A 144,179-nucleotide genomic window follows, 5' to 3' on the forward strand; every position below is an offset into this window, starting at 1 on the left:
TAAGGTTCTATCCAACCTACACCGGATAGGTTTCTTATCCCGCCAACCTCTCCAAGACAAGCAATCCCCCAGAAAGGGGAAATCCAGGAGTACACAATCCCTAATCATTCCATTAAAAGCAAGAAAAGAGGAAGCAGGATGTAACCGCCCTCCGCGTTTTTCATGATTACCCATTAATTCATTAAAATCCCCAATAAAAAACCAAGGTGTGGACCGAGTGGTACCAATTCTGATTAACCGTTCCCAAACCAAATCGCGGTTTTTAGGAACAGGATCACCATAAACAAAAGTTAAATTAATAACACGACCTTTGAAACATGCTTCAATATCAACTAATCGATTTGATTCCATTAAAATTGAAACATTAAAAACATCTTTATTATAAAATAAAGCCAATCCTCCACTACAACCATTAGGTTCCACTGTTTTTAAATCGGTATAGCCAAAGTGGCCTACAAATTTTTCCAGAAAAGAAAAAGACTGTTTTGTTTCCATAAGAAATAAAAAAATTGACCTATGTTTATTCCAGAGATCCCTAAGATTCCCTATAGAGGCCTTATTACCAAGCCCTTGGCAGTTCCAACTTAGTACATTCATTTAACAATCTTGGGTTTGGGTGGTTTACCACCCCCTAGCCCGCCTTTGGCTCCGTCCTGAGCCTTGGGGGCTTGTCCACTCTTGCCAGTACTCGGACCATGCGGAGGACGTCTCCTTGGTGATAACAACATCTGCACATTGCGCTTCTTTGTACTCACACCCCTTAAAGCCAAACCACGCCCCTTCCTGCCTTTTGCCTCATCCGCCTGTAAGCTGGCACCCTCCATTGCTACCTCCTCTATCGCACCATCATCACCCCCTAAATCCTCCTTTAAATCATCAAAGGTATCAGGATCTTCCTCCATCACCTCATCATCGAGCCCCCCGCTCCCACCCCCACTACCACCCTCCATGAGACCACCCTGAATGCCGCCCGTGCCCAAGACATTTCCTTAAGCTGCTGCCGCATCCTCAACACTCGTGGGTTGCACTACACGATCCGGAATGAAAACACCACCAACCTCCCCAACATCGCCAGTAACCTCCCCAACAACTTTGGAGGCCACGGTGGGAACCGCAGCAACGTCCACCCGTATCTCCTCTAGAGCCTTAACCTCCATCCGTATATCCCCCTGAGGAAGCCCTGGAGCAACACCATAATCAGGGGCTATCCCACCAGAGCCATGCAAACCACCCTCTTCTTCCACCATCACACTCGAGACATCCATGATTTGACCCTCCTCAGCAACCTCCTCCTCCACTACCAGAGACACACCCACACCCACCGTCTCATCCTGAAACAACGGTCGCCTGACAACCCTACTCGGTTGAGAGCTCACACGCTGCGATCCGACCTCCTCAACAACCGGCTCTCTAGCCCTCTCCTCACAAGTTCGACCCTGATCCCTCGCCATCCCTTGCCGGCTCCGAGAGTCCTGTGAAGTTCCCACATGTGAAGACTTCTTAGCACGATAGGAGGGCCCAGCCACCGGCTCCATTCTAGGTTTAGATGAAACTTGAATGTTACTCTGATAGTGCCCTTTATTATAACCATTGCCACCTCTAGCTTCAGCCAGAACTGCCCCTTTGTAACTTAACATATGTTCCTGATCACTACACACCTCTTTGCCATCTCCACCCCGTCCAGAAGAACATGAGCTCAATTTTGGACAAACTTTTTCATCATGGCAGAGACTAAAACAAGTCTTACACCATCCGTGCAGGCACTCATAAATCAGATTAACAATCGTCACCTCGCCATTATGAAACTCAATGTCCATTTCAAAGCAGAGAGGCTTCAGATGATCAATCGTTACCTGGACCCTCCCTCTGTCAATATCAACAGCTTCCACCACACCCAGAGCCGACCCAATAACTCTAAAAGTGGGTTCCGCCCAAAACTGAATTGGCACATCGGAGACCCGAATCCAGAACTTCAAAGACGATGGCTAAGCCGGATCCACCACTGGAGTCCATCGAACCAAAGAAACCATCCAGGAGTCAAAATGAAAAGGCTCCTTCTTCATTACCGCCAAGAAATCAGCTTCCTCATCAAAATCCAGTTGAAACTTCCCCCATCCCAAATCCGCACCCGCAACTCTACCCTCCACCTGCCAAATCCGCGGCATCACAATGAGCAATGACTTCACGTCTTGGACTTGAGGATTGAAACACCGCCCAATAAGAGTTTTTGAATAACCCGCAATGAGAGCAGAGTTATCTAAAAACAGAATCTTGATCTTCTGTCGTGAACCCGAGGCATCCTGCGACAAACCAGCTAACCCCTTCCCCATAAAACCACTTTACGCCATGACACAACACAACCAAAACGAACAAGGGAACTCACAACAAACTCTCCGCAATGAACAAAACAAGAGATGGATGACACAAACTGCTGTCACAACCCACTTATATAGCAATCGGGACCAAAGAGAAACCCAGAAAAGGAAGCCGAGATAAATCAGAGCTGATAAGATTCCAACCAAAGACAATCTCTGACAGTAATTCGCCAAACCATCAGAGAGATCCTCATCTGATCCTGTGCGATCATACCCAATAAATTCAGAGTTGAGTGAGGAAGGAAACAAAACCCGTGGGGAGAGCAAAGAGGGAAAGCCAAATCACCCAGATAATATCTGATTCCAACCAAAGCCAAATCCTGTCCAAAAAATCCCCGATCCTGAAGACAGATCCAAATCAAATCCTGTTTGAAATCGCCCATAGAATCCTGTCCGAAATCTCCCATTGAAACCATCAAAGCCTGAGAAACCCGAGAAATCCGAACATATCCCTTAAAAAACACCAATCTCTTCCATTGTGGAAAAGACCAAACAATAAAATCCCAGATACACCAAATATCATCGAACCCTGCTTCCCAATCAGAGATCCGCAGTATCAAAAACCCGATAGATATTCTTACCCAAAAATCCCCAAAATCCCGAATCTCAATCCCTAACAATTGACCAAGGGAAGGATCTCCGAGAACAACATCACCAATCACCACCAGATCGAAAGAGAACAATAAAAAACCCCATTCTTTAACCCGACAAAGAACCCCAATCATCCGAAAATCGAAAACCTAGAATCGCCTCTCCTTTCTCCTTTCGTTTTTTCTCTAAATTGGTTGTTTCCATTTTATTTGTCATAATTTTATGGAAAAAAATTTGAAAATGAAGACTGAAGATTATATTACGAGTTAAATTAGACTTAGTTAGATTGATTTGCACTTTATATCAGTAAACATTAGAGGATTTTTCCTCTATTTTCCTTTTTTTAATATTTTTCTTTATTTCTGCAGAAAAACCCTATACTTTTTATAACTATAGATAATAGATTTAATACTTTTTTATAATACTTTGAATACCTTACGTACACATCTAAAGAAAAACTAGTTTCTATTATGCCAGTTCTCTAGCATAGTAAAAAGATGTTTCTACGTCTATCATAAAATTCTAGATTCGACAATAGTATAGGCTCCTGGAACATAAATAATGCTTTTAACCAAAAAAAATCTTTATTTTTATATCACATATAATCCTTCCTAGTATTTTTAAAATTATTTTTTAAGTTATAAATAAGTTCAAAACCAAAAATTAATAGCTTAACTGGTAAAGATTTACAGTAAGAGCTTAGAGGACCCTGGCAATTTAGAGTGCTTTTTGAAACAAAACCATAAAATTTATCTTCGTCTTGGGTTTGAGAGGATGTAAACATTCAAAAGTGTGTAAAATGTGTGATTGTCATTGTTTACTCTCCTCATTTAATTATAACTAGGTGATACCCCGTGCTACAGCACGAGATTGTATATTTTGTTAGTTATTTTTTTGTAATTTGTATTTGTAATGTAGTTTTTTATTTTGATTTATTTTCTTTGTTTATATAGTGTTTATTTGTATATTTGGGTTATACAGTAAACTGGAAATCCTAATAGAGTAAGTAGTTTGTAAAATATAGCTTTTCACGAAATCAGATACACCGCAATATTGGATAGTAGTTTTGTAAGAGACTAGACACTCCGCAATATCGGATAGTAGTTTTGTAAGAGGATAGATATACCGCAATATCGGATAGTAGTTTTGTAAGGGCATCTCCAACCCACCTCTATATTTGCTTTTTAACTCTATTTTAGAGTAAAATCTACTCCAACTCATCTCTATTTCTATCTCTATAATAGAGATCTCTATTTTTTTCCTCTATATATAGAGGAACTCTATTTTTTTCTCTATAATAGAGTTAAATTTTTTATTTATAAAATGGTCCTTGAACTTTTAACACTTTTATATTTATGATCAAAATAAATAAAATATATATTTAATGGTCCTTAAACTTTTAACACTTTTATTATTTTATATGATGCAATGTATTTCTTTTAATAAATGTGATATTTAAAGAATATTTATGAATGTGAAAATTTTAAATAATGTCATAATTTTATGAAAGTTTCACAAATACTAAAATAAATGAGTTAGTTTGCAACTTTTATAAGTAAAAGGTATTAATAGTAAAATAAAAAAGGAATCTCTACGGAATATTCTTTTTAGAGGAAAAAATAGAGGTATCTATTGGAGCAAAAGTCACCTCTATTATAGAGTTCCTCTATTTAATAGGTAAAAATAGGGAAAACCATTGGAGTTTTTCTTTATTTTAGTTTGTCGTCAAAAGAGGAGAAGTTGCTTGTTAAATTTTAGTGTGAGATATTTCTTAGGAAACCATTGTATTTATAGTGAGATTATGTATATTTAGGTTATTATTTAGAAGTTAATATTTGATATATCAAATCTCAGCAAAATTGTAAAAAACTAATTTAATTTATAGTTTGATAAAAATACATGTTATAACGGGTTTAACTCAAACTTTTTTTATATTTTAAATTTTTTAAGAGTAAAAATATTAATATTACTTAAATATTTTATATACTTAAATATATTATAATATTTTAAACTTTTGACGGAGTTCAAAAATTTATAATAATTTAAACATGCTATAAAAATTTAAATATTTATAATCTCTTAAACTTTTTTGAAAAACGTAAATATATTATAATATGTTTACTTTTCAAAAGTTTAAATATGCTCAAATATAGAACCAAATTAAACTGTTAAATTTGGATACTTGATAAATCAAGCTTCCTACTCATTTGTACTCAAAATATATTAGTCATATATTTATAGTGGTTATGAACCATATTCCAAAATATGTAGTCGATGTGGATATACAGTACACACTTTCTGTAAATTAGTTTACAATTTTATATATATATATATATAATTTCTGCAAATTTTATTCTTTCCATCTATACTAATCATAATTAATTACTATAATTTCGTTAAGGAAATATTGAAAAAATCTAAGTTAAATGATGATTTGTTTTTATTTAATTGTATTAAGTTGATTTGTTGTTTCCGTAAATATCTCACAATATAAAAGCAAATCAAATAAGTTTACATATAGTAAAACCTCTATAAATTAACAATGTTGGGACCATGAAAATCTATTAATTTATAGAGGTTTTAATTTATTGATAAATTAATAATTATTAATTTATAGAGAGACTTTCCTAATTTGGTAAAAATATATTTTAAAAAATAATGATTGTTATAACTAATATTTTTATAAAATCAATTACAGAGAAAATAACAATTATCATATTTTAAAGATAACACTCAAAGAGTTTTATATAGTAAAATACTAAAAAAGAACTCTAATAAAAATTAATGTGTATATATATATATAGTTAGATAATTTTGTATAATTATTAATTTATATTATTGATGGGACCATATATTTACAGAGGATTTTCAAAAAAAATATTATCTTATTATATTATCGAATAGTGCCCAAAATTACACTAGTTCCAACTTGGGACCGACAAAATTATTAATTTATAGAGATTATTAATTTAATGAGTATTAATTTATAGAGGTTCTACTGTATATATACAATTTCGTATTTAATCTATTGATTATTTTGGAAGCAACAAAGTCACAATCCATAAGTATTAAAGATTTCTCATTATTATTAATATTCGTAATAATTATATGGATTAAATATGGTAGTTGTTAATATTTGATATTATTGAAGCCATTAAATACTCAGATATCAATTTCCTTATTTATAGGGATTATACCTCATTTTGGCGACAGGAAAAATTATTCTTGAACCAAACAGTATACATGATCCGAATATTATAAACCTGGAGTACAAACAGATCCGCGAGTTTTATTTCTTCTTTTTTTGGGTTAAAGAGGATCCGCGTTCCGACCCGGTCGTAATTAAGTGGTCGAGCAAGGGGTATAATGGTCATTTAGATAAATCGTAACTATAGGTTAATTTAATTAAATTAAGTGATTCTCTAATTATTTTTAATGAAAAACGTATCAAAACAAAGTCATGGTCCAATTTGAGTCTAGGGAGTACTTCTGCTTTAATAGTATAGATGTTTTTAATTATATTTTTTAAAACCTTTAAACTCTATGGTCAACTATTCAGCTACTATATATATATAAATATATATTGAGTCAGTCATTTATACAGATTTACACATACATGCATTTTATTTGGTCTTTCTTTTTTAGTTTTGGTCTCTCATTTTTTTCTTGTTGCAACATTAAGGGGGTGTTATTAGATTAAGGATTTCAATGAATTTTATTTAATGCATGACATCAGTGGATTTAAAAGTCTAATGTATTTGTGTGGATTTTATAATGCATATAAGGTGGATTTGAAAGTCATTGATAATATATTTTTGGTGATTGTTATGAATTTTTTTAAAGTTATTTATAGAAAATTTTTTTTTATCCATAAACTGTGTTATACACCAAAACCATATTAAATTAACAACATCCAGACTTTTACACAGGTCATGGAAGACTTCAATTAAATTGTATTTGTTTTCAATATACATAGGGTTTGTGCAGGAAGTAACAAACATTGAACCCAGAAAAAAGTGTGATTATACCATGAACCCAGAAAAAAAAATAAAGATCTTGAACCCAGAAAAAAAAAAGTTAAAAAACACAAAAAAAATTCTCAAATATAACACAGATCTGATGAATAAGTGTGATTATAGATATAGGATTTGTGGAGTAAGAAACAGACATTGAACCCAGAAAAAAAATTACAGATCATGAACCCAGAAAAAAAAAATTAAAGAACACAAAAAAAAAATTCTCAAAAATAATATAGATCTGATGAATAAGTATGATTATATAAAAGGATTGAGAAAACAAAAATTAAACATTAATATGTTGCTAGAGATCCATCTAGAGAGAGATGAGAAAAAATGAAATGCTTGAGAAAAATGTGGTATTGTGTTTATTCATATTTTAGAAATAAAGTAAGTTAAAATCCAAAATCACACAAAATCCAGTAGATATTTGAAAGGACCGACATTTTTTTTAATAATAAATATTTAAATATAATATAATAAATAAACTACAACTAGTGGTCCCATACCCACTAACCACCTAACCACAACCACAACCAACAGCGGAATAACAATACCAATAAATATCAAATAATAACCAATATCATAACATAAACCATATCCAATAAACAATCATCAGTAAACATGAAACCAGCAACCTAGCAATGTTTCTAATGACTCAACTCTAGCAACCTAGCAATGCCAGACAACATCCAATCGAGTCCCTAGAACATCCTCCTCTTCATTGCCTTGATTCTACGATCACACTTTGCCTTTACCTACACCACAAACACAAATTGAGATGCATGAGTATTTGATAAACACTCAGTGAGGCAATCCTCCCGTCTACTGGGCTATACACACAAGCAACAGTGATTCCAATGTTCCAAACAAACAACAAACAAAACAAACAAACCAGGAAATCAAACATCGTCTCGCTGGAAGGGAGGTGTCGACCGACACCATCCAAGTGTCGACCAACACTAGCCTTGGTGTCGACCGACACTACGCCACAGTGTCGATCGATGCCCAATTTGCTGGTGTCGACCGACACCAAGTGGTGTTGATCGACACTCCCTCTGCAACTGCGATCCGCACGAGGTCCAGAGTTGAATCTCGCTCCCAAATCTCCTCCAAATCGTCCAATACTCGAAACCCAAGCCTTATACATCCGTAGGAACCTGTATCAACCAATCCCAGCAAAAAAAACACACAAACAAGCAACAAACAAGCAAGAACAAGGAAATCAAAGGCTTAGATTAGCCATGGTCATGCACTCACCTCTCTGCAGAAAGATTATGACCAATAAGAACGAATTCCCTCACTCTTAGCAAGCTTCTAACAGTTTTCCAGCCTTAGATCTCCCAAGAACAGCAAGGAATCTCACCAATCTCTCTCAAAAGCTCAAGAACAATGTTTTCTCTCTTTTCTTCTCAAAAACAAACAAACGGCGACAAACACCACTTCCAAAACCCTTCTGGTCGACAATTCCTTTAAATATCTCGGTTTAGTGGTTTTCCTTAAACCAAACCGACCAAAATCGGTAAAAAACTCAATCTGGTCGAACCGGAAAATTAGTGGTGTCGACCGACACCCCCTAGGTGTCGATTGACACCCATCCACAAAAACCAATTTTTGGTTAGCGGATGTTACAATTCTCCCCCACCAATCTAGATTCGTCCTCGAATCTCGAACGACCATCAGTCAAGAACTCCCGTGCAACCATCTCCACGGCCCGGACTCCTCTAACCGATCTATAGAAGGTCACCTCTAGGCGATAGACTCACGCTCCATGCGTCATTTGCTCTCGACTTTTGGATTTTCCTTTACTCATAGGCCTAAACCTTGAGTTTTTATTGGCTCCTCATCAGACCTAAGTCTGCATGCCATAATGTTGGCTCCTCATCGGGCCTAAACCCGCATGCCATAATATATAAGGAAAAATCCAACTCGTCTCTTGGGTTGCCACCCTACAGCACGCTCCCGGATCGTCATCCGAAGTCGATATACCAACCATATTCCCAAGCCACATTGTCTCTGAATATGGCAGTACTAGGAGAACCTAAGTCCTCCAAGAGTCGCGAGCAAACAATTCTGAACACGTCTGAGTCTTATCCCTATCCAGGTTTCCTTCCCGTGGCTCGCGTAAAAAATCTCAATGTCCTACCAACCACATATCCCCGCACTGGAATACCTCATGACCACACCAGGATCATATACATGCCACAAAGGCCAAACAAAATGTCCTAAAGAAGACCGCCACCAAGGCCAAACAAAATGTCCTAAAGAGGACCGCCACCAAGGCCAAACAAATGTCCTAAAGAGGACCGTCACAAAGACCAAACAAATGTTCTAAACAGGACCATCACAAAGACCATCTGTCCCGAAACACCGTCACAAAGATCATCTATCCCGAAGGACCGTCACAAAGATCATCTGTCCCGAAAGACCGTCACAAAGACCATCTGTCCCGAAGGACCTTCACAAAGACCATCTGTCCCAAAGGACCGTCACAAAGACCATCTGTCCCGAAGGACCGTCACAAAGACCACACAATGTATCAAAATACCGCCACTAAGGCCACACAATGTCTAAAAAGACCGCCACACACGGGCACACTGACTCGAAAGTCCGCCACTAAGGCCACACCATGTCTAAAAAGACTGCAACACACGGCACACTGACACAAAAGTCCGCCACTAAGGCCACACAAGCCTCTCCAAGGCTTTTCACCGCTAAAATGGACAAATTCTAACTCCCGTAAAACTTTCCATATTTAGCACTTTCCATTTTTGGAAACTTCCATCTCAGGAAACTTTCCTCCAAAAACCCCGCCTCATGAAAACTTTATACCCCAAGCACCAACTCATCTTATTACTGAGTCGCACAACCAACCACCCCAAGCGACCGAGTAAACAAGAGAGATGGGCTGGAATACTCCATTCCCGCTCCAGCCACGGATTACAGATGGGACCAGGCTAGACAAGTTCAAGTCACGGCTTGCTTCTCATACCACTTCTTAAACCTTGCCTTCATCCTCGCCTCAGTCTCCCAAGTATGCTCCTCCACACCATCGCAGTCCCAAAGGACTCTCATCAAAGGAATCTTCTTCTTCCGAAGTTCCCTGATCCTCCTCTCGAGAACCCTCACTGGTCTCGCCTCCAATGTCATGTTTGGCTGAAGATCCTCAAGAATCTTAGCTAACACCTGCTCACCCTCACGGAGACACTTCCGCAACATAGACACATGGAAAACCTTATGGAACGCAAGCATAACCTCAGGTAACTCCAGTCTATATGCCACTGGTCCACCTCGCTCAATCACTCTGAAAGGACCCATATACCTCAGACTCAACTTAGTCTCAGTCAATGACCTGTTCGGACCCTGCAACATGGCCATCTTGAGGTACACTCTGTCTCCTACCTGAAACTCAAGATCTCTCCTCCTCCTATCAGCATAACTCCTCTGCCTATCCTGAGCCTCCTTCATGTTCAGCTTGAGAACCCGAATCTTCTCTGAGGTCTCCTGAACAAAATCTGCCCCGTACATACTCCTCTCCCCCACCTGAGTCCAGCATAACGGTGTACGACACAGCCTCCCATACAAAGCCTCATAAGAAGCCATCCCAATACTCGCCTGATAATTGTTGTTGTAAGCAAACTTTACCAGGTTCAGGTGATCTGCCCAATGGCCACCCCAATCCAAAACACACATCCTCAGCAAATCCTCTAGTGTCTGGATCGTCCTCTCTGACTGTCCATCTGTCTGGGGAGGATAAGCTGTACTCATATGCACCTTAGTGCCCATCTCTGCCTGAAATGCCTTCCAGAACATTGAAGTGAACCTAGAATCCCTGTCAGACACAATGCTCGCTAGCACCCCATGCAATCTGACTAGACACAATGCTCGCTGGCACCCCATGCAATCTGACTATCTCTCTCACATACTTCTTAGCCAAGACCGCTGCTCCATAAGTCTTCTTAATGACCAGAAAATGTGCTGACATAGTCAACCGGTCCACAATGACCCAAATAGCATCAAAAGTCCGAGACACTGGCAATCCTACCATGAAATCCATCGTGATCATATCCCACTTCCACTCAGGAATGGGTAGACTCTTCAGTAATCCGTCAGGAACCTGATGCTCAGCCTTCACTAGCTGACACGCATCGCACCTCGCGACCCAACTAGCTACATCATTCTTCATCCCGACCCAGTGATAGTACCTCTTGAGATCACGGTACATCTTAGTCGCTCCTGGATGAATAGAAAACCTGCTCGCATGAGCCTCTCTCAGGATCTCCTGTCTTAACTCCTCATCCTTGGGCACACAAACCTGATCGTGCACCAAGATAGTACCATTATCTGATACCTGATACTCTGAATCAACATCCTTTGAGGCATTCACCATCCCCAAATCCTTCTCCTGAGCCAACCACACCTTATTCAGCAGGTCTGCTCTATCAACCGCCTCCAAACCCAACGGTTCCTGAGACACATCACATAACCTCAAAGCACTGATCTCTCCTACCAGAGACTCCAACTCCTGCTCAGGCAAAGCCAACACTGGCGTAGTAGTCAACATCTCCTTCATGCTTGCAAAACCCTCTACTCACTCATGTGACCAAACAAAAGGAACATCCTTCCCTATCAACTTAGTCATCAGACGTGCCTTGCTTACAAAACCCTGCACAACTCTCCTGTAGAACCTGCCAACCCAAGGAAGCTCCTGATCTCTGTGGCATTCTGCGGTCTAGGCCAATCTCTGATAGCATGAATCTTCTCCGGATCTACAGAAATTCCCTCTGCAGAAATAATGTGACCCAGAAACTCATCTCATGCTGCCAAAAACTGCACTTGCTCAACTTAGCAAACAACTTCTGCTCCCACAGCTTCTCCACTACTGCTCTCAAATGCATTGCATGCTCTTCAGGACTCTTAGAAAATACCAGGATAGCGTCGATGAAAATGATGACAGACACGTCCAGAAACTCCTGAAACACGTTGTTCATCAACCTCATAAACGCTGCTGGCGCGTTCGTCAACCCGAACGACATCGCCACAAACTCATAAACCCAAACCTCGTCCTTCTTGCAACCTCTTCCCTTGTCTCCCTCAGCAAGCTTACCAAAACCTTGAATCTTGCAACCCTGTCCATCTCCAATGAACGTAATCCAACATCGTCGCAACGATTAGATTATCCTGCCATGAAGGCTTCTCGTGAACTTATGAATCTGGCAAACATGCCTTTCCCGACTCAGACCTACTGTAACTCCCCTTCCCGGGACTCCAGCACTACCGGCCTCACAATCCTGGCGAAACAGCTACACATTTATAACCGCTCTGGTTCATAAAACCCTGACCCATTGGTCAACACATCTAAAACCCGAGATTAAACCACCGTCAATCTCTCGATATCTACATTCAATCGGATTGTTTATGCTCACGTCCTAGGTATTGCTTGTTCCCAAATCCACCACCCTTAGGTCGCAACCTTCGAGCCCTACCGATCTCACTGTAAGACCAGCGTCTTCGAGTTATACCGTCTCACTCTTGGAACACAATCCTCAAGATCTCGGTATCAGGGTAACTACTCATCCCCTCAGGGGAACATAATGCCCTCTGCCACTCTCGGAGCCCCCAGCCCCTCGAGCTATCGGTATTCCGGAGAATCACCATCCCCTCAGGAGCAACAATCCTTAACCACTATAAACATCTCCCGACCAAAAGTACTTCCTGTGGTCAGAGTATAACATTTCAATGTTACACCTGCCCACTCAACTTATAATATCCAACTGGATTACCCATCAAACAGAGAAAATATCTGCTCCAACTACATACGTCCACCTATCCGCCTCTCTAGGCCCGATACCTCTTGAGAATATTCTCATACCGGTCATCTACAACTGCTCCATCCTCTTAACATAGGATGAAAACTCCTCAACATCCACAGCCCTCGGCTGCACCCCGCCACATGTGGTACAACTGGAGCCTGCACTGGTACCCCTCTCGGTAACCGCTCCACCAGCACACCAACAGATCCGCCAAGCGATCATCTCGACCCTGGGCTACACCTGCTGCAACCCCACCTCTGGGTTCCCGGCACGCTCACCGGCTAACCCCCTCTGGTTCCTCCTGATACGCTTGCAACCCTCTGACATACCTCCTCGTGGAACTTTGGACCTCACACTCGCTGGCTTCGGGACCCACCCAAACATGACCACGACCATGTCCCCGTCCACGACCAACAACTCAAACACCTTTAACCACTGCACTTCCAAGAACAGAGGCTAACAAGCAATCTTAACATAACACAAAAACACAAAAACACAAACTCACCGTATTATCACACTGTCGGCTCGAAGAGGATGTTGTTAGAGTTCCATCTAGAGAGAGATGAGAAAAAATGAAATGCTTAAGAAAAATGTGGTATTGTGTTTGTTCATATTTCAGAAGTAAAGTACGTTGAAATCCAAAATCACACAAAATCCAGTAGATATTTGAAAGGACCAACTTTTATTTTTTTAATAATAAATATATAAATATAATATAATAAACAAACTATAACTAGTGGTCTCATACCCACTAGCCACCTAACCACAATCACAACCAACAGCGGAATAACAATACCAATAAATATCAAATAATAACCAATATCATAACATAAACCATATCCAATAAACAATCATCAGTAAACATGAAACCAGCAACCTAGCAATGTTTCTAATGACTCAACTCTAGCAACCTAGCAATGCTAGACAACATCCAATCGAGTCCCTAGAACATCCTCCTCTTCATTGCCTTGATTCTACGATCACACTTTGCCTTTACCTGCACCACAAACACAAATTGAGATGCATGAGTATTTGATAAACACTCAGTGAGGCAATCCTCCCATCTACTGGGCTATACACACAAGCAACAATGATTCCAATGTTCCAAACAAACAACAAACAAAACAAAAAAACCAAGAAATCAAACATCGTCTCACTGGAAGGGAGGTGTCGACCGACACCATCCAAGTTTCGACCGACACTGGCCTTGGTGTCGACCGACACTACCTCACAGTGTCGATCGATGCCCAATTTGCTGGTGTCGACCGACAACAAGTGGTGTCGATCGACACTCCCTCTGCATCTGCGATCCGCACGAGGTCCAGAGTCGAATCTCGCTCCCAAATCTCCTCCAAATCGTCCAATACTCGAAACCTAAGCCTTATACATCCGTAGGAACCTGTATCAACCAATCCCAGCAAGAAAAACACACAAACAAGCAACAAACAAGCAAGAACAAGGAAATCAAAGGCTTAGATTAGCCATGGTCATGCACTCACCTCTCTGCAGAAAGATTCTGACCAATTAAGAACGAATTCCCTCACTCTTAGCAAGCTTCTAGCACTTTCCCAGCTTTAGATCTCCCAAGAACAGCAAGGAATCTCACCAATCTCTCTTAAAAGCTCAAGAACAATGTTTTCTCTCTTTTCTTCTCAAAAACAAACAAACGGCAACAAACATCACTTCCAAAACCCTTCTGGTCGACAATTCCTTTAAATATCTCGGTTTAGTGGTTTTTCTTAAACCAAACCGACCAAAATCGACAAAAAACTCAATCTGGTCGAACCAGAAAATTAGTGGTGTCGACCGACACCCCCTAGGTGTCGATCGACACTCATCCCCAAAAACCAATTTTTTGTTCGCAGATTTTACAATATTGAATAACAATAAATTTTAATGGATTTTATAAAATACACAATTGGATAACACCTGATTTCTAAACACATCAAATTCCTTTAAAAACCACCATCCAATAACACCCCCTAAATAAACACTTCTAGCAATTCCATTCCGTATGCTATAGTTATGTTCGTTAATTTCATACAATCGTTTTTTTTTTTCATTACAATGATCAAAAATTGTTCATCAAATACTTTCTGTAGATGCAAGAATGACAACAGCACTTCTGTACACTCAGATACTAAATTATTATATTCCTTTCTTTCTTCAAATTTGAAATATAAGTAAATAAATTACCAAATTACTTTGATTAATATTATTCATTCTTTTTTTTGGTCAAATCTATATTAACATTTTCACAGCAGTTTTAGCAAAGAAAGCTTGGAGTTGGGCAATATATACATTCTATGTCATTGTAATTAAGACATCTAAAACAAAAAGAAATTAAAAAAAAATGATATTAGCAAAAATTGAGTATGGAAATACATGTTTTCTTAAAATATCTGAACAAAATCAATTTCTATTAAATGAGATGTTCCATGGGCTGAATACTAACCGTCGGTGTAATTCATAATTTTTGGCGTTCAAAACGGACATGAGTAAGGCTTATGATAGAGTGGAATGGGATTTTTTGGAGGCGGTTTTGGTTCGACTAGGATTTCACAGGAAATGGATTTCGTGGATTATGTGGTGTGTCTCGTCCGTGTCGTACCAGGTTCTTCTTAATGGTCAACCCCGAGGATTTATTAGACCGCAGCGGGGCTTACGTCAGGGTGATCCTCTCTCACCATATTTATTTATCCTTTGCACAGAAGTTTTAATAGCAAACATTAAAAGGCTGAACGGGAGAAGAAATTAACGGGTATTACCATTGCCCGTGATAGTCCTACGGTCTCACATTTGTTGTTCGCGGATGATAGTTTGTTTTTTTGTAAGACAACGGCAAATGAATGTAGGACGGTAATGGATATTATTGATAGTTATGGCAGAGCCTCGGGACAGGAGGTTAATTTGGCGAAATCCTCTATTATGTTTGGTAAAAAGGTTCCTGATGATATTCGATCCCAGTTGAAATCAGTTATAGGCATCTCTACGGAAGGTGGTATGGGTTCTTATTTGGGTATTCCCAAAAATCTGCAAGGGTCGAAAACTAAGGTTTTTAGCTATATTAAGGATCGTTTGGACGAGCGAGTAAATGGCTGGTCCGCAAAGTGTTTATCCAAGGGTGGTAAGGAAGTTATGATTAAATCGGTGGCTTTGGCCCTTCCTACTCATGTCATGTCATGCTATAAACTACCACAGGATCTAACCTCTAAACTAACGAGTGCAATAGCTACCTTTTGGTGGAAGTCTAATGATAAGGCTCGAGGTATGCATTGGGTTGCGTGGGATAGATTGTGTAAAGATAAAAGTGAAAGCGGATTAGGTTTCCGAGCTTTGGAACAATTCAACGAAGCCATGCTGGCTAAACAGTTTTGGCGTTTAATTCATTATCCGAATTCTTTAATGGCCCGGGTGATGAAAGGATGATATTTTAGAAACAAACATCCTCATATGGCAAAAAAACCGAATAATCCTTCCTTTGCATGGAGGAGTATTTATTCCACTAAGGGGTTGGTGGAACAGGGAGCGAGATGGGCGGTAGGCTCCGGGTCCTCGATCTCGTTCTGGCGTGATCCATGGTTGCCAGATATCCGCCCAAGACCAGTGAGTGGTCGGGGGAGTTTATGGTTACCGAGTCTGATGGTTAATCATTTAATCAATCCATTTACGAAGGACTGGCATCTGCCTATTATTGAGGAGTTTTTTATCCTGAGGATATCTCTCTTATTCGGAGTATGCCGATTAGTAAAATTGGTCAACCAGATAGATTATTATGGCATTTTACTAAGTCAGGGAAGTATACAGTCAAATCAGGTTATCGTTTTGCCCGAGATTTACTTGCGGATGTTGAATATGGGCCGACTACTGTGGCCTTGTGGGCTCAGTCGTGGAAATTAGATGTACCCTCTAGGATTCAACATTTTTTCTGGCAGATTGGGTCGGGTACTCTTCCCGTTTTAGAAAGGCTTTCGTATCGGGATATTCGGTTTGAGGCTACGTGTAAGCGGTACGAGTCTGCAATAGAGACTATCAACCATGCATTATTCGAGTGTCCACGGTCGCGAAGCATTTGGGATTTGACCCCAGTGGTTATCAATTTGGGAGGTTTTTCATATGATTCGATTTATGCGAATCTAGATTTCATATTCTGGCGGGCGTCTTCCCAATCCGGGATTTCAGATGAAGCTCTTCATCTACCCTGGATTGTATGGTCAATTTGGAAGGATAGGAACAAAAAGGTTTTCCAAGATATTGAGGTGGAGCCAACTGAAATTTTGAATCAAGCGGCAAATGATAAATTACTGTGGGAGGAGGCCAAATCATACTCGACGCGTTATTTGGATACACCGCCTCTTATGGAGGATAGGGGTCTCTTCCCTCATTGTCAGATTGATTATTCATGGAAAAATGCGGATCCTTTTTAGGGTTTGGGCTGGTGGTGTTGCAGCGGCGAACATTCAACGCTTCTTTTGGGAGCACGGAGTCAAAGAAGAGGTCTTACCACCTTACATGTGGAACTGCAAGCACTGCTCTAGGCTATGGAGTCCTTACTGGCGGCTGGAGTTGATTGTCAGACGTTTGAGACGGATTGTGCTGAGCTAAGTGCGATGGTGCAGACGCCGGAAGATTGGCCTGCTTTCTCCAATTTGATGGAGGATTTCGCTTTCCTCCGAACCTCTTTCCCTTCCTTCACCTTAGTCAGGATCCCACGAGATGTCAACGTTAGGGCGGACTGTCTGGTTCGGTCATCACGATGCTTACCCTCCTAATCTATTTTTGTAAACTCTTTTCCTCCTGTTTGGGCAACGAATCTTCGAGTTCTCTTTTAATTTTATTAATGTTTGGTTGAAAAAAAAATCAATTTCTATTTTCCTTTTTTAGATACAAGTTTTAAACGTTTTAATGAAAAAAAAACTATAATATCTTACCTTATTCAATTTTGATTTTCCATAATTGGTTTGGCAAACTTGTTTCCAAAGATTTGCAAACTACTAACTGATTTTCCATTATACATGTTTTGTTTTTATAAGTTGTTTAATGTTTTCTATGTTAAAATGGATAGAGCAATTGATGTCAAAATGGATAGAAAAAATATAAAAATAAACTAACAATGTATGATTTTATTATACTATATATATATATATATATTTTAACCTCCACAAAATGATAGATGTTTTTTGACTAAAAAAGATGTGTCATTTATAGAGTTATGATGTCAAATACAAATATATATCCTGTTGCACAATTTAAGTAGTGAATACATCAAATTTAGTCCTATGAGTAATATCAATAATATTAAATATTTTTGCGGGTTGGTCTAAAAACACAAACAAAATATCTTAAAACTTAATTTTATATGAAAAGAGTTAAAAATCAACACTAATCTGCTCTATCATACTCATATACAAAACTAACTAGTTTTTTTTTTTTAATTACTAAGAGGTTCTGGACAAAACTAACTAATTTCAATTTTTTTTTTTTTTTGTGCCAACAAAGTACAAGATCAGCTCAAATGAGCCAATTAGCAGGAAAAATGTTCACAAAGGTAATTGGATGCGACTCCACTCTAGCACGACACGCCAGCTTGTCCGCACTACCATTCTGTGATCTGGGAATCTGAACTACAGAAAATGATAGGAATTCATCCTTATCTTCTTCAATTACGTCCAAATATGTCTTGAAAGCAGGTCACTCAGAAGGCGAAGACACCATCTTCACCGAATCAGAACACTCTGTGAAAAAACAACTTTCTCATTATCTGCACCAATCATACACCGCATTGCCCAGATGAGAGCTTCCACTTCCGCATGGAGGGGTGACAAGCTACAGCGAAAGTTAGATGCACCCATAGTGGGAGATTCTTCCTCAGGACAAATGCAATGCCATCTTCTGCCAATGAACTGGTCAATCGCCTTCCAAGATCCATCCACAAAACATCGGTGACTGGTTCCATAACTATTAACCGCGATACTAGTATGAACCGTAGAAGCAGAGAAAGGTCAAAAGCCACTATGAGGTGAAGATCCTAAGGATCCTCCTGGGCCAAAAACCAAAGCTTTGCTTCCTCTTCTGCTATCTGTAAAATCGCTAATGGATTAGAGTCCAAATTGCTTAATAATTTATCATTTCTGGCCTTCCACATATACCAGAGAATCCACGGGAACACCTCCACCAAAAGAGTGTCCTGTAATCTCCAAAATAAAGAGTCCATGTTTGTATAGACGGAGTCTGAAAGAAAACTGCCCGAGGATGTCGGGAATGGGGACAAACCCCAAACCTGAAGAGCTGGAGGACATAAGAAAAGAGCATGATTGATTTTCTCCTCCGTCCCTTCACAAACCTCACACTCCACATCACAGCCCAGTCCACGTCTCCGCAGATTAGATGTTGTCGCCATAACTAATTTCAAATTTGTGAATAAAATTTAAATAATATTATATGAACTATAAAGCATTATACATATTAACAGATGTTTACTTTCACAACAACTAATTTTGATTGATTAAATTTCAAAATAAAAGAATTTTGATTAATTAAATTCTAAATGAAAATAATAATTTTTATATAGATAAAGCAAATAAAATTATAAATATCTCAATATTATTGTAAAAAGTTTAAAACATATATTTGATCCAATATAATGTTTTTTTGTAAGTTATATAAAATATTAAAAAAAAACATAATCACGCGGTGTACAGCAGGTTAAAATCTAATAATATTATTCCTTTTTTATCATCTTCTCTGTTATTAAGCTCCATTACAGGTTTGATCAGTTAACTATATCTTATTTTTCTTTGTTCATATAGACTATGTATTATTAAGTTTCATTCCCACCCACCACGAAACAAAGTGAGTTGTTCTGGATCGGGTGCAATATTGAGTAATACCTCCTTCTAGAAAGCAGTTTCGCCAAATGGAAAATCGAACTATCATGCCTTCATGCAGATACAAACCCCATTTCCGAGTGTGATACGTGATGGCAAAAAACGTAATATTCGAAATTTAATAATGCTAGATATTTATCGAAATTTTCAAACTATGAGTTATTTAGCAAAATTGGAAATATAAATAGGTTTCCCAGTATATATTGGTATTTTATCGACATCACTAACTGGTTTCCTAATGTATATATTGGTATTTCATTTTTTTAAATGTGTTTCAACAATGAGTTGTCTGGCGACTGACCAATGAAAAATAGATGCACGTGGGACCTTTTCCCAACAAGGAAGAGTGTGTTCCAGACTCGACAACTTCCCCTTTGTCTAAAACAGTTATCATGTCACAGTTTTGAATCGTGCTAAGTCTATGTGCAATCACAACGCTTGTCCTCCCAACCATCAAACACTCGAGCGCGTCCTGCACAATACGTTCTGACTGGTTGTCTAGAGCGCTTGTAGCTTCATCAAGAAGCAACACTGATGGATTTCTTAGAACAGCTCGAGCAATTGCTATCCTTTGTTTTTGACCACCTGACAATTGTATACCCCTATCTCCGCAGTACGTGTCATAACCGTTCGATAATGATAAGATGAAAGCATGAGCGTTCGCTGCCTTTGCCGCCACGATAACCTCAGACTCGTCGATCGTGTCTGATGTTCCTCCATACATGATGTTCTCTTGGAACGTCCCAGCAAACAGCACTGGCTCTTGACTAACCAAAGCAATGTGTTGACGAAGCGATCTCAGATGATACGACTTTATATCGCGACCATCGATTTTCACAATACCCTTTAATGGGTCGTAGAACCGCTCGATTAAGCTAATTACTGTGGATTTACCAGATCCGCTTGGACCGACAATTGCTGTGGACTTCCCCTCGTTGATCTCGATGGAGAAGTTCTTGAATATAATCACGTCGGGTCGTGTTGGGTAAGCGAAGTCCACATTGACAAATTTGATTTCTCCTTTTATTTTTTCAGGGAGGTATCCATCCGGATTCTCCGGCTCAATGGTTGTGCATCGATCTAACGCTGCAAACACAGACGCAACTGCATCCGAGCTCTTAGCTAGATCCGTTGTCATGGCTCCAGCGTCTGCTATAACACGACCCGTACTTACAAAGACTATAAACAACTCAAAAAATTCTTTAGACATTATCTTCCCATCAGCAATAAGTCTACTCCCGTACCAGAAATTCAAAACTGAAATGCACGTCATGACGCTTCGTGAAGTTGCAAGCACTATTCCTGCTAACCACGATTGTCGGATGTTTTCTCTTCGTGGACCTTCCTGAACTCTTTCTAGTAATTTTATGATTCGTTCTTGTGATGAGAAAGCTGTGATAGTTCGGATGTTTGAGACAGCTTCCGCAGCTAGTTTGCTGCTCTCGTCTTGGGCTTCAATGGCTTTTTGGGATAAGCTTTTGAGTATAATACGATGTCCGTAGAAGCACAAAACAACCACTGGTTGTACCGCAATCATCACAATGGCGAATTTCCATGCGATGACCATACCAAGTGTGCAAGCGATGCTTACTGTCGATATAGTTTGTACCAACAATGACACTCGTTCACCAACAAGCGATCTCACCTATCATATCAAAAAGTTATAAGAGTATTGGAAAATAAAATTTCACTAAAGTTTGAATTAGTAAGGCAGAAGACATACCACGTTTGCATCTTTTGCTAGTCTAGAGCAAATTACACCACTCGAGTTCTCTTCTTCATCGAACCAGCTTACTTCAAAGGTTAACAACTTTGACAAAATATTTTCTCGGATACGTTTTGTTAGATATTCGCCCATGTATGCAAAACTATAATGTTGAATGATACTGATCACAAAACTGAATATAGCTAGACCAAGAAAGAGCAAAACATAGATCCTTGCTTTCTCCTTGATCTCATCATGGCTCGTTAGAAAATACACTGACACCATCGATCCTGAAACATATGAATATAGTGGTTGTATGGCCCCATAGAGGGCTGCACTTAAGCAACCATACAATGCATGTTTCCACTCTGGTTTATTCATCGCCATCAATCTCTTAAACGATGGTTTAAGCGTCTTCTTATCCTTTGGAGTCGAACCAGGGAGATTTGTATCAGTGCTTGAAGTCGAGAACAAGTTTGACCGGCTTTGAATAGAAATCTTTGGACTATACTTCAAATCTTGGTTCAAAATCGAGACTTGACCCCCTTGCGTACTTACATTAATATTATCATTCGTTTCTTCATTTCCCAGCTGTTGTAAGCGGGTTAGAAAAGTGTATTGACCATCTAAGTTTTTCACGAGCTCTTCGTGTGATCCAGTTTCGACTATGCGACCGTTATGGACTACGCAAATAAAATCAGCATTACGAATGGTAGAAAGACGGTGAGCAATAACTATAGTTGTACGACCAATAGAGGCATTGTCCAAGGCTTCTTGGACTACCCTTTCGGATTCTGAGTCCAACGCGCTTGTTGCCTCGTCTAGAAGGAGAAGTGTTGGTGATTTAATTATCGCACGTGCAATTGCAATCCTTTGCTTCTGACCCCCTGACATTTGTATTCCTCTTTCCCCAACCTTTAAATGTGATCAATAATAAAAAAAAAAAAAAAAAAATTTAATACATGTCTTGATCCAACATAGAAGAAAAAAAATGTCAAATTGTTCTTAAAGTAGGAGTCTTACCTGAGTTTTATAAGCATGAGGGAACTGAGAAATGAATTTATGAGCATTAGAGGCCTTGGCAGCTTCCACTACTTCATCCATGGATGCGTCCTCCTTACCAAAAAGTATGTTCTCTTGTATTGATGTGGCAAAGAGTGCTGGCTCTTGGCTAACAAGACCCATTTGTGATCTCAACCATTTAACTTGTAACTTACTAATGGACACACCATCAATGAGAATATCTCCCGCGATTGGATCATAAAACCTTTGAAGAAGAGATATCACGGTTGATTTTCCCGATCCACTTCCTCCCACCAAAGCCACAGTTTTCCCACTTGGAATTTTCAAACAAAAATCATCAAAGATTGAGGTTTCAGGTCTAGACGGGTACATGAATTTCACATGCTTAAATTCGACTTCTCCTTTTACTTTATGTAAAATTTGACCATCCTTGTTGTCTGAATCAATATTGGGAACTCTTTTAATCACTTTGATAATCCTTTCCCCTGCTACAGCCGCCTCTGAGAAATATTTGAGATTCAACAAACCTCGACCAAGTGATCTAAAACATGTAAGATATAAAGGATCAAAACTACAATTAGAGAAAATCAAAGAGACTTAGACATGTATACTTACGTGCCACCATAAGTGATGCATACGATGGTTGCGAAGATAGTACCGCCTCTGGCGTCATGGTACATAGCCATCCGACTGCCGTACCAAGTCATGAACCCCCAAATAGCATAAACGATACCATTGCTCCCAATGGTGATTCCTTTAGCTAGTCCTTGTCTAAGCCCTAGCTTCACCGACCCTTGTAACGCAGCTGAGAATATGGATATCATCTTCATCTCACTACCAAATGCATAGACGGTTCGCACCAACGAGATAGCTTGCTCAGCAATAGAACCAGCCTCATTGTACTCTTCGCGTATTTCTCTCGAGATGCTGATAAGGGCTCGTCCGCACACCAGTCCAGGGATCAAGAGGACGATAAAAAACGGGAAGCCTACGATTGCGAGTCTCCATAACATGATGAATCCTACGATATAGCTTGCGATAAACGCTGACGCATTCATCAAAAAGTTTGGTAACTGTTCGGAATAAATAAAGAAATTTCACCTGTGAGACATTTTCACCAAAAGAAGAAACAATAATTATTATATAGAAATATAAAGGTTAAGACCTTTTCACTAAGGACGTCTTGGATGACGAGGGTGTCACTTGAGACAGTAGTGATAACATCAGAAGTGCTTGCAACATGAAGATCAAAGTAACCCACATCTTGTCTTAACACTGCTCTTAAGTACCTTTTTCTCATTCGTGATGCTTGTCTCTCCCCTGTCCTTGTCCAGCAATATCCTTCTGTTTTGTTTTTGCATTTCGAAAACCATCCGCATATTTAAATAAAATTTATTATGTTGAAAAGCACCGGTAATTTTTAGTTTTTATTTGGTGTTTTAATTAGGCTTATAAAAAGGGAATTATCGAAAGACTTACCAACGAAACATATCACCAAAGATGCAGAAGCCACGTAAAGCAGAGCTACAACGTTCTGTTAGTTACCCAAAGGAAGATACATTAGTACTCTTTTTTTATATATATAATTACATTAGTAGTTTAGTACTCATTGCTCACGATAAATATTAATATATATTTCATAACCCAAAATATATATATATACTCTCAAGGGATATATAGTTATACGTCCTCTCGTACTCATACTGTCATACAGTCAACGCCGATCAGCTATGAAGTGAAATGGTTCTGTACTCATGATTCCTAACATACATATTTAAAGTTATAAACACATATCATCGCTCATTCGCTCGTTCTTACTAAGAATTGAGACCAAAACCATAGAATAGAGAGTAAAAAAGTTAGAAAATTAAGACCTTCATGATGGAATGCATGAAGGTTTCATCACCGACTGAGGAACCACCGATGTTGTTCAGCAGCAACCCGGTGATGAAAAATGTTATAGGAGTGATGAAGCCATCAGCGATGGCTCCAAGTAAACCTAATCCCATCAGCACTAAATCCACACTGTCGGCATGCATGAATATCGATCTTATGCTCCGAAAAGTCTTCATCTTCTTCCTCTCCTTTGTTTCTTTTTTTTTTCTGTGTCTGAGAAGAAAAGCTAAGACAACACATTGACCTTAAGGAAACGAGAGCTAGCGCTAACAAAGTCTTCTTTTCTTTATTTAAGAGCAAGTGGCACTGTTTACGTATTAATTAGAAGACCGTTGGCCTTTAAATATTACTAATTTTGTTTTTTGGCAGTGTTTAAATATTACTAATGGAGAACAATAAGAGTTACGTGGTTTTTTTAAGTGGCCGTTGATATGTCTTTATTTGTGTACCCCAAAAAAAAAAAAAGATAAGTCTTAACACAACAGTTTATATCAAATTCCTCACTGCAATTAAATGGAATTGATTATCTCTGAAGCGTTAGAATTAGAGTAGATGTTTTTATCATTAAATGGAACTAAACAAAGGCAAAGTTAGGCAAGGAAAACAATACATAAACAACTGTTAACTAAATATTAGTTCAAATAAAAAATAGATAAACAACTGTTAGAGTTAACAAAATATTAGTCCAACTAGGAGATTTTCTTCAAAATTTTAATATAGTAATACAAATTTATGCTTATACTATTTTTAAAAATAATTTTATTTGAGATAATATATTTTTTTTTAATATTGCAATTTTTTGGTAAATTAAATCGACATAATTTTTTTTTTTAGTTTGACATGTATATTATGATGTATGTTATCAAATAACAAATCGAGTAATAACAGTAAAAAACTAATATTATGTAGAGTACACACGGCTGTGTAATTGAATTTAGTTTTTTTTCTTCAAAGTATATATTGTTTGAGAATATAGTTACAAGATTAATCGTATAAAGGAATCGAATGTTCAGTTAAAACCAAAAAATTGTCTGCAACATAGTAACAATAAAATTAAAAAAATATATATATATATATAAGTCGCTGCAACAATTGGTAGATTAGTTCATATTCTTGTCGGATTATACACGAGCACTCATATAATGATCCCATTGTACGAATTATTTTAGAAGATTATAGTAATTTAATTTATCTGAGGTATACTACAGTTTAAGATTGTTTGCTTAGTTGTATTTGTTGTGAAAATTTTAAAAAAATTTTAATTTATCAACCCGCATAAATTTAAGTTTACCAGTCCACTAATGCGAAACATTGAACACACCTTTTTCATAGGATGAGTAATTTATCTTTATAACCGTGAACAATTAAAAAAAACTACATATTGATGAATAGGAGAATCATAATTTACAATATTAACAAAAACTTAATTATTTAAAAGTTTTTATTAGTTTTTTTTTGGGACAAAAATAAGATTTTATTAGTTTAAGAATTACATTTTGACCCTTAATGATAAATTTTAATGGTCTTAAGACCAATGACATTTTCTGTAAATACTTTTTTTTTTTTTAAGTGTAAAGTTCTATGTGTATTTCTCCCTTAATAGTGTAGATACTTGTTCATAAGATTTGGATTTATAATAATTTAAGTGAGTTTTTTCTTGTTTATGTTATAATTTTAATGTATTTCTCTAAGTTTTGAGATAAAAAATTCATCTTAGTTTTTTACTTATATTTTTAATTACATAAGTTAAAGTTTATGTACTATCACTTATGTACAACAAGAAAAAAAAATTATTTCGTCATAAGAATAGTAAACTAATGTTGATTTGATATTATTTACCTTAAAATAAATTATAAATTCTAGTAAAATATATTTTCATTCATCTTATAATAAGTAATGAACAATATGAAATAAATTGTAATATGACAATATTTAATATTTCGATGAAATAAAAATATTAAAAGTTGGGTTTCTGTCATCGATCTCATACAAATGATGGTCAATGGTCATATATTACTAGTCTCTGTGGATTGAGACTAATATCGAAGTATTTATACACTTAGCATGCTTCACGCAGACACAAACCTCGTTTTCGGTCATTATAATAAGCAAACTAACTTTGATGGCAACAAGCCAACAACGTAATCTTCCGTTTACATTTAAACAAATGCTATATTTATCGGAAAATTTAAAACATGAGTGATGGTTCAAAATTGTAGAAATAAATGAGTCAGTTCCTAGAATATCCATTTTATCGAGATCACAAACTGGTTTCCGTAATATACATTGGGATTTCAATATATGTATGATAATCGAAATTTCATAAAAAGAATAAATGTTCTTCAACAATGAGTTCTTTGGCGACTGACCAATGTGAAGTATGTCCCCGTAGGACCTTTTCCCAACAAGGAAGAGTGTGTTCCACATTCAGCAACTTCCCCTTTGTCTAAAACAATTATCATGTCACAGTTTTGAACCGTACTAAGCCTATGTGCAATCACAACACTTGTCCTTCCAACCATCAAACGCTCGAGTGCATCCTGTACCAAACGCTCTGATTGGCTGTCCAGAGCGCTCGTAGCTTCATCAAGGAGCAACACAGATGGGTTCTTCAAAACCGCACGAGCGATCGCAATCCTCTGTTTTTGACCGCCTGACAATTGTACTCCTTTGTCCCCGCAGTATGTGTCATAACCGTTCGATAGTGATGTAATGAAATCGTGAGCGTTCGCTGCCTTTGCCGCCTCAATAATCTCTGATTCATCAATCTTGTCAGATGCTTCTCCGTACATGATGTTCTCACGGATAGTCCCAGCAAACAACGTTGGCTCTTGGCTAACCAAAGCTATGTGTTGACGAAGCGATCTCAGATGATACGACCTTATATCACGGCCATCGATTTCCACAGTACCCTTTAACGGGTCATAGAACCGCTCGATCAAGCTTATTATTGTGGACTTCCCTGACCCGCTTGGACCCAAAATCGCTGTGGACTTTTCCTCGTTAATCTCAATAGATAAGTTCTTGAATATAAACACATCAGGTCGAGTTGGGTACACTAAGTCCACATTAGCAAATCTGATTTGTCCTTTTATGTTTTGTGGGACAAATCCATCCGGGTTCTCCGGATCAATGTTAGTGTAGCGATCTAACACTGCAAACACTGACCCAATCGCATCTGAGCCCTTGGCTAGATCCGTTGTCATGGCTCCAGCGTCCGCAATAACCCGACCAGTACTCACAAAGAGTATAAACAACTCAAAGAATGCTTTTGACTTGATCTCTCCATCAGCAATTAGTCTACCACCGTACCAATAATTCAAAACTGAAGTACACGTCATGAGGCTTCGAGAAGTTGCAAGCACAATCCCTGCTAACCATGATTGGCGGATGTTTTCTCTGTGTGGGGATTCTTGAACCTTTTTGAGCAATTTTAGGATCCGTTCTTGTGACGAGAATGCAGTGATGGTTCTGATGTTAGAGACGGCTTCTGCAGCTAGTTTGCTGCTCCCTTCTTGTGCTTTAATGGCTTTTTTGGATATGCTTTTGAGTACAATTCGTTGAGTGTAGAAACACGCAACAACCACAGGTTGTACCGCAATATTTACAATGGCTAATTTCCAAGCAATGACCAAACCAAGTGTGCAAGCTATGCTCACTGCTGATATAGTTTGTACTAACAATGATACGCGTTCACCGACAACAGATCTCACCTGACATAACAAAAAGTTATAAGATATCGTATAACCTCTATAAATTAATACCTTGATAAATCAATACTCCTTCCGTATTTATTTACTTGTTATTCTAGAGAATTTCATGTAGATAAAGAACTTGTGTAAATTAACAACTTTAACCTCACAAATCATGTAGATAAAGAACTTGTGTAAATTAACAATTATGTTACTTATTGTGTTTGTTTAACAAGGTTATATTTGAAACTTTATTGCAAATGTTATATTGAAAAATGAGAATGACAAGTAATCTAAAACAAAAAAAAAAATCTCTATAGAATGACAAATAATAAAAACCAGAGGGAGTATATTTTTCCGGTCTCAAACTGATTTTTTGGTTTAATTATTTTTATATGTATAAATTATAACTCAATAAATTATGACTAACTAATTAATTTATTAGGTTTTACTGTATTTGGTAACATAAAATTTTAAAAAATAAAGTTGTCTCACAGGGTTTAAATTAGTAAGACAGAAGACATACCACGTTTGCGTCTGTTGCTAGTCTAGAGCAAATTGCACCACTTGAGTTCTCGTCTTCATCAAACCAGCTTACTTCAAAGGTCAATAGCTTGGAGAGAATATTTTCTCGGATACGTTTCGTTAGGTATTCACCCATGTAACCAAAACTATAATGTTGAATGATACTGGTCAAAAAACACAACACAGCTAGGCCTACAAAAAGCAACACGTAGATCCTTGTTTTTTCCTTCATTTCATCATGACTCGTTAGAAAATACACTGACACCATTGATCCTGAAGCATATGCGTACACTGGTTGTAAAGCCCCATATAAGACTGCACTTATGCAACCATACAATGTATGTTTCCACTCTGGTTTATTCATCGCCATCAATCTCTTAAAAGATGGCACATGCTTCTTCTTATCCTTCGGAATTTCACCAGGATCATTTGTATCAATGTTTGAAGTTAAGAACAAGTTAGACTGGCTTTGAATAGACAATCTTGGACTATACTTCACATCTTTACTTAAAATTGAGAATGGACTATCTCCCATACCTACGCTAATGTTATCATCTGATTCTTCATTTTCAATCATCTGTAAGCGCACTAGAGAAGTGTATTGACCATCTAAGTTCTCCATGAGGTCTTCGTGTGATCCAGTTTCTACAATGTGACCATTGTGGAATACACATATAACATCAACATTACGAATAGTAGAGAGACGGTGGGCAATAACAATAGTTGTACGACCAATAGAGGCATTGTCTAAGGCTTCCTGAACTGCTCTTTCGGATTATGAGTCTAATGCGCTTGTTGCCTCGTCTAAAAGGAGAATTGTTGGTGACTTGATTATGGCACGTGCAATTGCAATTCTCTGCTTCTGACCCCCTGACATTTGCACTCCCCTCTCCCCAACCTTTTTGCGTAACAAATAAACTATATATACATCTTGAACCAACTAAAAAAGAAGAGAACATAATCAGTATTTTTCTAAAAATGGAATCTAACCTGAGTTTTGTAACCAAGAGGAAACTGAGAAATGAAATCATGAGCATTTGAAGACTTTGCGGCTTCCACTACTTCATCCATGGATGCATCCTCTTTACCAAATAATATATTTTCCTCTACTGATGTGGCGAAGAGTGTTGGCTCTTGGCTAACAAGACCCATTTGTGATCTCAACCATTTTACTTGCAATTTGTCAATGGACACACCATCAATGAGAATCTCTCCTGCGATCGGATCGTAAAATCTTTGTAAAAGTGATATCACAGTTGATTTTCCTGATCCGCTTCCTCCCACCAGGGCTACAGTTTTCCCAGATGGAACTCTTAAACAAAAGTCATTAAAGATTGGTGTCTCGGGTCTAGATGGGTACATGAACTTCACATTCTTAAACTGGACTTCTCCTTTAATTTTCTCAAGAATTTGACCTTCTAGGTTCTGTGAATCAATGTCAGGAACTCTGTTTATCACTTTGACAATCCTTTCCACCGCTACAACTGCCTCTGAGAATTCTTTGAGATTCGACAAACCTCGACCAAGTGATCTACCCAAAATAAGATACCAAAGATCAAAACTACAATAAGATAATCAAAAGGCCTTAGACATGAATACTTACGTGCCACCGTAAGTGATGCAAATGGTGACTGCGAAGATAGTACCGCCTTTAGCGCCATGGTACATTACCATCCGGCTTCCATACCAAGTCATGAACCCCCAGATTGCATAACTTATACCATTGCTCCCGATGGCGATTCCTTTAGCTAGTCCTTGTCTCAGCCCTAGCTTCAATGAGCCTTGAAGCGCAGCTGAGAATTTTGCTACCATCTTTCTCTCACTACCAAATGCATAGACGGTTCGCACCAACGAGATAGCTTGTTCGGCAATAGAACCAGCTTCAGTGTACTCTTCGCGTATTTTTCTCGAGATGCTGATAAGGGCTCGTCCGCACATCAGTCCAGGGATCAAGAGGAGGATAAAGAACGGCAAGCCTACGATTGTGAGTCTCCACAACATGATGAAACTCACGATGTAGCTTGCCACAAACGCTGATGCATTCATCAAAAAGTTTGGTAACTGTTTGAAATAAATAAACATATTTCACTTGTGAGACCTTTTCACTAAAAGATAAGAATTAGTAATTTAGGATATAGAGAGATATATAGGTTAGAACCTTTTCACTTAGGACGTCTTGGATGAGAAGAGTGTCACTGGAGACACTGGTGATAACGTCAGAAGTGCTTGTTACATTAAGATCAAAGTAACTCACATCTTGTCTTAACACTGCTCTTAAGTACTTCCCTCTCATTCTTGATGCTTGTCTCTCCCCTGTCCTTGTCCAGCAATATCCTTCTGTTTTGTTTGTATTTGGAAAACCATCCACAAATTTAATTTAATTACTTCTAAATTAACTAAATTTAATTTTCTTTGTTTTCAGAAAGAATAAAACACTATCTAAAAGACTTACCAACGAAACATATCACCCAAGATGCGCAAGCGACATAAAGCAAAGCTACAGCATTCTGTTAATTACCCAACGTGTACCAAAAAGTCGAAGATACATTATGATAAAGAAATAAAATTAAAGAAAAAAATAATAATTACAATAATATATTTACATATATATTTTATGCTCAAATGCTTTCATCTCAGAACCAATTAGCAATAAATGTAAAAACTGATCCATATATTTTATCTATTAGAATTAGGTGTACACAATTCTCATAATTCCTAACATAAATATATGTTTATACTAGTAGTCACTAGTAGTCTCATAATTAGCAATAAATTTAGTTTACGTTATTTTTGGATATTTTTTTTTGATCATCAACATCCTTTTTTTTTCTGACCTCAAAACACCATATCTTATTAAGCCGGTTCAAATAGGATAGTCTCGTGAGCTAACCATTCCGGAACCTGCGGATTTACATAGGAAAAGAAAGATCCTCATGCTCAAGCCGCTTTTGCAAGACGAACGACACAGACATTGTTCAATCTAGGTATACATCCAATAGAAAACATAGAAAACCTCCTTTGATAAGACTGAAAAGAATCTAATTCCAAAGTAAACGCTGGCCGGTTTTTTGACTCATCTATGACACTTAAAATCTATTGACAATCTATCTCAAAATGAACCATATCATATCCCAGAGAGAGAGAGCACTTTCCATGGCCCAGCATAGAGAGAGAGCATTTTCATTGAAAACTTAAAACGACAACTAAATTAAAACAGAGGGAATATTACATTGTTATAGGAGTCACATAAACTTTGTGAGAGTTATAGATATGCAATCATTACATATTGATATATTTTCTTATATATGTAATATTTCTAAATACTATTATTAATCATTCATTGCATTACTATAAATATTATGAAAGTTACAAAAATGAGAGTTAATTAGTAAAACATACGGGACTGATGAGACATAATAGAAAAGTTAATAAAAAATATGTCAGGTTTATAAAAATACATTATTGTGAATTAATAACTAAAATAGTATATTGTTTTCACTATATATTCAAAAGTTATATATTATAAATATAGATCTATGAACGGGCATCTTAGCTAGTCAAATCATGAATTTAAATATATATTCACTTCTCTCTTTAAACAGAAATATATACAATTATATTATATCTTTATCAAAAAAATATATTTAATTCTCATTTAGTTATTTAGATATTATATATTAAAATATACTTGAGTTTAATTTAAATGGATTGAAAATGAAATAAAATAATGTAATATCAAGATCATGTGAATTATTTATATTAAAGTGTGGAAATAAAACAGCCACTTATTAGTCGACATTTTCCTATACAACCCATATATATATATATATGTATATTAATCTTATATCCGTAAAACTATTTAATCATCAAATTATTTGTTAGCGAAAATTTTATTATGTTAATTCAATTGAATAAATTTGTTACGCTAAAAATTAAAAGAAACAAAATGACACTTGTGAAAGAAGAGAACATCAAATGACAATCTTTTGCAGCTTTCCAAAATAAAACTTTACTTTATTATTAGATAATATAATATAGTAAGATTTCTTTCAATTCCAACTCTAGAATCTGACGCCCAACATCATTATAATTTAAAATTCATTTAAAATCAAATACACATGACATTATTTATTTTCTTCTATAAATATTTTAAAATGATTGCATAAATCATCAAAATATGAACAATAGAAAAAAAAATTTACATTTTTGGAAAAAATATTCAAGACATAGTAAGACAATATTTCTTCTCAAGTTAGGAACTTTCCAAAAACGGATGATCCCGAAAAACGATACTATTGTTACCGATGTTTTCTTGTTCGTTGGAGATTGATTCGAGGATAGAATAGAAAGTAAATGTTTTAGTTTTCACAATACAGTAAAACCTCTATAAATTAATAAACACTATAAATTAATAAATTTTGCTGGTTCCAAGTCGGACCAATGTAAAAATTATATAATATTCGATAAGATAACAAGATAATATTTTTTTTGAAATCTCCATGTAAAATATGGTCCCAATAATATCATAAATTAATAATCATGTAAATTTTTATATATATATATATATATTATAGAGTATGTTTCTCCTAAAGCTCATTTCTATAGAACAATAATTGTAATGTTGTATTTTCAAACTATAATAATATCTCTAAAATATTTTATAACATGTCATACAAATAATTAAATTTAAAAGTTTTAATTTTTAGATATGCACCATTTACAGTTTGATAATTTGACAGATTATAAAAATAGGAGAATTGATATTATTATTCATAAATTTGAATTTATGTATGTCATGTGTTTAAGTCAATTTGTCTATAGTATTTGTAATCTATTGTCAATAATGCTTTCTAAATATTACAAGTTCAATTCCTAAACCATAAAATTTAGAACATCCGAAAGTTTAATCTTATTTTGATATAGTTGTTCCAATTCATAATTTTTCAAACTTTAAACAATTAAGAATATATCTATAATTGTGAAGTGACCTTAGTGCAGTGGCAGGAGGTAAGTCCAATTGTCGAAGGCACCATCACACCAGGGATCGAGTCCCGCTCCCTACGAATGTAGGGATTTGGCTAATGAGTCAGCCAGTTGTGGCCCAATGGTTGACAAAAATATATATATATCTATAAATTAATAATTATTAATTTACACTATCAAATAATAATTATTAATTTATAGATAAATTAATATCACTATAAATTAATAAAATGTCTTGGTCCCAACATTATTAATTTATAGAGGTTTTATTGTAGTCTGAAAGATGATATGTTTGTATGGTAATATGTTGTTTTTAGAAAACTAACTTTATAGAATGTTTGAGCCTTTAAGAAGGAGAACGGATTGAAATCAAATATTAATGATCATAAATTCGCAAGTGTGTCAAAATAATAAGTTAAAAATGAGAAGTAATATAAACAAAAATGAAAATTGAGGAAATAGTGGGTATATGGCAATGCATAAAATGATGGTATTATTTCAAAACAAAACATAACTGATTATGTTCATAATTTATTCTGAAATTCCTAATATGAAAACTTCTAAATTTAATGTAATTCAAAAATACCATAACGTTTGAAATAGTAAGTGTGAATCAAACAAAATAATTATAGAATTAGATCAAAATCATCTCATAATCTTATGTAATTTTTCAGAAATCAAGCTCAAAATTTTAATTTCACATAAACAATTTTTAAAAAATTTAAACTAATTTACTTAAATAATACATACCAACCATCTTACTTAAATTTGATTCCATTTGTGCCCCAGAAAATTATATAAGATTCAAACACAGAAATTAAACCCAAGAATTCAAAACTATAAATTTAATTAAATGTTGGTATATAATTCCAAGATGAAACCAATCACAGACTGATAAAAGGTGGCTTTAGATTTTTGGGGGTTGCATATGTTTCTGATTAAAGAAGGAAGGAAATGTAGAATTATAGATGGTTTTTTTTCTTTTTGGTTTTATGGGCCTGTAGTTAATTAGGTCTAAACTGTAGTTAATTAGGTCCAAACAAAAAAATTTACAGGTGTCAGAAATATAGTAAGCCAAGTGTCATCTCTTTAGCAAAAGTTGAGAAAAACCTTTTCATATTATATAAGATATCACTATAAATTAATAAAATGTCTTGGTCCCAACATTATTAATTTATAGAGGTTTTATTGTAGTCTGAAAGATGATATGTTTGTATGGTAATATGTTGTTTTTAGAAAACTAACTTTATAGAATGTTTGAGCCTTTAAGAAGGAGAACGGATTGAAATCAAATATTAATGATCATAAATTCGCAAGTGTGTCAAAATAATAAGTTAAAAATGAGAAGTAATATAAACAAAAATGAAAATTGAGGAAATAGTGGGTATATGGCAATGCATAAAATGATGGTATTATTTCAAAACAAAACATAACTGATTATGTTCATAATTTATTCTGAAATTCCTAATATGAAAACTTCTAAATTTAATGTAATTCAAAAATACCATAACGTTTGAAATAGTAAGTGTGAATCAAACAAAATAATTATAGAATTAGATCAAAATCATCTCATAATCTTATGTAATTTTTCAGAAATCAAGCTCAAAATTTTAATTTCACATAAACAATTTTTAAAAAATTTAAACTAATTTACTTAAATAATACATACCAACCATCTTACTTAAATTTGATTCCATTTGTGCCCCAGAAAATTATATAAGATTCAAACACAGAAATTAAACCCAAGAATTCAAAACTATAAATTTAATTAAATGTTGGTATATAATTCCAAGATGAAACCAATCACAGACTGATAAAAGGTGGCTTTAGATTTTTGGGGGTTGCATATGTTTCTGATTAAAGAAGGAAGGAAATGTAGAATTATAGATGGTTTTTTTTCTTTTTGGTTTTATGGGCCTGTAGTTAATTAGGTCTAAACTGTAGTTAATTAGGTCCAAACAAAAAAATTTACAGGTGTCAGAAATATAGTAAGCCAAGTGTCATCTCTTTAGCAAAAGTTGAGAAAAACCTTTTCATATTATATAAGATATGTAAACACATATCGTCATTTGTTCTTGCTAAGACCTAAAACAAAGAAAATAGAGTAAAGAGGAGAGAAAAACCTTTATGATGGCATGCATGAAGGTTTCATTTCCGGAGGAACCACCAATGTCATTCAGTAGCAGGCCGATGATGAAAAATATTATAGGAGTGATGACTCCATCACCGATGGCTCCGAGTAAACCTCGTCCCATCAGTATCAAATCCACACCATCCGCGTGCATGAATATCGATCTTATGTTTTGAAAACACTTCATCTTCTTCCTCTCCTTTTGTTTCTTTTTTTCTGTTTCGGAAAAGAAAATCCAAAAAAACACCTTGACTTTAGGGAAACGACAGAACACAAAGTCCCCTTTTCTTTAGCAACAAGTGGCACTATTAATGAGGAGCCATAACTTTGTGTTAAAATATACTTATTTTTTGTGGATTTTCTCGTCTGATGTAATTTGTTAATTCACGTCGTCCTCCTCGGTCGTTTTATATAACAACTCTGAGAGAGGGAGAGAGAGATCGCTGGCCTTTTAATATTGATGACATGTATTTGTTATACCCATTCAAAAAGGTTCAATCATTATGTATATAATATATCCTATTTGGCTTTTTTTTTGTTAAAAGGCTTGCAAATTAAATGCAAAGGTAATACAAGGATATGACTTTGAGGTCATATAGTTTTTGAAAGTAGTTAAAAGGATAAGAACACACAAGTGTATTCTAGATTACATAAAGAGAAATCAAAGAACTACGGTGCTTAACCACGACCACCGCGGCCACCACAACCATGTTTGCCATGTCTTCCAACCGTAGTCCATTCATTCTCTTGAACTTTTTGCGTAGGTTTTATCGACCTCCCTCCTCGACATACTGGAACTGAAGTAATCTCAGGCAAAGCTAAAGAAGCAGTAGGAGTCCAAGGTGCCACAAACATAATGCAATCATCAAACATAATGCCATAGACCACGCTCCAACACGCAAGTTCTAGTATACACATGTGGGATGTGAAAAGGAAACGAGGAGTCACCTAATTTACGAGTGAAGATCTTACACTTCTTACCCCAAATCCTGTTAGCAACAGCATGTATGACACCTCGAGATGGTGTATAACATCTAATAAGCTGACCAACCAAAAATTCCTTCTGATTTTCTAATCCCTGCGCTAAAACATGATTAGGAATCTCGACCATGGGAGTACCATCCTCCAAATAAGTTGGTGATGTTGTACGATAAAGATTGCGAATTTTTGGGTCCATTTTTGCTGCCCATAGGAACCGTAATTGACTTTGAACTCTGGTGGAAGTATGTCAGAAGGTGAACTTACATTACCTGTGATCTTTGCAGTCTCGGATGAAAGGCAAAATTCAGGGATTGGATCTTTTAAATCCAAAGGAATTTTTAGAGGCTTTCCCCAAGCTCCTAGAGAAGGAACAAATGGAACAAGAGATTTTACCTCAGAGACATCAGCCGGAGCGTAATCTGTCACTTGAGCTGCAGACTCTGTGATAACATTGGAGGCATCAACAACACATGTGGGTCGAACCGAAGACATTCCAGGTAAGATTGGAATCTCCCCAGTGACAGATTCAATCGGCAAGGAGGTTGTAGAGTGAAGAAGCGAACTCGGACTCGACGCATTACGTTGGTCCGGTTATATCGCTGTCGTGATGTCAAGTTCAGTCACCATCAAAGAGGAAGACAACAAACAGATAGAGGAGGAGAAGAAGAAGAGAGGCTCGCCAGTTGTCAGTGAGAGCAGACGGCAGAACCCGCCGGAAAAGGGATCGAGATTTGAATAGGGTTTTCTCCTCGGTTAATGTGCCAGAGAGAAAAGAGAAACCATTATATTATTTCTAATTTGTCTAATCTTCCGCTATGATTATAATCCAGATCTATTTGGCTATTTTATATATTTAATTTTATTCACGTTAACTTTATTTTTACATTTTTCATGTCAAATTTTGTGTTAGAAAACGTTTTGCATCAAATTTTGTCATCGCAGAGGAAACTACCGTGACTAGCTAAGAAAAAATAAACATTTGTTGCTAACCTAGGCACGGCTTTGGCCCCTGTTAGTAGTATATCAAGATTTTTGTAAATCTTCAGTGAATACATATAATATATTATAACATTCATTGATAATCTAGGCATGGCTTAATTAGTATATATTAAGAACTTATTTTGTGAATTTTCAGTGAATGGTCATATAAGTTCTCTATACCATGAACATGGTCATTCTCTATGTTAAGTTCTCCTCCCACCCAGCCAAATTAAGTCTACGTACGTACGAAACCGTAGCAAGCTATTGTGACTCTTTCTTCTTTTATACTTTTTATCTCGGTTTCCGTGAACGTTGAACCTTGAAAACTGAAGTAATGATTTCATTTAGCATTAGAAACTACAACGTTCAATTTTATACAGTCAACATATCTCATAATTTAGACACAATGAAATAACAATGTTGTACACTAAGATATCTCATATTTTCGTGTCTCTTATCGTACTTGTGAATCTGAAAACTTATTTTGATCGGGAAAGAAAAGACAAATTCAATTGATTGCGACTTGAATCTTATTTTTGGTCGACAATTCTATAGTATCTTATTCATGTTACACGTTTGTAGAGTAGCCAACCGAAGGCCAATTTGACCATTTAAATATATATCAGTTCATCAATATTCAATGTATCATTGACTTTAGCTGTCTTTATAAATCACTGACCATTAGAATTATATTATACATCATGTAACTTTAAATAGAAAATGTTTGAGTTACATCAATACATCATGTATCTTTAATTAGAATTATACTTATATAATTAGACATATTATGGCATTTAATAAAATTATATTATCTTTAAATAGAAATTTTTTGATCTTTTGATCCATAATTTTCATTCGTCTGAATTTAATTAACTTCTGATAATACGAATTTGTAACGTGTAAAACAAATTTCTCATAATTTGTATATAGTAATTTCGAGTTTTAAAGATTTTTTTTCCAACTAATTTTTTCTTTTTCTTTATTAGAGCACACATAAAACCCAAGTTCTTATAATATTTTTAGTTATTGTAGATTAAAATAAGTTAAACATAGATAACAAAAATAAAGACTCGAAAGATTAATTCTAGACATGCACGCAGCTTTGTTACGACTTACGACCTTCTGCTGCTACCAATTAAGGGATGTGAGAGATGTACGTGGGCTTCCATAACTTTTAATATTTCACACTTGTTTTTTGCTTTAATAGTTATGTCTCAAATTGTTGGATAATTAATGGTTTTTTCCGCCAATTAATCCATCATTATAAAAGATGTTTAATGTAAACGATTTCTTATAATGACATTTATTTTTTAAAATAAAAATGATTTCGATAAAATGTTTGCACAAACAACGATTCTATGACATGGTTCTTCTTATAACACTTGAATTCACCAGAGTTAGTTTTGCATATACGACATTTGCGTGGTGGACATGTTCTCCTCACAACCCACGACATTACCAAGAATGATTTCAAATGTGTAACATTATGAAACTTCGGATAAACATTGCATCCAATAACTTATAAGCTGAAGCAGTGCTTCTTGGAAATCGAAGCACTAAGTTAAACATTGCATCTTTTCAGGTATTATAGAATGGACTAGTTTTATTGAGTTCTGTTTCATAGATCAAGACATACATATATATAGTTATTAGCTTTGACATATTGCTAACACGACATAATGTAAATTTTCCTAAACAAATAAGAAAATAGCTTTTACAATAAGTAATATCAAGATCTACACTATAATTCGGGTTGGGTTTCGCTTCATTAACGGATTTTACGATCCATATTACTTGGTCCGCAAGATACACATCTTACTTCCCTAATACTCCCCCGCACGGCAAAGGTGTGACGCAAAACGCAAACTATGCAACCACAAAGCGAAACACCTATGTCGTGGACATCATGTCGAGGACGGACAAATCATGTCAACAAAATCCTCAGGGTATAATTTTCAATCTTGAGAAAAAGAGTGGAACTTCAGCTAGTCTTCGATTTTGGTAAAAGGGAATAATAACATCCTGTGGGCGCAACTCTTGCAGCTCCATAAACAATTATCCTTATCTTGGACAGTCGACAAATCGGAATAATAATAACCTAAACATGAGCGCTCCAACGAACTCTCAATTCCCCTAATGGTTAAACCATAACCAAACTCCCCCGTAATAAAGGAAACTAAAAGAAAATATAAGAAATATTCTAGACTCTAGAATAAATCCCATAAAAATAAACAACTATCTGTGAAAAACCCAAACCCTTAAAACATAAAAAATCCTCAAAGATCTGCCATCAATTCTTGTGTTAAACCAAACCATGAACTAAAGAATAAAACCAAAACGTTAACTTATAATAATAAAAAATAATTATGAAACAATCATGTGGACGTCAAAGTACATCTTGCTTCAAGTCATCATCTTGATCGTCAACCCATCATCTCCTTTCATGATCATTAAGATCACAAAGTTATCACAGCGAAATTAAGAAAACATTTAGATCCACAAGATCGCCTGTTCTGATACCTAGGCCCGACCCGCGACACATTCCTAAGACACATTTGTATTGGGCCTCAATTTTAGTTTTTTGTAATACAATTTGGCCTAAAAAAAGAAAATGATTGCAAATATAGGCTCCATTTTTCTGAAAGTTAAAGATTTAATCTTAATTTTAAAATTTTATCAATTTGTTATTGTAAAAATAGGCTCCTTCTTAAACAAGTTTTAAGATTTGATTTTAAGTTTAAATATTATATATATAACCTATAATAAAATTATTGTGTATTGGGCCCCGTATTATGCTAGGCCAGCACTACTGATACCATGTCAAGTATTATAGAATAAAATAGTCTTATGCTGGACCAGTACTACTGATACCATATCAAATATTATAGAATAGAATAGTCTTATGCTGGGCCGGCAATCAATGGAGGATCCACGTAGAGCTTAGGAGGGTCAACTGACCGGGTAAAATGTTAAAATAATATTGTTTTACATTAAAGTTGTAAATTTCCAGTAGCATAGTTGGTCTTCCTTTAATATGTTGAACCCCCAAACCTATGTTCGACTCCTGCATACTACACCAATAGTAAAAAATTTCTCCTGGGTCCGCCACTGCTGGCAATGCTAAACACTACAAAAGAGATCAGCTTATTTGGAATATATAGGCTGTGAATCGTATAGCCACTTATGAGAAAAAAAAATCGGATGAAAACTAGATTCATTAGTTAAAAACGAAAAAATTGATTATTCATGTTTTCATCTATGTGATGAATAATGAAGAGAAAAACAAAAAAGTATTCCTGCACTCTACAGGAAAAGAACAAGATAAAAACTATTCATTTCTTTCTAAAAAAAAAACACTATTCATTTCTATATCTTTTTTCTATCCATTTTCATCTCATTAATTTCATGGATAATCATTTACATCCTTAGTGAGTCGTGGAGCGAAGATCACACACAAAAAAAGCAAGTTTTTTCTCCTTTTTCAATATATATATGGACAAACTTTCTCCTTTGTCAATATAAGAAAGTTTAAACGTGTTTATTTAATAAAATATCAGATTTCATTTTCTTATATAATTTAATCTTAAAAGAAACTACATTAAATCAAACTATTAAACAAGATTAACTAATTAAATCAACCTGTTGACAAAAAAAAAATTAAATCAACCTATTAATATGAACTCAATTGGTGTTGGTAATATTACCTTCATTCTTTTTGGGTCATATTTGTGATTTGTCTCATGGACTTAGTGTATTGTGACATCTGTTGGTATCAAAATAGGAAAATAACCTGAGTTTTGTAAACATCGGGGAACTGAGATATGAAACTATGAGTGTAGAAGATAACAAGGCCCAAACCCAAGTCCAACAACAACAAACCCAAGTCCATCAGCATCAAAGTTTGATCGACAATGAGACAAAGCCTCAACGGTCAAAACAGAGTTGCAGAGCTAGTACGAAGAAGGATGTCGTCTTCTCTCATCCAAAAAGATTTGAGCTTCTGGAATCCTCTTCTGATGACTCACCTTAATACAGCTATCCATAGAGATAAGTTTTGCTTTTGTAGGCTTCTAGAGCTCTCTCTCTCTCTCTCTCTCTCTTTGTATATAAAGGATGTAAAACCCTAATGTAAGATTAAGCAAAATACAAGTTATTCAGCAAACTCCTCTGTTCTCTAAATCCTTTCATGGTATCTGAGCCACTGTAACCCTAACAGGTGAAAACAATGGCTGCCACTTACCTGTTTCCCGACAATGTCTATATCACTAGCTCAGTCACTCTGAAGCTAACTGCCAACAACTATCTTCTGTGTAAAACACAATTTGAGTCTCTCCTTTCCAGTCAAAAGCTTATCGGCTTTGTCAATGGTGCCGTCAATGCACCAGCTCAGACTCGCCTCATCGTCAATGGCGAAGTCACCAGTGAAGTCCCCAATCCCCAATACGATTCATGGTTCTGGACCGACCAACTTGTTCGCTCGTGGCTGTTTGGTATGTTGTTAGAGGAAGTCCTCGGTCATGTTCACAGTCTCACCACGTCCCATGAGATCTGGATGTCCCTCGCAGAAAACTTCAATAAAAGCAATGTAGCTCGTGAGTTCTCTCTCCGCTTCAGTCTCCAGCTTCTCTCTAAAAAGGATAAGTCCCTTTCCACTTACTGTCGTGAGTTTAAGTCTGTGTGCGACTCGTTGAGCTCCATTGGAAAACCTGTAGATGAGTCTATGAAGATCTTCGGTTTCTTGAATGGTTTAGGCCGTGAGTATGATCCTATTGCGACAGTGATACAAAGTTCTTTAAGTAAGCTACCACCTCCGACTTTCAATGAGGTTCAAGGATTCAACAGCAAGCTGTAGTCATACGAAGATAACAATGCTGTCACACCTCACATCGCTTTCATGACAGAGAAGAACTGTGGTGCTCCTCAGTACACTCCAAGTCAGAGAGATCGTGGTCGCTTTGGTCAGAACCAAGGCAGAGGAGGCCACACTACAAGAGGTCGAGGGTTCCCACATCATCAAAGTGCCTCACCAACGCAGGGAGAGAGACCAGTGTGTCAAATTTGTGGACGAGTTGGACACACAGCTCTGAAATGTTACAATCGCTTTGACAACGACTACCAAAGTGAAGCGACGACTCAAGCATTCTCCTCTCTGCGTGTCTCTGATGATAGTGGCAGAGAATGGCATCCAGACTCCGGTGCCACAGCTCATGTCACCACATCGACCTCTGCTCTCCAAGAATCAACACCATATGAGGGAAATGACGCAGTGATGGTTGGAGATGGAGGTTACCTGCCCATCACACACATCGGATCCACCACCATTTCCTCCTCTAAAGGTAACATACCACTAAATGAGGTGTTAGTGTGTCCTGATATGAAAAAATCTCTTCTATCTGTATCAAAATTGTGTGATGATTACCCATGGCATGTTCTTTGATTCTAACAAGGTCTATATCGTCGATTTAACCACCTAGAAAGTGGTGGCAAAGGGTCCTCGTAAGGAAGCCCTTTATGTGTTGCAGAATAAGGAGCATGCAGCGTTCTACTCAAACCGGCAATGTGGAGCTGATCTCAATACTTGGCATCGTCGGTTAGGACACTCAAACTCCAAGATTCTTCAACACCTTCAAAACATCAAGGAAATCGAAGTCAACAAGAGCAGAATGTCCCCTGTTTGTGAGCCTTGCCAGATGGGGAAGAGTACTAAGTTGCAGTTTTGTTCTTCTGATTCTAGAGCTTTGAAACCCCTGGATCGAGTCCATTGTGATCTTTGGGGTCTCTCACCTATTGTATCAAACCAAGGATTCAAATATTATGCCGTTTTTGTTGATGATCACTCTCGCTTCTCTTGGTTCTATCCTCTGCGCTTGAAATCTGAGTTTATGTCTGTCTTTATTACATTCCAAAAGCTTGTTGAAAATCAGCTCAATACAAAGATAAAGATCTTTCAAAGTGATGGTGGGGGAGAGTTTACAACCAATGCATTGAAAGCTCACCTTGCAGAACATGGGATCAAACACCAGATATCTTGCCCCTACACTCCTCAACAGAATGGAGTTGCAGAAAGAAAGCATAGACATCTGGTAAAGCTTGGTTTGTCCATGTTATTTCACAGTCAAACACCTCTCAAATACTGGGTAGAAGCTTTTTTCACAGCCAACTATCTTGTCAGCCTTCTACCATCATCAGTCCTACACAACAACAATCCTCATGAAACACTTCTCCAACAGAAGGTGGATTACTCCTTTCTCAGAGTCTTTGGCTCAGCTTGCTATCCTTGCTTAAGACCTTTGGCAGAAACAAAGTTTGATCCCAGATCCTTGCAATGTGTGTTTCTGGGATACAGCAATCAGTACAAGGGGTATCGTTGTTTATATCCTCCAACTGAGAAGGTTTACATATCTCGTCATGTTATCTTTGATGAAAGCTGTTTCCCATTCAATGAAAAATTCAAGCATTTGTCTCAGGCATATCAAACACCATTGCTACAGGCTGGGCGAGCTTCAGAACCATGTACTACACCAAAAGAACTAGCTCCTGCACAACTACTGCCTAAACCGATCATTGATATTGCACCAGCTCAACCTGCATAACCCACAATACCTGCAATTGAGGTTGACAATCCGAACCATGAATCAGACTCAGATACAGAAGATGGTGAAAATGAAGCAGAGGAGGCTCCAATACCCTATCCTATTCTACCAAACAATCAACATTCTATAAAAACAAGAGAAAAGGATGGCATTCATAAACCAAAACCTCGGTATGTCCTACTAGCATCAAAGTTTACTGCTGATGAACCGAAGAGTATTGTTTTTGCAATGCAACACCCGGGGTTGAATAGTGCAGTCATGGATGAGATTGGTCGTATACACATGCTGCATACATGGGATTTGGTCCCTCCTACTGAGGATATGAAACATATTGTCCTCCAAATGAGTCTTTAAAACCAAGCACAAGCCTGATGGAACAGTAGACAAGCTGAAAGCAAGACTTGTCGCAAAGGGATTTGATCAAGAGGAGGGACTTGACTATCTCGAGACACCCATCGCACCACTTGCGAACCAACACACACCGACGCTCACGACATCACTTCTGTCAATCTCTCCTCATCCAAACCTAACTCCAGCTGTCCTCCTAGGACCCAAACACACAATAACATGCTGGTGTCGACCGACACCACCTTGGTGTCGCTTGACACCCCAACTTTACCACAAAACCGTTTATACCAGACCACAATACAAACACGTGATTAAATCACAAACCAACCGTTAATTTCACAAACACACCATTGGATATGAAGCTTATAGCACCACGAAACTACCTACCAAAATTTAGCCAAATCGGACTTCGTTTCATCCTCCAAACATTGACCCAAAGTAGCCTTCCCGAACCAGTTCGCGCTGTTCATCCGCAGGTGTTGGTGTCGACCGACACCACAATGGTGTCGAACGACACCGACCCAGAAATCACGATCCGAGCCTCTCTTCAAGCTCCTTCTCGCTGTAAAATCCTAATCCTTCACAACCATCTATTCCCTAATCGATTAAACATCAAACAACACGACTTACCTGGATGACAACCATGAGAAAGCCTCCTTGACTCTCCTAATCCACCACCATGTAATCACATCCTTCTCCTTACACATTAAGAGGATGGATCTCCTTTCTCCTCCCTTCCAAGTGAGAGCACCACAACTCTCTCTGCTTCTCTCCTCCTAGAACCACCAAAACAGATCTCTCTGCTCCCCATAACCCTCCTTAAGGCTCCCTTTTCTCTCAGGATCAAACTCCCAATCTCTCTTTGTCTTTCTCCTTCTCTCTTCTTCTTCTCTCAACGGTGACCATAAGCTCCCTCCCCCCAAAACCCTTAGTCGACTTCCACTTTAAATATCTTGGTTCGGGCTTCAATTGAACCAAACAACCCAAAATCAACAATTTAAATCAATCTGGTCGAACGAGAAAAACTAGTGTCGATCGACACTACCCTTGGTGTTGATCGACACCCATCCCCAAAATCCCCAATTTGGTTCACGGATGTTACAGTCAATTGGTGGCAACTTGTCCTGTGGGATGGTTGTTAAAGGGTGGGGACCAGGGTTCGAGGATGATACAAGACTCGGTGGTGAGTCTTGAAACAGTGAAACAGACGACTTATGGAAACAAATGCGAGATGACCTAGTTCAAGAACTAATGCAGAGACTGAAACAGTGAAACAGACGACTTATGGAAACAAATTTTTTTTTTTTTTTTGATTTATGATTTGTAAATAAAACTAAACAACCTAGAGACTAAGCTGCGACAAACTAGGGTTCTTAATGTTTTTTTTTTTTTTTTAATAAAGTAAAACAAAAGCTAAAAGATAAACCTGGCAAGGGAACAGTGTGAACTGTGCTCTGATACCAGATGATAAAAGACTCGGTGGTGAGTCTTATACCGGGATAGAGCTGGTGGCTCCACAAGTTGGCGGTCGCTTCTCTCTTGTGAAGGAAAGATGGTCGATGATGGAGATCTGACACGATGGCGGTCGCTTCTCTCGTGTGGGATCGGTAAAGGGGAAAGTGCTGGCGGATTGAAGTACACCACAGAGATGTCATTGGTCTCTGATACAGTACACGAACTCAGCCTTGTGGAATCTCACACACAAGACAGAGAACAAGCTTACTCTCTTAAGAACACTTAAAGAGAAAAGTAAGAAAATTCAGTATTTTATTGATAATCAAAGGTGAAATTCGTACAACTGCTGCAGGGGGACTTTATAAGAGTCCTTCAGCTAGCCTTAAGGCCGAGAAATAAATGCAGAAAATGCAACAAGGAAAGAAAATAAAATTAAACACAAACCGTTGTCTTTTTGGAAAGTAAATAAGCTAATAAAAGAAAACGCTAATTAGACTTGATCTCTCTTGATGAGGAAGTCTTCTAGCCGTTGCTGGGGCTGGTGGGACCTGCAAGGATCGAAAATATTGAATAAGACTTACCTGGATGCGATCTAGACCCAGTTGATGTTCTCTGAACCACTTCTTGTACTCGCTGAACTACTTCAGGCGTCTTGTCTTGTACTTGTTTCTTGAAGTAGGGGTCTTCTTGGGATCCTTCTAGAATATCTTGTTCAGTCTCTTGATGCTCGTCCATACCCTCTATGTCTTGGTCTTGATCTTTGCTATCTTGATCGCTTTCAAAGGTGTAGCTTGTATCACACGTCTCTTGCAGCTCCGATGTCTTCTCTTGGCTTCTTGAGGTTCCTTGACCTGTCAAAGGAGGTTTCTTACCTGGGGAACTGGTTTGATCAAGGCTCATTTGGGTGAAGGCTTCAGCAAGCTCTTCCTCGGCAATGTGATCATATATGTTGTGGCGGCATGATGGTGGTACAGACCAGTTGACGTCCTTCAGCTCTAGGGAGCTTATGATGTCTTGAACGGCTAGGTTAAACCTCTTCCTTAGCTGTTTAGCCTTTGATCGTGTCACAGGGCCTTCTCGTACTTCTGGTACAGTATTTGGTTCAACGGTTTGGTTGGTAGGATCGATGTCCGCATCATTCCGTCCCTCTTCAGGAGGTTTTGTCCTCAAAACTGAATCTCCTGGATCATATGCAGAGAAGTCAGCTACATTAAAAGTGTGAGAAATTTTTACTTCATTTGGCAGCTCCAAACGGTAGGCGTTATCGTTGATCTTCTCAAGAACTTTAAATGGACCGTCGCCTCTTGGTGATAACTTAGAGGCTCTTTGTGTTGGAAATCTTTCAGGCCTCATATGCAACCAAACCCAATCTCCTGGTTTGAACAACATCTCCTTTCTTCCCCGATCAGCCTTGCGTTTGTTGTCGGCATACTTCTTTTCCAAATTTGCTTTGGCCTTGTCATGTAACTTCTTGATGATTTCTCCTCTCCTTAGCCCATCTTGGCAAACCTGTTCTATCTGAGGCAATGGTGCTAAATCTAATGGAGATAAAGGGTTAATTCCATAGACTATCTCGAATGGAGATAGATTATAAGCAAACTCGATAAAAGGAATACAATCAACCCAGGTTGCCATATTTTTACTAAGAGTGGCTCTAAGTAAAGTAGAGAGAGTTCGGTTTACCACTTCAGTTTGTCCATCCGTTTGGGGATGACAAGTTGTTGAGAATAGAAGCTTGGTACCTAACTTTCTCCAAAGTGTCTTCCAAAAGTGGCTCAAGAACTTAGTGTCATGATCAGAGACTATAGTCCTTGGAATTCCATGAAGGCGCACCACTTCCTTGAAGAACAAATTTGCGGTTTGAGTCACGTCATTGGTCTTGTCACACGGAATGAACCGGTCCACAACAACAAAGATTGAATCCTTGTGTTTTATCTTTGGCAATCCTAAGACAAAGTCCATAGAAATATCTACCCAAGGGGCGTTAGGAATAGGTAATGGTAAGTAAAGACCATGAGGATGTAACCTGGATTTGGCTTTGTGACAAACAATGCATCGAGCACAAAATCTCTCAACATCTTTCTTGAGATGGGGCCAAAAGAAATGTTCCATTACCACGGCCAAGGTCTTGTCGACACCAAAGTGACCCATCAAACCTCCACCATGTGCTTCGGTAAGTATCAATTCTCGCATGGAACCTTGAGGAATACACAACCGCTTGTCTCTAAATAGAAACCCATCTTGCAAGTAGAATGCTTGATATGCTCCTTTGCCATACTCCTTGTAGCACTCTCCTAGTTCTGGATCATCTTTGTACAACTCCTTGATATGCTCAAAACCCATTACCTTAGCCTCCATAGTAGCTATAAGAGCATGCCTCCTTGACAAAGCATCAGCAACCACATTCTCCTTGCCTTTCTTATACTTTATCACATATGGGAACGTCTCAATGAACTCCAACCACTTAGCATGTCTCCTCTTAAGTGAAGTCTGACGCTTGAGATGCTTGAGGGTTTCATGATCGGTGTGAATGATGAATTCCTTGGATAACAAGTAATGTTGCCACGTTTCCAGTGCTCGAACTAAGGCATAAAGCTCCTTGTCGTAGGTCGGATAGTTCAACGTAGCTCCACTCAACTTCTCACTGAAGAAAGCCACGGGTCTTTTCCTCTGATGTAGTACAGCTCCAATTCCCAAACTTGATGCATCACACTCTACTTCAAACATAACTTCAAAATCTGGAAGGGCTAAGACTGGTGCTTGCGTGAGCCTCTCCTTCAAGGTGTTGAAGGACTTTTCTTGAGCTTCTCCCCATGAGAAAGGCACGTTTTTCTTGATCACGGCAGTCATTGGTGCAGCCACTGTACTGAAATCCTTGACAAATCTCCTGTAGAAGCTTGCAAGACCATGAAAGCTGCAAACATGTCCAATCGAAGTGGGAGTAGGCCATTCTCTTATTGCCTTAATTTTCTCCTCATCCCTGTTTACTCACTACAAAACCTAAGAACACACATTGATCAGTACAAAAGGAGCACTTCTTTAGGTTAGCATAAAGGCCTTCCTTCCGAAGCGTTTTTAAAATTAACCCAAGGTGTTTAATGTGATCAGAATGGCACTTACTTTAAATTAGTATGTCATCAAAATAAACAACAACAAATTTACCAATAAATGACCTTAGAACCTGGTTCATTAGTCGCATGAAAGTGCTTGGGGCGTTGGTTAACCCAAATGGCATGACAAGCCACTCATAGAGACCTTGCTTGGTTTTGAACGCGGTCTTCCACTCATCTCCTTCCCTCATTCGGACCTGGTGATAGCCGCTCCTCAAGTCAATTTTGGAGAAGACGATTGAACCACTTAACTCATCCAACATGTCATCTAGTCTTGGAATGGGATGTCGATACTTGATAGTTATGTTGTTGATTGCTCGACAGTCTACACACATCCTCCATGTTCCATCCTTCTTTGGAACTAACAGAACTGGTACTGCACACGGGCTGAGGCTCTCTCTGATGTACCCTTTATCCATGAGATCACACACTTGCTTCTCTAGCTCCTTAGATTCCTCTGGGTTCATTCTGTAAGCTGGTTTGTTAGGTAAAGCAGAACCTGGTACAAGATCGATCTGGTGCTCAATGCCACGAATAGGAGGTAATCCTGGTGGGTATCTCCTCTGGAAACACGTCTTTGTATTGATCTAGTACAGCTTGTACTTCAGCGGGTAGTTCAAGCTCACTTGTACCTGTACTTAAACATTCTTTGAACAACATTAGTAGCACGGTGCCCTGGGCACTCATGGTTTTACAAATCTCATTGGATCTCAAATAAAGGTTAGAAGTCCTTACCTCGACCTCTTTGTTCATGTGCTTTTGCAACTCATGAACTTCAGAAGGACTTAAAGGGGCAAGGTTGAACTTACGGTCATTGTGCGTGAAAGTGTAATGGTTTGTTCGACCGTCGTGAGTTGTAGCTCGATCAAACTGCCATGGTCTTCCAAGAAGAAGATGTCCGGCCCTCATTGGAACTACATCACAAACGACTTGATCCTGGTATTTCCTAACGCTGAATGATACAGTGACTTGTTCAGCAATTTTCAGCTCGGTGTCATCATTAAGCCACCTAAGTTTGTATGGCCTCGGGTGCTTTGTTTTCTGAAGACCTAACTTGTCCACCATATACTTGCTAGCAACATTAGTACAAGAACCTCCATCAATAATCAAATTACATACCTTGTTCTTGATTGTGCATCGAGTGTGGAATATATTTTCTCTTTGAACTTTCTCCTCGGGGTCGACAAGCACGCTCAGCATACGCCAGATCACAAGGAGTTCTCCTACATCGGGATACTCCACGTCATTCTCCAGATCAGTCTGGTCATCGTCTTGCTCATCTTGAGACTCATAATCTCCACTAGGTGTGACAATCATCACCCTTTGGTTCGGACATTCTCTCGCCATGTGTCCCCTGCCTTGACATTTAATACAAGTAATGTCACGGGTACGAGATTGACTAGTGTTAGGGAACTTACCTGGTTTGGGCTTAGAGGTTTTAGGTGCCTCACTAGACTTGTTCTTGAACCTAGAGTCGTTGTCTACGGTTTTGCCGTTGTCCATGCTCCGGTTGTTGCTTGCATTCCAAGGTGTGTTGTTTCTGGTACGGTTCCTTAAAGACATCTTACGCTGGATTTGCTGCTCCACTTGTACAGCCTTGTGAAGTAGTTCATGTAGGCTGCTGTAGTTCGATGTCTCCACCTTTCGGGCTATACGCTCTTGTAAGCCATCAATGAATTGAGCCATTAGGGACTCACTCGATTCTTCCAGCTCCAAAGAGTTCATGAGCTTCTCAAACTCCTCAAAATACTCATCCACGGTACATGTTCCCTGAGACAATTTTCTAAAACGTTTTTGTAAGTCTCGTTGATAATGATCAGGGACATACCTCAACCTCAAGAGATACTTCATATCTCCCCAACTGCTGATGGTAGCAAACCGCTGCTTCCTCCTATCAGCTACCGTCCTATCCCACCATGACAAGGCATTGTCGGTGAGCTGCCCCGATGCAAGGGCTACCTTTCGAGCTTCTCCATAGCCATAACATTGGAATATGTACTCCATTCGTCTCTCCCAGTCCATGTAAACCTCCGGATTAGATTTCCCTGCAAAAGTAGGAGGTATTAGTTTGACATCTCGGTTTTGTTCTCGTGGTTCTACCTCTCTAGCGCGGTTCCGCATCAAAGGATCCTCTCTCCGCTAATGTTGTCGCCTTAATGGGTCTGGTGGTGGATCATCTTCATCATCCATGTCAATGGATTCGTTTTCCTCATCGCGGACATTCCTTCTTTCTGGATCTGGTCCAACGTTAACCCTAGCCTGAGGTTAATAAAGTAATTAACGTTGGACCAGCGTGAACTGTGCTCTGATACCAGATTATACAAGACTCGGTGGTGAGTCTTATACCGGGATAGAGCTGGTGGCCCCACAAGTTGGCGGTCGCTTCTCTCTTGTGAAGGAAAGATGGTCGATGATGGAGATCTGACACGATGGCGGTCGCTTCTCTCGTGTGGGATCGGTAAAGGGGGAAGTGCTGGCGGATTGAAGTACACCACAGAGATGTGATTGGTCTCTGATACAGTACACGAACTCAGCCTTGTGGAATCTCACACACAAGACAGAGAACAAGCTTACTTTCTTAAGAACACTTAAAGAGAAAAGTAAGAAAATTCAGTATTTTATTGATAATCAAAGGTGAAATTCGTACAACTGCTGCAGGGGGACTTTATAAGAGTCCTTCAGCTAGCCTTAAGGCCGAGAAATAAATGCAGAAAATGCAACAAGGAAAGAAAATAAAATCAAACACAAACCATTGTCTTTTTGGAAAGTAAATAAGCTAATAAAAGAAAACGCTAATTAGACTTGATCTCTCTTGATGAGGAAGTCTTCTAGCCGTTGCTGGGAGTGGTGGGACCTGCAAGGATTGAAAATATTGAATAAGACTTACCTGGATGCGATCTAGACCCAGTTGATGTTCTCTGAACCACTTCTTGTACTCGCTGAACTACTTCAGGCGTCTTGTCTTGTACTTGTTTCTTGAAGTAGGGGTCTTCTTGGGATCCTTCTAGAATATCTTGTTCAGTCTCTTGATGCTCGTCCATACCCTCTATGTCTTGGTCTTGATCTTTGCTATCTTGATCGTTTTCAGAGGTGTAGCTTGTATCACACGTTGCTTGCAGCTCCGATGTCTTCTCTTGGCTTCTTGAGGTTCTTTGACCTGTCAAAGGAGGTTTCTTACCTGGGGAACTGGGTTGATCAAGGCTCATTTGGGTGAAGGCTTCAGCAAGCTCTTCCTCGGCAATGTGATCATATATGTTGTGGCGGCATGATGGTGGTACAGACCAGTTGACGTCCTTCAGCTCTAGGGAGCTTATGATGTCTTGAACGGCTAGGTTAAACCTCTTCCTTAGCTATTTAGCCTTTGATCGTGTCACAGGGCCTTCTCATACTTCTGGTACAGTATTTGGTTCAACGGTTTGGTTGGTAGGATCGATGTCCGCATCAGAGGAACGCCTGGTGCACCAATAACCTACTAGTGGATTGGGATATCCACATTGATGGGTTAGGATCAATGCCCTGCAGGGCCAGCTTGAGGTCCGTTGGGACGGCTAGCAGTGAGGCTAGTGGGCTAGCAGTGAGGCTAGTGGGGTCCACAGGACGGGTTGTTATAACATCAAAAAGGTTATACTGCAGACATCCTACATCAAGTTGGGATGACGAACTGCAATCCAATGCCTACACCTCTGCCACAACAACTCACAAAGCTCTGATACCATGAAAGGATTTAGAGAGCAGAGGAGTTTGCTGAATAACTTGTATTTTGCTTAATCTTTACATTAGGGTTTTACATCCTTTATATACAAAGAGCGAGAGAGCTCTAGAAGCCTACAAAAGCAAAACTTATCTCTATGGGCAGTTGTATTAAGGTGAGTCATCAGAAGAGGATTCCAGAAGCTCAAATCTTTTTGGATGAGAGAAGATGACACCCTTCTCCGTACTAGCTCTGCAACTCTGTTTTGACCGTTGAGGCTTTGTCTCACTGTCGATCAAACTTTGATGCTGATGGAATTGGGTTTGTTGTTGTTGGACTTGGGATTGGGCCTTGTTATCTTCTACACTCTCCCTCAAACTTGGTGTGGGTTGTACGAAAGGAACAGACACACCAAGTTTGCTCCTAAGATCAAGAAAAGAAGGACGCGGGAGTGGTTTCGTGAAGATGTCTGCATGCTGTAGTGTTGTGGGAATGTGACGTGTTTCGATCAATCCCATCCATAACTGCACCATTCCACCCCGGGTGTTGCATTGTAGAAACAATACTCTTTGGTTCATCAGCAGTAAACTTTGATGCTGATGGACTTGGGTTTGTTGTTGTTGGACTTGGGCTTGGGCCTTGTTATCTTCTACACATAGTGGGTTTCATTTTATTGTGGAGACTTACAATAGTAGGCTTCCAATTTATCGTCCTCCTCTTGATCCATGGACTAAAGTATGGACGAGCCCTCATTAACATCTCGAGGAGATACGTGAAGAGTACAATGTGGCTGGTTCTGTAGCTGAGATGGCCATCTCGTCGGTTCGAACCGTCTACGCATTTGGTGGTGAAAATAAGATGATAGCAAAGTTCTCATATGCACTTCAAGGGTCGGTGAAGCTAGGATTGAGACAAGGGCTAGCTAAAGGAATCACCATTGGGAGCAATGGTATTACTTATGCTATATGGGGGTTCATGACTTGGTACGAAAGTTGCATGGTTATGAACTATGGTTCAAAAGGTGGTACTGTCTCCATAGTCACTGCTTGCGTCACGTCCGGCGGCACGTAAGTAACTACGTTTAAATGATTTTGGGTTTTGCTGACAAAACACAACCCATCTTGTAGTCATGATACTTGATATCTTACATTTTCCAGATCACTTGGTCAAAGTTTGTCGAATATCAAAAAAATTTCGGAGGCATGTGTAGCAGGGGAACGAATGATCAAAGTGATAAAAAGAAGTCCTGATATAGACTCGGACAACATGGAAGGCCAGATTTTGGAGACAACTCGAGGAGAAGTCGAGTTCAACCACGTGAAGTTCACATACCCATCTAGACCCCAAACCCCAATCTTTGATGACTTTTGTCTAAGAGTTCCATCAGGGAAAACTATCGCTCTGGTAGGCGGAAGCGGATCGGGAAAGTCAACTATGATATCACTTTTGCAAAGGTTCTATGACCCGGTCGCTGGAGAGATTCTTCTTGATGGTGTGCCCATTCATAAGTTGCAAGTGAACTGGTTGAGATCACAAATGGGTCTGGTTAGCCAAGAGCCAATGCTTTTCGCCACATCAATAATAGAAAACATATTATTCAGTAAAGAGGATGCATCCATGGATGAGGTAGTGGAAGCTGCCAAAGCTTCAAATGCTCATTGAAAGGATTTAGAGAACAGAGGAGTTTGCAGAATAACTTGTAGTTTGCTTAATCTTTACATATTAAAACCATTTTGACAAAATTAATTAATGAATGATTAGTTATATTGAAATTCATCGACGTGGAAATTAATTAAAAGAAAGGGAGGTTAATTATTTTTTTGCTCTGCTGACATGGCAAGGGCGACCAAAATAGAAATTAGGTTTTTCTTCGTGACGAGCAAGTATGCCGCCGTTGGGGCTGTCCCTTGTACCAACGGGGGTTGTTCCGGCGTCGGAGAATGAAGTTAATAGTCGGTTGGTGGATGGGGGTTCTGCTGGCTCTGCGGAGGTGGTAAAAGAAGGGGGGGAGGGACAGATGGATGGTCACTCTGGCTCTGGATCTGAGAAGGAGGTTTTGAAGGAGGTGGGAAGGGTTGTTCATGTGGTTAAAAAGTCGTATGCTACTGTGGCTAAACGTCATGTTTTTACAAAGCAACCTTTTGTGGTTGAAGAGGTGGATGGAAACGAGTGGGTTGTCGTGCCGAAGAATGTTTTGGTTGGTGCGAAACCGCTGTGGGAAGATTTTTTGATTGGGAAGTTTCTAAATGCGAAGGCTCCTCACGTTGGTAAGGTTCATATGATAATTAATAAAATTTGGCGACTTGGGGATAAATCCACAATGATTGATGTGTTGGAAGTGGATGACTCTACGTTGAAGTTTCGTGTAAAGAATGAATCCATGAGGAGAAGAGCGTTGAATAGGGGAATGTGGAATATAATGGGCCTTCCGATGATTGTCACAAGTGGTCTCCGTTTGCAGAAGAGGTTCAACCAGCTATGCAGTCGATTAATTTATGGGTTAAGCTGACGGATGTTCTGCCAACAATGTTCACAGAGAAGGGTCTTGAATTTTTGGCCAGTGCAGTTGGAAAACCGGTTAAGCTACACCCCGATACTGAAGCTTGAGTCAGTTTTGATGAGGCTCGAGTGCTAGTTGAAGCGGATTTAACAAAGACTTTACCCAAAGAGTTTGTGATCGTGGGTGAAGAGGAAGGTGAGTTGGATGCGGTTGTTCACTACTCCTACCCTTGGCTTCCTCCTCGGTGTACTGGTTGTCAGAAATGGGGTCACCTCCGTGACTCCTGTCTTACGGTTCCGCGACCAAGTGTTCCAAACACAGTTGACAACGTTTTGCCACCAGTGTCCTCTGCGCTTCCTGAGCAGGGTTCAGGAGTTAAAGTGGCTGGTGCACAGCAGGGGGAGTCTGATTTGGCAGTTGTTGTCACGAACATACAGCAGAATACAGGGGAGGGTTGGAGTACCCCAACAAAAATGAGTCGCAGTCCTACTCGGTCTGCACAAAGAGATCCGCTTGAAGTCTCTTCAAATCCATATGCTGCTCTGTCTGACACGGGTGACGTGGAGACGAAGGATGCGGCTCTACCTCCGGGAGTGACACTGAGGGGAACTGATTTAGAATTGCTACCAAACGTGGTTGCAACGGTAGGCTTTGGCGTTCTAACGGATAGGGAGGAATCTGCAGATACTACTGGTTCTGCTATGGTGAAGAGTGGTCTGTTGGAGAACAATCAGAAACCGGATCCACCCTTGAGGGAGTATCTCCCGCGTGAATCCAAGACAGCTCACAAAACAGTTACAACATCTTCTACTCGTGGAGCGGGTACGAAGATACAAAAATGCCATTAATTATGTCGGGTTTCTTTTGGAATGTGCGGGGCTTAAACAAATCTAATAAACATTCCGTTATAAAGAAATGGGTTGAGGAGAATAAGATGAATTTTGGGTGTTTCATTGAGACGCGTGTTCAAGAAAGAAATGTTGAGAGGTTGTTTGGGAAACTTTTGACGGATTGGTCTGTTATGACAAACTATGAACACAATCGGAGGGGTCGTATTTGGATAGTGTGGGGGAATGATGTTCTTCTTACACCATTCTACAAGAGTGAACAGATGATCACCTGCTCGATTAAGTTGCCTGATCATGAGGACGGTTTTTTCTGTTCTTTTATTTATGGTTTGAACACGGCTTCAGAGAGGAGAGAGCTGTGGAAGGAGATTCGTGATCATGGGGACTCACCACTTCTGAACCTTGGATATTAATGGGGGATTATAATGAAACATTGGACTTGTCGGAGCACTCTCATCAGGTTATTCAGCCTGTAGTCACGTCGGGTATGCGAGATTTTCAAAGTGTGGTGACTTATTGTTCCTTGTCTGATATGGTTGCTCATGGGCTGCTGTATACTTGGTCTAATCGATAAGACAATGATCTGATATCTAAGAAACTCGATCGCGTCCTGGTTAATGCTCCTTGGATGAGTTTTTTTTCTGTCATCGTATAGTGTTTTTGAGGCAGGAGGGTGCTCTTATCACTTGAGATGTCGAATTGAGATTCTCCCTAGGCAGGGAAGCAATGGAAATTGCCAAAAGCCTTTCAAATTTGTTAATGCTACTACTGGACTAGCTGAGTTCAAACCTTTGATTCGGGAAGCATGGCAAGCAACTGAGGCGCTGCATATGTCCACTTCCACCCTATACCGCTTTACTAAGAAGTTAAAAGGGTTGAAACCGGCTTTAAAACAGTTGGCAAAGACACGAATGGGAGATTTGGTTAAGAAGGCTAAAGAGGCCTATCATGAACTCTGTCGCAAGCAGGAACTCACACTTTTGTACCCCTCTGCTCAGGCCATGAATGAGGAGACTGTGGCTTATGAGCGGTGGGAACGAGTTGCCAGATTAGAGGAAAACTATCTTAAACAAAGATCAAAGTTGCACTGGTTGCAGGTAGGTGATAGAAATAACAAAACCTTTCATCGTGCGGTTCTCAAACGCCAGTCAACCAACTTCATACGAGAGATCACGCTTCCAGACGGTTCTCTTACAAAACAGGCAGAGGCAATTAAATCAGAGGCTGAAAGGTTTTTCCGGGAGTTTCTGCAGTTGATGCCAGGAGATTATGAAGAGGTTTCATCCGATGAGTTACAAAGTCTGTTATCTTTTCGCTGTTCTGACTTAGACAAAACTGTGCTCAAACGCACTGTGACTGTGGGGGAGGTTACGAAAGTGTTATTTGCTATGCCTAATGACAAGTCCCCTGGTCCTGATGGTAATACCTCAGAGTTCTACAAAACGGCTCGGGAATATGTGGGGAGTGAGTTTGTCTTGGCCGTTCAGTCTTTTTTTGAGAAAGGGTTCTTGCCTAAGGGTGTTAACTCCACCATCCTGGCTCTTATTCCTAAAAAATCAGATGCCATGGAGATGAAGGACTACCGGCCAATCTCTTGTTGTAATGTGTTGTATAAGGTAATTTCAAAAATCCTTGCTAATAGATTAAAGGTTGTCCTCCCCAAGTTTATAGCTGGAAACCAGTCTGCGTTTGTCAAGAACCGGTTGCTTATAGAGAATGTTTTGCTTGCCACGGAACAAGTGAAAGATTACCATAAAGACTCTGTTTCAGAACGTTGTGTAATAAAGGTTGACATTTCTAAAGCTTTTGACTCTGTTCAATGGGGTTTTGTGCAAAACACACTCTTGGCTTTGGACTTCCCCCAGATTTTATCCACTGGATCATGCTCTGCATTACTACACCTTCGTTTTCTGTTCAAGTTAATGGGGAATTGGCGGGGTTTTTTTAACAGTAAACATGGTTTAAGGCAACGATGCTCTCTATCGCCTTACCTATTTGTTATTGTTATGGATGTACTATCAAAGAAGCTGGACAAAGCTGCTGGATCACACTAATTTGGGTACCATCCTCGCTGCAAAAACATTGAGTTAACCCATCTTAGCTTCGCAGATGATCTCCTGATCTTCACAGATGGTACGGTGCGGTCCATTGATGGTATTCTGCAAGTTTTTGATGAGTTTGTGCGCTGGTCAGGATTACGGATAAGCATGGAAAAAACAACAATCTATTTAGCAGGAGTTTCAGCTCTGTTTCATCAGGAGATTGCTGCTCGATTCTCATTTGCTATGGGTGCACTTCCGGTTAGATATCTCGGTCTTCCCCTTGTCACCAAATGTCTATCCTCTGCTGATTATCTTCCTCTGATCGAGCATGTTAAGAAGAAAATCGACTCTTGGCAAGCACGTTTCCTGTCCTACGCAGGACGCCTCAATCTCATCACTTCGGTGTTATGGAGCGTCTGCAACTTCTGGATGGCTGCGTATCGCCTCCCGAGGGCCTGTATTCGAATGGTGGAGCAGCTCTGCTCAGCTTATTTGTGGTCTGGGGCGGATCTTAATGCCAATAAAGCCAAAGTAGCTTGGGTGAATGTTTGTCGGCCAAGGACTGAGGGAGGGTTAGGTTTGCGTTCACTCAAAGAGGCAAATGATGTGTGTTGTTTGAAACTCATATGGCGTATCATATCATGTGCGGATTCATTGTGGGTTAAATGGGTGAGACAATCGTTGCTGAACGACGCCTCAATATGGTCGGTTGATATCACGCAGTTAGGTTCCTGGATGTGGAGAAAGATCTTAAAATATCGGGATATGGCAAAAACTCTTTCAAAAACTACGGTAAATGATGGTCGAGGGACATCGTTTTGGTTTGACAACTGGTCACGCCTCGGATGCCTAGTGGAGATTGCGGGGACGAGAGGACCAATCGACATGGGTATTGGTCGCTCAGCTACGGTTGCTGAGGCTTGGGATCATAGGCGGAGACACCATCGCATATCGTACTTTAATGACATGGAGGATGTTTTAGCCACTCAAAGGTCCATACATAAGCCTGTAGCAGATTTGGTCCTCTGGAAGGGGGAAAATGATGTCTTCCGTTCCCGGCTTTCAACTAAAGATACTTGGAATAATGTTCGAGTGCGGTCCGTCGCTGTAGGCTGGTGCAATGGTGTGTGGTTTCCTCATGATACCCCCGAGTATTCGTTTTGTGTATGGTTGGCGGCGCAAAACAAACTTTCAACAGGGGATCGGTTGATCCAGTGGAACAGAGGAGCTGATCCTACTTGTGTATTCTGTCAAACAGCGATTGAGACAAGGAATCACCTCTTTTTCTCTTGTGCCTTCACCGCTGGTATCTGGGAGGACCTCGCATCCCCTCTCTACTCCACTCGGTTCTCTACTGATTGGTAATCTGTTCTTGACTGTGCCTCAAGTCATTGGTCGGACCGAACAGAGGGTTTTCTTGCACGCTATATTCTGCAGGCAGTTGTTTACACACTATGGAGAGAGCGGAATGATCGTCGTCACGGCACCACTCCCATCTCCCAAGTACAGCTTATTCACTGGATAGACCGCCTCCTCCACGATCAGCTACTTGCTCTCCAGCTTAGTGGTGACTTGCGATACACGAACGGGTTGGGTCTTTGGCTTGCTACGAGATTTGTCCCTGACTAAATAGCTATCTTTCTGTTTGATGTTGATTAAAACTAAAGATTACACTTGTTGTAAAAACGTTATATTCTTTTGAAATCTAATTTAACATTTGTTTTCAAAAAAAAAAAAAAATTCATCGAATTAATTTTTCGTCACTCGATTAAAAACGGAAAGAAACACTGTCTATATATACTTACCAAGGAAACATATCACCAAAGATGCACAAGCCACATAAAGCAAAGCTAGAGCATTCTGTTGCCAACAGAAGATACATTAGTACTCTTTCTCTTATTTTCTCAACTGTCGTGGCATGCAACTAGCGAAATTGAATAGCTGATATCTCTTTATGTATGGTCATAAGATAAGTATCACACCTTGTTTGTTAACGACCAAAAAAAAAAAAACAAAGAGGAAATTGAAGAAAGAGCGAGAGAAAAGACCATGGAGATGGTTTTCATGAATGCCACATCAATGACAGAGAAGCCACCAAAGTCGTTCAGTAGTTTGCTGCAGATATAAAATATCATAGGAGTAACGAAGCCATCACCATTGGCTCCGATTAAGCCTAATGCCATCAATATACAATCTACACCGTCGGCGTGCATAAATATCGATATTATGCTTTCCCAACTCTTTATCTTCATCTTCTTCCTCCACCTGATCTCCTCTATGTTTCTGTTTCAGAGAAAAGAACAAAATGACTCCTTGACCTTAGGGAAACGACAGCGTGCAATCTTCTCTCTTTTTCTACAATAGCAAAAGGTTCTCTTGTCGTGTTCTGTTACTTGTTCACGTCTTCATGATTGTTTTTTATATATTTTAGGAACACAAAGAAAGACCGTTGGTCTTTTATTATGTGTGAAACAACATGTGATTTATACTATCAAATACACTATTCTAAAAGAAAATTTCACATATCACACTAAAAAAATATCTCTTTTACGGATTGACAAAGTCATGTTGACTTTGCATAAATTAGCCACTAAATAAAATATTTAAAAAATACCTAAGTAATTGAGTAACTAGTTTTTGGTTTGGTTATCCAACTTTTACATAATTTTTTCTATTAAAAAAATAAATATTTGGAGGTAAATGTAAAATTAAGGCCTCTAATGCTCATAAATTCGTTTCTCAGTTCCCTCACGCTTATAAAACTCAGGTAAGACTCCTACTTTAAGAACAATTTGACATTTTTTTCCTCTATAGTTGGATCAAGACATGTATTAATTTATATTGGTCACATTTAAAGGTTGGGGAAAGAGGAATACAAATGTCAGGGGGTCAGAAGCAAAGGATTGCAATTGCACGTGCGATAATTAAATCACCGACACTTCTCCTTCTTGGCAGCTTCCACTACTTCATCCATGGATGCGTCCTCCTTACCAAAAAGTATGTTCTCTTGTATTGATGTGGCAAAGAGTGCTGGCCCTTGGCTAACAAGACCCATTTGTGATCTCAACCATTTCACTTGTAATTTACAAATGGACACACCATCAATAAGAATATCTACCGCGATTGGATCATAAAACCTTTGAAGAAGAGATATCACGGTTGATTTTCCCGATACGCTTCCGCCCACCAAAGCCACAGTTTTCCCACTTGGGATTTTCAAACAAAAATCATCACAGATTGAGGTTTCAGGTCTAGACGGGTACATGAATTTCACATGCTTAAATTCGACTTCTCCTTTTACTTTATGTAAAATTTGACCATCCTTGTTATCTGAATCAATATTGGGAACTCTTTTAATAACTTTGATAATCCTTTCCCCTGCTACAGATGCCTCTGAGAAATATTTGAGATTCAACAAACCTCTACCAAGTGATCTAAAACATGTAAGATAAAAAAGATCAAAACTACAATTAGAGAAAAAAAGATAGACTTAGACATGTGTACTTACGTGCCACCATAAGTGATGCATACGATGGTTGCGAAGATAGTACCGCCTCACAAAGACTGGGAGACCTGGTTAAGAAGTCAAAGGAGGCCTATGCGGATCTTTGTAAGAAGCAGGAACAGACCCTTTTATGCCCGACCACACACGCAACGAAAGCAGAAAATCTGGCTTATGAAAGATGGGAACGTATGGCTAGTTTGGAGGAGCGATACCTCAAAAAGCAGGTCAAAGCTGCACTGGTTGCAGGTGGGGGACAAAAACAATAAAACTTTTCATCAAGCTGTACTTAAACGAGCGGCAGATAACTCAATAAGGGAGATTCAACGGCCAGATGGTTCTGTCACCAAGGACCCGGACGAGATCAAACATGAAGCATAGAGATTCTTTCGAGCATTCTTGCAACTGATACCTGGTGACTATGAGGAGATTTCCTCGGATGTCTTACAGAGTTTGCTGCTCTATCGATGTTCTGCAGTAGATAAAGGCCGCTTGATCCGACCTGTCACGGCTGAGGAAGTACAGTAGGTTTTGTTTGCAATGCCTAATGACAAATCTCCTGGTCCGGATGGATATACTTCAGAGTTTTATAAAGCTGCCTGGGAGTTTGTGGGAGGAGAGTTCATTTTAGCCGTTCAGTCGTTTTTTGTCAAGGGATTCCTTCCCAAGGGAATCAAATCTACAATACTCGCTCTGATACCTAAGAAGTCTGAGGCAATAGAGATGAAGGATTATAGACCTATATCCTGCTGCAATGTACTATATAAAATCATTTCAAAAATTATTGCTAACCGGTTGAAGTCAGTGTTACCAAAGTTTATTGCTGGCAATCAATCAGCTTTTGTTAAGAATAGGCTACTATTGGAGAATGTTCTGCTTGCTACAGAACTGGTCAAAGATTATCATAAGGATTTAATCTCAAACTGTTGTGCACTTAAGATTGACATCTCAAAAGCATTTGACTAGGTCCAATGGTCCTTCCTGCGTAAAACACTTGAGGCGATGGCGTTTCCTTCTGAATTTATTCACTGGATAATGCCTTGCATCTCCACTCCTTCTTTTTCAGTCCAGGTAAATGGTGAACTTGCGGGGGTTTTTAATAGCAAACGTGGGTTGAGGCAGGGGTGCTCTCTCTCCCCCTATTTGTTTGTTATAGCTATGGACGTGCTTTCAAAAATGCTGGACAATGCAGCAGCGTTGCACCATTTTGGCTATCATCCTCGGTGTAGGATTCTTGGCTTAACCCACCTCACCTTTGCAGACGATCTTCTCGTTTTTTCTGATGGTACTATACGTTCTATTGACAACATTATACAGGTCTTTAAGGATTTTGCCAAGTGGTCAGGGTTGAAAATTAGTATGGAAAAATCAACGATTTATCTTGCGGGGGTTTCTCCTGCGGTTCACCAAGAGATAATGGATCGTTTCTCCTTTGCTATGGGCACTCTACCGGTTCGATACTTAGGCCTTCCCCTGGTCACCAAGCGTCTCTCTGCGTCGGACTACCTCCCCCTTATCGAACACGTCAAAAGAAAGATTGGTTCCTGGTCTACTCGTTTTCTCTCGTATGCTGGTCGCCTTAATTTAATTAGCTCTGTTCTTTGGAGCATATGTAACTTCTGGTTAGCTGCGTACCGTCTCCCAAGGGATTGTATTCGGACGGTGGAGAAACTCTGTTCTGCTTATTTCTGGTCGGGGCCAGAGCTCAAAACCAATAAAGCCAAGGTCGCTTGGCAGGATGTGTGTAAACCCAAATCAGAAGGAGGATTGGGACTGAGATCCTTGCATGAAGCAAATGATGTATGCTGTTTGAAGCTCATTTGGCGTATTATATCCTGTGAGGACTCGTTGTGGGTTAAATGGGTCCTCCAATCTCTTCTAAAGAACTCATCCTTCTGAGCAGTTGAGGCAACACAGTTGGGTTCCTGGATGTGGAAAAAGATCTTGAAGATTAGAGATGTGGCTAAGCCTCTCTGTAAGACAACTGTCGATGATGGTCAGCAGACTTCTTTTTGGTTTGATAATTGGTCTAGTATGGGTCGTCTAATCTCCCTTGTTGGCTCACGAGGAACTATAGACATGGGTATCAGTCAACATGCCATAGTTGCAGAGGCTTGGGAACCATCGCGTCAATCAGCTCAATTTAATCGAGAATGTGTTGCATAATCACTGGCTTAATCGTAAACCGGCGGCGGATACAGTATTGTGGAAGGGGAAAAATGACAAGTTCAGACCACGTTTCTTCACTCGAGATACCTGGCATCATATCAGGCAGGCTTCTATTGTCGTTGGCTGGAGTAGTGGGGTGTGGTTCCCCCATGCTACACCGAAATTCTCTTTCTGTGTTTGGCTAGCTGTGCAGAACCGATTTTCTATAGGAGATAGGATGTTACTATGGAACAAAGGAGTGGATGCAAGTTGCGTTCTCTGTCACAGTGCGCTTGAAACCAGAGACCATATATTTTTCTCATGCGGGTTTGCTGATGGGATTTGGAACAACCTCGCTTCACGTATTTTTAATACTCGACATTCCACAAACTGGCAAACTGTGGTTCAGGAAGTCTCTGCCTCTTGGCCCAGTCAGACAACAGGGTTTCTTGCGCGTTATGTCTTGCAGATATCTGTCTAAACCTTGTGGCGGGAGCGGAATGACCGCCGGCATGATGTTCCCCCAACCACACAGGCTCAGCTCATTCAACGGATCCACAGGAAAATTCGAAATCATCTGCTCGCTATTCCGCTAGGGGGTGATCACCGGTACGATGACGGCTTGAGCATCTGGCTAGCAACCCGACTATGATTTTTCTAATATCCACTTAATCAACTCTCTCTGTTTTAAATTCTTTCTCTTGATTACACAGTTGCATTAGATGTAAAACGCTATTTTCTTTTTTGAATCTAATTTAACATATTTAAAAAAAAAAAAAAAAAGATAGTACCGCCTTTGGCGTCATGGTACATAGCCATCCGACTGCCGTACCAAGTCATGAACCCCCAAATAGCATAAACGATACCATTGCTCCCAATGGTGATTCCTTTAGCTAGTCCTTGTCTAAGCCCTAGCTTCACCGACCCTTGTAACGCAGCTGAGAATATGGATATCATCTTCATCTCACTACCAAATGCATAGACGGTTCGCACCAACGAGATAGCTTGCTCAGCAATAGAACCAGCCTCATTGTACTCTTCGCGTATTTCTCTCGAGATGCTGATAAGGGCTCGTCCGCACACCAGTCCAGGGATCAAGAGGACGATAAAGAACGGGAAAGCCTACGATTGCGAGTCTCCATAACATGATGAATCCCACGATATAGCTTGCGATAAACGCTGATGCATTCATCAAAAAGTTTGGTAACTGTTCGAAATAAATAAACAAATTTCACCTGTGAGACATTTTCACCAAAAGACGAAACAACAATTATTATATAGACATTTTCATTAGGTTGTCTGGCTTTGTGGTTTGACACAAGATAAAACATTTTCACATTTGTAGGATGAATTAGCTGTTTACATTTTTAAACCAAACGTTGTTCCTGATGTAAAAAAGTTTTTTTCCGAATAAATTTTACATATTATTCAAAAAAAAAAAAAGGTTACATTTTCACTAATGACGAGGGTGTCACTTGAGAGTTGAGACACTAGTGATAACATCAGAAGTGCTTGCAACATGAAGATCAAAGTAACCCACATCTTGTCTTAACACTGCTCTTAAGTACCTTTTTCACATTCGTGATGCTTGTCTCTCCCCTGTCCTTGTCCAGCAATATCCTTCTGTTTTGTTTTTGCATTTCCAAAACCATTTGCATATTTATATAAAATTTATTATGTTGAAACACATCAGTTATTTAGTATTTGGTGTTTTAATTAGGCTTATAAAAAGGGAATTATCTAAGAGAAATTCCTCAAAATACCACAATTTTTTAAAAAAATTCCAAACATATTACCCAAATTTTTTTTTCCAAAAATGCCATAAACACAAAACTTAATTTTTCATTGAGTAGAATTTAGGGATTAGGTTTTAATATAAAAATTTTAGTTTAATTTTGTTATATTGTTAAAAAAAATATATTTTAGTAGTATTTTTGAAAATAAAATAAAAGTGATATTTATGTAAAACAAAACTCATTTTAATGGTATTTATGATAATTGTCCATTATCTAAAGACTTACCAACGAAACATATCACCAAAGATGCACAAGCCACATAAAGCAGAGCTACAACGTTCTGTTAATAACCCAAAGGAAGATACATTAGTACTCTTTTTATATATATAATTACATTAGTAGTTTACTACTCATTTCTTACGATAAGGTTGAGCAGCAAACAGTTTCCTTATCCCTTGATACTTGGAAATTTGCCTTGTAGGGATTCTCAACCGTGTATATATATTCTAGAAGTAGGCCACGAGCCAATTTGAGCACTCTAGAATATTGATACAGTTGTAAACTTCGAAGCCACAAAAATAAGGCTTAGAAGGTGTGTTCCCAGTTCTCTGTGACGTTAATCAGGGAGGTGATTAAGTGCACAGAGAATTGTCTTTCTTTCTCTTAGATCTACACTGGTGAGAGTTTAGATAGAAAAGAGAGAGGGTGCGTTTTATTCTCTTAAATCTACACAGGTGTGTGTTTAGATAGAAAAGAGAGAGGCTTATATTCATTCTTAGTCGGGATCAATCCTATTGGATAGAATAGGTTGAGTAAGGGCCGAGACAAAATTATATCATTGTAAGAGATAAATTTTGTTAATAAGATTAAATAGAAAAGCGTTGAACTTGGCGTTTTCCAAGTGTAAATCAATATGTCGTGCTTTTCTATACCTTAACATAGTTATACGTCCTAATATTATATATATATAAAGTTATAAACATTATATACGCCGATCAGCAATGAAGTAAAATGGTTCTGTGCTCATGACTCCTAATATTATACATATATATATATAGTTATAAACACATATCATCGCTCATTCGCTCGTTCTTACTAAGAATTGAGACCAAGGTCCAAACACATAGAACAGGGAGTAAAGAAGTTAGAAAAGACCTTCATGATGGAATGCATGAAGGTTTCATCACCGACTGAGGAACCACCGATGTTGATGTTGTTCAGCAGCAAGCCGGTGATGAAAAATGTTATAGGAGTGATGAAGCCATCAGCGCCCGATGGCTCCAAGTAAACCTAATCCCATCAGCACTAAATCCACACTGTCGGCATGCATGAATATCGATCTTATGCTCCGAAAACTCTTCATCTTCTTCCTCTCCTTTGTTTTTTTTTTTTTTTCTGTGTCTGGGAAGAAAGGCTAAAACAACACATTGACCTTAAGGAAACGAGAGCTACCGCCAATAAAGTCTTCTTTTCTTTATTTAAGAGCAAGTGGTACTTACTGCTTACGTATTAATTAGAAGACCGTTGGCCTTTAAATACTACTAATTTTGTTTTTTGGTAGTGTTTAAATATTACTACTAGTGGAAAAAATAAGAGTTACGTGGTTTTTTTGTTAGTGGCCGTTGATATGTCTTCATTTGTGTACCCAAAAAAAAAAAAGATAAGTCTTTATTTCAGGTCAATGAACACAACGGTTTATATCATATTCGTCACTGCAGTTAAATGGAATTGATTATCTCCGAAGCGTTAGAATTACAGTAGATGTTTTTATATTAAATGGAACTAAACAATTTAAGGAAAAGTTAGGCAAGGAAAAAAATATATAAACAACTGTTAACTAAATATTAGTACAAATAAAAAATAGATAAACAACTGTTAACAATGCTTGCACGAGTGTTTAAAGGATGTTACTATCGGTATTCTGATCATTTGGATCCAATTAAATTTTACTCATTATTTTATGGGTGGCGGAGTATAGTGTCTGCTTGCTCTCTAGTTAACAAATAACTTATTAAAAGGGTAGGATCTGGTGTTTCCATTTCGGTATGGACTGACTCATGGATCCCTGCCCAATCCCCAAGACCAGCATTGAGCACATGATCTGATCCTCTGCTTCGCGTTACAAATTTTATTGACACAAGCACTAATTCCTGGGATATGGCTTAGCTTACGGCTACGTTTGTACCGGAAGATGTTGCTATAATTTCTGACTTACCGCTGTGACAACCGGATAAACTGGATTTGTTGGGGTGGTATTTTACCAAGTCTGGTAAATATTAGGTAAAATCAGGGTACCATACACTTCGTTCAAATACGCCGGCTTCTGCTGAGGCGAGAGTCTTTGGGCCGGACTTTGTACCTTTACACGCGTTTGTATGGAAAACTCGGTGTCCACCGAAACTTCGTCACTTTATGTGGCAAGTGCTTTTTGGTTGTGTGGCGGTAACAGCTAACCTACGGAAACGTGGTATGAGTTGTGATGCCACGTGTGGCCTCTGTGGTTTTCAAGAGGAGACTGATATGTCTATATTTTGCACTTGTGCCTCAATATCAAAAGTTTTTAACTGATTTGGTAACATAAAGGACCACAGAGAAGGAGGAGATAGCTAAAAGAGCTCAAGCTAAGGCTCTGGAAGATGAGAGGGCAGTGCATGACATAGGTGGGGTTATTCATGAATGCAAGGTTGTTATTCAGAAGATGATTATCCCAAAGAAGCTAGAGGACCCTGGTTCTTTCACCTTGCCTTGTTCTCTAGGTCCATTGACCTTCAAAAAGTGCCTATGTGACCTTGGTGCTTCAGTAAGCCTCATGCCACTTTCTGTAGCTCAGAGGCTAGGATTCAACGAATACAAGTCATGCATCCCCCGCTTAATATTGGCTGATAGGACTAATAGATTGCCTCATGGTCTATTAGAGAACCTGCCCATCAAAATTGGACAAGCTGAGATTCCTACTGACTTTGTGGTGCTGGGAATGGATGAAGAGCCTAAAGATCCACTAATCCTGGGAAGACCTTTCTTAGGTACAGCTGGAGCAGTCATTGATGTCAAGAAGGGGATGATTGATCTCAGTCTGGGTAAAAACTTCAAGATGAAGTTTGATATCAAGGATTCTAAGAAGAAACCAACTATTGATGGATAGACCTTCGTGATTGAAGAGAAAGATCAGAAATCTGAGTTTGACATCTTTGATGGTGTGAATGAGGCAGAAACAGAGGTTTTGGTAACCAAAGAGAAAACTCAAAGTGTCCCTTGACCATTCTCCAACTCGATTGCAATCGTTACCCTCCCTAAGCGTCGAGACCTGCTTCCTGATCACCAACCTCAAGAGACAAGTCCTCCCGCGCTTGACAGTTTGTCTGAACCCCAAACAACCAAGATTTTAAGGGATACAGTGACGGAGTTAACAGCCATGTTGGAGGAGATGAGAGGGCAAATCATGCAGCTCCAGGATAAAGTTAAAATTTCTTCTCCAAGAAAAGCAAGACAGAGGTTGAGGATAATGAAGAAGAGAAGATCTTTTCTTATTGAACCTAGGCAGGATGTTAAAGAGTACCTGGCTAGACCAAACATTCTAGAGGGGTCTCCAAAGCCTCTCTATGACCCTCCCAAAGCATAAGGAGTATGCAAAGTCAAGCTCAGTGACTTTAAACAAGCTCATTTGGGAGGAAGTCCCAAAGATATCATTGTAAATATATTTTTTTAGGATCCTTGTGTTTTTAATTTTTGTATTTAGTTTTCTTGTGTTTAGGAGTCTTCAGAAGGGAGTATGGGCAACAGAGATAGGGGATACAAAGAAAAGAAAGTTTCGTCCACTCTCATCGCACACTCGAGCCGAAATCCTCTTACTCGTTCCTCACCGCGTCTTTCGAGCCACGGTCCAACTGCCTCAATCGAGCCACGGTCCAACTGCCTCAATCGAGCCACGGTCCAACTGCCACAATCGAGCCACGTACCGACTACCTCTCTTGCACCACTCATGACACCCGCTCGAGCCAACATCAGAGCATGCACGAAGTTGAGCAGTAGATCGAACATCAAGGGGATTCTCAGCCCACAGAGGTGGTTGTGCTAGTATCGGATCATGGCGAGTCCAGAGTCAGACGACATGCAGTGCGACGAGCAACCAAACGTGTACACGCAAGCGGTTGAGCAGCAGGTCGACCAAACCACTGAGATCACTCCCTCGGATCCCAAAGAAGGTGAAGGACAGAGTCAGTATCACGCACCAACTCCTTAGGCGAGCTCCGACTTCTTCTTCTACTACTAAGGTACTTCCACCTTTCCTTTGTATATACCATTTCATTCATGCATTGGTTTTGTTGTGATTCTCAAATCATTCTGCAAACTTTTCTTACACAGGAGACTGTGTAATTTAAGTTTGGGGGAGGGTTTGAGATGATGTATCTGATGTTGTGTTTTGTGATTCTTATTTCAAATTTTTGCATCATATCATGTTTGGGTCTGCATCCATCTATTTGCATAGAAAAACCATAAAAATTTGAAAAATTTTCGAAAATTTCCACAAAAATAGAGTGTTCATGTAGTTTGCACTTGTATATTAGGATTGAGTCTAGTGTTATTCATATAAGGTTGATGCATTTTGCATAGGGGTTGATGATGATTGTAACCTTGTTAGCATGTTGAATTCAATAGAATAGGATCAAGACCCTTGTTATTAGTTCTTTGATGCATGTTGATTGAACCTGAAAATGTAAGATTGAAGCATGTTTTGAATTGACATCGTTCCCTATCTACCTGAACCTAATCCTGACTTGCAATTATCCTGTTATGCATTGAAGTTGAACTCATGGATACCATATACATACTTGGATTATCTTTCTCCTTTTTACCACCCTTGTTAATCCAAGTAGCTGATTCCCATCTTTGGAACAGTTCCCCGCACCCTTAACCAACCCTTCTTTCAAGTCAATTGTATTCTTGAGTGTCAGGCCTTTTCCGAGTTGAGTTTGTTAGAAAGTGTTAGTATCTAACTGACAAGAGTAGTATCCTGTGTAGTTCTAGTTTGCGTTATCCGGACTAGTAGGACTATGTGAGAACTCGATTTTGGGTATTGGGTATGGATTTGTGCAGAAAATCAAAAGGTAGAAAGTCTTAAGGAGGGGAATGTGTTTTCAAGGTATACAAGTCTAGTTAAGGATTTGGGTTGAGCAATGTAAAAAGAGTTATTGGTTCTGGGCATAAAATAAAATTAGACAAAGAAAAGAAAGTAAAAATGCTTAAGATGTCTAGAATCTTTAGAAGAAAATAAAAGGAACCATAGTGATAATAAAGATTTTCCAATCCGCTAGAATGAAAAGAAGTGAACTTCTCCTAAGACTAAGTTAAAGAGTTTGAGATGATGTTTCTGACGAAGGGTAGAGATAGGACCAACTTCTGGGTTAGAATATGAGTTTCCTTGGGGACCTTTGGGTAGACAAGGCACTGCTCTTGTATGTGTCAATTGGTTTCAACCTTTAGCCTTCTTTTAAGCTCAACTCCTTTTCGTGAGAGAACCTTATTCTGTATTGATAAAACCACTTGAGAAGGAGACCATCTTCGTCTTCGACCTTTCACCCTAGCCAAATGAGTTCAATAACATTGCTTAGCTTGATTCACGGTTCTCTGTTAATAAATGTTAAAGGAAATGATTGATAGGATTGCATGTGTAGATTAAAGATCAGAATCGTTTCAACAAAGTTTTTAAATAAAGTCCCTTCACCATGCATCATAGAACTAAGAACAAGGGCCTTTATTCTAACTACTCTATTCAGCATGTTTTAGGTTCTGAGACCCCATCTTTCACACCTCTCTTCCATACTTTGTTCTTGATCGTTTGCTTGAGGGCAAGCAAAGACTAAGTTTGGGGGAGTTGATATGTCTATATTTTGTCTCTCCTTAGCATATATTTATCATGCATTTAGTTAGGATGACTCATTATTTTGCATCATTTTCTAGTCTTTTCTATACACTTTACATGTCTAGGTAGTTCTTGCATTATCCTCGCATACATTGTGCATTTCGGAGTATTTCAGGTATCTAGGAGACGTCGGAAACGCATCACTCGACCCGCCGTTCGAGCCACTCTTCAACCCGCCGTTCGAGCCACTCTTCAACCCACCGTTCGAGCCACTCTTCAAGTCACCTTCGAGCCACCCGTTCGAGCCAATCATCATGCGACCACTCCACCCCGTTCGAGCCATTCCACTCAAGTGGGATTTAGGTTTCGACGTCTTCATCAAAGTTGTAGGGAATTGAGTCATCTTTCCAACACCGTATTTCAAGCCAATCGGAGGTGTGGTTCAAGAGTTATCATCGTTTTAGTGGATGCGTATACACCCAACTCGAGCCAAAACTACTCTGGATCGAGCCAACACCACTCTGGTTTGAGCCAACACCCCTCCATTCCACCCAGTCGACCTCGCTCGAGCCAGCCTCACCACGCATCACTTGAACTCACTCGAGCCATCTGGATCGAGCCACTGGACGCACACCAACTCATTCACACATGTCAGGAAGACGTTCCGTCTTACACGCTTCAGGAGATTTCCGAACCGACGCTCTATGTTGTCGTTTTAAGTTTTAGGGATTTACATGTTTTTACTATAAATACATTTTGTTAAGTCTTGATTGAGACATCTTATCTCTCGTATTGTTCTATTCCATAAGGTTTTACCTAGCCACCAAATATGTTCTCAGACTTTGTAATCCGACATCTTGGAGTTTATTGAGTATTTGCATTTGATTTCTTTTACAAATTGTTCATCTCATTTTTATCTATCTTACAATGCTTGATTCAATGTTTTCTGAGTTTGTATCATTGATGATGATTTTCGCATCTGAGTAGTGTTAGAGTTCTTGGGGATGGGATAGATTAGGTGGAGGATCTTAGGATGTAGGGTGTTTAAACTTTGATTCTTATGATTCCCTTCTGGACTAGAGTTAGAAATACTAGTTTCTCTCTGATCAATTGGAACTAAGTCTTAGACATTTCCACACCCAAAAGGTGTTCGATGAAATGTCTGACCAACTATTGCCAGAGACTTACGTTCCTAGCCTAAGAGATTAGTTGTCTAGGATGTTTGTTGACGTGAATGAACTTGTTTTTCATGCCATGCTTGATCATGTTTCTCTAGCGAGAGCTAGGTTTGGAAGTGGTTGAGTTTGAGTAACTTCTGTCAAGAGATTGGATCAGCTAAGAAGTCATGTTCATTGTTTAGGGATGGTTTGCTTGTGGCATGTTAAACACTCTGTAGACTAGGATACTCCACCGACATCAATTACTCCCATCCTTAGGACTTCTATCTTTCTGATTTTTATTACATTCTTGAGACTGTTTCGCTTCTTGCTGTTTGGTTCATGCTTAGACTCGTTTTCGGTTTCACTTATTCTTGTTCGCTTCTTGACATACATTTTCGTTTCTAGTTCTGTGACTCGTTTCCGTTTTGCATTTTGATCATTCTAGGATTGTTAGACAAACACTTTTTTTGAATTGGCTTGACTTGTGATTGCTTGATTGCATCTTGATTGCTAGCAACATCCCATTTGGATTAACACCTTAAGTACTACAATACATAAGGTTAATTGAACCTGCTTGGACATACAAAAATCCTAGTATCAGAGACGATTAATCATACCTTCTTCGAATGTCCGCCATCCAGACAGGTTTGGGCTTTATCGCAGTTCCCGACGGCCCTCGGCGTTTTTCCTTCTGAATCAGTTTTCACAAACATTGATTTTCTTTTTTGGCGGTTTACAGATGTTCGCTCACATGAAATCTTTTCTTAGATTCTGTGGTACATCTGGAAAGCACTTAATGATAAACTTTTTAGTAATCTGGATTCATACCCCCTTGCAATTTTTCGACTAGTGGAGGATGAGGCAAAAGTCTGGGTTATGGCTCAGACAGATGATATGGTACCAGCATCGGATATTCACCTTACGGGTGGACCCCGTGGAAGTGGGGGATTAGGAATTCCTAGGTACATATTGGGTTATCTTTGTTTTGTAGATGGTTCTTGGAAAGCGACAGATCGATATGCTGGTAGAGGATGGTTTTGCACGTCACCTAGGGGGGACGACCCTACTATGGGAGTAGCCAATCTTTGTTGTAGTCTTTCACCTCTTCATGCCGAGATTGAAACCCTTATTTGGGCTATGCGTTGCATGATTGGGATGGATAACCAATATGTCGTCTTTCTCACCGACTGCTCCGACTTGGTGAAAATGGTGTCTTCACCTTTCGAGTGGCCAGCTTTTACAACTTATCTGGAGGACATACAGACGGACAAAGAGGAGTTTGTTTCTTTTTCATTATTCTACGTTCATCGCTCTCAGAATGGTAAAGCAGATAATCTAGCGCGACGTGTTCGCTCAGTTTCGCACCTAGTTACCTTCGTATTGGCTTGTTTGAGCCAATCTTGTACGCTATTGTCAAAAACAAAATTGTTAACAAAATATTAGTCCAACTAGGATATTTTCTTCGAAATTGTAATAAAACAGTAATACAAATTTATGGTTATACTATTTTTAAAATTTAATTTATTTTAGATAATATTTATTTTTTAATATTACAATTGTTTGGTAAATTAAATTGACATAAAGTTTTTTGAGTTTGACATGTATATTATAATGTATGTTATCAAATAACAAATTGAGTGATAGCAGTAAGAAACTAATAGTATGTAGAGTACACACGGCTGTGTAACTGAATTTAGTTTTTTTCTTCAAATTATTATTTGTTTGAGAAGATAGTTACAAGAGTAATCTTATAAAGGAATCGAATGTTCAGTTAAAACCAAAAAATTGTCTGCAACATAGTAACAATAAAATTCAAAAAATAGAAAATTAAGTCGCCACAACTATTGGTTGATTAGTTCATATTATTGTCGGATTATACCCAAACAATCATATGAATTATTTTAGAAGATTATAGTATTTTAATTTATTTGAGGTATATTACAGTTTAAGATTTTTTGTTTAGTTGTTTTTGCATCATTATATTGTGAGAATTTTAAAACTTCTTAATTTATCAATCTGCATAAATTTAAGTTTACCAGTCCGCTAATGTGAAACATTGAACACACATTTTTCATAGGATGAGTAATATATCTTTATAACCGTGAACAATAAAAGAAACTACATATTAATGAATATGAGAATCATAATTTATAATATTAACAAAAATTTAATTATTTAAAAGTTTTTATTAGTTTTTTTGGATAAAAATAAAATTTTATTAGTTTAAGAATTACATTTTGACCTTAATAATAAATTTTAAATGGTCTTTAGATCAATGGCATTTTCTGTAAATACTATTTTTTAAGTGTAGAGTTCTATGTGTATTTCTCCCTTAATAGTGTAGATACTTGTTCATACGATTTGGATTTATAATAATTTAAGTGAGTTTTTTCTTGTTTATGTTATAATTTTAATGTATTTCTCTAAGTTTTGAGATAAAAATTAATCTTAGTTTTTTTATTTATATTTTTAATTACAAAATTTAAAGTTTATGTACTATTACTTATGTACAAACAAGAAAACAAATATTTCGATAAAAACGAATTCGTCATATTTAAAAAAAAAGAATAGTAAACTAATGTTGATTTGATATACCTTAAAATAAATTATAAATTCTAGTAAAATATATTTTCATTCATCTTATAATAAGTAATGAACAATATGAAATAAATTGTAATATCACAATATTTAATATTTCGATGAAATAAAAATACTAAAAAGTTGGGTTTCTGTCATCGATCTCATACAAATGGTGGTCAATTGTCATATATTACTAGTCTCTGTGGATTGGGACCAATATCGAAGTATTTATACACTTAGCATGCTTCACGCAGACACAAACCTCGTTTTCGGTCATTATAATAAGCAAACTAACTTTGATGGCAACAAGCCAACTACGTAATCTTCCTGTCTACATTTAAACAAATCCTATATTTATCGGAAAATTTAAAAGAAGAGTGATGGTTCAAAATTGTAGAAATAAATGAGTCAGTTCCTAGAATATCCATTTTATCGAGATCCCAAACTGGTTTCCGTAATATACATTGGGATTTTAATATATGTATGATAATTGAAATTTCATAAAAATAATAAATGTTCTTCAACAATGAGTTCTCTGGCGACTGACCAATGTGAAATATGTGCCCGTAGGACCTTTTCCCAACAAGGAAGAGTGTGTTCCACATTCGGCAACTTCCCCTTTGTCTAAAACAATTATCATGTCACAGTTTTGAATCGTACTAAGCCTATGTGCAATCACAACGCTCTGATTGGCTGTCCAGAGCGCTCGTAGCTTCATCAAGGAGCAACACAGATGGGTTCTTCAAAACCGCACGAGCGATCGCTATCCTCTGTTTTTGACCGCCAGACAATTGTACTCCTTTATCCCCGCAGTATGTGTCATAACCGCTCGATAGTGATGTAATGAAATCGTGAGCGTTCGCTGCCTTCGCCGCCTCAATAATCTCTGATTCATCAATCTTGTCAGATGCTTCTCCGTACATGATGTTCTCACGGATAGTCCCAGCAAACAACGTCGGCTCTTGGCTAACCAAAGCTATGTGTTGACGAAGTGATCTCAGATGATACGACCTTATATCACGGCCATCGATTTCCACAGTACCCTTTAACGGGTCATAGAACCGCTCGATCAAACTAATTATTGTGGACTTCCCTGACCCACTTGGACCCAAAACCGCTGTGGACTTTTCCTCGTTAATCTCAATAGAGAAGTTCTTGAATATAAACACATCAGGTCGTGTTGGGTACACGAAGTCCACATTAGCAAATCTGATTTGTCCTTTTATGTTTTGTGGGACAAATCCATCCGGGTTCTCCGGATCAATGTTAGTGTAGCGATCTAACACTGCAAACACTGACGCAACCGAATCTGAGCCCTTGGCTAGATCCGTTGTCATGGCTCCAGCGTCCGCAATAACCCGACCAGTACTCACAAAGAGTATAAACAACTCAAAGAATGCTTTTGACTTGATCTCTCCATCAGCAATTAGTCTACCACCGTACCAGTAACCCAAAACTGAAGTACATGTCATGAGGCCTTGAGAAGTTGCTAGCACAATCCCTGCTAACCATGATTGGCGGATGTTTTCTCTCTGTGGGGCTTCTTGAACCTTTTTGAGTAATTTTAGGATCCGTTCTTGTGACGAGAAAGCTGTGATGGTTCTGATGTTGGAGACGGCTTCGGCAGCTAGTTTGCTGCTCTCCTCTTGTGCTTTAATGGCTTTTTTAGATATGCTTTTGAGTACAATGCGTTGAGTGTAGAAACACCCAACAACCACAGGTTGTACCGCAATCATTACAATGGCTAATTTCCAAGCAATGACCAAACCAAGTGTGCAAGCTACGCTCACTGCTGATATAGTTTGTACTAACAATGATACACGTTCACCGACAACAGATCTCACCTGACATAACAAAAAGTTATAAGATACCGAATAACCATTATAAATTAATAAATTAATAGATATATAGATGAATCAATATATTTTCGGTTATAAGATACCGAATAACCATTATTGCAAATGACAAGCAACCTTCATAAATTATAGATATATAGATGAATCAATATATTTTCGGTTTAATTATTTATATATGGATAAATTGATAACTCAATAAATAATGACTTACTAATTAATTTATCGAGGTTTTACTGTATTTGGTAAAATAAAAAAACAAAATAAAAAAGTTGTCTCGCAGAGTTTAAATTAGTAAGACAGAAGACATACCACTTTTGCGTCTGTTGCTAGTCTAGAGCAAATTGCACCACTTGAGTTCTCGTCTTCATCAAACCAGCTTACTTCAAAGGTCAATAGCTTGGAGAGAATATTTTCTCGGATACGTTTCGTTAGATATTCACCCATGTAAGCAAAACTATAATGTTGAATGATACTGGTCAAAAAACACAACACAGCTAGGCCAACAAAAAGCAACACGTAGATCCTTGTTTTTTCCTTCATTTCATCATGAGTCGTTAGAAAATACACTGACACCATTGATCCTGAAGCATATGCGTACACTGGTTGTAAAGCCCCATATAAGACTGCACTTATGCAACCATACAATGTATGTTTCCACTCTGGTTTATTCATCGCCATCAATCTCTTAAAAGATGGCACATGCTTCTTCTTATCCTTCGGAATTTCACCAGGATCATTTGTATCAATGCTTGAAGTTAAGAACAAGTTAGACTGGCTTTGAATAGACAATCTTGGACTATACTTCACATCTTTACTTAAAATTGAGAATGGACTATCTCCCATACCTACGCTAATGTTATCATCTGATTCTTCATTTTCAATCATCTGTAAGCGCACTAGAGAAGTGTATTGACCATCTAAGTTCTCCATGAGGTCTTCGTGTGATCCAGTTTCTACAATGTGACCATTGTGGAATACACATATAACATCAACATTACGAATAGTAGAGAGACGGTGGGCAATAACAATAGTTGTACGACCAATAGAGGCATTGTCTAAGGCTTCCTGAACTGCTCTTTCGGATTCTGAGTCTAATGCGCTTGTTGCCTCGTCTAGCAAGAGAATTGTTGGTGACTTAATTATCGCACGTGCAATTGCAATTCTCTGCTTCTGACCCCCTGACATTTGCACTCCTCTCTCCCCAACCTGACAATTGCAACTATATGTACATAAAAAAAAAAAAAAACACATAATCACTATTTTCTAAATTTGGAATCTAACCTGAGTTTTGTAACCAAGAGGAAACTGAGAAATGAAATCATGAGCATTTGAGGACTTTGCGGCTTCCACTACTTCATCCATGGATGCATCCTCTTTACCAAATAATATATTTTCCTCTATTGATGTGGCGAAGAGTGTTGGCTCTTGGCTAACAAGACCCATTTGTGATCTCAACCATTTTACTTGCAATTTGTCAATGGACACACCATCAAAGAGAATCTCTCCTGCGATCGGTTCGTAAAATCTTTGTAAAAGTGATATCACAGTTGATTTTCCTGATCCGCTTCCACCCACCAGGGCAACAGTTTTCCCGGATGGAATGATTAAACATAAATCATTAAATATTGGGGTCTCGGGTCTAGATGGGTACATGAACTTCACATTCTTAAACTGGACTTCTCCTTTAATTTTCTCAAGAGTTTGACCTTCTAGGTTCTCTGAATCAATGTCAGGAACTCTGTTTATCACTTTGACAATCCTTTCCACCGCTACAACTGCCTCTGAGAATTCTTTGAGATTCGACAAGCCTCGACCAAGTGATCTACCCAAAATAAGATACCAAAGATCAAAATTACAATAAGATAAATCAAAAAGCCTTAGACATGAATACTTACGTGCCACCAGAGGTGATGCAAATGATGACTGCGAAGATAGTACCGCCTTTAGCGCCATGGTACATAACCATCCGACTTCCATACCAAGTCATGAACCCCCAAATTGCATAATTTATACCACTGCTCCCAATGGCGATTCCTTTAGCTAGTCCTTGTCTCAACCCTAGGTTCATTGAGCCTTGAAGTGCAGCTGAGAATTTTGCTACCATCTTTCTCTCACTACCAAATGCATAGACGGTTCGCACCAACGAGATAGCTTGCTCGGCAATAGAACCGGCGTCAGTGTACTCTTCGCGTATTTTTCTCGAGATGCTGATAAGGGCTCGTCCGCACATCAGTCCAGGGATCAAGAGGAGGATAAAGAACGGGAAGCCTACGATTGTGAGTCTCCACAACATGATGAAACTCACGATGTAGCTTGCCACAAACGCTGATGCATTCATCAAAAAGTTTGGTAACTGTTTGAAATATATAAACAAAATTCACTTGTGAGACCTTTTCACTAAAAGAAGCAATAATAATTAGTACTTTAGGATATAGAGATATATAGGTTACAACCTTTTCACTAAGGACGTCTTGGATGAGAAGAGTGTCACTGGATACACTGGTGATAACGTCAGAAGTGCTTGTTACATTAAGGTCAAAGTAACTCACATCTTGTCTTAACACTGCTCTTAAGTACTTCCCTCTCATTCTTGATGCTTGTCTCTCCCCTGTCCTTGTCCAGCAATATCCTTCTGTTTTGTTTGTATTTGGAAAACAGTCCACAAATTAAAATTAATTACTTCGAAATGAACTAAATTTAGTTTTCTTTGTTAACAGAAAGAATGAAACACTATCTAAATTACTTACCAACGAAACATATCACCCAAGCTGCGCAAGCGACATAAAGCAAAGCTACAGCTTTCTGTTAAACCCAACGTGTACCCATAAAAAAAAGTCGCAGATACATTATGATAATGAAAATAAAATAAAAATAGTAATAATAATAATAATAATAATAATAATAATAATAATATATTTACATATATATTTTTTGCTCAAATGCTTTCATCTCAAAACCAATTAGCAATTATTGCAAAGAATAATCCATATATATTATATATTAGAATTAAGTATACACAATTCTCATAATTCCTAACATAAATATATGTTTATATGTAAACACATATCGTCATTTGTTCTTGCTAAGACCAAAAACAAACAAAATAGAGTAAAGAGGAGAGAAAAACCTTTATGATGGCATGCATGAAGGTTTCATTTGCGGAGGAACCACCAATGTCATTCAGTAGCAGGCCGATGATGAAAAATATTGTAGGAGTGATGATGCCATCACCGATGGCTCCAAATAAACCTAGTCCCATCAGTATTAAATCCACACCGTCCGCGTGCATGAATATCGATCTTATGTTTCGAAAACACTTCATCTTTTTCCTCTCCTTTTGTTTCTTTTTTTCTGTTTCGGAAACGAAAATCCAAAACAACACCTTGACTTTAGGGAAACGACAGAATACAGAGTCCCCTTTTCTTTAGCAACAAGTGGCACTATTAACGAGGAGCCATAACTTTGTGTTAAAATAGTACTAGTTTTTTTTGTCGATTTTCTCGTTTGATGTAATTTGTTAATTCACGTCGTCCTCCTCGGTCGTTTTATATAACAACTGTGCGAGTGAAAAATAGAGAGCAGAACTTGAACTAGTCCTAAACATCCGGGTACTCGGGTCGGATTCGGATTTTACGGGTAAGAGAGTTTAGGATCCAATAAGATAAATGGAAAATTTCGATCTAGTTTCGGTTTGGGTACTGTCGAGTTTGTTGTCCGTTTGGGAATGAAATCTCAAAACCGGTAAAAATCCATTTTTTTTCAGACACACAAATACCTAGATTGTGGTCCAAATACTCGGAAATTGTCGGATAAAAAATCAGGTTTTCGGGTAAATATCCAAATTTTCAGGTAAAAATTTTGGATATTCGAAAAAAAATTCGAGTATTCTTGACAAAATAATTCGGGTATTCTCAGATTGAAATTCGAGTTTTTGGGTTGAAGAGTTGAAGATCCAATAAAATAAATTTAAATTTTCAGTTTGGGATTCGAATCGACTTTTTGGGTCGGTTCTGAACCTCTCTAATAAATTAAATGTTCTAAAATGTACATATATTTATTTATGGAAAAGTTTAGAATACTAAAAGACCATCATTAAGTCAGTAGTCGTATAATAACTAAAAAAAACTAATTTAAGTCTATCTTACGCACATATGTCATCAATTTACCATTGACTTTAGCTGTCTTTATATAACAACATCCTATAATTAAATAACATCAATTTAGATTGAATACTGACCACTACAACTACAAGTCTACAATAATGGACCACTACAACTACGACTACAATAGTGTCCATGGATCATATATATATACAGGGGCGGACCCAGAATTTTTTTTTGGGGAGGTCAATTATTAATGGAAAAAAAATATAAAGGCATTATTGGGGATTCAAATTCGGAAATAGGAGGTCATCTCTGTAAAATTAACCAACTGTGCTAGTGAAACTTTTATACAATTACATATAAAACCAACTATTTAATAAATTTAACCAGGTCAGCTGACCCACCATATTCCTTAATAGGTCCGTCCCCTGTATATATATATAGTGCTTATATGAGTATTATATAAAAACAATTTTATAATTTTTATTCTCCATTTGCATATCAAACCTACTAAATCGAATTCAATGTACAATTTTTCGAAGAGTTTATACGGTCATATTCATTACTGTTTTAAATTTCATTTCTTGGCAAACAGTGTTGTAAAATTCTAAAATAGATAATTTAGCTAGGTTTCACGAATGTTTCCATTTTATTTGTCATAATGTTTTGAAAAAAAATTGAAAGTGGAGACTGAAGATTATATTATGGGTTAAATTAGACTTAGTTAGATTGATTTGCACGTTTTTTTTTTTTTGGAATTACTAAGAGGTTCCGGGTCTAGGCCCGTACATCCTCTCGGACCAGGAACCAGAGCATTTTATATGGTCCCCTCCCAAGCGCCGTCCCTCGAACCAGCGACCTCTAGACTTTGCCAGAGAGTCTTTACCAATTGAGCTATTGACGCTTGATTTGCACTTTATATCAGTAAACAATGGTATTTGGAGGATTTTTCCTCTATTTCCCTTTTTATTTTTTTCTTTATTTCTGCAGAAAACCATGTATTTTTTATAACTATATGTTTAATACATTTTTATAATAGTTTGAATACCTTACACATCTAAGGAAAAACTAGTTTATATGATATATGCTCAATTGGTAAAGATTTCTAGCAAAAGCTTAGAGATCCCTGGTAATTAAGAGTGTTTTTTGAAACAAAACCATATAACATATCCGGGTTTAAGGGATGTAAAAATTCAAAATATATTATAAAATTTCATATAATAAAGTGTGTGCTTGTCCTTGTTTACTCATATAATTATAATGGTTTTAATTTTATTTTTTAGTATCTTTGAAACTCTATGGTCAGTCATTCCCTACGCTATAGTTATATTATTTATACAGATTTAGCATACATGCATTGTATTTGGTCTTCTTTTTTTTGTTTTGGTCTCTCTCTCTCTTTTTTTTTTTTGGACATTAAATAAACACTTCCAGCAATTCCATTCCCTATGCTATAGTTATGTTCGTTAATTTCATACAATCGTTTTTTTATTACAATGATCACAAATTGTTCAACAAATACTTTCTGTAGATGCAAGAATCACAACAGCACTTCTGTAAAAAAGGTTCAATCATTGGTGACATGTATTTGTTATACCATTTAAAAAGGTTCAATCATTTTGTATATAATATACCCTATTTGGCTATTTTAGATATTTAATTTTCTTCACGTTAACTTTATTTTTATATTTTCATGTCAAAATTTGTGCTAGAAAACGTTTTGTATCAAATTTTGTCGTCGCAGAGAAAACTACCGTGACTAGCTAAGAAAAAAATAAACATTTGTTGCTAATCTAGGCACGGCTCTGGCCCCTGTTAGTAGTATATCAAGATTTATATTATAACATTTTTGTAAATCTTCAGTGATTATATATTATAACATTCATTGATAATCTAGGCATGGCTTAATTAGTATATAATAAGCACTTATATTGTGAATTTTCAGTGGATGGTCATATAAGTTCTCTATACCATGAACATGGTCATTCTCTTTATTAAGTTCTCCTCCCAGCCAGCCAAATTAAGTCTACGTACGTACCAAACCGTAGCAAGCTATTGTGACTCTCTTTTCTTTTACTCCATGAACGTTGACCCTTGAAAACTGAAGTTATGATTTCATTTATTTTTCAGCATTAGGAACTACAACGTTCAATTTTATACGGTCAACATATCTCATATTTTACACACAATGAAATAACAATGGTAGTGATTGGTAACCACTTTACAAAGTGGTACAAAGCTGTACAAATATACAGCTTTAAAGTTTACTAATCACAAAAATTTTACCAAAAACTTTATTAAAAATTTTACTCTCAGCTTTTTTGTACAGCTTTTATTTATAGTTTTTTACTTACAGCTTTGCACTATTCATTAAAAGCTTACAGCTTCAGCTTACAGCTTTTCTGTACAGCTTTGGCTACGTTACCAATCAGACCCAATGTTGTACACTAAGATATCTCATATTTTCGTGTCTCTCATCTCGTACTTGCACTACAAGAAAACAGGCGATCGGCTACTGTAGGAATAGTCACTAGATAGTCATTGATTGAAAATTTGCAACTATTTAGCGATTATATACTGTTGTAGCTAATATTTTGTCGCTAATACATTTAGTCGTTAATTAGTCGTTAAATAACGACTAATGAACGACCATACAATGTTGTCGGTAGATTGTCGTCACGTAGTCGGTATTTAGTAACAAAATTTAGCGACAATGGTACGACTATATTAGTAGTTGTCGTGTAATAGTCGTTAAATGTGACGACTAATTTACGACGAAGTTACGACTTTGTTACATGAATAAAATTTGCAATACTTTAGTCGTAAAATAGTCGTTTTATTTTGCGACTATTTAACGACAACCTAACGACAACCTAACGATAATTTTCCGTCTAAATGACGACTACATAACCACAACTTTGTTTTAGAAAATAATATAATTAACTGGTTATTATTGTTTTGTAATCCTGATTTTAATCCTGAAATTAATGAAATGGATAACAAACATAATATACAAGTCCAAAATCTAATGAAAACACATTATATACATAACCATAATTTTATTGAAACCAGAAAATACACAAGTCCAAAACAGAAATCAAACCAAAACCAAAGAGAGAAAGAGTTTATAACACATACAAACTAAACAAAAGAACTTGGTTCATGAGTTAAGAGAATATAGGAACCATATTGGAGTTGATCATGGAGTTGGTGAAGGATGATTGTCCTCCTCAGCTGATTGAGAGGCTATAAACTCCAGGTAGGCTGGATTAGTGTTGCGCATAAACTTTGCCATCAACAAAAACTCTTTGATCTCGTTCTTTTGCTCAGCCACAAGGAGAGCAGTCTTTTTTTCTCGAGCAGCAGCTTCAGCATTGAGAGTCGCCTGAATTTCAATTTGGCGTTGGGCTTCCTTGAGTTGCTCTTGCAATGTAAGAAACGCTTCAGTTTGTGATCGTTGCTTGTCCTTGCCAAGAGTATTTTGAGGCTTCCAAGACCATAAGGAGTTCCTCGTGAATCCTTCTCAATGCACTGTTTTTACCAAAAAGAAAAACTGTAAATAAAGAGCAAAACAAATTCATGATCGACTAGAAATGGTACTTTACCTCAAGGAAGATGGCAGTACATTCATTGCTGGTGAGCTCCCGACAGTGTGAAGTACCATCTGAAAGACTTGAATCTGCCTCGAACTCAACCATCTTCTCCTGCAACTTCTGCTGATAAGCTTGATGAATTTTCTCTGCCTTGCCATCCACATAAGAACCATCCGGCTTTGTATGTGTTTTGAAAAAAACTTCACCCATACTGACCTCTCTTCCCAGCTCCTCTTCCTGCAATGTTACAAAATAAAGAATGGTTATGAAAGTGTTTAAAGTTAGAAAGGATATAAATGTAACTAACAAATTAGAAATGACTTAACCAGATCATCTTGGATTTCTCTATATGACTTGGGTCCTGATAAGTGGATGTGAGGACCGAGACCATTACTGATGTGATCGTGGGAACGGAGCCTAGCCAAGACCACCGAGACGCACGAAGCGGCCCCGAGACGCCGGACCAGGGAGCACCGGCCACGGACAAAACGGCAACCTCGAACGCGGCCGAAGCTTCAAAGGAACTCACCGGAGTCACAGCAAGCCGAAGGAGCCCCGACCAAGACGCCCAAGATGACTTAGAGACGCCAACCCTGACCAAAACCCGAGCCCAAGACGCATTAGAGGAAGCAAAGGCGCAAGCCAACGATGCGGCCAAAACACCATCAACCCCCGGGAGTCACCACACGGTCAAGGAGTTCAACAAAGACGTCATAGCCACGGAACAACTCCTCGTCCGATCAGTCGCCCCTCGAACAACGTCCCAAAAAGAACTCGAAGACTCGGTCCGATTGGTCTTCACTCTTACCCAAGAGTGAAGACACCAAAGTCGCCAAAGCAAGGTAGTGTACTCTTTTCCCTACTCCGGGTTTTTCCCAATGGGTTTACCGGAGAGGTTTTAACGAGGCATGGAGCTTGGTGCACAACGCCTAAAGGCTAAGTTGCTTCACGCACAGGGCCAAGGCGGTCATCTCTCTTCCCTCTTATTTTTTGGTTTAAATTTGAACAATGGGAATATTCCTCTCTTTATCCTTATGCTTTTGAACATTGAGAACTTTGCTTTGAAAGTCAATTGAGGTGACGTGTTCCATTTACAAGGGAAACACGTCTAAGGACGATTGTGCGGATCTTAATGAATCCGCGTGTCCCGAAGCCCTCACTTGACCTAGTGTATTTAAACTCTCTCTTAGCATTTGTTCCTCCTTAGACTTGAATGAAAATAAAACTTTTCTCAAGAGAGATTCTTGACTTGTCTCCATCCTCTCATTAGTCCAATCTGGGATTGTCTAAGTGAGAGAACCCTAGCAAGACTCGAACCGGGTTCGATCTTGTTAGCGACCGTATCAAGAGAAGAACCAGACCTCTTGTGTCGTCGTTCTATCCAGTATCGTTTCCCCTCGCCTCGCTTCCATCGATTCCCCTTCGCAACCTCGAGTTCTCCTCCATAAGTTCTTGAGTTTCTCCATCGAACCATCTCAACTCGTCTCCACCAATGCTTCCATCGCAACCGTCCGTTCGCTCGATTCCGCAGCCGTTCTATCCGATCGACCAGTTCATGGCTTCTCATCCGTATTCCTAAACGGCTCGTTTGAATCGCTTTAGACTCCATTTCCCTCGCTTGTTTCTCACATAGATCCAAAGCCAAGAGCCTTTGCCAAGGAAAGTTCCACCGTTCGTAAGTTGACCGAGAGCTTAAGCCGCGTCTGTGCCGCATCCGCATCTCCGGGTCACATCAGCTTGGTATCAGAGCTTCAAAGCTCCTACGAGGTTGTTTCTTTCCAAAATTTTCTCATTCATTTAAAGTTTGATTCTTTGGTTGTTTAGTAGCAAAGCTTGCATCTTTTTGTTCCTTAGGATCCGTTTGTTCTTTTGGTTTAAATTGGTATATGCTTGCGTTTGTTGACTGCTCGTTTAGGTTGCTAGTTTTCGTTATTGTTCATCCTGTTCATATTTTAGTTCATCTGTGTTCTTGCGAGTCCGCGTTTAGATCGATTAATCGAGGAAAGTGTTTTGTTTACGCGTTTTCGTTCTTGGTCATAAAGCATATCTTGTCGTTTTGCACTTTTACTTTTGCTTTTTGTTTTAGTCATAGGTTTGATTTAATCATTAGCTGTCAGTAACGTTCTTTGTTGGCGACTCAATTATTTAGCTTGTGTGTGGTCCTAGAACGAGTGATACTCACGCGTTTGGTTGTGCTTCTTGTTTTAAGAGGTTTAAATTTGAATCAACCGCGAAGTCTCACCACGTCACGTTTGACCAATCCGTACGATGGCCGACCAATAACCACCAGCACCACCGGAGATCGGGATCACTCTCGCCGCACTACAAACCGGCATCGAACGACTTGCTGAACGTTTAACACGCATTGAGCTGTTAAACCCTCCCGGTGAAGACCCTCAACCTGCGAGACACAACCGACAAGACACGGAGAGCGACCAGTCCGAGGAGGATTACAAACCAAGGCCTAGACGACACCACCGGCGAGACGACCAATATGACGATGCTCCGAGGCATTACGAACCAGCCAACAAGATGACCGCACCCACGTTCGCGGGCAAATCCGACCCTGAAGCTTACCTCGACTGGGAGAGCCGCATGGAGCACTTGTATTCGTGTCATGCCTATCCAGATTTGCGCAAGGTTCAATATGCCGTGGCTCAGTTCACTGAACACGCCCTCACATGGTGGGATCGCCTCGAGGCCGAGCAGCGTTGCAACCGAGAATGGCCTATCACCAATTGGGAAGTTCTCAAGGTCGAGATACATCGACGTTTCATGCCACCGTCCTATCACCGAGAACAACAAAAGAAGTTACGGCGACTCACACAAGGCAACCGATCGGTTGAAGAATATTATGAGGAGTTCGAGCACCTGTGCAATCGGTTGAAAGTCGACGACTCCGAAGAGTCTCTCATGGCTCAATTCCTGGACGGGTTGCAAGAGCGTATTGCACACAAGGTCGAACGCCAACCGTATAGAGTGTTCGAGGAGTTTTTGCACCTCACGATGCAGATAGAGAGCCAGATCAAGAAGAAGAGCGCCTCCGCGCCTCGTGTTCACACTCAAGGAGCTTCGACCTGGACTCCTAATACATCTCCTTTAAACCGATTACCGGAGAAGCCGAAGGCGAACAGCGCTGACTCACGATTCAAAACCAGGGAGCCATCCACCATCGAGTGACAAGATCCGCGGCGCAATATAGTCTGCTTCAAGTGTCAAGGGAGAGGACACTACGCGCGCGAATGTCTGAACGCCCGCACAATGATCCTTACCAAAGCCGGTGAGATCGAATCTGAAGATGAGGCGACCGAGGAGAAAGCTGAAGGCGAATTCAAACTGGAAGTAACCGTAGCTGAGCCAGAGGTTGGGAAACTCTTGATGATCAGACGCGTCCTCAACACCAACACGGCGGCCGACGAGAACACCAACCAGCGCGCTAACATCTTCCACACTAGGTGCACTGTAAGTGGTAAAGTGTGTGGCTTGATTATAGACGGAGGATCTTGCACCAATGTTGCAAGTTCTAGTCTTGTCAAGAAATTGTCTCTAGAGACAACAAACCACCCTCATCCTTATCGCTTGAAATGGTTGAATGATAAGGTTGTGATCCATGTTAAGGAACAGGTCACAGTCCCATTTAGTGTCGGACCATACAAGGACCAAGTCCTATGTGATGTGATTCCTATGCAGGCTGGCCATCTCCTATTGGGGCGTCTTTGGCAGTCTGACAAGAGGACCATTCACTGTGGCCACACCAACCAATATTCCTTTGTCCATAATAATATGCGCATTTGTTTGAAACCCTTGAGTCCTACGCAAGTCTATGAGATGCAATCAACACTATCTAAGGATTTGGGCTGTAAAACGAACCTCTTAATTCGACCCTATATTGCTAGAACGTCTCTTAAGGACTCAAACCAAGTCTTACTAACAAGTTTTCAAGATGTTTTGGTTGAAGTGTTTAAAGGCACTATGGGAGCAATGCCGGAGTTGATCCGCAAAGTTGTTGGATGTATCAAGGGCAGTTCAAGAGTTGTGTTGGACAGGCTATCGGTGATGACGCACACCACAACATGCAACAAGAATCATGGCGATACGCGACTGGCGAGTTTGTTCTCCGAGTCGAGCTACTGGGTTAAGTCATGCTTAAGGCCTGAGTGGTTCCAAACGAGGAGAGGAGGCCAAACTAGTCCGCGCGAAAACGGTCCACTTCAAGCTACCAAGAAGATCAGCGAACACGCTTATCAATCCAAACCCCTAGGTAAGCATAATACGCCTACTTGCTTCGACGCTACTCCCTGATCAACGCAGGTGAAGCCGGCAAAGTTTTGAGGACAAAACCTCTTCAAGGGGGAGGGAATGATGTGATCGTGGGAACTGAGCCTAGCCAAGACCACCGAGATGCACGAAGCGGCCCCGAGATGCCAGACTAGGGAGCACCGGCCACGGAAAAAACGCCAACTTTGAACGCGGCCGAAGCTTCAAAGGAACTCACCGGAGTCACAGCGAGCCTAAGGAGCCCCAACCAAGACGCCCAAGATGACTTAGAGACGCCAACCCTGACCAAAACCCGAGCCCAAGACGCATTAGAGGAAGCCAAGGCACAAGCCAACGATGCGGCCAAAACACCATCAACCCCCGGGAGTCACCACACGGTCAAAGAGTTCAACAAAGACGTCATAGCCATGGAACAACTCCTTGTCCGATCAGTCGCCCCTCGAACAACGTCCCAAGAAGAACTCGAAGACTCGGTCCGATTGATCTTCACTCTTACCCAAGAGTGAAGACACCAAAGTCACCAAAGCAAGGAAGTGTACTCTTTTCCCTACTCCGGGTTTTTCCCAATGGGTTTACCGGAGAGGTTTTAACGAGGCATGGAGCTTGGTGCACAACGCCTAAAGGCTAAGTTGCTTCACGCGCAAGGCCAAGGAGGTTATCTCTCTTCCCTCTTATTTTTTGGTTTAAATTTGAACAATGGGAATATTCCTCTCTTTATCCTTATGCTTTTGAACGTTGAGAGATTTGCTTTGAAAGTCAATTGAGGTGACGTGTTCCATTTACAAGGGAAACACGTCTGAGGACGATTGTGCGGATCTTAATGAATCCGCGTGTCCCGAAGCTCTCACTTGACCTAGTGTATTTAAACTCTCTCTTAGTATTTGTTCCACCTTAGACTTGAATGAAAATAAAACTTTTCTCAAGAGAGATTCTTGACTTGTCTCCATCCCCTCAATAGTCCAATCCGGCATTGTCTAAGTGAGAGAATCCTAGCAAGACTCGAACCGGGTTCGATCTTGTTAGCGACCGTATCAAGAGAAGAACCATCCCTCTTGTGTCGTCGTTCGATCCACTATCGTTTCCCCTCGCCTCGCTTCCATCGATTCCCCTTCGCAACCTCGAGTTCTCCTCCACAAGTTCTCGAGTTCTCCATCTAACCATCTCAACTCGTCTCCACCGTCGCTTCCATCGCAACCGTCCGTTTGCTCGATTCTGCAGCCGTTCCGTCCGATCGACTAGTTCGTGGCTTCTGTCCGTATTCCTAAACGGCTCGTTTGAATCGCTTCAAACTCCGTTTCCCTTGTTTGTTTCTCACATAGATCCAAAGCCAAGAGCCTTTGCCGAGGAAAGTTCCCCCGTTCGTAAGTTGACCGAGAGCTCAAGCCACGTCCATGCCGCATCCGCGTCTCCGGGTCACATCAATTACGGTCAGACAAACGACTTTTGGAATAGGTTGAACTCCTTTGCTGTTGTTCTTCAGTATCCCAATTATCAACCATCTCTTGCCAGAGAGTACCTTCAATCCATGAAGGTTTAATTTGAGCCATCCTTGCATCGCTAACCATGCCTTTCATCCGGCGGTTACAGATGGTGTTGAAATGTTCTTGAACGGTTCCTGTTATCAATGGATCCCAGGTGTAAGTTTTCTACATAACAAAAGAGAAGGAATTATGTCAGTGAAAGTCAGTGAAATCAAGCAAGAAACACAAGTAGAAAACATGTTACATTGTACTATTCTTACCGCAAATTCCATGAAGTATCTGTCTTTTCGATCGGGAGGCACACAAGTCCAAGTATAATATGGACCATCGAATTTGTTTGTTAAAATCTTGGTAATCTTCCGAACAAGTTTACCTCTTTTGTCCCGATCAAACCTCCACACATGTAAACAATGCTAGTTAGTCAGATCAGTTATAAAGCAAAAAAAAAAAAATCAATCAGTATATGCTAAAGAGATTCTATTGCATCAATTGTTTCACATACACTACTATAAGGAATTGAAAGCAACGAGAATGACAAACCAATTGAAAGCGACGAGATTGAAACTTTCAATCAAACAAACCAATTTAAAGCAACAAGAATTCAATCCGCAAACTATGAGAACCAAAGACATCCTAAGTATGACAAACCAATTGGTTGCACCAAACCAAAGCAATTAAATCGAATTCTACATCAAACCAAAGCTAGAAAAATTACCAAGTCGTCTTCTCCAACGGTATGGGAGAGAGAACAGTCGTAAACTTCTCACAGCCAGGCATCGTAAGCAGGGCAGTTAGAGATTGCATCGTCTCATCCTGGAGTTGAGGCTCGTAGTTGTTACCTTGAGAAGATGGTTGTTGACTATGAACATGAGAATGCTGTGTTGGAGATAGCAGATGATCCTCCGGGCTGTCCGCAGGATCAGGAACCTCATGTGTCAAAATGGGCGGATCAGGAACTCGATTGACAGAGTTCTGGAAAAGCGTCTGTGGCGGTGGGAAGTTCCGGAAATGTTGTTGCTCTTGGGGCGTGAACGACAGAGGAATTCGAGCCGTCGGCGTGAAATTGTACTGAGGTGGAAGAGGGTTGGGTCTTCTAACGTTGGGTGGAGGTTGGTTAGAGGGTCTGGCTCTCTGAGAAAGGTTGGGTGCAACCTTTCTCCTTTTGGTTTTCTTAACAGCAGGATTTGACGACATGAGAAAGAAGATGGATTGATTTCTGGTTAGAGTTAGATTGAAGAAGAAGGATATGAATCGAGATTGAAGAATCGAAGAAGGTTTAGGGCTAGGGTTAGATTGAGGAAGAAGGAGATGGATCGAATTGATGGATCGAAGAAGGTTTAGGGTTAGGGTTAGATTGAGGAAGAAGGATGATGGATCGAAGAAGGTTTAGATTGATTTGGAGTTGAGGTTCAGATTGAGGAAGAAGTAGATGGATCTAATTGATGGATTGATTTAGGGTTAATGGAAGAAGGAGATGAGGAAGTGAGGAAGAAGGAGAGATCAAATTGATGGATTGCTTTAGGGTTAATGGAAGAAGGAGATGAGGAAGTGAGGAAGAAGGAGAGATCGAATGATTTAGGTTTAGGTTTAGGAATATGTTTGTCTCAGATCGAATTTGATGGATCGGATCGAAATATTGTTGGGACCGAATTGATTTTTGGCCCAAATTTCTTTTGCCCAAAATATAAGAGAAGTGTTACACAATATAAGCGATACGTTTTGTCAATATTCACAAAAGAGAAATTGGTTCAGATGGTTAATGTACTTTGATTATAATCATCAGACTTGGGTTCGAGTAACCCCAATGTTATATATTTATTTTTTTAAACACAAAAAATGTTATATTTATTATATAAAACAATAATCTTAAAGAAATTAACAAGGTCTTCCAAATGTTTATTAAAAAGTAAATAAAACCATTAGATTTTATTAAAATACATAATTTATTTTACATATCTTAAAGCACCAAAAGTGACTTCAGGGTTCTTCGTCATCTTCTTCTTCATCATCCGAAGACGATGAATTACACATAAATTCATCTTCAGGTTTCGCGTCTCCAACATCATAATCCAGATTTATTGGGTCTTCCCTATCCAAATTGTCTACTATGACATCTTCAATTGTAGTCATCAATACAACATCATCAGTTTCTGTTTGCGAAAGAGTAGGTTCTCCAGAAATATTTCCCCTCGGATTTACTTTTAGAACATTGAGCCACAAATGCTTCGGTTTCTTTATGTATGGGTACAAAATATAACAAACTTGATGGGCTTGAGATGCTGTTTTGCAATCAACGTGTAAAGGTTACACATATTATATATGAAGGTGATAGTGACAATATATAATTAATGTCGACAATTATATACATACCTAGAATAAATGGTTTGTATTTATTGTACTTTATGTACTTTGTGGATGAAAGAACGTCTACAACGCCACCATTACTTATGCGAGTGCCTCTACCAATAACAGGGTCATACCACTTGCACTTAAATAGTGTGATCTTCAACCCCAAGCATCCCCTCATACTCAAGTTCTATGATAACAGTTAATTTCCCGTAGAAATCTGCAGCATCAGATGCATTCGCATAATTTTCACCTTTAACAGAGATCCCATAGTTACATGTATTTCGTCCAGCACCGTGATTCTATGTATGAAACAAATAACCTCTTGTAAAATACATTGGCCATGTTTTTGCCTTGTTCAAAGGTCCATGGACAATTTCTTGAACCCAAGTAGGAAATGGATGGGAGGCGTTCCAATAAGAAACCTGCATATAAGTCCCGATATGTTAAATAGTAACAATATCACAAAAAATTATTTAACATACATATTGTTTAACCCATAAATGATATTCGTCAGCTCTTTTCGCAGAGAGTTCTTTCTCGCTAAGTCCTAGATATTTTGCCGAAATATAATCCTCGAACATACAAAATATAGAAAGACCAAATCACCACAAATGTATATGAGAAAATATGGTGGAATTAGATATCTTAAAATGTAACTAATTTGTGACATATAACTAATTATATACCTCTCAATTGGTTGAAAATAGTCACAATTCCGTAAAACATATGCGTGTGCGCAACGATAGTCATCACCTGAAAGCCATATTTCATTCATTTCTCCACTGGAACGGCCAACTGAGTAAATATAGAGGGTACTCCAGGAACATGATATTCAAATGCTTCACCTTCATCAAATCTTGTTAATCTGACCATAAAATTAAAAAGTATTTATTATGACTATTCAATTAAATATCACTTTAAAAATATTTACTCTTAATTGCTCACCTTGATTTTGTTTGTATGTTCGCAGCAAAGTAATGCTCAGAAATAAGCAATCTCGTCACTGATATATGATTCAACAATGGATCCTGCCGCATATCTTTTGTTCTTTGCTTTTCCTTTCAATTTTTTGAAAAACCTTTCAAAAGGATACATCCACCTATATTGGACAGGGCCTCCCAGTTCAGCTTCGTAAGGAAGATGTATAGGCAGGTGCTCCATCACATCAAAAAAGGATGGTAGAAATATCTTTTCCAAATTGCAAAGGATTAAAACAATGTTCTGTTTTAGAATTTGAAGTCGACTTCTTTGCAAAGTTCTCGAGCAATAAGTCCCGAAAAAATGCTCCAAACCCTACAATATCATATTTATTCAAACGTCATCAAATTAATTACGGAGAAACCTTTACTCACTTCATATATATATATATATATATAGAACTTTAAATAATTAATTAATATACCTGATAACGCAAGGTGGACATTCCGGTCAAGGAATTCTGCAAAGATAAATGGAAGTAACCGCTCCATGAAAACATGGCAGTCATGGCTCTTCATGCCTGAAAATTTTCCATTTTCTATATCAACACAACTAGCTAAGTCTGCTGAATAGCCATCTGGGAATTTAATCGAGTATTTCACACATTCCAATAAGCTTGTTCTGGCTTCGTCTGTAAATGTATAGGGCGGAAAGGTGCTTTACCCCTACTATCAAGATGTAAGTGTGGCCGAGAACAGAACTTTGCTATATCCAACCTTGACATGACAGAATCTTTTGATTTACCTTTCACACGCATAAGAGTGTACATGATGTTGTCCAAAAAATTCTTCTCTGTATGCATTACATCAATATTATATCGGAGATTAAGGTCCTTCCAATAGGGTAGCGACCATCAAATGCTTTCCTTGTGCCAGTTATCGTGCTTTCCATATCCATGCATCTTCCTTTCATGACCATTTCCACCGACGTCCTTGGTTTTTGGAGGATTTACAGAATTCAACCGCTCAGAATAAACTTGCTCACCGGTCAAGGAATCTGGTGGATACTTTCTTGTAGCGTCTTTTCCCTTCAGGAAGTCTTTTTTATTCCTCCTCAGAGGATGATCAGGAGGAAGAAATCTCCGATGACAATCAAACCAACATGTCTTCCTTCCATTCGGTAGATAAAAAGATTTTATGTCGTCCATGCAAACTGGACAAGACAATTTACCATGTGTTGTCCATCCATATAACATGCCATACGCAGGAAAGTCGCTTATCGTCCACATCAGCACTGCTTTTAGGTTGAAATTTTGGCCCAATGACACATCGTATGCATCGACTCCAATAGACCACAACTCTTTTAACTCATCAATAAGAGGTTGGAGAAAGTGATATGATCGTGGCCAGCAAGGAGTCAGAAGCTGCAGAGAAACCGGAGATCGTGGGAAGGATCACTCGTTCAAGAGCTAAGGAGATGGCCAAGGAAGTTCATTCACTCATAGCTGACGGGTCATTCAATCTACCGAGGATCCAAGTCTTCAACATATCCACCTTGAAGACTTCACCCGGTAATGATAACTAGATAACTTAGGTGTGAAGTTTGTACTCTTTTTCCCATAGCTGAGTTTTGTCCCAATGGGTTTTCTCGGTATGGTTTTTAATGAGACAAATGGATCACTACGTCAAGTTATCTAGAAGTCATTACTAATGGAGAATAATGTACAAGTGACCATGACTTCTATACTAATACAAGTGACTTCTGTACTAATACAAGTGACTTCTGTACTACTACATGTCACCTAGACGCTTCGTTGTTTTCTTATTTCCTTTACACGCCTTGTTGTTTTATTTTGAACTTCCTGTTGTTTGCAGTGTCGAGCCTTAGGGTTGATTATAAAACCCAATAGCGACGCCTCCTTGTTTGGTAGCGAAGAAGTTTTATGTAACAAGTATTGTCATACCTTCTTCTCTCAATCCGAACTCGTGAATGCGTTCATGATTCCGAGTTTCTAAACACTTTGTGATCAAGAAACTCTTCACTCTGTTTTCGAATCCATATCACCATCTAAACACTTCTCACCATTGAATCATTGTTTTCATTGTTCGATCTTCACACATAGTCACTCGCAAGTCATTCGTCCATCATCATCACCAAAATCACGTCGCCTATCGCCTGTCATCAGCCTCCATCAGAGTTCCATCCTAGGGAGATCGTATTATGGGGTATCAGAGCCAACTCTGTGCCAAAGGCTGAGCGATTCTAAACCCTAATCTCGTTTTGTGTTGTTTCGATTTTGTTCATTTGTTTAATTCCTTGTTGTCTTAGTCTCTGCTGCTTTTAGCTTTCGTTGTGAGTCTTGTTTAGTTTTAGGATTTGTTTTTGTTGTTCGTTTGTGTCTAGATTACGAGTCTTAGAGTTATTTTGTTTCTTTCACTCAAGGAACGTTTTACTTCGAGTTTTTCTTCTTTATTTTGCACGTACAATGGAGCTTTCTCCAGAAGCTATGGAAGCTTTGAACCAAGCCATGGCTAAGCAAATAACAGAAGCAAACAAGACAATGTCTACTCAGTTCCAGCAACAGATAGAGCAGCTCAGTAACAAGTTTGAGAAGCAGATCAAAGATATAGCTCAAGCAACTAGCGCTTCAGATCAGAGTTCTTCAGAACCGCGTAGTCCTAATGAGGCTCTCCGCTTAGCTAAAGGGAAGACACACGTGGGAGCTTCTTCCAAACATACACGGATCAGAACAGCTACGTCAACGTTTACGCCTAACATTCCCAAGCCAAGAGAGTTCAGCAAACCCGCATTCACCAAGGACAGTAAACCCGCGACAGCCACAGTCAAAGAGGAAGTTAAGATCGATTTCAAGCCCAAGAGTAGCACCTCTACAATTCATATTAGGTGTTTCAAATGCCAAGGGATAGGGCATTATTCCAGAGACTGTCCTAACAAGAAGATGTTTCTTCTTCAAGAAGGAGGAGAGATTGTGCCTGTAGACAGTTCAGAGAGTGAACCAGAGTCTGATTTAGGTGAAGAAGGTGAACCAGCAGTCATGGGAGAGATGTTAGTAGCACGCAGAGCTTTAAGCATTTAGACTCATCCAGATGATAGAGGTCAGCGTGAGAACCTCTTCCACACCCGTTGTATGGTTCAAGACAAGGTCTGCACCTTGATCGTTGATGGTGGTAGCTGTACTAATGCTGCTAGTGAAGAGATGGTACAGAAGCTTAATCTCAAGACCATTTCACATCCAAGATCTTATCAGCTACAGTGGTTGAATAACAATGGAGCTTTAACAGTATCGCAGCAACTGGTAGTGAAACTCACAATTGGGAAGTATGAAGATGAGCTGCTTTGTGATGTGATTCCGATGAAGTCCAGTCATATTCTTTTGGGAAGACCATGGCAGTTTGACAGAAGAGTGTTTCATAATGGCTACACCAACAAGCAGTCATTTGAGTTCAAAGGACGCAAGATCACTCTTCTACCACTTACACCTAGCGAGATCTACAAGGATCAGCTTCACATGAACCGCAAGGATACAGAGAAAGTGTCTCACAGCCTGTACATCAATCACAGCGAGTTCAATAAGCTATTTGACCCAGAGATGACCACATTCATGTTTGTCTACAAAGAGACACTCGCTAGTACCAAGCCAGCAGAAGAGCTTCCACGTGAGATGATAGAGATTATAGAGGAGTACAAGGATGTATTTCTAGAAGAGATACCTCCAGGCTTGCCTCCAATACGTGGGATAGAGCATCAGATCGATTTGGTACCAGGTTCAGCTCTACCTAACAGACCAGCTTACAGAACCAATCCTGTAGAGACTAAAGAGCTTCAGAAGCAAGTAGAAGAGTTGATGAACAAGGGACACATTAGAGAGAGTCTCAGTCCATGCGCAGTACCAGTCTTGCTCGTACCAAAGAAAGATGGTTCATGGAGGATGTGTGTTGACTGCAGAGCTATTAACAATATCACAGTGAAGTACAGACATCCGATCCCAAGATTAGATGACATGCTGGACGAGCTATGTGGGTCAACAGTCTTCTCAAAGATCGATTTGAAGAGTGGGTATCATCAGATCAGAATGAAAGAAGGAGATGAATGGAAAAGAACTTTCAAGACCAAGCAAGGGCTCTACGAATGGCTATTCATGCCGTTTGGTCTCACCAATGCTCCTAGCACCTTCATGCGTTTAATGAATCATGCTCTCAGACCTTTCATTGGCGTCTTCGTGGTTGTGTACTTCGACGACATCCTCATCTACAGAAAAGGTCTAGAAGAACACTTAGAACACATCCGCCAAGTTCTAAATGTTCTTCGTTCTCAATCCCTCTTTGCTAATTTTTCTAAATGTTCGTTCTGTACTACTGAGGTTGTCTTTCTAGGCTTTATTGTCAGTGCAGAAGGAGTTAGAGTGGACGATGAGAAGGTCAAGGCTATTAAGGAGTGGCCAACACCCAAAAACGTGGCAGAAGTCAGGAGCTTTCATGGACTAGCAGGATTCTACAGGCGATTTGTCCAAGACTTCAGTACTATTGCAGCGCCACTTACAGAAGTTATCAAGAAGGATGTAGGATTCAAATGGGAGGAAGCACAAGAGAAGGTGTTTTCAACCTTAAAAGAGAAGCTTATCACTGCCCCTATTCTTTTACTTCCTGATTTCATGAAAACTTTTGAGATTGAATGTGATGCCTCAGGAGTGGGTATAGGTGCTGTTTTGATGCAGGATTGGAAACCAGTAGCTTACTTCAGTGAGAAGCTGGGAGAATCGACGCTAAACTATCCTACATATGACAAGGAGCTGTACGCCTTGGTTCGGGCTCTTCAAACGTGGCAGCATTACCTGTGGCCAAAGGAGTTCGTTATTCATACTGATCATGAGTCCTTGAAGCATCTCAAAGGACAACAGAAGCTCAACAAGAGACATGCCAGATGGATGGAGTTCATAGAGACTTTTCCCTACACTGTTAAGTACAAGAAAGGTAAGGATAATGTAGTCGCAGATGCATTATCCAGGAGGTACATTCTCGTTTCTACCTTGTCTTCTAAGCTTGAAGGTTTTGATAAAATAGTAGAACTTTATGAGACTGACATCGATTTTGCTGAGAGCTATGGCAAATGCCATAAGTTTGCTTTTGAAAACTACTATAGGCAGGATGGATATCTATTTTATACGGATCGATTGTGCATACCAAGAGGATCCATAAGGGAACTGTTGATTAGAGAAGCTCATGGAGGTGGACTAGCTGGATATTTCGGAGTGTCAAAGACTCTACTTGGACTGCAGAAACACTTCTATTGGCCTCAAATGAAGAAAGGCGTTGAGAAAGTCTGTTCTAGGTGCCATATCTGTAAAATGGCCAAGGGTAAAGTACAGCCCAACGGCTTGTACACTCCTCTCCCTATCCCTTCTCAACCTTGGACTCATATTTCTATGGATTTTGTTCTTGGCTTACCTCGAACTAGAAATGGTAGAGACTCGATTTTCGTTGTGGTTGACAGGTTTAGCAAAATGGCTCACTTCATTGCCAGTCACAAGACGGATGATGCTGTTATTGTAGCTAACTTGTTTTTCAGGGAAGTAGTACGTCTGCATGGAATACCTCAAGTAACCGTTTCAGACCGAGATACAAAGTTTCTAGGACACTTCTGGAGAACGCTATGGGATAAAGTCGGAACCAAGCTATCATTCTCAACCACATGTCATCCACAAACAGATGGGCAAACCGAAGTGGTGAACAGGACGCTATCTACACTCCTCAGGACCTTAGTGAAAAGCAATCTCAAGTCATGGGAAGAATGTTTACCACACGTAGAGTTCACATATAATCACGCTAAGCATTCGGCTACTCTATTCTCACCTTTTGAAATTGTTTATGGTTTTAATCCACAATCACCTCTAAACTTGATTCCTTTGCCTTTAAGTGTGAAGTGTAGCTTTAATGGAAAAGAAAAGGCTGAACAGGTCAGGAGGATCCATGCTAAAGCTAAGGAGAACATAGAGAAAAGAACCAAGCAGTACGAGAAACATGCGAACAAGGACAGAAAGGAGCTCGTTTTCGAAGAAGGAGACTTGGTGTGGATTCATCTACGCAAGGATAGGTTCCCAGAAGAGAGGAAAAGCAAGCTTCTACCATGAGCTGACTGTCCATTTGAAGTCATCAAGAAAATCAACAACAACGCCTACCAGATTGATCTTCAAGGTAAGTATAATATATCTCCAACATTCAATGTTTTTGACTTGCTTCCTTATTATGCAGATCCCGATTTGAGGACAAATCCTTTTGAAGAGGGGGAGGATGATATGATCGTGGCCAGCAAGGAGTCAGAAGCTGCAGAGAAACCGGAGATCGTGGGAAGGATCACTCGTTCAAGAGCTAAGGAGATGGCCAAGGAAGCTCATTCACTCATAGCTGACGGATCATTCAATCTACCGAGGATCCAAGTCTTCAACATATCCACCTTGAAGACTTCACCCGGTAATGATAACTAGATAACTTAGGTGTGAAGTTTGTGCTCTGATTCCCATAGATGAGTTTTGTCCCAATGGGTTTTCTCGGTATGGTTTTTAATGAGGCAAATGGATCACTACGTCGAGTTATCTAGAAGTCATTACAATTGGGGAATAATGTACAAGTCACCATGACTTCTGTACTAATACAAGTGACTTCTGTACTACTACAGGTCACCTAGACGCTTCATTGTTTTCTTATTTCCTTTACACGCCTTGTTGTTTTATTTTGAACTTCCTGTTGTTTGGAGTGTCGAGCCTTAGGGTTGATTATAAAACCCAATAGCGACGCCTCCTTGTTTGGTAGGGAAGAAGTTTTATGTAACAAGTATTGTCATACTTTCTTCTCTCAATCCGAACTCGTGAATGCGTTCATGATTCCGAGTTTCTAAACACTTTGTGATCAAGAAACTCTTCACTCTGTTTTCGAATCCATATCACCATCTAAACACTTCTCACCGTTGAATCATTGTTTTCATTGTTCGATCTTCACACATAGTCACTCGCAAGTCATTCGTCCATCATCATCACCAAAATCACGTCGCCTATCGCCTGTCATCAGCCTCCATCAGAGTTCCATCCTAGGGAGATCGTATTATGTGGTATCATAGCGAACTCTGTGCCAAAGGCTGAGCGATTCTAAACCCTAATCTCGTTTTGTGTTGTTTCGATTTTGTTCATTTGTTAATTCCTTGTTGTGTTAGTCTCTGCTTCTTTTAGCTTTCGTTGTGAGTCTTGTTTAGTTTTAGGATTTGTTTTTGTTGTTCGTTTGTGTCTAGATTACGAGTCTTAGAGTTATTTTGTTTCTTTCACTCAAGGAACGTTTTACTTCGAGTTTTTCTTCTTTATTTTGTAGGCACAATGGAGCTTTCTCCAGAAGCTATGGAAGCTTTGAACCAAGCCATGGCTAAGCAAATAACAGAAGCAAACAAGACAATGTCTACTCAGTTCCAGCAACAGATGGAGCAGCTCAGTAACAAGTTTGAGAAGCAGATCAAAGATATAGCTCAAGCAACTAGCGCTTCAGATCAGAGTTCTTCAGAACCGCCTAGTCCTAATGAGGCTCTCCGCTTAGCTAAAGGGAAGGCACACGTGGGAGCTTCTTCCAAACATACACGGATCAGAACAACTACGTCACCTACTGGGGGGAGAGAGACTTGTTTCAATCAGAGAAGAAACACTCAAAGCACAGAAAGAGAGCATCGAAGAACTGGTAGAGATCCTACACGCCCACGACGAACTGAACAAGTAGCTGGGCATCGAATATACTTTGATACAGATAGAGAGTATTCAGAAGAAGATGAAGCTTCAGATCATAGCCAAGAGACAATGAGGAGGAACAGAAACAGAGATCACGGCAGGGATTATGATCTTTTGAGGCAGCAGCTGAATCATCTTAAGATTCAGTACCCTTCTTTCCATGGTACCAATGATCCAGAGACTTATCTAGACTGGGAAAGGAAGATGGAGTCGAACTTTCAAGTTCAAGGTACCTATAAGTTGAACAAGGTGAAGATAGCCATATCTGAATTCAATGGCTTTGCTTAGTTGTGGTGGGAGCAGTTGGGACTCACTAGACATCGACAGAGAGAGCCTGCTATCACTACATGGGAACAGTTAGTCACGCAGATGAGAAAGAAGTTTATGCCTACACACTACCAGAGAGAGATTCTTAACAAGCTGAGGCGTCTCACTCAAGGCACTAAGTCTGTAAGAGACTACTATCAGGAGCTGGAAACGCTTATGATCAGGGTTGATCTGAGAGAAAGTGAAGACATGGTTATGTCTAGGTTTCTTGGAGGTTTGAACAGAGAGATTCAAGACAAGATAGAGCTGCAGAACTATGAAGATGTGCAAGAAATGGTACATAAGGCAGAGCTAATTGAATCAAAGATCAAGAGAAAGGGAGTGAGGTCAACGTTTACGCCTAACATTCCCAAGCCAAGAGAGTTCAGCAAACCCGCCTTCACCAAGGACAGCAAACCCGCGACAGCCACAGTCAAAGAGGAAGTTAAGATCGTTTCAAGCCCAAGAGTAGCACCTTTACAAGTCATATCAGGTGTTTCAAATGCCAAGGGATGGGGCATTATTCCAGAGACTGTCCTAACAAAAAGATGTTTCTTCTTCAAGAAGGAGGAGAGATTGTGCCTGTAGATAGTTCAGATAGTGAACCAGAGTCTGATTTAGGTGAAAAAGGTGAACCAGCAGTCATGGGAGAGATGTTAGTAGCACACAGAGCTTTAAGCATTCAGACTCATCCAGATGATAGAGGTCAGCGTGAGAACCTCTTCCACACCCGGTGTATGGTTCAAGACAAGGTCTGCACCTTGATCGTTGATGGTGGTAGCTGTACTAATGCTGCTAGTGAAGAGATGGTACATAAGCTTAATCTCAAGACCACTTCACATCCAAGACCTTATCAGCTACAGTGGTTGAATAACAAAGGAGCTTTAATAGTATCGCAGCAAGTGGTAGTGAAACTCACAATTGGGAAGTATGAAGATGAGCTGCTTTCTGATGTGATTCCGATGAAGTCCAGTCATATTCTTTTGGGAAGACCATGGCAGTTTGACAGAAGAGTGTTTCATAATGGCTACACCAACAAGTAGTCATTTGAGTTCAAAGGACGCAAGATCACTCTTCTACCACTTACACCCAGCGAGATCTACAAGGATCAGCTTCACATGAACCGCAAGGATACAGAGAAAGTGTCTCACAGCCTGTACATCAATCACAGCGAGTTCAATAAGCTATTTGACCCAGAGATGACCATATTCATGTTTGTCTACAAAGACACACTCGCTAGTACCAAGCCAGCAAAAGAGCTTCCACGCGAGATGATAGAGATTATAGAGGAGTACAAGGATGTATTTCCAGAAGTGATACCTCCAGGCTTGCCTCCAATACGTGGGATAGAGCATCAGATCGATTTGGTACCAGGTTCAGCTCTACCTAACAGACCAGCTTACAGAACCAATCCTGTAGAGAATAAAGAGCTTCAGAAGCAAGTAGAAGAGTTGATGAACAAGGGACACATTAGAGAGAGTCTCAGTCCATGCGCAGTACCAGTCTTGCTCGTACCAAAGAAAGATGGTTCATGGAGGATGTGTGTTGACTGCAGAGCTATTAACAATATCATAGTGAAGTACATACATCCGATCCCGAGATTAGATGACATGCTGGACGAGCTATGTGGGTCAACAGTCTTCTCAAAGATCGATTTGAAGAGTGGGTATCATCATATCAGAATGAAGGATGGAGATCAATGGAAAACAACCTCAAGACCAAGCAAGGGCTCTACGAATGGCTAGTCATGCCGTTTGGTCTCACCAATGCTCCTAGCACCTTCATGCGTTTAATGAATCATGCTCTCAGAACTTTCATTGGCGTCTTCGTGGTTGTGTACTTCGAAGACATCCTCATCTACAGAAAAAGTCTAGAAGAACACTTAGAACACATCCGCCAAGTTCTAAATGTTCTTCGTTCTCAATCCCTCTTTGCTAATTTTTCTAAATGTTCGTTCTGTACTACTGAGGTTGTCTTTCTAGGCTTTATTGTCAGTGCAGAAGGAGTTAGAGTGGACGATGAGAAGGTCAAGGCTATTAAGGAGTGGCTAACACCCAAAAACGTGGCAGAAGTCAGGAGCTTTCATAGACTAGCAGGATTCTACAGGCGATTTGTCCAAGCCTTCAGTACTATTGCAGCGCCACTTACAGAAGTTATCAAGAAGGATGTAGGATTCAAATGGGAGGAAGCACAAGAGAAGGTGTTTTCAACCTTAAAAGAGAAGCTTATCACTGCCCCTATTCTTTTACTTCCTGATTTCATGAAAACTTTTGAGATTGAATGTGATGCCTCCGGAGTGGGTATAGGTGCTGTTTTGATGCAGGATAGGAAACCAGTAGCTTACTTCAGTCAGAAGCTGGGAGAATCGACACTAAACTATCCTACATATGACAAGGAGCTGTACGCCTTGGTTCGGGCTCTTCAAACGTGGCAGCATTACCTGTGGCCAAAGGAGTTTGTTATTCATACTGATCATGAGTCCTTGAAGCATCTCAAAGGACAACAGAAGCTCAACAAGAGACATGCCAGATGGATGGAGTTCATAGAGACTTTTCCCTACACGGTTAAGTACAAGAAAGGTAAGGATAATGTAGTCGCAGATGCATTATCCAGGAGGTACACTCTCGTTTCTACCTTGTCTTCTAAGCTTGAAGGTTTTGATAAAATAGTAGAACTTTATGAGACTGACATCGATTTTGCTGAGAGCTATGGCAAATGCCATAAGTTTGCTTTTGAAAACTAGTATAGGCAGGATGGATATCTATTTTATAAGGATTGATTGTGCATACCAAGAGGATCCATAAGGGAACTGTTGATTAGAGAAGCTCACAGAGGTGGACTAGCTGGACATTTCAGAGTGTCAAAGACTCTACTTGGACTGCAGGAACACTTCTATTGGCCTCAAATGAAGAAAGACGTTGAGAAAGTTTGTTCTAGGTGCCATATCTGCAAAATGGCCAAGGGTAAAGTACAGCCCAACGGCTTGTACACTCCTCTCCCTATCCCTTCTCAACCTTGGACTCATATTTCTATGGATTTTGTTCTTGGCTTACCTCGAACCAGAAATGGTAGAGACTCGATTTTCGTTGTGGTTGACAGGTTTAGCAAAATGGCTCACTTCATTGCCAGTCACAAGACGGATGATGCTGTTATTGTAGCTAACTTGTTTTTCAGGGAAGTAGTACGTCTGCATGGAATACCTCAAGTAATCGTTTCAGACCGAGATACAAAGTTTCTAGGACACTTCTGGAGAACGCTATCGGATAAAGTCGGAACCAAGCTATCATTCTCAACCACATGTCATCCACAAACAGATGGGCAAACCGAAGTGGTGATTATAAAACCCAGTAGCGACGCCTCCTTGTTTGGTAGCGAAGAAGTTTTATGTAACAAGTATTGTCATACTTTCTTCTCTCAATCCGAACTAGTGAATGCGTTCATGATTCCGATTTTCTAAACGCTTTGTGATCAAGAAACTCTTCACTCTGTTTTCGAATCCATGTCACCATCTAAACACTTCTCACCGTTGAATCATTGTTTTCATTGTTCGATCTTCACACATAGTCACTCACAAGTCATTCTTCCATCATCGTCACCAAAATCACGTCGCCTATCGCCTGTCATCAGCCTCCATCAGAGTTCCATCCTAGGGAGATTGTATTAGAAAGACATCAAGACTAGTTCGCGGATGGTTTGGACCAGAATTTAGAATTGTACGAAACAAGTACTCAGTATTCATGCACATACCATGGGGTAGATTATATGGCGTCAATATCACTGGCCATAATGAATGGTGACGAGACATCCCAAATGGATTGAACCCATCAGTACACAATCCCAGATACACGTTACAGGGTTCTTCAGCAAATTGAGGATTTTGCTCTTGAAAATACTTCTACTCTACTGCATCAGATGGATGACTCATTTCTCCCACCTTTGCTTGGTGCTCGGCATGCCATCGCATTCCTGCTGCTGTCTTGTGACTCTGATACATTCTCTTCAGTCTATCACCAATAGGTAAGTACCACATACGACTATATGGTACTTTGGTTCTGCGTCGGTCATTCTTAGGCTTCCATCTTGGTGCATCACAAAACAAACATTTTTCTTCCTTTTTGTCATCTTTCCAGAATAACATACAATTGTTTATACAAACATCAATTGTATGATGTGGGAGTCCTAAATTGCGCATCAATTTCTTTGTCTCGTAATGAGAACCCGCAGCCTGGTTTCCTTCTGGTAAATAATCACTCAACATTTCACATACTGAATCCACTAACTTTTCACTCATATTATAATCTGCCTTATTTTGCATAACTCTGGCAGCTAAAGATAATTGTGACTGACCTTCACGACAACCATCATATATTGGATTTTTTGCACCTTCTAACAAGTCATATAATTTTTTTGAATGGTTAAGTACTGGTTCTTCTACACTCTGATAACTCCCATCCCATTGATAGTTATCATCAAAACCCACATTAGAAGGAAATTCACCATATCCACATATCTATCTTCTACTACATTACCCACTTCCTCACTCCCACTAATAAATGTCGGATCAACATTACTCGTTCCTATATCCATATTAATTTCTTCCCAATGCTTATACCAAACATAATAATCTGGCATAAACCCATAACTAAAAAGATGATTCCAAATTCTAGTCCCTAGAAAATGCTTCATGTTTTTGCACCTACTACAAGGACAAAAAAACTTACCCCCATTTTCTTGTGCAAAAGGCTGGCTATTTGCAAATTGCATGAACTGCTCCATCCCGGCTCTGAACTCTTCTGTAAAATTTTCCGTCACCTCATCGATCCTCTTGTACATCTACTCTCGGAAATTACTATAATTGTAACTTCCTGACATTATTATAAATCTCAATGATCACGTTTTTTTTTGTTTCTTGTGTTGTTTTGTGTTTCTGTGAGTGAGAAAAACGATTGGTGAGCTAAGTTTATATAGGCATATTTAGTGACTAATTTAGTGACTAAATTATTTTGTTGCAAATAAGCGACTAATATACGACCATATCATAATTGTCACAAAACAGTCACCAATTAGTAGCTAAATTGTCGCCAAATTTAACGATTATGGTTTTAGTCGCTGATTGTAGTTAGAAAACCGTGTTTTTTTGTGGTGTTGTGAATCTGAAAACATTAATGGGGAAAGAAAAGACAAACTCAATTGAATGCGACTTGAATCTTATTTTTGGTCGACAATTCTATAGTATCTTATTCATGTTACACGTTTGTAGAGTAGCCAACCGAAGGCCAATTTGACCATTTAAATATATTTATATATCACTTCATCAATGTATCGTTGACTTTAGCTGTCTTTGTAAATCACTGACCATTAAATTAAATTATACATCATGTAACTATAGTACTTATATAATTAGACATTTTATGGCATTTAATATAATTATATTATCTTTAAATAGAAAATGTTTGATCTTTTGATCCAAAATCTTCATTAGTCTGAAAGTAATTCACTTATGATAATATGAATTTGTAACTTCTGGTAATTTCGAGTTTTAAAGAATTTTTTCCAAATAATTATTTTTTCTTTTTCTTTATTAGAGCAGACATAAAACCCAAAACTATTATAATTGATATATCATAGTTTTTATGGTTTTTAACCATGATATAAATGTGTTTTTTGAGTCTTTTGAGTTGTTTTCTAGGTTGTTTTTGAGTTTTTATAGAATTAGGTATGCATTAGTACGGATGGAACATAATAAAGCTAAATAGGAAGATTTGGAGCATAATCAAGCATTGAGCCTGAGATGTGAAGTTGGCAGACGAGTTCAAGAGTCTGCATCGACCGATGCAACCATAACATCGATCGATGCATCTTTCACAATCCAAGTTGGAAGCTTTCCCACAAGTTTTGGATGATTTACAAAAAGTGCCCAAACTTTCTTTATTTGCAATTAAGGCCCAATTCGTGTAAACTAGTATATATAGGATTTTTAGGTCATTGTTTAGATTTAAGTTTTACTTTTCTGTCACCTTTTGAGAGAAAGACCCTCAGAGCTTTTTGGGAGAGAGAAGCCAAGAACTCAACCCTATTGAGAGAAGCTTTCTAACTCCTTTGTTTTTCTCTTTTGTTTCTTTAATAATATCTATTTTATTCATGATGATTGCTTATTTCACCATGTCTGAGTAGATCTTTAGTTAGGTTCAGGTTTTTTATGATTTATTAGATTTGTTATTTTTAGGGATCATTATCTTCTGTGATCTTTATCTTTGGTTATTTTTCATATTAATTCTTGATTGATCACTTAGAATTAATAACCTAGGAAAATAAATTGATATTAGAATATAATTGATTTTTCTGATTAAACCTTTGATGAGCAAAATTACTTCTTACAAAGAGATTTCAATTAGTAATTTTGTGAACAATCTAAACTTGTTTTTAAAGCTGATTTTTAACCTTGAATTTTACAAAGAGATTTAGATTTTCGGGTTTTAAATTTAGATAATATTTGCAGTGAGAACTGATTTATTTTACAATTGTGTTTAGAGTTCTAGATCTGATTTTAATTGATTGAATCTTAATTTATTAATTGATTGAATATTTCATAAATTCCTGAGAATTTCCCTAGACCTAGCGTTTTTAATTCCAGAATTTACAACACTTTGTAATTCTGTTTTTGCATTGTTTTTAAATTAATATTTTGATTTAACGTAATTAAAAGATTAATAAGTCTTAGTCTATTGTGTGATCTAGAGTCTTTGTGGATTCGACCCCTAGAGTATTACAACTGCAAGGCTGTTAGTACCATTAGGGTATTACAATTTGAGCATATCAAATTTTGGCGCCGTTGTCGGGGACTCTTTTGATTCACCATTAGATTAAAGTCTTTAGTTTTGTCTAAATTTTTATTTTTATTTTTATTTTACTCACACACTTTTGTTTCTTTTCTCTTGTGTGTTTCAGGTATATGCCTTCTAAGCCCAACACCAAGAAAAATCAAACAGGTCCTACCTTGAATGTTACAAACCAAGAGTTGGGAAAACTAGAACGTGAAAACCGGAAAGCAGCCAAATCAACAAAGATGGTCAATCCAATCATTTTGAGAGTTGATGAGGCTGGAGTTTTGAGGTATCAAGAGGGTCATGTGCGCAACGAGCAAGGCCAGAAACATGATGCTGAAGGACGGTTGATTCAGGAAGAACTCGTCGTGGTTGATGAGAATGCCCGTTGCATCGATCGACGCAACCCCTAAGGCATCGATCGACGCAACGTTGGCATCGATCGACGCAATGCCAGAGCCGGTGCGGATGGAGCCAATTTGGATGTCACAACCAACATAATCTTCAGGCCAGACGGGACAACAATGGAGTGCTTGTCAAGACTCTTGCGGACTTCAACAGACTAGACTTGTTCTATGAGAATCGATCCGCGATTGTTTCTCCTCCATTCCCGAGGAATGATTTTGAGTTGAACCCTGCCTACTTTGCTCTTGTAGGACAAAGGCTGATATGTCTATATTTTGCCTCTGCTTAGCATGTATTTGTCATGCATTTAGCTAGAATAACTAGTTGTTTTGCATCATTTTCTAGCCTTTTTTGTACACTTTGCATGTTTAGGTAGTTCTTGCTTCATCTTTGCATACATTGTGTATTTCGGAGCATTTTAGGTATCTAGGAGACGCATCGTTCGAGCCACCTCGTTCGAGCCAGCCTCCCCGCGACCACTCGACCTCACTCGAGCCATCTCGATTGAGGCACTGATCACGCGCATTACTCGACCTCACTCGAGCCATCTTGATCGAGCCACTGATCATGCGCATCACTCGACCTCACTCAAGCCATCTCGATCGAGCCACTCGATGCGCACCGACTCGATCGCACATGTCAAGAAGAAAGACACTCTGTCTCACACACTTCAGGAGATTCTCAAACCGACTCTTTACCTTGTCGTTTTATGTTTTAGGGCTTTCCATATTTGACTATATATACATTTTGTTAAGTCTTTGCCCATGACATCTTTTATCTCGTTTTTGTTCTTTTCCTTAAGGTTACCTAGCCACCTAAAATGTTTTGAGACTTAATAATCCGACATCTTTGAGTTTATTCAGTTTTTGCATTTGATTTCTTCTACAAAGATTGCTCATCCCATTTTTATCTATCTAATGATGCTTGATTCAATGTTTTCTAAGTTTGTATCGTTGATGATGAAATCTAGATCCGAGTAGTGTTAGAGTTCTTGAGGATGCGATAGATTAGGTGGAGAACCTTAGTATGTAGGGTGTTTAAGCTTAGATACTAGTTTCTCTCTGGTCAGTTGGAACTAGGTCTTAGACATTTTCACACCCAAAAGGTGTTTGATGAAATGTCTGACCAACTAGTGTCAGAGACTTACGTTCCTAGCCTAAGAGGTTAGTTGTCTAGGATGTTTGTTGACGTGAATGAACTTGTTTGTCATGCCTGCTTGATCATGTTTCTCTAGCGAGAGCTAGGTTAGAAGTGGTTGAGTCTGAGTAGATTTTGTCAAGAGATTGGATTAGCTAAGTTGTGAGGTTCATTGTTTAGGGATAGTTTGCTAGTGGCATGCTAAACACTCTGTAGACTAGGATACTCCACCGACAGTAATTACTCCCATCCTTAGAACTTCTATCTTTTTGATTGATTTTGCATTCCTGAGACCGTTTCTGTTCTTGCTATTTAGTTCATGCTTAAAATTGTTTCTGTTTTACTTATTCATATTCGCTTCTAGTCATGCATTTTCGTTCTAGTTTTGTAGCTCATTTCCGTTTTGCATTTTGATCATCCTAGGATTGTTAGAAAAACATTCTTTTTGAATTGGCTTGACTTGTGATACTTTGATTGCATCTTGAGTGATAGCATCATCCCAACTGGATTGATACCTTAAGTACTACAACTACATGAGGTTAATTGAACCTGCTAGGATAGCAACATGAGAAGCCTCTAGAACACATTGAGCACTAGGACCTCTGGCAACTACTCTTACCAGTCTCCTCCTCCAAAGACAACTCAGAGTAGGATGGAAGCAATGCTTGAGCAGATTCTTCAGGGGCAGGAACAGTTGACAGTAACATTCAATGGGAAGATTGACAATGTCTATACTGAGCTTACTGGCAAATTTGATGCATTGAATGTTCAAGTTAAGAAGCTGGAGAGCCAAGTTGCACAAACTGCTGGAGCTGTAAAGAGGCAAGAAGGTTTCTTACCAGGAAGAACTGCATCCAATCCTAAGCACTCCTGTAATGTTGTGACCTTAAGGAGTGGTAAGCAATTACAGTCTGAAGCTGAGAAGAAGCAAAGAGCCCAAGAACTACAGGAACTGATCGACGAGGATGATAAGTTTGACGATCAGGAACCTGCATCGACCGATGCAGCGGCTAAGCATCGATCGACGCAACCCTCTATGGTCGGAGAAGAATCGAATTTACGAGAGTGCATTGATCGACGCAATACAAGCATCGATCGATGCAATCTACAGACCGAGACAGAAGTGACGAAAGCTTCGATTCCCTAAGAACCCAAGTCTAAACAAGATCTTGATGATGCTAAGTGTAAGGCTATGATGGATAAGCTTATTGTTGAGTTGCCATTGAAAGATGCGGTTAGGACTTCTCCAATGCTTAAGAGATATGTCAAGAGGATGGTAACCTAGGATTTGAATGCTGAGCAGGGAGTGATGATGATTTCAGCCCAAGTTAGTGCTATCATTCAGAACACGATCCCAGAAAAGCTTCCTGATCCTGGTAGTTTTGTTCTTGATTGCACAATATTCACTGACAAGTTTGCTAGATCTTTGTGTGATCTTGGGTCTAGTGTTAATTTAATGCCTATATCAGTAGCACTCAATCTTGGGATGAAAAACTTCAAGCCTACAAGCTTACTCTTATCCTTGCAGACCGATCAATTCGTATTCCTGATGGTATCCTTGAATATGTTCCAATTAAGATTGGTAATTGTTTGATACCTACTGATTTTGTGGTGCTAAAATATGAGGAAGAGCCTAAGGATCCTTTAATCTTGGGAATATCATCCTTAACTACTGCTGTAGCTATTATTGATGTCAAGAAAGGACATATTGGTCTTAATGTTGGCGATTTACAGATGCGCTTTGACATGGATAAGCTGGTTAAGAGGCCAAAAATAGATGGTCAAACTTTTTATGTGGATACATTGTCTAATCTTGCTGAAGAGGTTTTCAAGGAGCTGCATCCTGAGGATCCTCTAGAGAGAGCATTGGTTGCTTCTACTGAAGAAGCTGAGCATTTAGATGATATTGTTGCTGGCTATGTCAAGCTACTAGATGCTAATGAACAAGTGAAGAAGTTGGTAGCACAAGAGGAATTCGTTGGTACTTCTTCACAAGCTGAGAAATTATCAGATTGGAGCCTTGAGAAAGCTTCAAAGCTTGATCTTAATCCACGTCCTGCGGGGTTAAGGTATGCATTTCTGGGTGAAAATTCTTCTTATCCTGTTTATTGTTAATGCTTTCTTAAACAACGCAGAGCTCACTTTACTGCTAAGCAAGCTGCGCAAGTTTCGCAAAGCTCTTAGCTATTCTCCTGATGATATTACAGGGATTTCTCCTGATTTATGCTTGCATTGGATTCATCTTGAGGAAAGAGCTAAGACATCCATTGAAACAAGATCTTTTTGGTGTGGTGAATGATGATGATGAATGTATGCAATGGTGAGATATGAATGGATGGATGGATGGGTGTTTCAATTCCCCTTATGCTGTTGCAGTATAAGAGGTATCAATCCTAAATGAGTGTTTGTGAACAATTAAGATATGTATATGAATCTAAGTTAAGCCAAATGCAAAGATTGTTTGTCACTAACAATCCTAAGATGAAAATGTAAAGATGCAGAAAGCAAAACTACAAAAACTAAGAGCTAAATGTAAATGGAACAGAATGATTATGACTATATGAAGCTAGAACAGAAATAGAAACTACTATGATGAACTAATGCAAGACAATAATGAACAGGACAATGAGTAAATGAAACAAAAATGCAAATAGAATGATACTAGAGATAAAACAGGACAATTACAAATCATAAACCAAGAGTTCTGGGGATGAACTCGAGCAAGCACTCGACCGAGTGTAGGTCGAGTACAGGGTCGAGCTGGAATAATCCGGGAAACAGAGCAACACAATAAAAACAAAGCAATGCAAATACGAATCAAACAACAAGCAAGCAACAGGATTAAGACATTAGAATCAGTAAACAAAGAAGGCCTTGAGGAGGGATTCATGGGCTAGACTAATGAATGAGGTTATCACACTTTGGCCAACAAATCTCAAGCAAAGCTTTGAGCTAATCTCTAGACATATAAATCTAAGACAAGTTTCTTCCACTCTCATGGCAAGAATCAATCAAACCTATGCATCTCTAGACTTGTTCTCACAAAGTAAAGAATCTACACAAGCAATACATCTCATACCAAACAAGACCTCTAATCTCTTAGCAAGCCTAATGGTAAGCTCTAGATCTAGCCTTATCTATGCTCCTTAAACATTGGTGTGATGCTAAGATGCTTGAAATCAAACCCTAACCTCTCAGTTCAGGATTAGCATTAAGAACATCTAGCCTAGAAGAGATTCTACCACAATCAAGCTTGACCAAAGCAAACAAACCTCAAACACAGCCCAGCCTAACCCATCCTCAAGATCCTAAGCAGTACTCACATGAACACATGATGAACATCAAAGTCATAAACCCAGAAAATCTCGAAACTTGCATCAAATGAAAGATAAGAACAAGATCTACAATGTTGCAAATGGAATCAAACCCAAATTCTTAATATATTGAAAGTTATGGAACCAACAATATTGAAGAATCTAAGAGTTTTCTTAAAAAGGGTACAAAATCTAAGAAAATAAAAAGACAAAGGGAATAATTCCTTAAAAAGTAAAAACTAGGTTTCTCACTCTCTAAAAAGGTTGCACACCTTGGTGGCTGCAGGTACAAGGCTTTATATAGGAGAGGAGGTGGAAGCACTAAAAACACTAAAAGACAAAATAGTCAACGGCTTGGTCAACTCGACCTGTGCTCGGTCGAGTGGCAGGTCGAGCTGGCTTCTCTCGTGCATTCTCCACTCGGTCGAGTCCTCCTCAGCACACGGTCGAGTGTCTGGTCGAGTGTGCGGTCGAGTTGGACTCCGGACCTTGTTGTTTCAGCCTTAACTCCTTTGCTTTCTCCTCATGATTGCTTCACTTCTCCTCAGCATTGCTTCACTTCTCCTCAGCATTGCTTCACTTCTCCTCAGCATTGCTTCCATGCTCCTTAAGCTCCAAAATCACCTGTTTATGCATGAAAAGATGCAAATGCAATGCAACTAAACTCTAATGCATGATTGGTCCTAAAGCTATGCAATAATGGTTAAAATGGATAGCAAAAGATGCAAAAGATGTGAATATACTAAGGGAAAACAAGGTAAAATATATGAACATCAACACCCCCAAACTTAGTCTTTGCTTGCCCTCAAGCAAATAAGCAAGGCATAAGAAGGTAAGTGAGGTTTGAAAGTGGGATCTCAGCTCCTAAAGCTTGCAAATAGACCATCTAGAATCAATATCCAAGTTATTAATACTAAGATGCAAGTTGAATGAGCTGGAATAAAAGACTTTAGACAAGTATATCACATCCTTTATTGATTTGAGCCTAAATTATCCACATTCATTCAAATCAACCATTTCCTTTAACATTCATTAATCAAGAACATGAATCAATTCTATGCAATGTTTAAACTCATTTGGCTTGGTAATAAAGGGTTTTGAGACAATGATGGTCTCTTTTTAGAGTGGGGCTTGTCAATATCAAGGTTCTCTCATGAAAATGGATTGAGCTTTAGAAGAATGCTAAAGGTAAGAATACTTAGGCACATACAAGAACAAAACCTTGTCTACCCAAAGGTACCCAAAGTGTTTATCCTAGCAATCTAAACCCAAATGATCCTAGTGCTACCCTTTACTTCTTATTTTCTCTTTCACCCTTTTCTCTTTTGGTTTTCAAGTCTTAGGAGAGGTTTCTTATTTGATCTATCTAGTGGGATGGAGGATTCTCACTTATTCACTATGGTTCTCTTTTCTTCTTATTCTTAAGACATACAAGCTTTTTGCTAGACTTTTCTTTTTTTTCTTTCTTTCTTTTCTTTAACTAGAACCAATTTCAATAATCTTTACTTCCCATCCTTTCACTAGACTTTGCTTAAACACATTCTCCTCTTAAAGACTCTACCCTTTTTCTTTCTCTTTTCTTTCTTTTCTTTTTATAACAGCCAAGTCCCAAACCCAACAAGTGAACCACCTAGTCCTATCTAGTTTGAAAAATGCAAACTAGAACTACACAAGGTCTTACTCTTGTCAGTTCAAACCTAACACTTTCTACCAAGCTCAATCCCAAAAATAGGCCTCACACACTCAAGAATAAACATGGCTTGAAAGAAAGGTTTGGTTAAGGGTAAGGGAACTGATTCTTAATGAAGCAATCAGCTACTTGGATCAACAAGAGTGGTAAAAAGGAAAAAGATGATCCAAGTATGTATATGGTATCCATGAGTTTAAAGCAATGCACACATTGATAATTATAAGTCAATATTAGGCTCTTATAAGTAGGAAATGGCATCAAATCATAACATGCTTCAATTTAGACCAAATGCAATGCAAGAATTCAAGGCTTGATTCAATCTTATGCTTCTAACTACTCAACTAGCATCAAAGTACTATTAACTTGGGCATTGATCCTAGTCTAGTGAATTAAGCAAGCTAACAAGGAAATACTCATCATAGATCCCTAATGCAAATATTATACAATCCTACATGAAACATGCTAAACAAGATCCTAATATGCAATGCAAACTACATGAACACTCTTTTTTTTATAAAGATTTTTTCAAAAATTTTCAAATTTTTAGGGTTTTTCTATGCCTTAGATGCTATGCAAATACTAATATGAAGATGCTAAAAATTTGAAATAAGAACACAAAACACAACATCAAATGATATCTCAAACCCTCCCCCAAACTTAAATCACACAGTCCTCTGTGTGAAAGAAATTTGTAAGAGGATTCAAGATTAAAAACAAAACACAACTATGAAATGCAATGATATTTACAAGTGAAGGTGATGGTGGTACCTTAGGGGTTGTGGAAAAAGTTGTCCACATCCATCTGCATGCTGTCATAGGAGTAGTTGGGGTCTTGTTGGTGACTTGGAGATGGACTTTGGGGCAGCTCGACGATGGCCATCGACCGCGACTCGGTCGAGTGCGTGTCCGAGTGGGGGGGTCGAGCTGGACCGCGAGTGTCAAAATGTTGACCTTTCTGCTGGCAAAACTGCTGGTAGAGAGCTGGATCCATGTAGTATTGAGGTGGGATGGGAGGCTAACTTGGATAACCTGGATAAGCAGCTGGAGGTGGGAAGCCATAGGGTGATCTGGGAAGGTGCTCGGTCGAGTACGTCGGGTGTGCTCGGTCGAGTGGGCGCTCGAGTGACCCAGTCGAGTACCTTGAAAACTGTTGTTCGCGGGTACTTGAGCTCCTCTTCCTCTGATTTGGCTCATACATCGAAGTCCTAGCTGGTTCCAAAGGGTTTGCAACTCTTGAAAGTGCTCTAGTTGAGCTACTTCTTCTTAAAGGGCTTGAATGACTTGGAGATGAGTTTCCACTCTTTAGCTCAGAAATTTCCTTCTTTAAGCCCTTGATGGACTTAGCCATGTTGCCCACCTTCTTCTTAAGTTTATCAAACCTCTTCCCATTCCACTTGCCCCATCTTTGCAAAAGTGTCAACCTCTTGCTATTCTCCCTCACTCCTCTACTATCTCTTGGGTTGGGCTCATAATATTCAAAGTAGAATTGCTCCTCCCCATCAGCCATTTGTGCATTCCTAGCTTCTTCAACTCTAGGTTGAACTATCCCATCAAAACAATGCTCCTCAGCTGGCCAAAAGTCAATGTTGGCTCCTTCTTGAATGGTGGTGAGCTCTTGGTTAGGCAAGATGAGTTGCTTCTTCCCAAGTGTTGGAAGCTCAAAATTGAAAATGTGATTTCCTTGATGCATCTCCTTGGCTAAGATGAGGGTAGAAGTGAGGTAGCTTGAGTCAATCCGTCTTGGTGAGACCCTTTCTCCTCTAAGTGGAACCTTAGCAGCTTGAAGGATTGGAGTAATGATGCCGCCAATGGTAAGTGCTTCTCTTGACCTTTGTTTTCCAACTTTCCTACCCAACTTCTCAATTGAATCATGTGGTCAATGAGCACCATTCCTAGATCAGTCTCCACTGTGCTCCCAAGAATGATGGTACCATTCCTTGCTTGAAAGATTACTCCATTAAGAGCCAAGTCAATCATCTTTAGCTCTCCCTCATTGATGTTCCCAGTTTCCTTCCTTGCAAAGAAGGTGTTGGCAAGAGCTTTGTGGTAGTACCTTAGGACTGGGCTCCTTATCCTTGAGCTCTTGGAGTTGGAGGATGAGTAGAGCTTGTTGTCCCCAATGGTTTCCCACACAGCATACAACTCTTCTCTTGGAACCATCAAACTCCTATTGCTCCCAACCTCAAAACCAAACACATTGGCTATCTTCTTCATTGAGAGATCATACCTCTTCCCCTTGATTGTGAAGGCAATATGACCAGCTCCCAACTCAGCATCCATCCTTGCATATGTGGTCAGCTTGACAGTGGCAAGGAACTCACAACTCTCCTCTTTGTAGCCCTCCATGCAAAGCCCCATAAACTTGGTGAGATTGCTCTTTTCAAAGAGATATTCCACATCCTCATCAATGGCAAGCTTCTCCATGGTCTCCTTGTGTGGATACCTAGTTCCCAAGAACTCCATCCTCATGAAAGCATCATAAAGCTGCCTCTTTGACAGCCCACAAGACTCAGCCTCTCCATCATCCATCAACTCTTCTTCTTCACTTTCTTCCTCACTCTCATCACTCTCCTCTTGTTCAACTTCAACAGCTGGCCTCTTGCCTTTTGCCTTGTGTCTCCTCATGAACTCATTGAGAGTTGGCTCTCTTTCCTCCTCACTTTCAGTCCTCTCAGGATCTTCCTCAACTGGCTCTCTCCTTGGACACGGTACCTGGCTCGACCGGCTGCTCGAACCGCCACTCAGTCGAGTGGTTGATCGAGTGGTGCGTCGAGTGGCTCTCCCAGCTTCACCTCTTGATTCAAAGCTGGCATCACGACGTTCCATGGAGCTTGCAGCGGTTTGTTGAGACTTCCTGGTGATCTTAGAAGACATTTTCAAAAGGAACTGAAAGGAATAGACTCAAAGCTCAAAGTTAATAGGTTAGTGACCCAAAAACTTGAAAGAACAAAGCTTGAGCAAAAGATGAACTTTGAGAGAGATTTTAAAACTTGAATTTAGTTGTTTTGAGCAAATGAGAGAGTGTGAGAGGTATAGGATCGTGCAAGGTCTATATAAAGAAGCTAAGGGGACAAGGAGACAAGGGTGGAGCGTCCATACCATTCAAATTTGAATTGGGAATCTTTGACCTACTTTTGGCTGCCACTCGACCCCACGCTCGACCGGCACGTGGTCCAGCTCCTTGACCCAAGTTTGAAAATTCAAAATTTTTCTTCCTTTTCTCCCTCCACTCGATCATTCTAGAAGAATGGGAATCGAATGGGCCTCACTCCTTCTCCAACTCGGTCGAGTACCTCTTGCGGGATGGTCGAGTGGGCCTGTGAATCTCCTTGCCTAAGTCCAAATCTCTCCTTACCCATCTACATTTTCACTAAAAGGCCTGTCCAACAAAAACATAAAAGAAAACACATCAAAACTACTAAGAAATTAAAGCATATTTACAAAGGATACCTTAGGGACTTCCTCCCTAGTGAGCTTGTTTAAAGTCACTAAGCTTGACTTTGGTTTACTTCTTAAACTTGGTCTAGATACAAAGGAGGTGATGAAATCCTCCCTGGAACCTCTTGGTCACTGTGAAGTTGATCCTTGATCACCTCACCCTTAGCACACAAACCATATTTCTTCTTGATTTTGAGCCTTGGTCTTGCTTTCCTCAAAGACCTCTTGTTCAATTTAACTTGGAGATCCTCAACCATACTATACAGCTCTTGAACTGACCTCTTAAGCTTTTCCACAGAATCCTCTTGAAGTGGGAGCTCAGCCTTTGGAATTACCTTATCACTTAAGCCTCCTTGACCACCTTTGTCCTTGATAGTAAAAGACTGGTCATCAATGGTAGGAAGGTTGGTTGGATTATAGATGTTGAACTTCATAACTACATCTTCAGCAATGTTCAAGGTCACAAGACCTTCCTTGACATCAATAACTGCTCCAATAGTGGCTAAGAATGGCCTTCCAAGGATGATAGGATCTTCGGGTTCTTTGTCCATCTCCAACACCACAAAATCTGTGTGAACCCTTGCCTTCCCTATCTTGAGTGGGACATTCTCCAACCTACCAACTACTTCTCTGTTTGTCCCATCAGCTAGGAAAACATGGAGGTTGGTGGATTTGAAATCAGTTCTCCCAAGCTTTTGAGCTATGGAGTATGGGATCACACTAGTTGAAGCTCCTAAATCACAAAGGCATTGATTGTAGTTGTAACACCCGCGAACCAATTTTTGGTAATTTGGTAAGGGTGTCGATCGACACCTTCTAGTGAGGCATCGATCGACACCACCTGTGGCCGGTTTGGTCGGTTCAATTTTAATTGTCCGGTTTGCGTGGTTGGTTTAGGGAATCCCAAAAATCGAGTTTTAGAGGTAGAAAACGACCTAGGGTCGTGTTATTTTGTGTTATTCGTCGTTTTTGAGAGAAAATCAAAAGAGAGAGTGTTCTTGAGCTTTTGGGAAGAGATTGAGAGATTCCTTGCTGTTCTTGGGAGATCTAAGGCTGGGAAGGTGTTAGAAGCTTGCTAGGAGTGAGGGAATTCGTTCTTGTTGGTCAGAATCTTCTTGAAAGAGGTGAGTGCATGACCATGGCTTATCTAAGCTAAGATCTCTAGATTCTATGTGATTTGGTGCTTATGTGGTTGTTTATGTGAGTTCTCTATGGTATTTCGTCACTATCTGGACTGGGTTTGGCTTCTGGGAGTGCATGGAGCGGATTGGAGAAGATTGGAGGCGAGATTCGGAGTTTCTGATCGAGGGAAATCGCTGCTCGGCATCGATGTCGGTCGACACCAGTTAGGGTGTCGGTCGACACCAACGCGAGGACAGCTCGGGACTTTGGCGAGTGTCGATCGATGCCATGTGGAGGTGTCGGTCGACACAAACTAGGGTTTTCGGGAGTGTCGGGCAGGGTGTCGGTCGACACCAGATAGTCAGTGTCGATCGACACCATCTGGTGTCGGTCGACACCCCTCTTCCAGTCATGATGGATGTTGCATGCTTTGTTTATTGCCTGGTTTGTTTTTATTGATTGTTGGTTGTGGCATGTAGAGATCTTATTGCTTGTGTGTATAGCCCAGTAGATGGGAGGATTGCCTCACTGAGTGTTTATCAAATACTCATGCATCTCAATTTGTGTTTGTGGTGCAGGTAAAGGCAAAGTGTGATCGTGGAATCAAGGCAATGAAGAGGAGGATGTTCTAGGGACTCGGTTGGATGTTGTCTGGCATTGTTAGGTTGCTAGAGTTGAGTCTTAGAGCATTGTTAGGATTGTTGGTTATTTGATTTTTGCTGTTTGGAATTAATACTGGATATTGATTATTTGGTTATTGGATTATTGGTTTATCGGTTATTTATTGGTATGTTGTTCCGCTGTTGGTTGTGAATGTGGTTAGGTGACTAGTGGGTATGGGACCACTAGTTGTAGTTTATTTATATATTTATATTATTTATTATTTAAAAAAAAAAAAAAAAGGTCGGTCGTTTCATTTTGGTATCAGAGCCCTTACGGTTTTAGGTTTGGGTTCACTAGGTTTCTGTTGTAGATGTTTGGGATTGCATGTCTTGATTGATTATGTGAGTTAGTCAATTGTGTGTGGCATGGAGTCCTAGAACATCCTCTTCGAGCCGAGTGTGTGATTCCACGGTGAGTTTATGTTTCTGTGTTATAATAGAAATTGTTTGCTTAGCCTTCTGTTCATGGTAGTGCAGATGGTTAGAGAGGATGCTGTGGCTGGTCGAGGTCGTGGACGCGGACGTGGTCGTGGACGCGGACGTGGTCGTGGTAGGGGCAGAGTCCCAGTGGTTAGTGAGACCGAGGACCAGAGTGTGATAGCTGAGGGGGTTGGCGAGTCGCAGGGTGTTCCAAGGGATTCCGTGAGTGTGGCAGGAGGGGGCGGTGTTGATGCTCCAGTGGCCGGTGATGCTAGGGTCCCGGGTGTGGGAGTTCCAGCGGGTGGAGTCCCTGGTACTGACTTTGCGGCTCTGCTAGCAGAGGTGTTGGCGCGGTTACCACCAGTGGTACCGGCTCAGGCTCAGGTAGTGCCACCAGTGGTGGCGGAGGAGCGACAGCCAGTGGCTGCGGATGCGGGGGTCCATGCTCGTTATCTCAGCATGTTGACAGAGATGGGTCGGTTGCGTACTGAGCAGTTTTCGGGAGGTGTAGATCCTACTGCTGCGGATGCGTGGAGGAAGAGAGTAGAACATAACTTCCATACTGTGAGATGTCCTGAGGATTTTTGGGTGGACATAGGGGTCTACTTTTTGAGTGGTGATGGTGAGTTGTGGTGGAGATCTGTGGCTGCTAGGAGGGTGCAGCGGGAGATGACTTGGGCTGACTTCGTTTTGGAGTTCAACCGCAAGTATTTTCCTAGAGAGGCATTGGATCGTTTGGAGGTGCAGTTCCTTCAGTTGTCTCAGGGGACACGGTCAGTGCGGGAGCTGGACTTGGAGTTTAGTCGACTTCTTTGTTGTGGAGGTTGGGCTATGGAGCCTGAGGAGGCTCAGATCAGGAGGTTCTTGAGGGCTCTACGTGATGATTTGAGAGTTCATTGTAGAGGGCGGAGTTTTGCTACGCGTGCAGAGCTGGTTGAGACTGCAGCAGAGATTGAGGAGGATATCCGGGCACAGTCAGTGGCGGTAGCTCCAGCAGTTCAGCCTAGTAAGGCTCAGCAGCAGGGTGGTTCTAGCAGGGGCGGTAGGCATGCTCAGGGAACCAAGAGGAAGTGGGAGGCTACGCAGACACAGAGTGGTGCGAGTTGCTTCAAGTGTGGGAGCAAGGATCATAAGATTGCTAACTGTCCCAAGAGGAGTGCTCCGACGGTAGGGCCTCGAGTATGTTATCATTGCAGGGAGCCAGGGCACATCAGGCCCTTGTGTCCCAAGTTGCAGCCGGCAGCAGTGGCAGCGTTGCAGCAGGTGCAGCCTGGAGGTCAGCAGGTAGCACGGATTGAGTAGGCGCCACGGGTTTACACGACAGCAGAGGCTGGTGGAACTAGTGCCGGAGCGATCACAGGTATAATTTCTGGTACTTAATCTTTGTGAATTTTAGTAGAGTCAGATTTTATGTTCCTGTGATAAAGTGTTAGGTTCTCAACACATGAGGTTTGTGTAGGGACCTTGTTGGTGGGCGGGTTTAAGTCCCACGTTATGTTTGATTCTGGAGCTTCGCATAGCTTCATTACTCCAGAGTGTGCAGAGTGTGCGGGGATCAGCGGGGATCCTGGAGAACGTACAGGAGTTGTTAGAGTTGCGGGAGGCAAGTTCCTGAGAGTTATTGGACAAGCTAGAGGAATTGATATTCGGATCGCAGGAGAGTCATGGCCAGCGGATTTGCTTATCAGTCTAGTGGAGCTGTATGATGTTATTCTCGGGATGGATTGGATGCATCGGCATATGGTGCATTTGGATTGCTATCGGGGTAGAGTGGAGTTTGAGCGTCCAGGAGGGAAGTTGGTTTTTCAGGGTATTAGACCGACTTCAGGGAGTCTCGTGATCTCAGCCATTCAGGCTGGGAAGATGATCGAGAAGGGCCGTGAGGCTTATTTGGTTACTATATCTATGCTAGAGTCAGTGGGGAAGTCTACGGTTAGCGGTATTCCGGTAGTGGAGGAGTTTGAGGATGTGTTTCAGTCTTTGCAGGGATTACCACCATCTCGGTCGGATCCTTTTACCATTGAACTGGAACCGGGGACGACACCGTTATCCAAGGCTCCTTACAGAATGGCTCCAGCAGAGATGGCAGAGCTGAAGAAGCAGCTAGAGGATCTGTTGAGTAAGGGATTCATCCGTCCTAGTGTATCACCGTGGGGAGCGCCGGTGTTGTTTGTGAAGAAGAAGGATGGGAGTTTCAGGTTGTGTATCGACTATTGGGGTTTGAACCGGGTCACTGTGAAGAACAAGTATCCTCTTCCTAGGATTGATGAGTTGTTGGATCAGTTGAGGGGTGCTACTTGGTTCTCTAAGGTAGATCTGGCGTCGGGTTATCATCAGATACCGATAGATGAGGCGGATGTGAGGAAGACTGCTTTCAGGACGAGGTATGAGCATTATGAGTTTGTGGTTATGCCCTTCAGGTTGACTAACGCGCCAGCAGCCTTTATGAGATTGATGAACAGTGTGTTTTAGGAGTTTCTGGATGTATCTGTCATCATTTTCATCGACGATATCCTGGTTTATTCTAAGAGTCCTGAGGAGCATGCAGTGCATTTGAGGGCAGTTATGGAGAGAAGCTGCGGGAGCAGAAGTTTTTTGCCAAGTTGAGCAAGTGTAGTTTTTGGCAGCGTGAGATGCGTTTTCTGGGTCACATTGTTTCTGCAGAGGGGGTTTCTGTAGATCCAGAGAAGATTCAGGCTATCAGGGATTGGCCTAGACCGCAGAATGCCACAGAGATCAGAAGTTTCCTTGGATTGGCAGGTTACTACAGGAGATTTGTGCAGGGGTTTGCAAGCAGAGCACGTCCTATGACTAAGTTGACAGGGAAGGATGTTCCTTTTGTCTGGTCAGAAGAGTGTGAGGAAGGCTTTGCAAGCCTGAAGGAGATGCTGACTACTGCGCCTGTGTTGGCTTTGCCTGAGCAGGGAGAACCCTATGTGGTTTATACAAATGCATCTAGAGTTGGTTTGTGTTGTGTTCTGATGCAGCATGGGAAGGTGATTGCCTATGCTTCGCGGCAGTTGCGGGTGCATGAAGGCAACTATCCTACTCATGATTTGGAGATGGGTGCTGTAGTTTTTGCCCTGAAGATTTGGAGATCTTATCTTTATGGTGCAAAGGTACAGGTGTTTACAGATCATAAGAGCCTGAAGTATATATTCACTCAGCCTGAGCTGAATTTGAGACAGAGGCGGTGGATGGAGCTTGTGGCAGATTATGATTTGGAGATAGCCTATCATCCTGGTAAGGCTAACACAGTTGCAGATGCTCTGAGTCGGAAGAGGGTAGCTTCGGCTCAGGAGCAGGAGATGGAGTCTCTGGTAGGGGAGATCAGTGCTTTGAGCTTATGTGCTGTTTCACAGGAACCGTTGGGTTTGGAAGTAGTAGATAGAGCAGATCTTCTAAGTAGAGTGCGGTTGGCTCAGGAGAAGGATTTGGGGCTGGTGAATGCCTCTAAGGATGTGGATTCAGAGTATCAGGTCTCAGATAATGGTACTATCTTGGTGCACGGTCGTGTGTGTGTGCCCAAGGATGAGGAGTTGAGACAGGAGATTCTGAGAGAGGCTCATGCGAGCAAGTTATCCATTCATCCAGGAGCGACTAAGATGTACCGTGACCTCAAGAGGTACTATCATTGGGTCGGGATGAAGAAGGATGTGGCTAGTTGGGTTTCGAGGTATGATGTGTGTCAGCTAGTGAAGGCTGAGCATCAGGTTCCTGGCGGGTTACTGAAGAGTTTACCCATTCCTGAGTGGAAGTGGGATATGATCACCATGGATTTTGTGGTAGGATTGCCAGTGTCACGGACCTTTGATGCTATTTGGGTCATTGTGGACCGGTTGACTAAGTCTGCACATTTTCTGGCCATTAAGAAGACTGATGGAGCAGCGGTCTTGGCTAAGAAGTATGTGAGGGAGATAGTCAGATTGCATGGGGTGTCAGCGAGCATTGTGTCTGATAGGGATTCTAAGTTCACTTTGGTGTTCTGGAAGGCATTTCAGGCACAGATGGGCACTAAGGTGCATATGATTACAGCTTATCATCCTCGGACTGATGGACAGTCAGAGAGGACGATCCAGACGCTGGAGGATTTGCTGAGGATGTGTGTGTTGGATTGGGGTGGCCATTGGGCAGATCACCTGAACCTGGTAGAGTTTGCTTACAACAACAGCTATCAGGCGAGTATTAAGATGGCTCCTTATGAGGCTTTGTATGGGAGGCCATGTCGTACACCATTATGCTGGACTCAGTTGGGGGAGAGGAGCATGTTTGGTGCTAGTTTTGTTCAGGAGACCTCAGAGAAGATTCGGGTTCTCAAGCTGAACATGAAGGAGGCTCAGGATAGGCAGAGGAGTTATGCAGATAGGAGGAGGAGAGATCTTGAGTTTCAGGTAGGAGACAGAGTGTACCTCAAGATGTCCATGTTGCGGGGTCCGAACAGGTCATTGTCAGAGACTAAGTTGAGTCCGAGGTATATGGGTACATTCAGAGTGATTGAGCGGGTTGGACCAGTGGCATATAGATTGGAGTTACCTGAGGTGATGCGTGCATTCCATAAGGTTTTCCATGTGTCTATGTTGCGGAAGTGTCTCCGTGAGGGAGAGGAGGTGTTGGCTAAGATTCCTGAGGATCTTCAGCCTAACATGACATTGGAGGCGAGACCAGTGAGGGTTCTCGAGAGGAAGATCAAGGAACTTCGGAAGAAGAAGATTCCTTTGATGAGAGTCCTGTGGGACTGTGATGGTGTTGAGGAGCAGACTTGGGAGCCTGAGGCAAAGATGAAGGCAAGGTTCAAGAAGTGGTATGAGAAGCAAGCCGCGACTTGAGCTTGTTTAGCCTGGTCCCATCTGTAATCCGTGGCTGGAGCGGGAATGGAGTATTCAAGCCCATTTCTCTTGTTACTCGGTCGCTTGGGGTGGTTGGTTGTGCGACTCAGTAACAAGATGAGGTGGTGTTCGGGGTACAAAGTTTCCGTGAGGCGGGGTTTTGGAAGAAGTTTCCCAAAATAGAAGTTTCCAAAAGTGGAAAGTTTCCAAAAATGGAAAGTGCTAAATATGGAAAGTTTTCCGGGAGTTGGAATTTGTCCATTTTAGCGGTGGAGTGTGGCCTTAGTGGCGGACTTTTGAGTCAGTGTGCCAGTGTGTGGCGGTATTTCTTTTGTTATGGTGTTGCCTTGGTGGCAGTATTCTTTTGTTATTGTGTGGCCTTTGTGGCAGGCTGTTTAGCCAGAGTGCCTGTTAAGGCGGTCCTTCGGGACAGACGGTCCTTCCGGACTGATGGTCCTTTGGGACAGACGGTCTTTCGGGACTGATGGTCCTTCGGGACAGACGGTCTTTCGGACTGATGGTCCTTCGGGACAGACGGTCTTTCGGGACTGATGGTCCTTCGGGACAGACGGTCTTTCGGGACTGATGGTCCTTCGGGACAGACGGTCCTTCGGGACTGATGGTCCTTTGGGACAGACGGTCCTTCGGGACAGATGGCCTTTGTGGCGTGAATATGATCCCTGTGTGGTCATGGGGTATCCCGGTGAGGGGATATGTGGTTGGTAGGACATTGAGATGTTTTACGCGAGCCACGGGAAGGGAACCTGGATAGGGATTGGGCTCAGACGTGTTCAGAATTGTTTGCTCGCGACTCTTGGGGGACTTAGGTTCTCCTAGTACTGCCATATTCAGAGACTTTGTGGCTCGGGCGTATGGTTGGTATATCGACTTCGGATGACGATCCGGGGGCGCGTTGTAGGGTGGCAACCTGAGAGACGAGTTTGGACTTTTCCTTATATATTTTGGCATGCAGACTTAGGTCTGATGAGGAGCCAATAAAAACTCAAAGTTTAGGCCTAGGAGTAAAGGAAAGTCCAAAAAGTCAAGAGCAAATGACGCCTGGAACGTGAGTCTATCGCCTAGAGGTGACCTTCTGTAGCTTGGTCGGAGGAGTGCGGGCCGTGGAGATGGTTGCACGGGAGTCCTTGACTGATGGTTGTTCGAGATTCGAGGACGAATCTAGATTGGTGGGGGAGAATTGTAACACCCGCGAACCAATTTTTGGTAATTATGTAAGGGTGTCGATTGACACCTTCTAGTGAGGCATCGATCGACACCAGCTGTGGCCGGTTTGGTCGGTTCAATTTTAATTGTCCAGTTTGCGTGGTTGGTTTAGGGAATCCCTAAAATCGAGTTTTAGAGGTAGAAAACGACCTAGGGTCGTGTTATTTTGTGTTATTCGTCGTTTTTGAGAGAAAATCAAAAGAGAGAGTGTTCTTGAGCTTTTGGGAAGAGATTGAGAGATTCCTTGCTGTTCTTGGGAGATCTAAGGCTAGGAAGGTGTTAGAAGCTTGCTAGGAGTGAGGGAATTCGTTCTTGTTGGTCAGAATCTTCTTGAAAGAGGTGAGTGCATGACCATGGCTTATCTAAGCTAAGATCTCTAGATTCTATGTGATTTGGTGCTTATGTGGTTGTTTCTGTGAGTTCTCTATGGTATTTCGTCACTATCTGGACTGGGTTTGGCTTCTGGGAGTGCATGGAGCGGATTGGAGAAGATTGGAGGCGAGATTCGGAGTTTCTGATCGAGGGAAATCGCTGCTCGGCATCGGTGTCGGTCGACACCAGTTGGGGTGTCGGTCGACACCAACGCGAGGATGGCTCGGGACTTTGGCGAGTGTCGATCGATGCCATGTGGAGGTGTCGGTCGACACAAACTAGGGTTTTCGGGAGTGTCGGGCAGGGTGTCGGTCGACACCAGTTTGGTGTCGGTCGACACCAGATAGTCAGTGTCGATCGACACCATCTGGTGTCGGTCGACACCCCTCTTCCAGTCATGATGGATGTTGCATGCTTTGTTTATTGCCTGGTTTGTTTTTATTGATTGTTGGTTGTGGCATGTAGAGATCTTATTGCTTGTGTGTATAGCCCAGTAGATGGGAGGATTGCCTCACTGAGTGTTTATCAAATACTCATGCATCTCAATTTGTGTTTATGGTGCAGGTAAAGGCAAAGTGTGATCGTGGAATCAAGGCAATGAAGAGGATAATGTTCTAGGGACTTGGTTGGATGTTGTCTGGCATTGTTAGGTTGCTAGAGTTGAGTCTTAGAGCATTGTTAGGATTGTTGGTTATTTGATTTATGCTCTTTGGAATTAATACTAGATATTGATTATTTGGTTATTGGATTATTGGTTTATCGGTTATTTATTGGTATGTTGTTCCGCTGTTGGTTGTGAATGTGGTTAGGTGACTAGTGGGTATGGGACCACTAGTTGTAGTTTATTTATATATTTATATTATTTATTATTTAAAAAAAAAAAAAAAAGTCGGTCGTTTCAGTAGTGGAGGTAACTGATTGTGCAAGGCAGATAGAATGGTCCTGGATCCTTAAGCTTAATTGGGATGATCACTCCTCCAAGGTTCTCAAGATCCTTCTCATCTTGAGCTTGAGCCTTCTTCTTTGACAAATCAAGCAAAAAATCTCTATAGAGAGGATAAGGTTCATACTGTTCCAAGGCAGGTCCTCTCTCCTCTTCTTGGTAAGCTATGATGACCTCTCGTATGGCTAACACTTCTTCCTTTTTCTCAACCACAACTTCTTCTTTGACAACCCTTACTTCCTCTTGTTGCTTAGCCAACATTTCTTTTCTCTCAATGATTTCCCTTAATTCATTGATCCTTTGTGCTTTGAAACGTCCAGGGAATGGTAGAGGTGGCTTGTAGGCAGGAGGAATGTACTTAGCAGGTTTAACAGCTCCTGATCCTCCAGCTCGATCGACCACTCGATCAGGCACTCGGTCGAGTGCTGGCTCGAGTACCTGGTCGAGTGCAATGGCGGATTCAGATTTCTCCGCACAAACTTCACTCAAAGCTTCAATAACTGATCAATCCTCCCCATCTTGAACATCACTGTCCTCAGTGACTTCCTTATCAGAGATATGGATGGCTTTTGCAGTGAACTCCCTTGGATTTTGAACAGCTTTTCCAGGGAGTTGGTTGGGTTTAGGAGCAGAAGTAGAAGCAATGTTGCTCTCCATATACTTCACTCTAGAGTTGAGACCTTCAAACTTCATGTTAAGATCATTATACTGGGATGTGAGCCTTTGATTCACTTCAGCAAATTGCTTGGCTTCCTCAATCTTTCCTTGTGTTTGCCCAATCAACAATTGTTGCATCATTGCTCTTAAGTCTTGTTCTTGGCCTTGGTTAGTCTGAAACCCTGGGGGGGGGGGACACAACTGAGGCTGGAACATTTGATGTTGTTGCTTGGGGACATAGTGTTGTTGCTGTTGAGGCTGTTGAGGTGGATAGACTTGGTCTTGAGGGTTGGCCACATTGGTACTCCTATAAGAGAGATTGTTGTTCTTGAAACCACTTTGGTTGTAGCCTTTGAATCCTCCCTGGTTTTGCATGTAGCACAACTCAGCAAACTCAGTCTCCCCCTCTTGAACTGGAACCTCTTCTTCACCAATGAAGTGAATAGACTTTTGTTGGCTAAGAAGGATCTTGTCAAGCTTCTCATCGACCATCTTCAAGTCCTTCTTGTACTTGTCCTCTTGATCAGTTGAGGAACTCTTTATGGTTCTGTCATAGTCCTCATTATAGTTGCCATCTGACTGAGCAAGATTCTCAACTAATTCCCAGCCTTCTTCCACATTCTTGTTGAGGAAGTTGCCATTAGAAGCTGTGTCAAAAAGCATCCTTATCTTGGAAAGTATTCCTCTATACAATGTGCTCAAGAGTGACTCATTGCTGAAGCCATGATGAGGACATTAAGTCTTAAATCCTTTGAACCTCTCCCATGCTTCACAAAAGCTTTCATTGTTTCTTTGAGCAAACCCAGAAATTTCATTTCTCAATCTAGCTGTCCTACTCGAGTGACCCGGTCGAGTGCCTCGAAGATTGATGTTCTCGGGTACTTGAGCTCCTCTTCCTCTGATTTGGCTCATACATTGAAGCCCTAGCTGGTTCCACAGGATTCGCAACCCTTGAAAGTGCTCTCTCCTCAAAGGGCTTGAATGGCTAGGAGATGAGTTTCCACTCTTCAGCTCAGCAATCTCCTTCTTTAAGCCTTTGATAGACTTAGCCATGTTGGTCACCTTCTTCTTCAGCTTATCAAACCTCTTTCCATGCCACTTGCCCCACTTTTGCAAAAGAGTTAACCTCTTGGCATTCTCCCTCACTCCTCTACTATCTCTTAGGTTGGGCTCATAATCTTCAAAGTAGAACTGCTCCTCTCCATCAGCTACTTGTGCATTCCCAGCTTCCTCAACTCTATGTTGAACCACTCCATCAAACCAATGCTCCTCAGCTGGCCAAAAGTCAATGTTGGCTCCCTCTTGAATGGTGGTGAGCTCTTGGTTAGGCAATATGAATTGCTTTTTCCCAAGTGTTGGAAGCTCAAAGTTGAAAATGTGGTTCCCTTGATGCATCTCCTTGGCTAGGATGAGAGTAGAAGTGAGGTAGCTTGAGTCAATCTATCTTGGTGAGACACATTCTCCTCTAAGTGGAACTTTAGCAGCTTGAAGGATTGGAGTGATGATGCCTCCAATGGTAAGTGCTCCTCTTGACCCTTTGTTCTCCAACTTTCCTACCCAACTTCTCAATTGAATCATGTGGTAAATGAGCACCATTCCTAGGTCAGTCTCCACTGTGCTCCCAAGGATGATGGCACCATTCCTTGCTTGAAAGATCACTCCATTAAGAGCCAAGTCAATCATCTTTAGCTCTCCCTCATTGATGTTCCCAGTTTCCTTCCTTGCAAAGAAGGTGTTGGCAAGAGCTTTGTGGAAGTACCTTAGGACTGGGCTCCTTATCCTTGAGCTCTTGGAGTTGGAAGATGAGTAGAGCTTGTTGTCTCCAATGGTTTCCCACACAGCATACAACTCTTCTCTTGGAACCATCAAACTCCTATTGCTCCCAACCTCAAAACCAAACACATTGGCTATATCCTTCATTGAAAGTTCATGCTTCTTCCCTTTGATAGTAAAGGAAATGTGACCAGCTCCAACCTCAGGATTCTTCCTTGCATATGTATGCAACTTGACAGTGGCTAGGAACTCACAACTCTCTTCTTTGTAGCCCTCCATGCAAAGCCCCATAAACTTGGTGAGATTGCTCTTCTCAAAGAGATATTCCACATCCTCATCAATGGCAAGCTTCTACATGGTCTCCTTGTGTGGATACCTAGTTCCCAAGAACTCCATCCTCATGAAAGCATCATAAAGCTGCCTCTTTGACAGTCCACAAGACTCAGCTTCTCTATCATCCATCAATTCTTCTTCTTCACTTTCTTCCTCACTTTCACTTTCACTCTCTTCTTGCTCAACTTCAACAGCTGGCCTCTTCCCTTTGGCCTTGTGTCTTCTCATAAACTCATTGAGAGTAGGCTCCCTTTCCTCCTCACTCTCAGTCCTCTCAGGATCTTCCTCAACTCGCTCTCTCCTTGGACACGGCACCTGGCTCGACCGGCTGCTCGAACCGCCACTCGGTCGAGTGGTCGATCGAGTGGTCCATCGAGTGACTCTCCCAGCTTCACCTCTTGATTCAAGGTCAGCATCAGGACGTTCCATGGAGCTTGCAGCGGTTTGGTGAGACTTCTTGGTTATCTTGGAAGACATTTTCAAAAGAAACTGAAGGGAATAGACTGAAAGCTCAAAGTTAATAGGTTAGTGACCCAAGAACTTGAAAGAACAAAGCTTGAGCAAGAGATAAACTTTGAAAGAGATTTTAAAGCTTGAATTTAAATGTTTTGAGCAAATGAAAGAATGTGAGAAGTATAGGATCGTGCAAGGACTATATAAAGAAGCTAAGGGGACAAGGAGACAAGGGTGGAGCGTCCATACCATTCAAATTTGAATTGGGAATCTTTGACTTGCTTTTGGCTGCCACTCGACCAACACGTGGTCGAGCTCCTTGACCAATTTTGAAATTTCAAAATTTTTCTCCTTGTTCTTCCCTCCACTCGATCATTCTAGAAGAATGGGAATCAAATGGGCCTCAATTAGTATCCAGCTCGGCCGAGTACCTCTCGTGGCCTGGTCGAGTGGGCTTGCGAGTCTCCTTCTCCAAGTCCACATTTCTCCTTAACAACCTACATTCTCACTAAAAGGCCTGTCCAACAAAAACATAAAAGAAAACACATCAAAACTACTAAGAAATTAAAGCATATTTACAAAGGATACATTAGGGACTTCCTCCCTAGTGAGCTTGTTTAAAGTCACTAAGCTTGACTTTGGTTTCCTTCTTAGACTTGATCTAGATACCAAGGAGGTGATGAAATCCTCCCTGGAACCTCTTGGTCACTGTGAAGTTGATCCTTGATCACCTCACCCTTAGCACACAAACCATACTTCTTCTTGATTTTGAGCATTGGTTTTGCTTTCCTCAAAGACCTCTTGTTCAGCTTAACTTGGAGATCCTCAACCATACTAGACAGCTCTTGAACTGACCTCTTAAGCTTTTCCACAGAATCCTCTTGAAGTGGGAGCTCATCCTTTGGGGTTACCTTATCACTTAAGCCTCCTTGACCATCTTTGTCCTTGATAGTAAAAGGCTGGTCATCAATGGTAGGAAGGTTGGTTGGATTGTAGATGTTAAACTTCATAACTACATCTTCAGCAATGTTCAAGGTCACAAGACCTTCCTTGACATCAATAACTGCTCCAACAGTGGCTAAGAATGGCCTCCCTAGTAAGATTGGATCTTCAGGCTCCTTGTCCATCATCTCTATGACCACAAAATCAGTGTGAACCCTTGCCTTCCCTATCTTCAGGCTCCAACCTTCCAACTACCTCTCTATTTGTCCCATCAGCTAGGCACACATGGAGGTTAGTGGATTTGAAATCAGTTCTCCCAAGCTTTTGAGCTATGGAGTATGGCATCACACTTGTTGAAGCTCCCAAATCACAAAGGCATTGATTGTAGTGGAGGTAACTGATTGTGCAAGGCAGATAGAATGGCCCTGGATCCTTAAGCTTAAGTGGGATGATCACTCCTCCAAGGTTCTCAAGATCCTTCTCATCTTGAGCTTGAGCCTTCTTCTTTGACAAATCAAGCAAAAAATCTCTATAGAGAGGATATGGTTCATACTGTTCCAAGGCAGGTCCTCTTTCCTCTTCTTGGTAAGCTATGATGATCTCTTGAATGGCTGACACTTGTTCCTTTTTCTCAACCAAAGCTTCTTCTTTCAAAACCCTTTCTTCATCTTGTTGCTTAGCCAACATCTCCTTTTTCTCAATTATTTCCCTTAACTCCTTGATCTTCTGTGCTTTGAAACGTCCAGGGAATGGTAGAGGTGGCTTGTAGGCAGGAGGAATGTACTTAGCAGGCTTGACAGCTTCGGAGTCTCCAGCTCGATCGGCCACTCGAGCATGCACACGGTCGAGTGACTGCTCGAGTTCCTGGTCGAGTTCGCTTGCGAGCTCCTGTTGCTTTGCACAAACGTCACTTGGGGCTTCAGTAACTAATGAATTCCCCCAAACTTGGACTTCACTGTCCTTAGTGACTTCTTCCTCTTGAATTTGAATTGCTTTGGCTGTGAACTCCCCTGGATTTTGAACAGCTTTTCCAGGGAGTTGGTTGGGTTTTGGAGCTGAAGTAGAGGCTATGTTACTTTCCATATACTTCACTCTTGAATTAAGACCCTCAAACTTCATATTCAGATCATTGTACTGTGATGTTAACCTTTGGTTCAACTCAGCAAACTGCTTGGCTTCCTCAATCTTTCCTTGTGTTTGCCCAATCAACAATTGTTGCATCATTGCTTTTAAGTCTTGTTATTGGCCTTGGTTAGTCTGAAACCCTGGTGAGGGACACAACTGAGGCTGGAACACTTGGTGTTGTTGTTTGGGGATGTAGTTTTGTTGTTGTTGAGGCTGTTGAGGTGGATAGACTTGGTCTTGAGGATTGGCCACATTGGTACTCCTATAAGAGAGATTGTTGTTCTTGAAACCCCCTTGGTTGTAGCCTTTGAATCCTCCCTGGTTTTGTATGTAGCACAACTCAGCAAACTCAGTCTCCCCCTCTTGAACTGGAACCTCTTCTTCACCAATGAAGTGAATAGACTTTTGTTGGCTAAGAATGATCTTGTCAAGCTTCTCATCGACCATCTTCAAGTCCTTCTTGTACTTGTCCTCTTGATCAGTTGAGGAACTCCTTATGGTTCTGTCATAGTCTTCATTATAGTTGCCATCTGACTGAGCAAGATTCTCTACTAATTCCCAGCCTTCTTCCACATTCTTGTTGAGGAAGTTGCCATTAGAAGCTGTGTCAAGAAGCATCCTTATCTTGGGAAGCACTCTTCTATACAATATACTCAAGAGTGACTCATTGCTGAAGCCATGATGAGGACATTGAGTCTGAAATCCTTTGAACCTCTCCCATGCTTCACAAAAGCTTTTATTGTTTCTTTGAGCAAACCCACAAATCTCATTCCTCAACCTAGCAGTCCTTGCATTGGAGAAGAATTTGGCTAAGAAAGCCTTCTTGCAAGCATCCCATGTGGTTATTGCTCCAGTAGGAAGAGTCTTCTCCCAAAGGTGTGCCTTATCTCCAAGTGAGAATGGGAAGAGCCTCAACTTGAATCCATCTTCACTCACTCCATTGATCTTTGTAAGACCACAGATTCTGTCAAACTCATCAAGGTGATCTAGTGGATCCTCCATTGGCAACCCATGGAACTTGTTAGCTTGAATCATGGAGATCAAGCCACTCTTGATCTCAAAGTTGTTGTTTGGCACTGTTGGAGGCACAATACCAGCCTTTGGTTGTGGGTGTTGGGTGCATCTCCAGCTCCAATGTGCCTAGGTCTCTGCTCATGGTTAGCTTGTTGCTCCATGATCACTGAATCCTCTTGCTGAACTTGAACTACCCTTCTTCTCTGATTTCCCAAACCCTTTTGCTTCCTATGCATGTTGTCAATAGGCCTTTGAAGATTATCTTTCCCTTTAGACCTTGTTTGCATCAACAAACGCGAGTACAGATTTGAACAGGTTCACAATTGAGCTCAGGCTCGTCTGGGGGGTCAAGTCAAGTGGGAAATGTTGTCCAAATGTACACGGCTTCTGGCTCGATCAAGTGCTCGATCATTGCTCGGTCGAGTGGTGGTCGAGTGACTGGTCGAGTGGTACCTGAAATGGAACTTCAACCTAGCAACAGAAGATTCAAGTGTATAAACGAATTTAATCTTAGACTAATATGGATCCTAAATGTCACAAAAACACACTCAAATGGGCAATGGCGCCAAATTGAAACAAGATTCTTATATGGTGGTGAATGATGATGAATGTATGCAATGGTGAGAAATGAATGGAATGATGGATGGGTGTTTCAATTCCCCTTATGCTGTTGCAGTATAAGAGGTATCAATCCTAAATGAGTGTTTGTGAACAATTAAGATATGCATATGAATCTAATTTAAGAGAAATGTAAAGATTGCTTGTCACTAACAATCCTAAGATGTAAATGTAAAGATGCAGAAAGTAAACTACAAGAACTAATAACTAAATGCAAATGAAACTGAATGATTGTAACAGTAATGAAGCAAGAACAGAAATAGAAACTACTACTAATGAACTAATGCAAGACAATCAATGAACTGAAAACTAAATGTATGCAACTGGAATGAAACAGGAATGAAACAGGACAATCACAAATCATAAACCAGAGTTCTAGGGATGAACTCGAGCAAGCACTCGACCGAGTGTAGGTCGAGTGGGAGGTCGAGTTGGTTAAATCCGGGAAAACAGAGCAACACAAGAAAAACAGAGCAATGCAAATACGAATCAAACAACAAGCAAGCAACTGGATTAAGACTTTAAAATCAATAAACAAGGAAGGTCCTGAGGATGGATTCATGGGATGAACTAATCATTGTGGTTATCTAACTTGGTCAACAAATCTCAAGCAAACTTTGAGCTAACCTCTAGACATATAAATCTAAGACAAGTTTCTCCCACTCTCATGGTCAAGAAACAATCAAACCTATGCAATTCTAGACTTGTTCTCACACAGTAAAGAATCTACACAAGCAGACATTAAGCAATACATCTCAAACCAAACAAGACCTCTAATCTCTTAGCAAGCCTAATGGTAAGCTCTAGATCTAGCCTTATCTATGCTTCTTAAACATTGGTGTGATGCTAAGAAGCTTGAAATCAGATCCTACCCTCTCAGATATAGGATCAGCATTAAGAACATCTAGCCTAGAAGAGATCTACAACAATCAAGCTTGACCAAATCACACAAACCACAAGATCAATCCATCCTAACCCATCCTCAAGATCCTAAGCAAACTACTTACAACAATACATGATGAACAAAGTCAAAAACCCAAAAAATATTGAGACTTGCATTATTAGAAAGATGAAACAAAGATCTTCAATATTGATGAAAGGATCAAACTCAAATTCTCAATATTAAGAAAGTTATGAAACCAACAATATTAAGGAATTTAGTCTTTTTCAAGTACAAGATCTAAGAAAAATAAAAGTGCAAAAAGAATAATTCCCAAAAGGGTAAAAACTAGGTTTAGAGAATATCTAAAAAGCTGGACTCTATTGGTGGCTGCAGGTACAAGGCTTTATATATGAGGGGAGTGGAAGCCCTAAAAATACAAAAAGTCAAAGTAGTCAACGGCTCGGTCAACTCGACCAGTGCTCGGTCGAGTGGCTGGTCGAGCTGGCTTCTCTAGTGCAATCTCCACTCGGTCGAGTCCTCCTCAGCACACGGTCGAGTGTCTGGTCGAGTGTGCGGTCGAGTTGGACTTCGGACCTTGTAGTTTCAGCCTTAACTCTCTTGCTTTCTCCTCATGATTGCTTCACTTCTCCTCAGCATTGCATCCATGCCCCTTAAGCTCCAAAATCACCTGTTTATGCATGAAAAGATGCAAATGCAATGCAACTAAACTCTAATGCATGATTGGTCCTAAAGCTATGCAATAATGGTTAAAATGGATAGCAAAAGATGCAAAAGATGTGAATAAACTAAGGGAAAACAAGGTAAAATATATGAACATCACTTCCTAGGTTTTGTTGTTAGTGAACAGCGACTCAAGGTGGACGGCGAGAAGATTCGAGCCATCGAGGAATGGCCCATGCCTACTAGTGTTTCACACGTCTGATCCTTTCATGGACTCGCTAGTTTCTACCACCGGTTCATGAAAGATTTCAGTACAATCGCGGCGCCTCTTACCGCGGTGATCAAGAAGAATCAGGAGTTCAAATGGGAGGAGGATCAAGAACGGGCCTTCAAGGAGCTTAAAAGGCGCCTCACTCAAGCTCCCCTACTCGTCCTACCTGACTTCAACAAAACTTTCGAGGTGGAGTGTGACGCGTCCAGTGTAGGCATTGGAGCGGTTCTCACACCAGGCGGCACACCGGTGGCCTATTTCAGTGAGAAACTCAGCGGTGCCACTCTCAACTATCCTACCTACGATAAGGAGCTATACGCATTGGTTCGTGCCATGGAGACCTGGCAGCACTACCTTTTGGCCCGGGAGTTTGTGATTCAGACGGACCACGAGACCTTGAAGCATCTACGAGGTCAGACCAGCCTCAAAAGGAGGCACGCTAAATGGCTGGAGTTCATTGAGTCTTTTCCCTACGTGATCAAGTACAAGAAAGGCAAGGAAAATATCGTTTCCGACGCTTTGTCACAAAGACACACCTTGATCACCACCATGGACGCCAAAGTTTTGGGGTTTGAGAGCATCAAAGAGGCGTATGCCAACGCCGCTGAGTTTGGAGATTGTTTCAAGAACCATGGCAAGGGCATGTTCACCGAGTTCTATGTTTACGACGGCTATCTTTTCCTGGACCGGCGTTTATGCATCCCAACCGGCTCTATTTGAGAGTTGCTGACCCGAGAAGCCCAAAGTGGAGGCATGTCCGGACAGTTTGGTATAACAAAAACTTTGGCCATCCTCCAAGAACACTTCTATTGGCCGAAGATGCAAAGCATGGTCGAGAAGCATTGTGGACAATGCGTGGTGTGTCGTGCGTCCAAGTCAACTACCCACCCGCACGGCCTGTACACACCACTGCCAGTTTCGACTGGACCTTGGATCGACCTATCGATGGATTTCGTCCTTGGATTGCCACCCTTACACAGGAAGGACAGTTTGATGGTCGTGGTCGATCGGTTCTCAAAGATGGCGCATTTCATTCCATGTCATAAGAGCCACGACGCGGTCCAATTGGCCGACCTATTCTTTAGTCAAGTGCGACTCCATGGTTTACCGCGGACCATTATTTCTGATCGTAATCCGAAGTTCCTTAGACATTTCTGGCGGACCCTATGGAAGAAACTTGGAACCAAACTGCTGTACTCCACCGCCGCACACCCGCAAACCGACAGCCAGACCGAGGTCGTGAACTGATCCATTGGAGCCTTTACTTCGAACGGCGATCGCAAGCAACAAAGGGACATGGATAGAATGCGTCTGACTCATCGAGTTCGCATACAATCAAGCCATTCACTCGGCCAACAAGAAATCACCATTTGAGGTCGCTTACGGGTTTAAGCCTCTTACGCTGATGGATTTACTACCGTTACCACCAGACGAGGTCGAGAACCAAGATGGAGCGGCAAGAGCCGAATTAGTCAAGAAGATTCATGAGGAAGTTCGAGCAAACATCGAGAGAAGGACCCAACAATATGCACGTTTCCTCAACCGGGGACGCAAACCTATGCTCTTCAAACCAGGAGATTGGGTTTGCCTGCACCTAAGGCCGGAGTGGTTCGCACAGAAGAGGAAGGACAAGCTTAGCCCGCGTGGCGATGGACCTTTCCAAGTCATAGAGAAGATCAACGACAACGCCTATCGCCTTGAACTGCCAGGTGAGTACAACACTTCTACATCATTCAACGTAACTGATCTTGTTCCGTTTGATGCAGGTGAAGACGAAGAAGTTTTGGGGACAAAACCTTCTTAAGGGGGAGGGAATGATGTGAGCACGGGACCGGACACGCGACCAGGAATGCTTGTACTGGACCAGGACACCCAGGACACTGCCGAGACACTTGCATTACCTGCGGGACAACATCAAGCCAGCGCACCAAGGATCACTCTGGGAGCTACTTCACGATCAAAGAGTTCGTCTAAGGCCGCAAGACAGACGATCAACCGGTTCGTGCAAGCCTTTTTTTGAGAAGATCAAGAGAACAACCCGGCCAAGGCGACCCATGTGGAGACCGTTTGCACGGCCTTCATCCTTACCCAAGGATGAAGGCGACGAAGTCGTTAGGATCATGACCCGTACTCTTTTTCCTTAATCTGGGTTTGTCCCACGAGGTTTACCAGAGAAGGTTTTAATGAGGCGACGAGTCCTAACGCAAACCTCCACGTTTTGAAGCTGATGACGTGGTTCCCGCGTCAAAACCTAAGGACGTGTTATCTTTTTGTTTAAGCGTTGTGTTTCTAACTTTGTCTAGAACTTTCTTTTGTAACGTTAGAGTAGTGTGACGTGTGTGGTCCTGTTTAAACAACTTAGAGGGCGACGTGTTCTCCATCAAAGGAAACACGTCAAGGGCAAACGTGTGTGGACCATATCGAGTCTGCTTGTCCTTGGTTCCCTCTAAACCCTCACACTATTTAAACCCTCCTTTCTATTTTAAAAGGCAGACTTGAATGAAATTATTTTCCCAAAGAGTGATTTTTTGTTTCTTGTCTCAACTCTCTCTTTAGTCATAGTCCAGGACTAGCTCTTGAGAAACCCTAGCAGATTCACGAACCGGGTTCGTAATCTACTAGTTTGGTCGTATCACGAGTCGAGCCAACACTCGTGTGTCATCATTTGATCCACCCTTGCTACCACCTCCTCTAGCAAACCATTACTAGGTTCGCTAGTCGCTGACCGTTCAAAGCCATTCCGTACCATCTCGCGTTTTCCCTCGTTCAATCAGCACCAAAACTCATTTCCATCGTTCGTTCCACCCCTTCGTTTGTTCTCCATCGTTTGGCCCGAAGGAAGTTCACGATACACCGACCGTCCCGAGGATCCGACGTTCCATCCGTACTGCGAGCCGACCTGTGCTCACATCATGTTCGGTATGAGATCTATTTGCCTGATCTTTGTGATATTTACGGTTTTAGCAGAGAGCCAGAGGAAGTTTCACTTCCAGAAGAATATGTAGACGTCGCGCATCTCTGGTCATACTTCGGGACTGGCGACTATGATAGATGTGAGGCATCTAGTGCTCAGGTATCTATTTAGGGCCATAGCGAACACTATTTTATGTAAGATGGATCCTGGGAAGATGAGATTGACTGAGCTGTATCTGTTTGCATATGGGGTTTATGATTTGTTTCTGAGGATGATAGATGGGTAGACCCTGAGAGAGTTAACTATGGTGCAGTATTTGATACCCACTTGATCTCTCTGAAGTTCAAGGCCTTCGGGCATGGGAAGACAGAGTATATTGGGAGTCTGCTTACTCCTATTTTTCAGAGGCTGCGTATTGCTACTGATACTGTCACCATTTGTACGGAGCGGAGCGTAATTGATGAGGCTCATTTGCGGCGAACCACTTGGATGAAGAAGGAGATGCTATGGAGTTTTTGTGATTCTACTGGTAGTCATCTGATCAGACTGCCACGACCAGACCTCACCACTATGTGAGAGGATGCAGAGCAGTTGCATTTTTTTCCTGATGCCGCTGATTTTGTTGCACCACTGCCTTCCCGTCATCAGCGCACTGCTGCTACACCTGCTGAGCCACATGTTGCTGCTGATTTTGCTGGTGATTACCCTGCTGGGGATTTTGAGTTTGGTTCTTCTTCTGCTACTGCGCCACTTGAGTTTCCGGAGCCACCACAAAATTCTGCCACTATGGAACAGGGAGCTTATTCGGCGTACCAGACCTCTACTATGTGTTCCTTCTGGAACGCGATGGCTTGGTTGTCTTGGTGTGCTTGCATTTGTCCTACTAGGCGCAGATCACGTTCTCCTCCTCTTGGTGATATATCATGGTTTTTAGGTGTTTTTAGCCATGATATAAGTCTTATTTATAGAGTCTTTTTGGTGTTTTTAGAGTCTTTTTGAGTCTTTATAGGATTTAGCATGGATGGGAGCATAATGGAGCTAAATAGGAGGATTTGGAGCACATTCAAGCATTGAGGCTAAGCTGTGAAGTAGGGAGACAAGTTCTGAGACTTGCATCAGTCGATGCAAGTGATGGTGTCGATCGATGCATCATCCAGCAGAAGAATCGGAAGTTTTCCCACAAGTTTTGAAGATTTACAAAGTTGCCTCAAAGTTTTCCATATTTGCATCATTAGTCCCTGGACGTTTTTAAGAATAGAAATAGGATTTTTGGGTCATTGTTTAAGACCTAAGTTTTATTTTCTGCCACCTTTTGAGAGAGAGACCCTGAGAGCTTTTTGGGAGAGAAAAGTAAAGAACTCAGCCCTGTTGAGAGAAGCTTTTCTAAACTCCTTTGTTCTTTTCTTTTGAATTTAATGATATCTATTTTATCCATGGTTTTTGTTTCATTAATCATGTCTGAGTAGATCTCTTGTTAGGTTCAGGGTTTTTCGTAGGGTTTTTATGATTTATTAGATCTGTTTATTTAGGATTCTTTATCTTTCTAGATCTTCATCTTAGGTTGTTCTTCATATTAATTCTTGATTGATCACCTAGAATTAATACCTAGGAAAATAAATTGATATGAGAATATAATTGATTTTCCTGATAAAACCTTTTGATGAGCAAAATTACTTTCTGCAAAGAGATTTGATCTAATAATTTTGTGAGCAATCTAAACTTGTTTTTAAAGCTGATTTTTAACCTTGAATTTTGCAAAGAGATTTAGATTTTCTGGTGTTAAATTTAGATAATATTTGCAGTAAGAACTGATTTATTTTACAAGATTGTTTAGAGTTCTAGATCTGATCTTAATGGCTTGAATCCTAATTTATTGATTGATTTAATATTTCATAAATTCCTGAGAATTTCCCTAGGCCTAGCGTTTTTAATTCCTGAATTTACAACACTTTTAATTTTGTTTCTGCATTGCTTTTAAATTAATATTTTGATTTAGCATAATTAAAAGATTAATAAGTCTATTGTGTGATCTAGAGTCTTTGTGGATTCGACCCCTAGAGTATTACAACTGCAAGGCTGTTAGTACCTTTAGGGTATTACAATTTGAGCATATAACTTGGTGCAGCGAGCGATAGCGATGCTGATGGTGATGCCGATCCTGATGCTTGATCCCACTTCTGTACGGTTTCTTTTATCCTTTTTTTCTTTTTCTCTTTGAGCCATTTTTATTTTTCTTTGAGTCAGTTTGTCATTGGTTTCAGATTGAACTTGTATTACATTATGAACCATTATCTATCATGTTGCATTTAATGTTGTGTTTGAGTGATTCTTAACAGAGCTGACATCCACGAATGAGAAACACAACTAACAGGATTCAAGGTGGGATAATTTTGACCGATGCAAGTTTGCATCGATCGATGCAACATTGGCATCGGTCGACACAGAGGCTAACAGTTGGTAACACGGAATCTGGTTCATTATTTCAATACTTTTTCAATTTTATTTTTCTTTTTTAGTCAATCTTAGGCTTGATAACACTGCGTACAGTGTTGTTTAAGCCTGGGGGAGGCTAGTTACTAACTAACTACTTTTTCTTTCTTGAGTGTCAGTTGTGTCAAAACCATATTTTTGAGTCAAATTTTAAAAAAAAATTCTTTTTGGAATTATGATCTCTAACTAATGGTTTCTGTTCTTCGGCTAACACTCTTATGAATCTTGATTAAGCTTGATTTCATAACTGAAGTTTCGAAAAGCTATGAGCTGTATCAACAATCCCAAAAGCCCTTATCTAATAGATATCTGATTGAACTAACGTTATCTCATTTTTTATCAGGATTTTAATTGGACTTAATCTCTTACTTTGGGAGTTGGAAATCAGTGGACTAGACTTCTTCTTCAAGCCATACAAGACAGTGCAATTTTTCAACGTATGTCTCCCCTCTCTCTTCCCTTCAGTACTCTAAAAAGATCAGATTGATTATAAAAAGAAAAAAAAAAAAAAAAAAAAAGATGAAGAAGGATATAAGTGAGCCGAGGGATGTCGCATAAACCCGTGCATACTTGCAAAACTCATGAAACCCTTACTATTCTAAATAAAAAAGAGCAAGGGGTTGATAAAATAAAATAAAATGATACCTTAGAAAATTAGGGAAAAATCAACCCCTTGTAAGTGAGAAAAGAGAGAGGAAAGGAGATGTATGAAGAATGTCTTGGCAAAAAAAGAGTCCGTAAGCCACTGATCGATATTCCTGAGGTAAGAACTCGCCTATACTTACTTTAATTTATTTAATGAGATAACAATGGTGAGATCATAGATTGTAGAGGATTATGGGATTTGAGTAAGGAATGTTGATGCTTCTCATTGACATAGTATAAGAAGTAAGATCTGAAGGTCAAGGCGATGAAGAGTGCAAAAAAACAGTTATTTGCAGTTGAGTGAGTTCCACATTTTCAAACCTCTTTCACAGGTGATGTTGTTGTTTTGGTTGAGGGCAAGCAAAGGCTAAGTCTGAGGGAGTTGATATATCATGGTTTTTATGGTTTTTAACCATGATAGAAGTGTGCTTTTTGAGTCTTTTGAGTTGTTTTCTAGGTTGTTTTTTAGTATTTATAGGATTACGTACTCATTGGCACGGATGGAACATAATGGAGCTAAATATGAAGATTTGGAGCATAATCAAGCATTGAGGCTGAGATGTGAAGTTGGGAGACGAGTTCAAGAGTCTTCATCGACCGATGCAACCACAGCATTGATCGATGCATCTTTCACAATCCAAGTCGGAAGCTTTCCCACAAGTTTTGGAAGATTTACAAAAAGTGCCCAAACTTTCCATATTTGCAATTAAGGCCCAATTCTTGTAAACAAGTAATATATAGGATTTTTAGGTCATTGTTTAGAACCCTCAGAGCTTTTTGGGAGAGAGAAGGCAAGAACTCAGCCCTGTTGAGAGAAGCTTACTAACTCCTTTGTTTTTCTATTTTGTTTCTTTAATGATATCTATTTTATTCATGATGATTGCTTATTTCACCATGTCTGAGTAGATCTCTAGTTAGGTTCAGGGTTTTCATAGGATTTTTATGATTTATTAGATCTATTATTTACCATGTCTGAGTAGATCTCTAGTTAGGTTCAGGGTTTTCATACGGTTTTTATGATTTCTTAGATCTGTTATTTTTAGGGTTCATTATCTTCTGTGATCTTCATCTTTGGTTTTCTTCGTATTAATTATTGATTGATCACCTAGAATTAATAACCTAGGAAAATAAATTGATATGAGAATATAATTGATTTTCCTGATTAAA

At 40.0% G+C, this 144,179-nt stretch overlaps 6 protein-coding genes, 2 long non-coding RNA genes, 2 other non-coding genes and 3 pseudogenes across 11 annotated transcripts; 5 read left to right on the plus strand and 8 right to left on the minus strand.

Annotated features, from left to right (window-relative positions):
* Positions 1-18,512: 18,512 nt before the first annotated feature.
* Positions 18,513-19,195, minus strand: LOC147937883 (uncharacterized). Its single transcript, XM_087465322.1, has 3 exons — positions 19,076-19,195; positions 18,849-18,982; positions 18,513-18,768 (listed from the first exon to the last, which is right to left on the minus strand). The coding sequence occupies exons 1-3, from the start codon at positions 19,193-19,195 to the stop codon at positions 18,513-18,515; spliced, it is 510 nt and encodes a 169-aa protein (XP_087321448.1).
* A 621-nt stretch (positions 19,196-19,816) lies between these two features.
* On the minus strand, positions 19,817-24,568 carry LOC104715094 (ABC transporter B family member 22-like). The gene is made up of 7 exons (XM_010432540.3): positions 24,285-24,568; positions 23,890-23,944; positions 23,576-23,754; positions 23,026-23,483; positions 22,411-22,951; positions 21,406-22,302; positions 19,817-21,327 (listed from the first exon to the last, which is right to left on the minus strand). The coding sequence occupies exons 1-7, from the start codon at positions 24,480-24,482 to the stop codon at positions 19,957-19,959; spliced, it is 3,699 nt and encodes a 1,232-aa protein (XP_010430842.1). The 5' UTR covers positions 24,483-24,568; the 3' UTR covers positions 19,817-19,956.
* A 1,956-nt stretch (positions 24,569-26,524) lies between these two features.
* Positions 26,525-35,941, minus strand: LOC104710681 (ABC transporter B family member 22). Its single transcript, XM_010427315.3, is given in 7 exon segments — positions 26,525-28,019; positions 28,525-29,421; positions 29,514-30,054; positions 30,127-30,584; positions 30,682-30,860; positions 30,976-31,030; positions 35,630-35,941. Coding segments are annotated over 7 exon segments (3,696 nt in total). The 5' UTR covers positions 35,825-35,941; the 3' UTR covers positions 26,525-26,648.
* Positions 35,942-36,081: 140 nt separating this feature from the next.
* On the minus strand, positions 36,082-37,435 carry LOC104710682 (uncharacterized). The gene is made up of 2 exons (XR_015567068.1): positions 36,586-37,435; positions 36,082-36,455 (listed from the first exon to the last, which is right to left on the minus strand). It is a non-coding gene; the product is annotated as an uncharacterized LOC104710682 (long non-coding RNA).
* Positions 37,436-41,824: 4,389 nt separating this feature from the next.
* On the plus strand, positions 41,825-42,451 carry LOC147937884 (uncharacterized). Its single transcript, XM_087465323.1, has one exon. It carries the CDS (start codon positions 41,825-41,827, stop codon positions 42,449-42,451), a length of 627 nt encoding a protein of 208 aa, XP_087321449.1.
* Positions 42,452-46,517: 4,066 nt separating this feature from the next.
* Positions 46,518-52,311, minus strand: LOC147937885 (uncharacterized). The gene is made up of 4 exons (XM_087465324.1): positions 51,993-52,311; positions 49,841-51,150; positions 49,169-49,668; positions 46,518-48,975 (listed from the first exon to the last, which is right to left on the minus strand). The coding sequence occupies exons 1-4, from the start codon at positions 52,309-52,311 to the stop codon at positions 46,518-46,520; spliced, it is 4,587 nt and encodes a 1,528-aa protein (XP_087321450.1).
* A 1,292-nt stretch (positions 52,312-53,603) lies between these two features.
* LOC104715096 (ABC transporter B family member 18 pseudogene) lies at positions 53,604-54,458 on the plus strand (annotated as a pseudogene).
* Positions 54,459-56,556: 2,098 nt separating this feature from the next.
* On the plus strand, positions 56,557-59,711 carry LOC147937886 (uncharacterized). Its single transcript, XM_087465325.1, has 4 exons — positions 56,557-56,696; positions 56,800-58,082; positions 58,338-59,492; positions 59,575-59,711. Exons 1-4 carry the CDS (start codon positions 56,557-56,559, stop codon positions 59,709-59,711), a joined length of 2,715 nt encoding a protein of 904 aa, XP_087321451.1.
* A 1,366-nt stretch (positions 59,712-61,077) lies between these two features.
* LOC104715097 (ABC transporter B family member 22 pseudogene) lies at positions 61,078-62,060 on the minus strand (annotated as a pseudogene).
* A 3,087-nt stretch (positions 62,061-65,147) lies between these two features.
* On the minus strand, positions 65,148-67,017 carry LOC104710683 (uncharacterized). The gene is made up of 3 exons (XR_755052.2): positions 66,728-67,017; positions 65,858-65,912; positions 65,148-65,459 (listed from the first exon to the last, which is right to left on the minus strand). It is a non-coding gene; the product is annotated as an uncharacterized LOC104710683 (long non-coding RNA).
* An 8,635-nt stretch (positions 67,018-75,652) lies between these two features.
* LOC104710684 (ABC transporter B family member 22-like) lies at positions 75,653-80,449 on the minus strand (annotated as a pseudogene). The gene is made up of 7 exons (XR_015567067.1): positions 80,156-80,449; positions 79,776-79,830; positions 79,482-79,660; positions 78,924-79,381; positions 78,310-78,850; positions 77,338-78,234; positions 75,653-77,016 (listed from the first exon to the last, which is right to left on the minus strand). The product of XR_015567067.1 is annotated as an ABC transporter B family member 22-like (transcript).
* Positions 80,450-129,588: 49,139 nt separating this feature from the next.
* On the plus strand, positions 129,589-129,695 carry LOC147937887 (small nucleolar RNA R71). The gene has a single exon (XR_015567482.1). It is a non-coding gene; the product is annotated as a small nucleolar RNA R71 (small nucleolar RNA).
* Positions 129,696-134,169: 4,474 nt separating this feature from the next.
* On the plus strand, positions 134,170-134,276 carry LOC147937888 (small nucleolar RNA R71). Its single transcript, XR_015567553.1, has one exon. It is a non-coding gene; the product is annotated as a small nucleolar RNA R71 (small nucleolar RNA).
* Positions 134,277-144,179: the final 9,903 nt, after the last annotated feature.

Source organism: Camelina sativa, chromosome 9 (genome assembly GCF_030686135.1).
Source record: "Camelina sativa cultivar CO46 ecotype springtype chromosome 9, ASM3068613v1".
NCBI classification, from domain to species: domain Eukaryota; kingdom Viridiplantae; phylum Streptophyta; class Magnoliopsida; order Brassicales; family Brassicaceae; genus Camelina; species Camelina sativa.

Bases quoted from the DNA above. Each gene is read 5' to 3' on its own strand.
- LOC147937883 (XM_087465322.1), bottom strand. From the start codon at position 19,195: ATGGCGACAACATCTAATCTGCGGAGACGTGGACTGGGCTGTGATGTG. The intron at 18,983-19,075 runs GTTTGGGGTTTG...TGGAGATTACAG, and splicing joins TATGTCCTCCAGCTCTTCAG to GACACTCTTTTGGTGGAGGT. The intron at 18,769-18,848 runs GTTTTTGGCCCA...GGTTCATACTAG, and splicing joins GAAGAGGAAGCAAAGCTTTG to TATCGCGGTTAATAGTTATG.
- LOC104715094 (XM_010432540.3), bottom strand. From the start codon at position 24,482: ATGAAGACTTTTCGGAGCATAAGATCGATATTCATGCATGCCGACAGT. The intron at 23,755-23,889 runs GTAAGTCTTTCG...AAAACAAAACAG, and splicing joins TTTGGTGATATGTTTCGTTG to AAGGATATTGCTGGACAAGG. The intron at 21,328-21,405 runs GTATGTCTTCTG...TTGATATGATAG, and splicing joins TAGCAAAAGATGCAAACGTG to GTGAGATCGCTTGTTGGTGA.
- LOC147937884 (XM_087465323.1), top strand. From the start codon at position 41,825: ATGGCTGCCACTTACCTGTTTCCCGACAATGTCTATATCACTAGCTCA.
- LOC147937885 (XM_087465324.1), bottom strand. From the start codon at position 52,311: ATGAGCCTTGATCAACCCAGTTCCCCAGGTAAGAAACCTCCTTTGACA. The intron at 49,669-49,840 runs GTAAGGACTTCT...ACGTGTTTCCAG, and splicing joins ACATGAACAAAGAGGTCGAG to AGGAGATACCCACCAGGATT. The intron at 48,976-49,168 runs GTCATTTATTGG...GTGAGTAAACAG, and splicing joins CTAATGAACCAGGTTCTAAG to GGATGAGGAGAAAATTAAGG.
- LOC147937886 (XM_087465325.1), top strand. From the start codon at position 56,557: ATGGGGGATTATAATGAAACATTGGACTTGTCGGAGCACTCTCATCAG. The intron at 56,697-56,799 runs GTATACTTGGTC...GTCATCGTATAG, and splicing joins ATGGTTGCTCATGGGCTGCT to TGTTTTTGAGGCAGGAGGGT. The intron at 59,493-59,574 runs GTATCTGGGAGG...CTGTGCCTCAAG, and splicing joins CTCTTGTGCCTTCACCGCTG to TCATTGGTCGGACCGAACAG.